The sequence below is a fragment of the Phyllobates terribilis genome, unplaced genomic scaffold (genome assembly GCF_046119375.1).
Source record: "Phyllobates terribilis strain yellow unplaced genomic scaffold, ASM4611937v1 Scaffold_189__1_contigs__length_3638672, whole genome shotgun sequence".
NCBI lineage: Eukaryota > Metazoa > Chordata > Amphibia > Anura > Dendrobatidae > Phyllobates > Phyllobates terribilis.
The window spans coordinates 3,047,747-3,191,925 of record NW_027362949.1 but is presented as its reverse complement, the minus strand read 5'-3'; positions in this window follow the sequence as shown (position 1 = coordinate 3,191,925).

Genomic DNA, 144,179 nt, shown 5'->3' with positions numbered 1-144,179 from the left:
TGGGGACACAGGGGCTCTCCAAACGCAACATGGTGTCCGCTAATTATTCAAGCAAATTTTACAATCAAAAAGTCAAATGGCGCTCCTTCCCTTCCGAGCCCTGCCGTGCGCGCAAACAGTGTTTTTTCCCCAAATATTGGGTATCTGCGTGCCCAGGGGAAATTGCACAACAATTTTTGGGGTCCATTTCTTCTTGTTACCCCTGTGAAAATAAAAAAATTGGGTCTAAAGTAACATTTTTGTGAAAAAAGTTAAATGTTCATTTTTTTCTTCCACATTCAAAAAATTCCTGTGAAGCACCTGAAGGGTTAATAAAGTTCTTGAATGTGGTTTTGAGCACCTTGAGGGGTGCAGTTTTTAGAATGGTGTCACTTTTGGGTATTTTCTGTCATAAAGACCTCTCAAAGTGACTTCAAATGTGATGTGGTCCCTAAAAAAATGGTTTTGTAAATTTTGTTGGAAAAATGAGAAATCGCTGGTGAACTTTTAACCCTTATAGCTCCCTAACAAAAAAAAATTTGGGTTCCAAAATTGTGCTGATGTAAAGTAGACATGTGGGAAATGTTATTTATTAACTCTTTTGTGTGACATATCTCTCTGATTTCAGGGCTCAAAAATTCAAATTTTGAAAATTGCAAAATTTTCAAAATTTTCGCCAAATTTCCGTTTTTTTTCACAAATAAACGCAAGTGATATCGAAAGAAATTTTACCACAATCATGAAGTACAGTATGTCACCAAAAAACAATCTCAGAATCAGCGGGATCCATTGAAGCGTTTCAGAGTAATTACCTCATAAAGTGACAGTGGTCAGAATTGTAAAAATTGGCCTGGTCATTAACGTGCAAACCACCCTCGGGGCTTAAGGGGTTAAGTAGCTTTTCTCATGATTGCATACACCTGCCTATGAAGTTCAAAGCTCAATGAGGTTACAAAACCAAAAAAAGGGCTTTAGTAAGTCAGTAAAAAGTAGGTAGGAGTATTTAAAACAAGAAAATGATAAGGGTGCCCATACTTATGCACCTGTCAAATTTTGTTTGAATGCAGATTGCACATTTTCTGTTAGTACAATAAACCTCATTTCAAGGCAGAAACATTACTGTGTCCAACAGTTATTACATATATCAAACTGAAATAGCTGTTGCAAAAACACCAATTTTTTATAAAACATTAAGCTTAAGATTAATAGGGGTGCCCAAACTTTTTCATATAACTGTAGTTGCCTTCTTATAGGCATGGTTATGTTATCCATGTTACGTTCCTCCTAATGCTTTTGCACAAAACTGGAGAAGGCTTATGCCGTCCAGGGGTGTATACTGCAGAGGAGGAGCCACGCTTAATCTTTTTCAGATTATGCATAGTGTCGCCTCCTAGTGGACAGCAGCATAACACCCATGGTCCTGTGTCCCCCAATTAGAGGCTAAGAGAAAGAGATTTTACAGTGAGTACACAAAAATCTCCTTTTTTCTGCCAGGGAGAGGCAAAAATGCTCAGGAAATTTCTGCTTCAAATCCTGATAGTGTGCACATACCCTTAAGAGGAATTCGACCCTCCCTTCCTGCTATGAACATCATGCTGAGCAGGCTGCAGGGAGACTAATGCAAAGGAAATATCCCAGGTGGATGCTGAACAGGGCTAATGACAGAGTGGAGAACAAACAAAGGGTTAATATGCTGCAGGACTGCAAAACAGATATGCCTGGCATTTTAACTGGAATGTGAATTTTTTTATGGAACGCATTTAATAAAGACAAGTTTTTAAGAAGGAAGTCTGGACGTTGGATTTATCCGTTTACCCAAATTTTATTTATGGTACAGTATATGTTTTATTTTTTGTAGATTATTTTTTCATTTAAAAAAAATATTTTGATTATGTGTATATATATATATATATATATATATATATATATATATATATATATATATTTTTTTTTTTTTTTTTTTTCACTTTCTTACACTTTTTTTTACTTTTACACTTTGTCCCACTATGGGACTTTCATTTTTTGCAGGCTGATCGCTTGTACAGCATAGAGATGCAGCAGCGGCATCTCTATGCTATGCAGCCTGTCAGCGCTGCACACGCACAAGTTATTTTGATTGTGCACTGCGCATGATCAAAGTAACTTTCTGGTGACCCGGATGTTGTCATGACGACATCGGGTCACCATAGCAACGATCGGGACCCCGTGCTCACAGTGCGGTTTTTGATTCAAGGTAAGAGAGTCGCGCTTACCTCCCCCTGCTCCCGGAATGCTGCGATCGACTTAGTTCGCAACATTTCGAGGGAGCGGTGCGGCACGACTCCTGGCACAAAGCAACGGGTGTTGGCTGTGAGAATCAGCTGACACCCGGCAGCCATCGCGCCAGCACAGCCTCTGTGTGGGTGCGATCGCCAAGGCATAATAATACGCACCTGGTCCAATAGGCCCAGGTCACAGGTACATATTATTACACCTGACATCAGGAAGGGGTTAATATCAGATTTGTGGGGGTCCGGCACGTGGCACCTCCACTACTCAGTTGTTTGAAACTCCGGCAGAGGTCAGATGTAAACATTGTTGAGGAGCTGAACATCACAGCTCTGGTCACTGTGTAGTGGCTGCCACCTGGTGCTGCAGATCAGCTCCTATTACATGAATATTAGCTGACTTGCAGGACCCACAGTACAGTGAATGGATCAGTGATGTTCAGATCTTCAAACTATTTACATCTGAGCGTTGCAAACAACTGATGGGTAGAGCCAGTGCCGCGTGTCGGAGTCCACCGATCTGATATTGATAACCCATCCCCAGGATGGCAGCTAAGTAGATACCGTACCAGGATGGGGGACATTATGCCAGAATGGGTACATTATACCAGAATGGGGACATTATATCAGAATTAGGTCATTATGCCAGAATGTGAGACACTGTAACAGAATGGAGTGCATTGTACCAGGATGGGGGACATTAAACCAGGGCGGGGGACATTAAACCAGGATGGGGACAATATATCAGAATGGGTACAATATACCAGGAATGGGGACATTATATCAGAATGGGGACATTATATCAGAATGGGGAAATTATAACAGAATTGGGGACATTATACCAGAATAAGGGACACTATACCAGAAAGGGGTACACCATACCCGGATGGGTGACACTATATCAGAATGGGGACATTATATCACAATGATGATGTTACACCAGGATGGGGGACATTATATCACAATGATAATATTATACCAGTATGGGGGATATTATAGCAGCATGGGGGACCTTATGCCAGAATTGGAGATACCATACCAGGATGTGGGGCATTATACCAGCTTTGGGGACATTATAGCAGAATTGGGAGCATTACACCAGCATGGGGAATATTATACCAGGTTAGAGACATTATACCAAAAATGGGGACATTATATCAGAATGGGGACACTATACCAGGATGGGGACATTAAACCAGAATGAAGGAAATGATGCCAGAATGGGGACATTACCAGACAGGGGCACAGGTGGGGGAAAATGTTATAGCATAAGGCTCAGCATGTGGGAGATTATTACAAGAAGGAGCCAGGATGGGGGACATTACTACATAGGGAGAGAGCACATATATCTTTATAGGATCCAGAACGCTACAAGGGCCCATACATCTGACCAACATGCCGGTGGGGGCCTATCAGACTCTAGTTACTCCACTGGGTGGCACCAGATCATTTCCAGGACTCCTTGTTCTTTACATTGAAGATAATTCTTAATGACATTGGCTGTATGTTTGGGGTTGTTGTTCTGCTGAAGAAAACATTTGGATCCAATCAGACACCTCCCTGATGATATTGCATGATGGCTAAGTATCTGCCTCTATATCTCAGCATTGAGGGAACCAATAATTCTGACCCAATTTCCACCTCCATTTGCTGAAATGCAGCCCCAAACTTACAGGAGCCTCCACCGTGCTTATGCATCACTATTGCCCACAGACGCTCATTATTGTTCTGCTCTCCAGCCCTTCAGTGAACAAAATCTCTTCTGTAATAACAACATTTTTCATATTTTGACTCAACCGTCCAGAGCACATCCTGCCAATTTTCTACACCCTGGTTCCTCTGTTTTAATGCATAGTTGAGTCACTTGGCCTTGTTTTGATGTGGAAGATATGGCTTTTTCACCACAATTCTGCTATGAAGACCACTTCTGGCCAGTCTTCTCTGAACATTAGATGAGTGAAGCTGAGTCCCACTGGTTGCTGCCAGTTCTGAGCTGATGGCACTGCTGGACATCTTCCACTTTTGAAGGAAAGTAACCATAATGTGTCATACATCTGCTGCACTAAGTTTCCTTGGCCGACCACTGCATCTACTGACCTCGACGTTGCACATTTTCTTGTGCTTCTTCACAAGTGCTTGAATGACACATCTTGAACCCTCAATCTGCTTTGAAATTTGTGCCTTAGAGTCCTTGCTGATGTAGTATAACTCCCTTGTGTATTCTTGCTCAGTCTTGCCATGGTGTATGACCAGACACCTGACTGCATTATTACAAAATCCCTGACTTTGCGCAGGTGTACCTAGAAGAATTGATGCTGTTTTAGGCTATGTGCCCACGATGCAGAAATGAAGCAGAAAATTTCTGCAGCATTTCTGCATCTCCCTGGCAGAAAAAACGCATGCAGATTGTGCATGCGTTTTTCCTGCAGAATACATGCGGATCCACATGCGGATTCACATGCGTTTCCGCATGCAGATTGACAAGCGCTTTCCAGGCGATAGCATCACTTGGAAAGTGCTTGACAACTAGGTCACACTGTATAAATCCATGCAAACAGCATGGATTTATACAGTGTGAACCATAAAAATGAAAACAAATAAAGCTATACTCACCCCCGAGGCCCCGGCGTGGCTGCAGCGCTCGTTCCTCTCTGCTTCCTGGATGCCGGCATATCGCGAGACAGAGCGGTGAAGGGCCTGCGGTCACATGACTGTGACGTCGCCGCAGGTCCTCAAGTGATGCCGGCATTCAGAGAGAAGCCTTCGGAAAGGTGAGTATAAACTTTATTTATTTTATTCTTTTTTTACAGGTACAATGGTACCCAGGTCTGGAGGAGAGTCTCCTCTCCTCCAGAACTGGGTACCATCCGCACATAGAGACGCATAGAAGCCGCTTGTACAAATGTACAGTCGCGGTTTCTATGCGTCTCAATGCAAGTCAATGGCGGGAGTTCCGCTGCGCTTCCGCAAAATTAAATGACATACTGCGGATTTTTGTACGCAGCATAAACGCTGCGGAAAAATCCGCAGCATGTGCATAGAACATGCGGAATCCCCTTGGGGACCATGGGGGGCCGATAACCTAGCGTTTAACAAGCGTTTACGCTGCGGAAATTCTGCAGCATAAACGCTTGAAAAATGCTACGTGGGCACCCAGCCTTAAAGTGAAAAGTTGGTCACACCAAATATTGATTGGATCTAGATTTTTTGTTTGTTCATTCACTTGTATTTTGTTAATTGATTAAATAGATCATTAACATTTCTATTTTTGAAGCGTTCTTACTTTACAGCATTTTTTCTACACCTTTCTAAAAATTATTTTTATGTGATTGTGTCTTTTATTTGCTCATTAATAATCTGATATATCTTTTGGTATTTTGTTTATAGTTGTTTTTTTGCTGTTGGGGTAAATTGTAGGATATTGATTTCAGAGGGGTTTCCTGATCCTTTGATTGTAGGAATGGGAACAATATACCAGGAAGGGGGACATTATACCAGTATGATGGTCATTAAACCAGAATGGGGGGCATTATACCAGGATGGGGACATTATACCAGAATGGGGACATTATACTAGTATGGGGACATTTTACCAAGATGAAGGACACTATATAAGAATGGGGACAATATATCGGAATAGGAACAATATACCAGGAAGGGGGACATTATACCAGAATAAGGGACACTATACCAGAAAGGGGTACACCATACCCGGATGGGTGACACAATATCAGAATGGGGACATTATATCACAATGATGATGTTACACCAGGATGGGGGACATTATATCACAATGATAATATTATACCAGTATAGGGGATATTATAGCAGCATGGGGGACATTATGCCAGAACTGGAGATACTATACCAGGATGTGGGGCATTATACCAGCTTTGGGGACATTATAGCAGAATTGGGAGCATTACACCAGCATGGGGGATATTAGTAATCTGATATATCTTTTGGTATTTTGTTTATAGTTGTTTTTTTGCTGTTGGGGTAAATTGTAGGATATTGATTTCAGAGGGGTTTCCTGACCCTTTGATTGTAGGAATGAGTGGTATATATGTGCTAATAAATTAGGACAAAACGTAGGAAATTTAGGAAAAAACTGAACATCTCAGCAGTAATAACATGCTGATTGTGATGTCATGAAGATGACTTGAATTTCCACCAATCAGAGATCAGCATGTTTCAGGTCACCCAGATAGAACAGTCCATGAAACATGAGTCACGGCCACTGTGAGGTCATAATGCTGATTAGAATTTCCACCAGTCAGAAAACAGAACCGCCCAGAAGAACCACCCAGGAGGTATGAGTCATCGCCACTGTGAGGTCATAATGCTGACCAATCACAGAGCAGCCACACCCAGATTTTCCACCAATCAGAGAGCAGCCACACCCAGATTTTCCACCAATCAGAGATCAGCAGTGGGTATAAATAGCCGCTGCCGCCTGCCCGGCTTAGCCTTGCACTGGTTGGGTCTCTCTTTTTTTCTCTCTCTTGGTATCTCCCGGTATCTCTCCCTCCCCTCTCTCTTCTCTCTCTCTCTCTCTTTGACCCAACGGCCCTCTTAAGGGCTACCCCAAAAGTGTAAAAGATAGAACCAATATTTGTGTTGTTTGTCCGTTTTATGAGCCTTTTATTAACCCCTTCCCACTCTTTGCCATATATATATATATTATATACATAGTATGTGCAGGTGGGCCTTAAAGGGAATTTCCAGGACAAACATATTGATGGCCTATACCCTGGTTAGCTCATTAATATCAGATTTGTGGGGGTCCGGCACGTGGCTCCTCCACTACTCAGTTGTTTGAAACTCTGGCCGAGGTCAGATGTAAACATTGTTGAGGATCTGAACATCAGAGCTCTTATCACTGTGTAGTGGCCGCTCCCTGGTGCTGCAGATCAGCTCCTATTACATGAATATTAGCTGATCTGCAGGACCCACAGTACAGTGAATGGAGCGGTGATGTTCAATCTTCACACTATTTACATCTGAGCGCTGCAATCAGCTGATGGGTAGAGCCAGTGCCGCGTGTCGGAGCCCCACCGATCTGATATTGATAACCCATCCCCAGGATAAATCATCATTATTATACTACTGGAAACTCCATTAATGGATTGTCTGGGATTAATAACATGAGCCCCTTCTTTAAGAAAAAACAGTCCCTAACTGGTCACAGGATAAATGTGGGATTTCAGGTCACCCATTTACTGCAATGCAGCTGGCAATGCCACCCAGCGGATCTAAGCAAGTCCCGGGGCCTCAACAATATACAGCCAGTGCCCGAGTATAGGATGGAAGATTAAAAAAAATCTTCAAAAATGTATTTTGTATGAGGCATACATCAAAAATACAGGCAATGCTTTTCCTGACAACACTGAGTTTTATAATGTGGAAAAAAACGTTTAAAAAAACACTGTGTGAACATAACCCTAACTGCATTGTGACTGTGTATATACATATATAAGCTGCCCCTCCCCCACCATGTGAGCATTCTCAGCGCGTACTGACCAATGCTGTCCACCAGGTGGCATCAGCAGGAAATTACAGCAATGAGACAAGCACTGCATGACAGCCCCGCCCCAATCTGCCCTATACCAGACACGCCCCCTACCAACGCCCCGCCTCCACTGCCATGACAACCGAATTATTTAATGGCAGAAAGAGAGACCTTATATGAGCAGAGAAGTAGCGGCCGGAGCGCGGGGTCCGCACAGGTGAGCGCCCCCATAACACAGTGTATGTACTGCACGTCAGCTCTATGGCAGACTGTCACCTGTGCTGGATCCAGGACGTGTTACACTTATATCTGTACAGAGACACAGAGGACGCAGCGGGGCCCTGTCGCCAGATATATATATATGTGTGTGTGTGTGTGTATATACAGTATATATGTGTATGTATATGCTGTATTACTGTATATATGCGTGTATATATGTACTAGCTATTGAACCCGTTCTACGCCCGGGTGGCGAGCATTTTTATTGGTATATGGTCTCCCATCCTGGTATTTGTGCTGCCCCCATCCTATTGTGGTATGCATGGCACCCCTCACCCCCTAATCCTGGTATGCATGGTCCCCTTACCCCCTAATCCTGGTATGCATGGTCCCCTCACCCCCTAATCCTGGTATGCATGGTCCCCTCACCCCCGAATCCTGGTATGCATGGCACCCCTCATTCCCCAATCCTGGTATACATGGCACACCTCATTCCCCAATCATGGTATGTATGGTCCCCTCACCCCCCAATCCTGGTATGCATGGCACCCCTCACCCCCCAATCCTGGTATGCATGGTCCCCTCACCCCCAAATCCTGGTATGCATGGCACCCCTCATTCCCCAATCCTGGTATACATGGCACACCTCATTCCCCAATCCTGGTATGCATGGTCACCTCACCTCCCAATCTTGGTATACATGGCACCCCTCACCCCCCAATCCTTGTATGCATGGCACCCCTCACCCCCAATTCTGGTATACTTGGCACCCCTCATTTCCCAATCCTGGTATGCATGGCACCCCTCACCCCCAATCCTGGAATGCATGGTCCCCTCATCTCCCAATCCTGGTATGCATGGCACCACTCATCCCCAATCCTGGTATGCATGTTCCCCTCCCCCAATTCTGGTATACATGGCACCCCTCACCCCCAATCCTGGTATGCATGGTCCCCTCACCCCCCAATTCTGGTATACATGGTACCCCTCACCCCCAATCCTGGTATGCATGGCACCCCTCATCCCCAATCCTGTTATGCATGGTACCCCCTCATCCCTATCCTGGTATCTATGGTACCCCCTCACATCCCCAATCCTGGTATGCATGGTACCCTTCATCCCCATTCCTGGTATGCATGGCACCCCTCATCCCTATCCTGATATGCATGGCACCCCTCACCCCCAATCCTGGTATGCATGGCACCCCTCATCCCCAATCCTGTTATGCATGGTCCCCTCACCCCCAATTCTGGTATGCATGGCACCCCTCACCCCCCAATCCTGGTATGGATAGTCCCCTCACCCGCCAATCCTGGTATGTATGGTCCTCTCACCCCCCAATCCTGGTATGTATGGCACCCCTCACCCCCCAATCCTGGTATGTATGGCACCCCTCATCCCTATCATGCTGCACACACATACAAGAAAAGAAACACTTATACTCACCTTTCTTCCCTGTGCTCCAGCGCTGTTTCCCGTTCTGCTGGAGGCCCGGGGAGGAGTGCGGCGCCGAAGTACGCGTGTGCTCATACCACGCTGTCCGGCTCCATTTTGCTGAAGACACATTGCAAATGTATCTTCAGTAAAATGGCACCAGATAGCGCTATGCTCATGCGCCAATTTCAACGCTTCCCTCTTCCCCCGGACTCCGGACCGAACAGAGGCGCTGCGGTTGCGCTCATCCCGGTCAGGTAAGTATGTAAGTATGGCGCCAGAGATCGCGGTATGTGTTCAGTGTATACGCATACTGTGATCTCCAGCACCATACACTCCTCTTACCTGTAACGGCTCCATGCGTTCTTCAGTCTGGAGCCAGACTGTGCAGGCGTGTCGCACTAGCGCAGACTATAAAGGCTTCAGACAGAGGGACGCTTGTAGCGTTATATTATAGATACTCTATAATGTATGTATATATATATATGTATACTGTATATGTGTATATGCATACTGTATGTATATATATATGTATACTGTATATGGGTGTGTACATGTATACTGTATATGGCTGTATATATGTATACTGTATATGTGTGTATATATGTATACTGTATGTGTGTATATATATGTATACTGTATATGGGTGTATATATGTATACTGTATATGTGTGTATATATGTATACTGTATATGTGTATATATGTATACTGTATATGGGTGTATATATGTATACTGTATATGTGTGTATATATGTATACTGTATATGTGTATATATGTATACTGTATATGTGTGTATATATGTATACTGTATAAGTGTGTATATATATGTATACTGTATATGTGTGTATATATGTATACTGTATGTGTGTATATATATGTATACTGTATATGGGTGTATATATGTATACTGTATATGTGTGTATATATGTATACTGTATATGTGTATATATGTATACTGTATATGTGTGTATATATGTATACTGTATAAGTGTGTATATATATGTATACTGTATATGTGTGTGTATATATATGTATACTGTATATGTGTGTATATATACAGTACAGACCAAAAGTTTGGACACACCTTCTCATTTAAAGATTTTTCTGTATTTTCATAACTATGAAAATTGTGCATTCACACTGAAGGCATCAAAACTATGAATTAACACATGTGGAATTATATACTTAACAAAAAAGTGTGAAACAACTGAAAATATGTCTTATATTCTAGGTTCTTCAAAGTAGCCACCTTTTGCTTTGATGACTGCTTTGCACACTCTTGGCATTCTCTTGATGAGCTTCAAGAGGTAGTCACCAGAAATGGTTTTCACTTCACAGGTGTGCCCTGTCAGGTTTAATAAGTGGGATTTCTTGCCTTATAAATGGGGTTGGGACCATCAGTTGTGTTGTGCAGAAGTCAGGTGGATAGACAGCTGATAGTCATACTGAATAGACTGTTAGAATTTGTATTATGGCAAGAAAAAAGCAGCTAAGTAAAGAAAAACGAGTGGCCATCATTACTTTAAGAAATGAAGGTCAGTCAGTCCAAAAAATTGGGCAAACTTTGAAAGTGTCCCCAAGTGCAGTTGCAAAAACCATCAAGCGCTGCAAAGAAATTGGCTTACATGAGGACCGCCCCAGGAAAGGAAGACCAAGAGTCACCTCTGCTTCTGAGGATAAGTTTATCCGAGTCACCTGCCTCAGAAATTGCAGGTTAACAGCAGCTCAGATTAGAGATCAGGTCAATGCCACACAGAGTTCTAGCAGCACACACATCTCTTCAACAACTGTTAAGAGGAGACTTTGTGCAGCAGGCCTTCATGGTAAAATAGCTGCTAGGAAACCACTGCTAAGGACAGGCAACAAGCAGAAGAGACTTATTTGGGCTAAAGAACACAAGGAATGGACATTAGACCAGTGGAAATCTGTGCTTTGGTCTGATGAGTCCAAATTTGAGATCTTTGGTTCCAACCACCGTGTCTTTGTGCGACGCAGAAAAGGTGAACGGATGGACTCCACATGCCTGGTTCCCACCGTGAAGCATGGAGGAGGAGGTGTGATGGTGTGGGGGTGCTTTGCTGGTGACACTGTTGGGGATTTATTCAAAATTGAAGGCATACTGAACCAGCATGGCTACCACAGCATCTTGCAGCGGCATGCTATTCCATCCGGTTTGCATTTAGTTGGACCATCATTTATTTTTCAACAGGACAATGACCCCAAACACACCTCCAGGCTGTGTAATGGCTATTTGACCAAGAGGTAGAGTGGTGGGGTGCTATGCCAGATGACCTGGCCTCCACAGTCACCAGACCTGAACCCAATCGAGATGGTTTGGGGTGAGCTGGACCGCAGAGTGAAGGCAAAAGGGCCAACAAGTGCTAAGCATCTCTGGGAACCCCTTCAAGATTGTTGGAAGACAATTTCCGGTGACTACCTCTTGAAGCTCATCAAGAGAATGCCAAGAGTGTGCAAAGCAGTCATCAAAGCAAAAGGTGGCTACTTTGAAGAACCTAGAATATAAGACATATTTTCAGTTGTTTTACACTTTTTTGTTAAGTATATAATTCCACATGTGTTAATTCATAGTTTTGATGCCTTCAGTGTGAATGTACAATTTTCATAGTCATGAAAATACAGAAAAATCATTAAATGAGAAGGTGTGTCCAAACTTTTGGTCTGTACTGTATGTATGCTGTATGTGTGTGTATATATATGTACACTGTATATGTGTGTATATATGTATACTGTATAAGTGTGTATATATATGTATACTGTATATGTGTGTATATATATACTGTATATGGGTGTATATATATGTATACTGGTATATGTGTGTATATATGTATACTGTATATGTGTGTATATATGTATACTGTATATGTGTGTGTATATGTATACTGTATATGGGTGTGTATATATGTATACTGTATATGTGTGTATATATATGTATACTGTATATGGGTGGATATATACAGTACAGACCAAAAGTTTGGACACACCTTCTCATTTAAAGATTTTTCTGTATTTTCATGACTATGAAAATTGTACATTCACACTGAAGGCATCAAAACTATGAATTAACACATGTGGAATTATATACTTAACAAAAAAGTGTGAAACAACTGAAAATATGTCTTATATTCTAGGTTCTTCAGAGTAGCCCCCTTTTGCTTTGATGACTGCTTTGCACACTCTTGGCGTTCTCTTGATGAGCTTCTAGAGGTAGTCACCGGAAATGGTCTTCACCTCACAGGTGTGCCCTGTCAGGTTTAATATGATAAGTGCTTTATTCTTTGTCGGGTCCAGGGGTCCTGTAGAATGTGAATCCCTGAGGAACAGCGTATCCTTGGCTTGTGCCAAGACAGAAGAAAAGTTGCTGAACACTTGGTACCCCAAAGTGATCAATCTATTTGCCAATCAAGATGCCCTGCAGTTGATTAATGCGGACAAATTGGATTCCTTTTATAACTGCGTCTCGACTAGCGGGGTGCCTCAAGGGTCTGTCTTGGGCCCTATATTATTTAATATACTTATTAATGATCTAGTGGAAGGGTTGCATAGTAAAATAGCAATATTTGCAGATGATACTAAACTTTGTAACGTAGTTAATACAGATGAGGATAGGGCACAGCTACAGGAGGATTTAGATAAATTGGGGAGTTGGGCCAAAAAATGGCAAATGGGGTTCAATGCCGATAAATGTAAGGTCATGCACATGGGAAAGAAAAACAGCAGTCACCCATACATATTAAATGGGAAACCGTTGGGGAAATCTGACATGGAGAAGGACCTGGGCGTCTTGGTTAACAGCAAATTAAATTGGAGTGCCCAGTGTCAGGCAGCAGCTGCGAAGGCAAATAGAGTCATGGCATGCATCAGAAGAGGAATAGGGGTATATGATGAGAACATTGTTCTTCCTCTGTATAAAGCGCTGGTAAGGCCGCACTTAGAATATTGTGCACAGTTCTGGGCTCCGGTGCTCAGGAAAGACATATTGGAGCTAGAGAGGGTACAAAGGAGGGCGACTAAGGTAATAAAGGGAATGGAGGGACTAGAATACCCAGAGAGGTTGTCCAAATTAGGCCTATTTACGTTGGAAAAGAGAAGGCTTAGGGGAGACCTCATAAACATGTATAAATACATCAGGGGGATGTACAGAGATCTCTCCCATGACCTGTTTATACCAAGGATGGTGACAAAGACGAGGGGGCACACTATGCGTCTGGAGGAAAGGAGGTTCCTGCACCAGCATAGAAGGGGATTCTTTACGGTCAGAGCCGTGAGACTCTGGAACTCTCTGGGAGAGGAAGTGGTGATGTCCAACTCACTTAATGAGTTAAAGAGAGGCCTGGACGCCTTTCTTGAGAACAATAAAATTACATCTTATGCTTAGTGATAGTTAATTAATCCAGGGATTTAATCTGACTGCCAGATTGGAGTCGGGAAGTGAATTTTTCCTCAGTGATGTAAATTGGCCTATACCGCATGGTTTTTTTTGCCTTCCCCTGGATCAACGCTGCGGAATAGCTGCAGTGCACAAGAAATAGGCTGAACTGGATGGACGCTTGTTTTTTTTGGCCTTATAAACTATGTAACTATGTAACTATGTGACTTAAATATGAGCAAAGGGTCTGAATACTTATGACCATGTGATATTTCAGTTTTCCTTTTTTAATAAATTTGCAAAAATTTCTACATTTCTGTTTTTTTCAGTCAAGATGGGGTGCACAGTGAGAAAAAAATGAACTTTTTAGAATTTACCAAATGGCTGCAATGAAACAAATAGTGAAAAATGTAAAGGGGTCTGAATACTTTCCGTACCCACTGTATATAGTACTCAATGGGTGTGGCCTGCCTCTGATTGAGAAGTGCTTCTTCCGGCAGTCTGAATAAGGGTCTATCGTTAGGGGTGTGACTAATTTGTTTTCACTTAAGGTGATATATGTCCCGCTTTTAATGAGATTTAATAACATTTGTATTTTAGGGTTTCTATTATAATTCTGGGATTTCCTAATTTGTTTATAGAATTTTTGAATTGCATAACACATAGGATAAGGATAATAGGTTTAGTATATGAGATAGGAAATAGTTATTGATAGAACTAGTGCAGTGGATGGGCACTAGTGTTAATAAAAAGAGGGGCACTTCCTGATAGTGTGCGCCATGTCCCATGATTTGGGAATCTTACAGACCATATTGCACTATCATTAAGTTGCTGTTTTGTTGCTATGCAGTTAGGTTTTCCTTTCTTATAAGTTTGTCCTTTGTCTCTCCCTGTCTCTCTCAGATGTAGCTGTGATGTCAGTGACTCGCCCCCTGGGCCGTGGGGCACTCGGATCCGGGCAGTAGGGGAACGATGGGAGTAGTAGTGGCAACCCGGTTCCGTGGCTCAGGGTGGTCAGGCCAGTGGTAGTCCGTTATGTGCTGATGTTTATGTCCGACTACGCCACCCGTGGATTTGCGGTTATTAGGAACCGCCGCTGCATGCAGACCGCTGGGGCTGATGAGGTGTGCAGCTAGGGTAGTGTGACTCCCCACGGGAAGAGTGCGGCCCCAGGGCAGTATAGTGGATGGTGGGAGTGATGGTAGTGAGGGTCCCAGTGCTGATAGTGCTGGAGAAGCAAGGAGCACACAGACAACAGGTTGCAGTCCAGGGTCTTTACTAGAACAGGTAAATTGACCCATAAACAGTCCCGGCTAGGAGGGGGACCTGGATGTCTGAGAGCAACGGGGAAATTGGCCCTGGTCAGGGTGAGGGTGTAGGCCTACCGTGCTTTCTGCGCTCCTTCTGGCTATCTCCTCCTGATAGGGTAACAGCCCACGTTTCCGAGCTTTCCGTGTATTCTCGCCTGTATGGCCTGCGACGTGGGTTCCTTTCTGCTCCCAGCCTTGTACGGCTTTACTGGTCCCTTCGGTTGTGGCAGGGCCTCCAGGCTTCTTAGGCCAAGGAATATACAGTCCCTTGCGGACTGGTTCTCTGCTGGGGGATGTGGAATCCTTCCAGCCTCAGACACCAAAGTCTGGTAAGGTCAGTCTCTGATTTGCCAAGACAGGCTCTCTTCGCCTCTCGTCTCTGGCTGGTGGCTCTCCTACTGCCACACTTCCTCTTAGGTGCAATCAACTTTCTGTCCCTGCTCCACTCTGGGACACGTCTCAGTGCTGAGACAGGCCATCCAGTTCTTTCTAACCCTGCCCCCAGCACCAGCTTTTATAGGGGCAGCCTGCTCCCCCTACTGGCCTGAGACAGGAGGTACTGCATGCTAATGTTCCCCTGACTAGAGAACCTCCCCCTTGCTCTCAGACACAGCTTTATTACATTTTGTGGCATCCAGGCCAGGGTGACACATTCCCCCCTAGTGAAATTTAGTACTCCGGGACTAAACAATAAACAAAGACAATATGCATAACCATAAAACATTAATAGACAGACGACGCACAAATTGAGTTCTTAAGGTCACAGTGTGGCCTGTGACCGGGTGTCCATATCACCAATACAACGGGGAGCCTTAACCAGGTGGGGGTCTGTCCTACCCCAAGTCCTTTACAGTCTTAGTTCATTCCTGGGTTAGGCTCCGAATGCAGTCCATACAAGGTCCCGGTTATAAAAAGTCCATAACCTTTGAGTCCTTACGGTAGCTGCAAGAAACTGAAACACACTATTAATAAACATGCAGGTAACTTTGGCAAACATTTCAACATTTAGCAACGAGGTTATTTACAATTTTAGTACACTCTATATTCTCCAGCGAGCGGGTATCAGCCCCTTTGTGCTCCTGGTTGACCTCCTTAACCCACTGTCTGGTGGTGGACCAACCTGGCTTTCCCCACTAGCGTTAGGGGTGCAGCTACCAGCTGGGTGTACAGGTAGGGCAGGCAGCTGTCTGCGGGTCCTTTGGCTTACCGCAGGCATGGCAGGCTCACTGTCAGCATTGGGTTGACTCTCCTGGGCTGCTGGTACAGGCTCTTCTGCCTCTGGAACCGCTTGCTCCTCTTCACCTTCCGGCTCTGGTGTTGGCTGTTGCTGGGCCGGTTGCAGGAAATGCAGGACGGGTACCACTATGGCATCATTTATGCGAGTCCAGGACTGAGGGAACTCTCCGAGAACGGTGCTGATCATTTCTTCCTTGTCCTCTGCGGGTTCAAGGTCACTCTGATCCTCTTCTGCACTACGGAGTTGCTCGGGGCATCTTTTGAGGTGGTCTCTGGAGACGACACTAGTGGTTTCTCCTCCGTCCTTGGTGATTACGCACACCTTTGGGTTGTCGTGGTCAGACTGCAGTACGGTGTAGGGTTTCCTTTCCCACTGGTCGTCCAACTTATGTAGCCTTCTCTTCCACTTCAGGACTTGCTCACCAGGTTCTAGGGGACCAGCAGGGGCGTGTTGGTTGAAGAGTTTTTCTTGCCTTTCTCTCACCTGGGCCAGGCTCTTCTCCACACTCTCCTGTACCTTCTTGTACTGCAGTTGCCTTTCCGTATCCCAGTCCGCATCCGGGGAGGTGTCCTCAGGTATTAGGACTCCCATCTCCAGGTCTACGGGCAGCTTACCTGGTCTAGCTCGCATCAGGTAAGCCGGGGTGCAGTTGGTAGCATTCACCGGGATGTCATTGTATAAGTCTATCAGGTCTGGCAGTTTTTCTGGCCACAGGCTGCGTTCCTCCAGGGGCAACGTCTTCAGGAGATCAATGACTATATTGTTCATCTTCTCACACATCCCGTTAGTTTGGGGGTGGTAAGGCATTGTACGAATCTTCTTACAGCCATAGAGGTTGCAGAACTCCTGGAAGATTTCAGCCTCGAACGCTGGACCCTGGTCTGTCAGGACCTGTTCCGGATACCCGTGTGGACGGCAGAAATATTGCTGGAAGGCTCTGGCCGCTGTTTGGGCTGTCAAGTCCTTTACCGGGACCACCACTAGAAAACGGGAATAGTGGTCCACGATTGTCAGGGCATAGATGTATCCAGACCGGCTTGGAGCCAATTTGACGTGGTCCAGAGCTACCAGCTCAAGAGGCTGCGTGGTGACGATGGGCCTCAAGGGTGTCTTCTGGCTGGTGCGGTCCTTCCTCCTCAGGTGACAAGGGCCACAGTCTCTGCACCACTTTTCTACAGCTCCTCTCATACCGACCCAAAAGAACCTTCCTCTTAGCAGGAACTCCAGTTTCTTCCAACCGAAGTGCCCCGCTCTGTCATGGTAAGCCCCCAGGACCATAGCTGCATCTCGCCTTGGGACCACGACTTGCCAGGTCAGCTCGTGCATCCGGTGGTTGACAATCCTTCTGCACAACTTGCCTTCGTAGAGGAACAGCTTGCTCTTCTCCTTCCACAGCTGCTTGGCTTCCTCTGGAGCATCCGGATCCATGCGGGTGTCTTCCTGGGTCAGCAGATCTTTCACCAGGCGGATGGCAGGGTCACTATCTTGGGTCTCGGCCCAGCTGTGGTGAGGTAGGGGATTTATCATCACGGTTGTCAGATCCTCCTCCTTCACACGGTGGGAGTATTGAGCGGCTCCATACCGGTGAAACGCGGGGAGTTCTACCTCCTCCAGCTCTTCTGGGTCTTCGTCACCTTCAGGTAAGTGATGCATCCTCGATAGGGCGTCAGCATTGGCATTGGTTTTGCCGGCCCGGTACTTGATCACGAAGTCATAGTTGGAGAGACGGGCCATCCACCGCTGTTCTAGGGCACCCAGTCTTGCATTGTCCAAGTGTGTCAACGGGTTGTTGTCCGTGTACACGGTGAACTTTGCGGAGGCCAGGTAATGCTTGAAGCGTTCCGTCACGGCCCACACCACCGCCAAGAATTCTAGCTTGAAGGAGCTGTAATTCTCTGGGTTCCTCTCGGTGGGCCTCAGCTTCCGGCTGGCGTATGCGATCACCCGTTCTCTGCCTTGTTGGTTTTGGGACAGTACAGCTCCCAGTCCCACATTACTGGCGTCCGTGTGGAGAATAAAAGGCTGGCCATAATCAGGGTAGGCCAGTATCTCATCCCCCGTGAGGGCCATCTTCAACTGGCGGAAGGACTCCTCTTCCGGTTTATCCCACTTGAAGGGTGGCTTTTGACTTCTGGATTAGACTGTCCGATTAGGAGGTCCTGCATAGGAGCTGCCATCTTAGTGGACCCGGGGATGAACCTTCGGTAGTAGCCTACCAACCCGAGAAACTGTCTCACCTCCTTGATGTTCGAGGGGCTTGGCCAGCTCTTGATTGCCGTGACCTTGTCAGGGTCGGGGGCTACTCCTTCCGCACTTACCACGTGCCCTAGGTACTGGACCTTTGGTTTCAGCAGGTGACACTTCGATGGTTTCACCTTCAGGCCGTAGCCTGCCAGGGCTTCGAACACCTCGGCCAGGTGCTTTAGATGGTCCTCGTAGGTTTTCGAATAGACGATCAAGTCGTCCAGGTAAAGGAGGACCGTCTCGAAGTTTCAGTGCCCTAGACAGCATTCCATCAGCCGCTGGAAGGTCCCTGGTGCGTTGCAGAGCCCGAAAGGCATACAGTTGAACTCACTCAGTCCCATCGGGGTGGTGAAGGCGGTCTTCTCCTTGTCAGCCTCTGCCACAGGAACCTGCCAGTACCCGCTAGTAAGGTCCAAAGTAGAAAAGAAGTTAGCTGATTTTAGTGCGGCTAAAGACTCCTTTATTGTAGGCATCGGATATGCGTCTTTGTGGGTGATACGGTTGATTTGTCTATAGTCGACGCACATTCTCATGGTGCCGTCTTTCTTTTTGACCAGAACCAAGGGGGCTGCCCAGGGGCTACAGCTGTCTCTAATGACCCCAGCTTCTTTCATCTCTCTTAGCATGCCCTTTGCGTTCTGGTAGTGTGCAGGGGGTACAGGCCTGTGTCTCTCTTTTATTGGTGGGTGGCTCCCTGTGGGGATGTGGTGTTCTATCCCCTTTACTCTGCCGAAGTCCAGCGGGTGCTTACTAAAGACTCTCTCGTACTCCTGTACCACCCGGTAGACTCCTTGTTTTTGGTGCAGGGGAGTGGAGTCAGCACCCACATGGAGTTTCTGGCACCAGTCCTCCTTTTGTTTCTGGGAGCCATTACCCTCTGCCTGTGGAGATGGAGGCAAGGGTTCCACGGCCCTGATAGCTTTGTGTTCGACGACAAACAGTTTGGCGAGTGTAGCGTACCTGGGTAAGTGTACTTCCCTCTCCCCAATGTTGAGGATGCGGACGGGCACCCTCCCATGACGGACATCAACCACCCCCCGGGCTGTCAAAATGGTGGGCCTGCTGTCTGAGTACACGGGTTCTACCATGGCTTGGTAGTCTCTACCTCTCAACCCAATTGCAGTCCGACACCAGATCATCATTTCACTTTTGGGAGGCATGGAAATGGGGAATGGGTCACTCATTCTTACGCTACCGATCTCACCACCAGACAGTTCTACCTGCTGCCGTCTCATCAGGGCTTTTATTTCCTTGTTGAGGACTCTCTGTTGGCTGGAACTAGCATTCACCGGCACCTGTTGTAAGATCACAATTACCTCTGAAAGACAATTTTCAATTACGTTAGTACCCACAGTTATTTTAGGGTGACTTTCACGACGGTCAATGTCCACAATAATCACTCCCAGTGCCGGTAGTTCAACTTTACCAATTTTAATGGTCATCTCCTTGAACCCCATCTGCGGCACGGGTAAGCCATTACTGGCGATGATGCTCAAGTTACTGTCTGGATACCGTGTGATATCAGCATCAGTCCAATACTGCTTAAAAAGTACATAAGGGATAGTGGTTACTTGTGACCCAGTATCCAGCAAGGCGCTCATGGGGATACCGTCCAGCACCACGGGTAAAACCGGGCGCCCCCCAACGTACTTATTACGCCAATTGTAAGGGCCTGGTGATCTTATGCCTGGGGGTTGGCCCTCTGCCCCAGGTTGGACCCGTTTAAATTACAGTACCTGGAAATGTGTCCGGGCTGGTTGCATCGACGGCAAATGGGCTGTCCATCCTCTGCGTAGCGGTCTGTGGGCCTGTGGCACCCCAGGGGTCTGGTTTCCACAGTAATAGTAATATTATGTCTGAGAGCAGGTGGGAGGTCTCTTGGTCAGGAATCCTATGCATGCCACACCTCCTGCCCAGTCCTGGGAGGGGAAGAACTTCCCCTATATAAAACTGGGGCTGAGGCAGGGTTAGAGAGAGTGAGAAGAGAAAGAGAAGAAGAGGAGCAGCTATAGGAAAGAAAGATCAGGAGCTCAGTGGGAGCAGTGCTAAAAGGAATCAGGGGCTGGCAGCTGTAGAGCTCGCCCTGATTAAGGAGTTATCACTGGACCCGGAGTCCGAGGCTGTGGGGACTAATCCTTTCCCAGCAGCAGAAACCGACCGGCAGGGGATTTCAGGTCCTCTGGCCAAGAAACCCGAAGGCACGGTCACACGCGTGGGACCAGCTCCGCCGTCGTGGAACGGAAGCTACCAAAAGGCCCCGAGTCACCGGCCATACGGGTGAGCACCACACGGTACACTCAGGGACGTGGGCTACTTTTACCCACCTCTAGCAAGGTAGCCAGAAGAGTACAATTAGTTGGGGAGGCCTACAACTCCGCCTGGCCAGGGGAGATCCCATCTGCTCACAGACTGACCAGGCCCCGATCGCTAGCCAGTACTCCGGGAGGGTCTATCTTTATCACCAGTAAAGACCCTGAACTACACCGCATCGTCTCTGAGAGGTTCCTGCTACCTGCATGCTCTCCTGCTACCCCCACCATCCACATCGGCTGCCCTGAGGCCATACCCCTCCCGTTGGGGGTTATACCATCTACGCTGCACAATCGTACCACCGGCCTCAGCGGTCTGCCCTGCAGCGGCGGCCTCATAGCCGCATTCAACGGGTGGCGTAGTCGAACACCGTACCATCTTCTGCTAAACTCTGCCACTCAGTTTGACTCCCTGGGCACGGACCGGGTCACCGCCACGAGACTACTACCCCTATCAGATCCGGCTCCGGGTAGGCTCCCGCGTGCGCAACGCTGCGCGACTCAGGCCCAGGGGCGCGTCAACTTTGGCGTAGTCGGCAGGATTACGTGCCCGCAACCACCGGGTACTGCGTGCCTGAAAAAGAGACTTTTATACTAACCTGTGGTGAAGATTCCCGCCATCTGTGAAGATTCCCGCCATCCGGCGCCATCTTCTGCCTTCTTCCCGCCATCCGTGGAGTTTTCCCGCCATCCGGCGCCATCTTCTGCCTTCTTCCCGCCATCCGTGGAGTTTCCCGCCGTTGGACGCCATCTTGAACACGCTGCGCGGGAAGAAGAGGGGCGTGGACTCCGAAAGCGCGCGAGAACTGAAGCCCCGCCTCACGTCCGGACGTTGCGTAAGGTCCTGGAAGGAGCCCAGCAGACGCCGACGTCACAGGAGCGCGACGGAAGGTCCTCAACCCTGACGATCCACTGCGGAGCCGCGGCCTACGGAAGAGGATCATCGCAAGGTAGGCCACGGTCCACTAGGGGGGAGGAAGATGTCGGATACGGAGGAGAGCTTCACTGCCACAGCCCCCGCCAGCGCCACCGCTGCTGCGGTCATGCCTTTCACCATGCCCTATATCCCGGGGGCAGCCTGGCTACCCCAGTACTCAGGGGAGTCACATACCCTGAATGACTTTAGAGAAAAGCTGGATAGCCTCTTCCAGGTGTACCCCCTCACAGAAGAGCAAAAAGTGAGCATCCTGGTGGCCCAACTAACCGGGGCAGCCTAAAGGGAGGTAAGTCCTGGCCACCTGGAAGGAGGACTGTCGCAGGGATATTAACCCGGCTGAAGGACACCTTTGATACCCGCACCTCAGCCGAGATTAAGCTTAGATTCTACGGGTGCAAACAGCGAGCACATGAGAATATAAGGGACTATGCACTAAACCTACAAGAGGCCCTGAGAGCTATTAAGCAGACCGACCCCTGACGGCGTGGGAAACGAGGACAGGCTGTTGACCGAACAATTTATAGAGGGACTATATTGCAATGCCCACCGAACCCAGTTGCGGGCAATGGCCTTACAGGATCCTCATCTGGACTTTGCACAGTTCAAGGACAGAGCCATCCGGGTGCTCCGAGAACCGGCACCGGGTGGCGTTGTGACCCACAGGCGCCCTACTACCGCTTACCACCAGGAGGCGGCGCCCTTGTCGGCAGGGCCTGTGGGAACTGACGCGCAGGCTTTGAACAATGACCCGGCTCCAGACCTGCACCATCAGGTCCAAGAGCTAGCTAAAAGCGTTGCTGCGCTAACCCGAACTGTGCAGTCTTTACAGGTTTCTGCTCCAGGGAAGATCCAGCTGGCATCCGGACCGGAGGACATCCCGTGGCGTCGACCAAGGAGGACCCCACCGGCCAGAGGAAGACCCAGCGACCGATACAACGAGGACGGACAACCCATCTGCCGCCGCTGCAATCAACCCGGACATATGGCAAGGTATTGTCCTTTAAACTGGCACAACCTGGGGTAGAGGGCCAACCCCTAGGAATAAGATCACCAGGCCCATCGAACTGGCGTGACAAATACGTGGGAGGACGTCCAGTCTTGCCTGTAGTACTGGATGGCATTCCTATGAGTGCCCTACTGGACACCGGGTCACAGGTCACCACCATCCCGTACGTGCTCTTCAAGCAGTACTGGAATGACTCGGATATAACCCGCTACCCTGACGACGACTTGAGTATCATCGCCAGCAATGGTCAACCCGTGCCACAGATCGGATTTAAAGAGATGACCATCAAAATCGGTAGAGTTGAACTGGCAGCACAGGGACTGATCATTGTAGACATTGACAAGCGCGAGAGTCACCCAAAGATAACTCTGGGAACTAATGTGATTGAAAATTGTCTTGCAGAGGTGATTTTCATTTTACAGCAGGTTGCCAAGAACGCCAGCTCCGGCCAGCAGCGAGTGCTCCAAAAAGAGATCCGGGCACTGATGCGCCGGCAACAGGTGGAACTCTCCGGTGGTGAGATTGGCAGCGTGAGAATGTGTGACCCTTTCCCTATTGCCATGCCCCCAAAAAGTGAAATGATGATTTGGTGCCGGGCAGCTATTGGTCTGAGAGGTAGAGATTACCAGGCAATGGTAGAACCAGTCTACTCAGACAGTAGGCCCACCATTTTGACAGCACGGGGGGTGGTTGATGTACGCCATGGGAGGGTGCCCGTTCGCATAATAAATATCGGGAAGAGGGAAGTATACCTGCCCCGGTATGCCACGCTAGCCAAATTGTATACCATCGACCAAAATTCTGTACAGTCTGTGGAACCCTTGCCTCTATCTCATCCAGAGGAAGGTAACGGCTCTAAGCAACCAATGGAGGACTGGTGTCAGCAACTACATTTGGGTACTGACTCCACTCCCTCACACCAGAAACAGGGAGTCTATCGGGTGGTTCAAGAGTACGAGAGAGTGTTTAGTAAACACCCGCTAGACTTCGGGCGAGTAAAGGGGGTAGAACACCACATCCCCACGGGAGACCATCCTCCCATAAAGGAGAGATACCGACCCGTACCCCCTGCACACTACCAACACGCCAAGGGGATGCTTAGAGACATGAAGGAGGCTGGAGTAATCAGGGATAGCTGTAGCCCCTGGGCAGCCCCACTAGTCTTGGTTAAAAAGAAGGACAACACCATGAGAATGTGTGTAGATTACCGGAAAATCAACCGTATCACACACAAAGATGCGTACCCCTTACCAAGGATAGAGGAGTCTTTGGCTGCTTTAAAATCTGCTAATTTCTTCTCTACTTTGGATCTCACTAGCGGGTACTGGCAGGTTCCTGTAGCAGAGGCGGACCGGGAGAAGACCGCATTCACCACCCCGATGGGACTTAGCGAGTTTACCTGCATGCCGTTCGGACTCTGCAACGCACCAGGAACCTTCCAACGGTTGATGGAATGCTGTCTGGGACACCGAAACTTCGAGACGGTCCTATTATACCTGGACGATGTCATCGTCTATTCCAAGACCTACGAGGACCACCTGAAACACCTGGCAGAAGTGTTAGAAGCCCTGGCAAACTACGGCCTAAAGGTGAAACCCTCCAAGTGTCACCTCCTGGAACCAAAGGTGCAGTACCTGGGACACGTGGTGAGTGCTGACAGAGTGGCTCCCGACCCTGATAAGATCACCGCAATTAAGGAATGGCCAAGCCCCTCCAGCGTAAAGGAAGTGAGGCAGTTCCTTGGGTTGGTAGGCTACTACCGAAGATTCATTCCCGGTTTCACCAAAAAGGCAGCTCCTATGCAGGACCTCCTGATAGGCCAGTCCAGGAAGGCCAAGAACCAGAAGCCGCCCTTCAGATGGGAGAAGCTGGAAGAAGAGTCCTTCCGCCAGCTGAAGATGGCCCTCACGGGGGATGAAATCCTGGCGTACCCTGATTACAGCCAGCCCTTTATCCTCTACACCGACGCAAGTAACATCGGGCTAGGAGCCGTACTGTCCCAGATCCAGCAGGGGAAAGAACGGGTAATTGCTTACGCCAGCCGAAAACTGCGACCCACCGAAAGAAACCCTGAGAATTACAGCTCATTCAAGCTAGAGTTCCTGGCAGTGGTGTGGGCAGTCACCGAACGCTTTAGGCACTACCTCGCCTCTTCCCGGTTCACCGTGTACACGGATAACAACCCGTTGACACACCTGGACACTGCAAGACTCGGTGCCCTGGAGCAGAGGTGGATGGCCCGCTTATCCAACTACGAGTTCACTATCAAATACCGGGCAGGACGCTCCAATACCAACGCGGATGCCTTGTCCAGAATGCCAAACCTACCGGACGTAGGAGAAGATCCAGAGGAACTGGAAGAAGTTGAACTCCCCGCGTTCCACCGTCATGGGACTATCCAGTATTCCCACCGTGTAAGGGGTAAGCAATCCGCTACGTTCAACCCTTTACCTCATTACAACTGGGCGGAAACGCAAGATAGTGATCCCGCCGTCCGACTGGTGAAGGAAATGCTGACTCAGCCAGATGCCCGCCTTGACCCAGACGCTCCGGAGGAGACCAAGCAACTGTGGGCTGAGAAGAGTCGACTGTTCCTTTACAGGGGGAAGTTGTGCCGCAGAATGGTTAACTCCCGGACGCATGAACTGGTCTGGCAAGTAGTGGTGCCAAGAAGAGACGCGGCTATGGTACTGGAGGCATACCACAACGGAGCTGGGCACTTCGGATGGAAGAAGCTGGAGTTCCTGCTGCGCGGGCGGTTCCACTGGGTAGGCATGAGAGGAACCATCGAGAGGTGGTGCAGAGACTGTGGCCCATGCAACTTAAGAAGGAAGGACCGTGCCAGCCAGAAGACTCCCCTGCAGTCCATCGTCACCAAGCAGCCGTTGGAACTGGTAGCCTTGGATCATGTAAAACTGACCCCAAGCAGAAGTGGCTACGTCTACGCGTTAACCATCGTGGATCACTACTCCCGGTTCCTGGTTGTAGTCCCCGTCAAGGACTTAACGGCTCAAACAGCAGCTAGAGCCTTCCAGCAGCACTTCTGCCGTCCACACGGATACCCAGAGCAGGTGCTGACGGACCAGGGACCTGCCTTTGAAGCAGAGGTCTTCCAGGAGTTCTGCACTCTGTATGGCTGCCGGAAGATAAGAACAACACCCTATCATCCGCAAACGAATGGACTCTGCGAGAAAATGAACCAGGTGGTGATAGACCTTCTGAAAACATTGCCCCTGGAAGAACGCAGTCTGTGGCCTGAGAAATTGCCTGATCTGGTGGACCTATACAACCACATCCCTGTAGGTTCTACCAACTGTACCCCGGCTTACCTAATGAGAGCGAGACCTGGTAAGCTTCCTGTTGATCTGGAGATGGGAGTCCTGACACCCGAGGACACTTCACCAGAAGCAGACTGGGACACAGAGAGGCAGCAGCAGTACCGGAAAGTACAGGAGAGCGTGGAGCGAAGTCTCTGTCAAGCTAGAGAAAGACAGGAGAAGACTTACAACCAGTATGCTCCCGCTGTTCCCCTGGTACCTGGAGAGCAGGTCTTGAAGAGGAAGAGACGGCTCCACAAGCTGGACGACCAGTGGGAGAAGGACCCGTACACCGTACTGCCCTCAAGCCACGAGAACCCAAAGGTCTGTACAATCAGCAAAGACGGAGGGGAAACCACAGCCATTGTATCCCGAGATCACCTGAAGAAGTGCCCCGAACAGCTACGGAACCCTGAAGAAGAACAAGAAGACCCTCGACCCGCAGAGGAAGAGACAGAGACGGTCCGTACTGTACTTGGAGACTTCCCCCGGTCTTGGACTCAAGTCAATGGTGCTGTTGTGGTACCCGTCCTCACCTTCCTCCAACCAGCATCCCAAGTGCCTACGGAGAAACAGGTAGAGCTGGAAGAGCAGCCGGTCCAGGAGGCAGAAGACCCCACACAAGCAGACCAAGAGAATCAACCCTCTGCTTATAGTGAGCCTGCCATACCCCTAGTGAGCCAAAGAGTTCATAGACGGCTGCCCAGTTTACCCTTGACAGCTTCTACACCCTGTAGCTCAGGACCAGTCAGTCAGCTTCGTAGGTCCACTAGGGTTACTAGAGGCCAGCTGCCCATACGTTGGAGGATCTAAGTGTTTAGACTGTATTATTTGTATTTACTTGTTTTCTGTTACTTGTAAATAATTATGTGTTTCTAGTTATTTCATAGGAGTCTTTGGTGGATTTACCGGGAATCCTTTGTGCATATGGTTGGAGCGTAACCCAGGAACGGACTAAAGACTGTTAAGGACTCGGGGCAGGACAGACCCCTACCTGGTTACGGCTCCCTGTTCTTTGGTGAAATGGACACCCTTGTTTTCTTCAAAAAACTGCACCCGGTTGCGGACATGCCGTGACCATCCTAATGTATTTTTCTGTATTGTACTGTTTCTGTTTATAACTTGTTATGTTTACAAAAATATGTTTAGTCCCGGAGTACTAAATTTCACTAGGGGGGAATGTGGCACCCCAGGGGTCTGGTTTCCACAGTAATAGCAATATTATGTCTGAGAGCAGGTGGGAGGTCTCTTGGTCAGGAATCCTATGCATGCCACACCTCCTGCCCAGTCCTGGGAGGGGAAGAACTTCCCCTATATAAAACTGGGGCTGAGGCAGGGTTAGGAAGAGTGAGAGAAGAGAAAGAGAAGAAGAGGAGTCCCAGACAGAGACATAGTCTGGTCTGGAGAGGAGCGGCTATAGGAAAGAAAGATCAGGAGCTCAGTGGGAGCTAAAAGGAATCAGGGGCTGGCAGCTGTAGAGCTCGCCCTGATTGAAGAATTATCACCGGACCTGGAGTCCGAGGCTGTGGGGACTAATCCTTTCCCAGCAGCAGAAACCGACCGGCAGGGGATTTCAGGTCCTCTGGCCAAGAAACCCGAAGGCACGGTCACACGCGTGGGACCAGCTCCGCCGTCGTGGAACGGAAGCTACCAAAAGGCCCCGAGTCACCGGCCATACGGGTGAGCACCACACGGTACACTCAGGGACGTGGGCTACTTTTACCCGCCTCTAGCAAGGTAGCCAGAAGAGTACAATTAGTTGGGGAGGCCTACAACTCCGCCTGGCCAGGGGAGATCCCATCTGCTCACAGACTGACCAGGCCCCGATCGCTAGCCAGTACTCCGGGAGGGTCTATCTTTATCACCAGTAAAGACCCTGAACTACACCGCATCGTCTCTGAGTGGTTCCTGCTACCTGCATGCTCTCCTGCTACCCCCACCATCCACGTCGGCTGCCCTGAGGCCATACCCCTCCCGTTGGGGGTTATACCATCTACGCTGCACAATCGTACCACCGGCCTCAGCGGTCTGCCCTGCAGCGGCGGCCTCATAGCCGCATTCAACGGGTGGCGTAGTCGAACACCGTACCATCTTCTGCTAAACTCTGCCACTCAGTTTGACTCCCTGGGCACGGACCGGGTCACCGCCACGAGACTACTACCCCTATCAGATCCGGCTCCGGGTAGGCTCCCGCGTGCGCAACGCTGCGCGACTCAGGCCCAGGGGCGCGTCAGGCCTCCCTCGGAATGACGGGATCCTCCTCTGTCGACGCCACGGGACATCCTCCGGACTTGAAGCCAGCTCGATGGGTCTTGACGGGTCCACTTGCAACGCCTGGACGGTCCTGGTCAATGCCGTGACGCTCCTGGTCAGCTCCTGGACTTGGTGGTGCAGGTCTTTCGACGGGGCTTGGTTCAGGGCCTGTGCATCAGCCCCCACGGGATCCATAGAGGAGGGCGCCGCCTCCTGGTGGTTGGTGAGAGCAGGGCGCCGGGGGTTTATAGCGCCACTGGTTGCAGATTCACGGAGCACCCTTATGGCCCTGTCCTTAAATTGGGCAAAGGTCAAGTCGGGGTTCTGAAAGAACATGAGGCTCAGTTGGGCCCTGTGGGCGCTAGACAGCAGACCTTCTATGAATTGTTCTGTTAGCAGCTTATCCGTTTCCTGCACACTGCCAGGGTCAGTTTGTTGAATAGCCCTCAAGGCTTCCTGCAGATTTAGGGCATAGTCTCTGATGCTGTCCTGTGCCCGCTGCTTACATCCATAGAACCTCATTTTAATTTCAGCGGAGGTACGTGTGTCAAAGGTACCCCGCAGCCGGGACAGAATACCCTTCACAGTCCTTTTCTCCTCAGTGGGCCATGATTTTACCTCCCTTTGGGCTGCGCCAGTTAACTGCCCTGTTAGTATGCTGACCTTCTGTTCCTATGTCAGGGGGTAAACCTGGAAAAAACTGTATAGCCTTTCCTTGAAGTCAGTTAGGGCATGGGGCTCCCCTGAATATTTGGGCAGCCAGGCCGCTCCAGGGATGTAGGGCAGGGAATAGGGCATCACCGCTGCTGCAGCTGCGTTGGTGGTAGTGGGCGCCTCTGTGTCCGACATCTTCCTCCCCCCTAGTCAAGAGTGGCCTACCTTCCGACGATCCTCTTCTGTAGGCCGCGGCTCCGCTGCTGCTGCTATGGACGAGGACCTGGCGTCGCGTCCTGATGACGTCAGCGTCGCTCTCTCTCCCTTCCAGGACCTTGCGCAGCGTCGGTGCGTGGGGCAGAGCTTCGGATCTCGGGCGGTTTTGACGTTCACGCCCCTCTTCTTCCCGCGCGGCGTCCTGAAGATGGCGTCCGATGGCGGGAAACAGCTGCGGATGGCGGGAAGACGGCAGAAGACGGCAGGAAACGGTCCAAGATGGCGTCTGATGGCGGGAATCGGCTCCGGATGGCGGGAAACGACACCGGACGGCGGGAAACTTCGCCACAGGTAAGTTACAAAAGTCTTTTTCAGGCACGCAGTACCCGGTGGTTGCGGGCACGAAATCCTGCCGACTACGCCAAAGCTGACTCGCCCCCTGGGCCGTGGGGCACTCGGATCCGGGCAATAGGGGGGACGATGGGAGTAGTAGTGGCGACCCGGTTCCGTGGCTCAGGGTGGTCAGGCCAATGGTAGTCTGCTACGTTCTGCTGATAATGTCCGACTACGCCAACCCGTGGATTGTGGTTATTAGGAACCGCCGCTGCATGCAGACCGCTGGGGCTGATGAGGTGTGCAGCTAGGGTAGTGTGACTCCCCACGGGAAGAGTGCGTCCCCAGGGCAGTATAATGGATGGTGGGAGTGATGGTAGTGAGGGTCCCAGTGCTGATAGTGCTGGAGAAGCAAGGAGCACACAGACAACAGGTTGCAGTCCAGGGTCTTTACTAGAACAGGTAAATTGACCCATAAGCAGTCCCAGCTAGGAGGGGGACCTGGATGTCTGAGAGCAACGGGGAAATTGGCCCTGGTCAGGGTGAGGGTGTAGGCCTACCGTGCTTTCTGCGCTCCTTCTGGCTATCTCCTCCTGATAGGGTAACAGCCCACGTTTCCGAGCTTTCCGTGTATTCTCGCCTGTATGGCCTGCGACGTGGGTTCCTTTCTACTCCCAGCCTTGTACGGCTTTACTGGTCCCTTCGGTTGTGGCAGGGCCTCCAGGCTTCTTAGGCCAAGGAATATACAGTCCCTTGCGGACTGGTTCTCTGCTGGGGGATGTGGAATCCTTCCAGCCTCAGACACCAAAGTCTGGTAAGGTCAGTCTCTGATTTGCCAAGACAGGCTCTCTTTGCCTCTCGTCTCTGGCTGGTGGCTCTCCTACTGCCACACTTCCTCTTAGGTGCAATCAACTTTCTGTCCCTGCTCCACTCTGGGACACGTCTCAGTGCTGAGACAGGCCATCCAGTTCTTTCTAACCCTGCCCCCAGCACCAGCTTTTATAGGGGCAGCCTGCTCCCCCTACTGGCCTGAGACAGGAGGTACTGCATGCTAATGTTCCCCTGACTAGAGAACCTCCCCCTTGCTCTCAGACACAGCTTTATTACATTTTGTGGCATCCAGGCCAGGGTGACACATCAGTAACCCCTCCCTTCTTCTCCATTCTTCTTCCTCATTCACCATCTTCAGCCATGTTAGAAGCTTATGTGCTTCCAGCCCGTTTCTAAAAAAGTCTTTTTACCTGCTGTACATTTGCACATCATCGAGTATTCTGCTAGAAAATAAATCTTCTTCTGAATCTTCAACAATGTGCTTCTTGCAGTCGAGTTAAACTATCTGAAGACATCACTATGTGTGAGTACGGTAAAGAGACAGCCTAGAAACGGTGTCTCACAGCGCCCTATGCTTGCAGCTTAGTCATGGAGTCAGAATAGTGTGAGTTCAGTGAGAGTTAGTGAAGTGCATAGTGAAGGTCAAGTTCAGGTGCGGTGGGCTGCTAGGGGCAGCATGTGTCACTTGTTCCAGGCAGTGGGAGGCATTACTGGGATCCAGAGCAGTCGCTCCAGTCACGTCCAGAGCCTAAGGTCTGGCATAGGAGCTGCCGGACACTTTGTGTGCTCTGAAGTACAAAGGAAGATGGACAGGGACCTGCATAGATGGAAGTTGAAGGCCAGTCCCGGGTGCACTGCAGAGGTGGACGAGAAATACAGGATGAGCTAGCAACAGGGCTGAAGAGGAGTTATGCTAAGAAGGAGGATAATGTGAATTGCTGTGCCTTATCCCATCTGTACCCACCTGATGAACTTGAACTGTCAAGTATATGTTTGACTGTTACAAAGAACTTTGTGTCCCCTAAATTGTGTGCGGCGGCTTCTGAGGACAGAAGCCTGAAGGCAGTGGAGGCCTGCGGCCTACAAGAGAGTGTGCTGCACCCCACACCCTAGAGCACACTGGGACTGGGACACCCATTGTCTGTAAAGTGCCAGAGCGAAATCAGACAGACGTTCAGTCACGACTACCGCTCTGTGCCACTTTACAAGATGAGTGATAAGGGAACTTCTCGATCAGAAGAGAAGAGGAAATAATGGTCGCTGCCCAAACTGTGACAAGAACAGGACCACAATGCAACAAGAACTGTCTCACAATGCTCTTGGAACTTTCCCATAATGCATTGCAAATTGAAACTAGAGCAAATACATTAAATCACTAGCAGACAGTGCAGTTATCAAACAATAAAAAAGAGAGAGGATTCAAATGCAAGCAACATAATGTCAGAACTGATATACACATAAAGTGACTAGATTCCCTGGATAGCTAAATTCGCAGATGAGGCCAGAACACGGGCTGCCCAGCACTATTTAAGTGCACCCCATGAAGATAGACACTCTAATTTACAAGGCCATAACATATAGGTGCATCTCACAAAATTAGAATATCATCAAAAAGTTAATTTATTTCAGTTCTTCAATGCAAAAAGTGAACCTCATATATTATATAGAGTCATTACAAACACAGTGATCTATTTCAAGTGTTTATTTCTGTTAATGTTGATGATTATGGCTTACAGACAATGAAAACACAAAAGTCATTAACTCAGTAAATTAAAATAATTAACAAAAAACACCTGCAAAGACTTCCTAAGCATTTAAAAAGGCCCCTTAGTCTGTTTCAGTAGGCTCCACAATCATGGTGAAGACTGCTGACTTGACAGATGTCCAGAAGGCAGTCATTGACACACTCCACAAGGTCCCAGAGTTCCAATTTTCATTTGAAATCAAGGTCCCAGAGTCTGGAAGAAGAGTGGAGAGGCCACAATCCAAGCTGCTTGAGGTCTAGTGTGAAGTTTCCACAATCAGTGATGGTTTGGGGAGCCGTGTCATCTGCTGGTCTAGATCCACTGTGTTTTTTCAACACCAAAGTCAGCGCAGCCGTCTACCAGGAAATTTTAGAGCACTTCATGCTTCCCTCCGCCACAGTATCATAGCTACCAGGGGGGCAAAGGGGGCGGTGGCCCCGGGCCCCTCGCTCTTAGGGGGCCCATCCAGGGCTACGCCAGTGTAACTGTATCTGGCATGCCCCTGGTGCCAGCATCGGGCCCCACCGCCCGTCACCGCCGCAAGTTTACTGATGAGAGGGAGTGCGGATCTCTCTCCCATTAGTCCCTTCTGTGACTGACGTCTCTGACATCATCACTTGGTGCCCGGCCCGCTGTGCTGAAGATGGGCTACTAAGGGGTCAGTATACTGTTTGGGGGTACTATACAGTGAGGGGGAATTATATCGTGAATAGGAGAACATCATACTGGTTAGAGCGGAGCTCTACATGGGGGGAGACTCAGGACATTATTAAATCTTAGGTGGGCACTTATTGTTATAGGGGAACTCAGGTTATCGTGACTGTCGAAGGGGCACTATTACTTTCTAGGGGGCACAATGTGGGCACTGTTTTCTAGGACACTTGCACACGGCATTACTTTATTTTAGAGGTTTGTTTTACCATCTAGAGGGCACACAGTAGGTGCAGTAATAGGGACACATTTTGCAGCAGAGGCTCAGTATTGGGGTATCAGCAGGACGAGAAGTTTGTGCAGGTTGGGGATAGATGTGGTCAGTGCCTGAAATGTAAGGAGTCAAATGTGTCTTTGTTGTGATCTCTGCAGACCTGAGACTCTGAGCCCTGGCTGGAGAAGTAGTCGTGTCGGTCTGGGCCAGATGGAAAAGACGGGAAAAGTGAACAATTTAATCAGAAAGAACGTCAGCTGTAAGGTACTATATAAAACTGAGCTGTGATCTCTTATATGTTCTGCAGGACTGGCATCAATCAATATATGTCACCATATGGCGGTAATATCAGTGCTGGTCTTTGTATAGAGATTATTTTTAGTAACAGCGCGGTCATCTGCTGAGGTTTTCCTACATCCACTATCTGGGTGCGCCGCTATAGTTGTAATCAGGGTTACCTGGTTAGAGGCCCACTCAGAAGTTTCGGCCCCCTGAACCAAAACCTTAGCTACGCCAAGCTTTTTGGAGATGGAAATTTCATTTTCCAGCAGGACTTGGCCCCTGTCCACACTGACAAAAGTACTAATACCTGGTTTAAACACAACAGTATCACTGTGCTTGATTGGCCAGCAAACTGGCCTGACCTTAACCCCATAAAGAATCTATGGGGTATTGTCAAGAGGAAAATGAGAGACACCAGACCCAACAATGCAGACGAGCTGAAGGCTTCTATCAAAGCCACCTGGGCTTCCATAACCCCTCAGCAGTGTCACAGGCTGATCGCCTCCATGCCACATTGCCGCATTGATGCAGTAATTGATGTAAAAGGATCCCCGACCAAGTATTGAGGGCATTTATTGAACATACATTTCAGTAGGATAACATTTTGGATTTTAAAAACATTTTTCAAGCTGTTGTTATAAGGTATTCTAATTAATTGAAATAATGACTTTTGAGTTTTCATTGGCTGTAAGCCATAATCATCAACATTAACAGAAATAAACACTTGAAATAGATCACTCTGTTTGTAATGGCTCTATATAATATATGAGTTTCACTTTTTGTACTGAAGAAATGAAATAAATTAACTTTTCTGGTGATATTCTAATTTTGTGAGATGCACCTGTAGATGGGCTTGGCTGCACCCTGAATAAAAATAGCATGTAAAAAATATATATGATATATATGAGGTATTGGTCGATATTTTGGCCAAAATATACAAGCTCGCAACCTGCTCAAGGGTCCTCATACTTGCGAGTCCCTACACTAACATTAAAAGCAAAGTCACAAAAACAAGGAATTAAAGTTCCCACCAAAATTCAAGAATTAACACCGCAAATACAGCAACAATAATTACAAGGATGCAGCAAACCCATATAATGAAGAAGTCAGCAACACAGGTGCAAAATATTGACGAGACAACCACTCACAACCTACCAATTCATGGAGGGGGTGATTGCTCAGTATTAAAACTGCACACAAATAAGCCTTGTATAGGGCACTGTTCACACACAGGTAGTGCACAATGTCTGGCTTACAGCCTATTAGTGAAGCCGAAACTATTAGATTAGGTGGGCTGCCGAGCACTTTTTAAGTGCACCCCATGAAGACAGACACCCTAGTTTACAAGGCCAACATTGATGGGTCTGGCTGCACGCTGAATAAAAATAATGTGCAAAAATTATATATGATATATATGAGGTATTAGTAAATATTTTGGCCAAAATACACAAGCTCGCAACCCGCGTCAAGGGTCCTCATGCTTGCGAGTCCCTACACTAACATTAAAAGCAAAGACAAATTTAAATTCCCACCAAAATTCAAGAATTATCACAGCAAAAAAAGGGCAACAGTGTTTACCTGCCTAGGTCTCAGTACTAATCATACCATATAATAACGATGACAGCAACACAGGTGCAAAATACTGATGCGACAACCACTCACATATTACCAATTAATGGAGGGGGGTGATTACATAGTATTAAAACTGCACACAAAATTATATGGGATTGCTACATACTAATAGTGCATTAGTTCTGAGATCTGGGCAGGTAAATGCTATATTAATAATTGATTTTTGGGGGAAAGTTAAATTCTCTTTTGTTGGCTTTACTTTTAATCTAACTGAAATAAACAAAAGCTTTTTTCCTAAACATTAGGATCTGTGTAGAGCCATCAGCTCAAAAAGGCTTCCTCGGACAGACTTGGCATAAGCAGGTCAAAAGGAACCCTGACTTTTACCATTACACCCCTGTACTGGAATGGAGACTTACTACATGCTCAGGGTTGCATCTACAGAGTAGCTGCTGGCCAGAGGAGCGAGCTTGAGGCTATAACTCTAACTACAGCTTTTTTATTACCAAATGATGGGTTCTGTCTAAGGCCGTTGGCTCAAACAGGCTTCCTTGGACAGACTTGGCGCAAAACACACCATTTCTGATGGTTCCAAATGAACCCTGGGCTTCACCCTTGAACCTCAATTCAGGGACAGTTTCATAGTTTTAAGGTTGAAAGACACAAGTCCATCAAGTTCAACCTTAAAGCTAATGTGTTGATCCAGAGGAAGGCAAAAACCCCATGAGGCAGATGCTAATTGCTCCATATTAGGGGAAAAATTCCTTCCCGACTCCACATATGGCAATCAGACTAGGTCCCTGGATCAACGTCCCATAACAAAATCTAGTACGGATAACCTGCAATTTTATATTATTCAAGAAAGGCACACACATGCCCTCCTTGAATTTTTTTTAGAAAATTAAGTATTTCAAGTTCATGTGGTAGAGAGTTCCATAACCTCATTGCTCACACAATAAAAATTTGCCAACTAACTTCCTTTAGACAAAGTGAATTAGGATCTTTATGCTAGTGTAATTGAATTAACTCTAACTGAAATAGATTAATGCTTTTTTCCTAAATGTTGAAATTTGTTTAAATCCATCAGCTCAAAAAGGCTTTCTCGGACAGACTTGGCGCAAGCTACTCCATTCTGCAGATCCCAAGGGAACCCTAGCCTTTACCATTACACCCCTGTACAGGGATAGATACTTACCATAGGCCCAGGGCTGCATCTACAGAGTAGCAGCTGGCCGGAGGAGCGAGCTTGAGGCTATAGTGGTTGATTCAACTCTAACTAAAGCTTTTTTTTCCTAAATACTGGGATCTGTTTAAGGCTGTTGGCTCAAACAGACTTCCTCGGACAGACTTGGCGCAAGCTACTCCATTCTGCAGATCCCAAGGGAACCCTGGTTTTTACCATTACACCCCTGTACAGGGATAGATACTTACCATAGGCCCAGGGTTGCATCTACAGAGTAGCTGCTGGCCCGAGGAGTGCGCTTGAGGCTTGAGTAGTTGAATCAATCCTAACTAAAGAAAAACCTATCTAATGCCTTTTTCTTGTTAGGACCTCTATGAGGCCTATGGCTCAAAAAACTTCTTTGGAAAGACTTGGCAAAAGCCAGTCCATCCTACAGGTTCCAAAGGAACTCTGGCCTTCACTCTTCCAGCCCTGTACAGCGATAAAGACTTATTACAGGGCCTTGATTGCATCTACATAGTAGATGCTGACTGGAGGGGCAAACTTAAGGCTAGAATGGTTCAGCCAACCCTAACTATTGCTACTTTCTTAAATGTTAAGATATTTCTGAGGCCGTTGGCTCAAACAGGCTTCCTCGGACAGACTGGGCGCAAAACACACCATTTCTGATGGTTCCAAATGAACCCTGGGCTTCACCCTTGAACCTCAATACAGGGACAGTTTCATAGTTTTAAGGTTGAAAGACACAAGTCCATCAAGTTCAACCTAAAAGCTAATGTGTTGATCCAGAGGAAGGCAAAAACCCCATGAGGTAGATGCTAATTGCCCCATATTAGGGGAAAAATTCCTTCCCGACTCCACATATGGCAATCAGACTAGTTCCCAGGATCAACATCCCATAACAAAATCTAGTACGGATAACCTGCAATTTTATATTATTCAAGAAAGGCACACACATGCCCTCCTTGAATTTTTTTTTAGAAAATTAAGTATTTCAAGTTCATGTGGTAGACAGTTTCATAACCTCACTGCTCACACAATAAAAATTTGCCAACTAACTTCCTTTAGACAAAGTGAATTAGGATCTTTATGCTAGAGTAATTGAATTAACTCTAACTGAAATAGATTAATGTTTTTTTCCTAAATGTTGAAATTTGTTTAAATCCATCAGCTCAAAAAGGCTTTCTCGGACAGACTTGGCGCAAGCTACTCCATTCTGCAGATCCCAAGGGAACCCTGGCCTTTACCATTACACGCCTGTACATGGATAGATACTTACCATAGGCCCAGGACTGCATCTACAGAGTAGCTGCTGGCCGGAGGAGCGAGCTTGAGGCTATAGTGGTTGATTGAACTCTAACTAAAGCTTTTTTTCCTAAATAATGGGATCTGTTTAAGGCTGTTGGCTCAAACAGACTTCCTCGGACAGACTTGGCGCAAGCTACTCCATTCTGCAGATCCCAAGGGAACCCTGGTTTTTACCATTACACCCCTGTGCAGGGATAGATACTTACCATAGGCCCAGGGTTGCATCTACAGAGTAGCTGCTGGCCGGAGGAGTGCGCTTGAGGCTTGAGTAGTTGAATCAATCCTAACTAAAGAAAAACCTATCTAATGACACTTTCTTGTTAGGACCTGTCTGAGGCCTATGGCTCATAAAAGCTTCTTTGGAAAGACTTGGCAAAAGCCAGTCTATCCTACAGGTTCCAAAGGAACTCTAGCCTTCACTCTTACAACCCTGTACAGTGATAAAGACTTATTACAGGGCCTTGATTGCATCTACATAGTAGATGCTGACTGGAGGGGCAAACTTAAGGCTAGAATGGTTCAGCCAACCCTAACTATTGCTACTTTCTTAAATGTTAAGATATTTCTGAGGACGTTTGCTCAAACAGGCTTCCTCGGACAGACTGGGCGCAAAACACACCATTTCTGATGGTTCCAAATGAACCCTGGGCTTCACCCTTGAACCTCAATACAGGGACAGTTTCATAGTTTTAAGGTTGAAAGACACAAGTCCATCAAGTTCAACCTAAAAGCTAATGTGTTGATCCAGAGGAAGGCAAAAACCCCATGAGGCAGATGCTAATTGCCCCATATTAGGGGAAAAATTCCTTCCCGACTCCACATATGGCAATCAGACTAGTTCCCAGGATCAACATCCCATAACAAAATCTAGTACGGATAACCTGCAATTTTATATTATTCAAGAAAGGCACACATATGCCCTCCTTGAATTTTTTTTTTGAAAATTAAGTATTTCAAGTTCATGTGGTAGACAGTTTCATAACCTCATTGCTCACACAATAAAAATTTGCCAACTAACTTCTTTTAGACAAAGTGAATTAGGATCTTTATGCTAGAGTAATTGAATTAACTCTAACTGAAATAGATTAATGCTTTTTTCCTAAATGTTGAAATTTGTTTAAATCCATCAGCTCAAAAAGGCTTTCTCGGACAGACTTGGCACAAGCTACTCCATTCTGCAGATCCCAAGGGAACCCTGGCCTTTACCATTACACCCCTGTACAGGGATAGATACTTACCATAGGCCCAGGGCTGCATCTACAGAGTAGCTGCTGGCCGGAGGAGCGAGTGTTAGAACCTTGCTCTTAGTTTTTTTTTCCTTTGCTGGTCACATGACCTTGTTGGCCTATTTAAGCCTGCTCCGCCCTTCTGGCTTTGCTGGACTTCATTGTATATCTACTTTCTAGCTAGCCTGTGCTCTGTGTTTTGCTCTGTTAGTTTGCTTGGTCTACTGACCTCTATGTTCTATATATTTTGTTTGTTCGTCTGTCTGCTACTATTTCTGTTAGGAGGTGTCCCATATTCCTCCCAGTCCTTAGTACTTGTAGGGATTCCTTCCCCACATCTATAGGTCTCCGTACAGACTAGCTTAGGACTTTAGCAGGTCTGATCGCAGGATCAGGTCCCCTGTTACATCGTAGGGATTAAGCTGAGTTCTATCGTAGGGACAGATCTCCTCTCTTTCCTTAGCTCTGGTAGCAGAACATAACAGTAAGTCCAGCCTGCAAATTCTCTAAGGAAAGATTTTTCTGTTCCATCATGGTGTCGGTTCAGGATTTGGTTCATCGCCTGCAGGGACTCTCTCTGGAGGTGGCCGAGCTCCGTCAGCACGTGAGTAACTGTCCTGGAGCACATTTCTTGGAGCCTAAGGTATGTTTGCCGGATTTATTTTTTGGTGAACACCGAGAATTTTTTTCATTTAAAAATGCTTGCTTATTGTATTTTCGTTTGAGACCTAAGTCCTCTGGGGATGAATCCCAGCGCGTAGGGTTCATAATGTCACTTTTGCGCAAAGAGCCTCAGGAGTGGGCCTTTTCTTTGCAACCTAGTGATACATGCTTCAGATCAGTGGATAGTTTTTTTTCTGCTTTGGGACTATTATATGATGATCCTGACCGTGTCACATCAGCTGAGACTGAGTTGAGACGTTTAAAACAAGGATCAGGTAATGTGGAAAAATATTGTACTCATTTCCGTCGTTGGTCTACTCAAACAGGGTGGAACGATTCTGCTCTGAAAAGTCTATTTCTTGCTGGGCTCAGTGAAAGGGTTAAAGACCTGCTAATTGCTTATCCTACACCTGAAGATTTGCAACAGGCTATGCAATTAGCTATACGGGTGGATAGAAGACTGCGTGCAAGGGTTAATGAGAGCAAATCCTCTGCTATGTCAGTTTCTGGTTATGAGAATGTGTGTATTAACAGTGGTGAACCGATGGAGATTGGATCGGTGACATCTCGCTCTCAAGAAAAAGACCGTCGATTTTCTGAAGGCTTGTGTTTCTATTGCGGAAAATCTGGTCATTTGATTAAAGGCTGTGAGCTTCGTATGAAGAAAGAAAAAAAAATGGTCAGTCACGCCCGTATTGCCTGTTTAAATTCCAAGGGTATATTTTTAGCTGCTTCCACGATTGCTCAGAAAAAATTAATGGAATTTCGGGTATTTGTTGATTGCGGGTCTACTCTGAATGTAATTGATGGGGGATTCGTGGAAAGACTCAATTTAAAACCTGAACCTTTATCATCCCCCATTGCTGTGGTTTCTGTGGATGGTTCCCCTTTGAAGAATATTACTCTCAAGGTCTGTGAATTTCCTCTCACTATTAATGGTGTTCACCATGAGAAATTGGATTTGGTAGTTTTGAATAACTTGCCTTCTCCAGTAATATTGGGATTGCCCTGGTTAAAATTTCACAATCCTGTACTGGATTGGTCTACCAGTGAAATTCAATCCTGGAGCCATAAATGTTATGACAAGTGTTGTAACGGGTGTATTGCAGCTTTGGATAGGGGAGAATTACCTGTTCCTATTCAGGATTTTTGGAGAGTTTTTTCTGAGAAGGAATCGCAGGTTTTGCCTCCCCATAGAGACTATGATTGTTCTATTGAATTTGTCCCTGGAGCGACTCTTCCTAAAAGTCGTTTATTTAACCTTACTATTCCTGAGAGGAAGGCTTTGGAGGAATACATACAGACAAGTTTGGCCGCCGGTCACATTAGGCCCTCTAAGTCTCCTGTGGCGGTTGGATTTTTTTTTGTAAAAAAAAAGGACGGCGGTTTACGTCCTTGTCTGGATTTTCGTGAGATTAACAAAATTACTGTACGCAATCCTTACCCACTGCCATTGATTCCTGATCTGTTTAACCAGTTAATGGGGGCCAAGTGGTTCTCTAAAATTGACCTTAAGGGGGCATACAATCTGTTGCGCATGAAGGAGGGTGACGAATGGAAGACTGCTTTTAACACTCCTGTGGGTCATTTTGAGAATCTGGTTATGCCTTTTGGTCTTACTAATGCTCCTGCATTTTTTCAGAATTTGATTAATGACATCCTTAGACCTTTGATCGGCAAAAATGTGGTTGTGTATTTGGATGACATTTTGATTTATTCGCCGGATCTGGAGTCTCATTGGCGGAGCGTGCGTGAGGTATTACAGTTATTAATGGACAATTCGCTTTTTGCTAAGCTGGAGAAATGTGAGTTCGCTGTACAGAGAATTAGTTTTTTGGGCTACATTATCTCCAGCAAAGGTTTTTAGATGGATCCGGTTAAGGTTCAGGCTGTGCAGGAATGGCCTAGGGCTATTGGTTTGAAATCAATACAGAGGTTTTTGGGTTTCGCCAATTACTACAGAAAATTCATAAAAAAATTTTCTAGTATTGTCAAACCTCTGACTGATCTCACCAGGAAAGGTGCTGATGCTGTTCAGTGGTCTTCTGAGGCCATTGAAGCTTTTGTGTATCTCAAGGAGAGGTTCACCTCTGCTCCCATCCTTATGCAGCCTGATGTTACTAGGCCGTTTTTGGTTGAGGTTGATGCGTCCTCTGTGGGGGTAGGCGCAGTATTGTCTCAGGATAACGGGGATGGATTACATCCCTGTGCCTTTTTTTCAAAAAAATTTTCGGAGACTGAACTGAATTACGATATTGGTAATCGGGAATTATTGGCTATTAAACTCGCATTTGAACACTGGCGCCACTTCTTGGAAGGTGCGGAATTTCCCGTTCAGGTTCTTACGGATCATAAAAATCTGATATATCTTGATGCTGCCAAGCGCCTGAATGCCCGTCAGGCTAGGTGGGCACTGTTTTTCTCGCGGTTTAATTTCTCCGTTACTTACATCCCTGGTACTAAGAATGTTAAGGCGGATGCCTTGTCTCGCAGTTTTTCTCCCATAGTCGGTGCTGAGAAAGAGGAGAACATTTTACAAGAAGGTGTTGTGATAGCTGCTTTGGACTCCGTTTTGGAAAATGAGATTCTTAAAGCACAGGAGAATGCCCCTTCTAACACTCCTCATGGGAGGTTGTTTGTGCCTGGGACCTTTAGGAGAGATTTGTTTGTTGAGTGTCACGAATCTCGGTTGGCAGGTCATCCCGGAATCTCTGAGACCAAGAGACTGGTGGGTCGCAGTTTTTGGTGGCCTGGATGGCAGAAGGAAGTCATTAAGTGGGTGCGTCAATGTACTATATGTGCTAGATCTAAGTCCTCACATACTCCTGCTGCGGGGTTGCTTTGTCCTTTGGAGGTTCCCAGTGCTCCTTGGACACATTTGGCTATGGACTTTATAACTGACCTTCCCCCCTCTGAGGGTTTTACTGTCATCTGGGTGGTCGTGGACCGTTTTAGCAAGATGTGTCACTTGGTTCCCTTTGTCAAACTGCCCTGCGCTAAAACTCTCGCTAAGGCCTTTGTCAAGGAAATTGTCAGACTTCATGGCGTTTCTACTGACATTGTTTCTGATAGGGGTCCTCAGTTCGTGGCTCGTTTTTGGCGTGCCTTTTGTGACAGGTTGGGAGTTCATTTATCGTTCTCGTCCGGATATCATCCTGAATCTAATGGCCAGACAGAAAGGAAAAACCAGGATGTTGAGCAGTTCTTGCGTTGTTTTGTGACAGACAATCAAGAGGGGTGGTCTGAGTTTCTGCCACTTGCTGAATTTGCTCTGAACAATCATACATCTTCTTCTGCTGGTTGTTCGCCTTTTTTTTGTTGTTCTGGGAGACATCCGTCGTTTGGGTCGTTCTCCAAGTTGGGATCTGCCGTGCCTGAGGAGGAGAATTTTTCCGGTGATTTGGAGAGAGTTTGGACGGATGTGCGTGGTAATCTTCAGGAGGCCAACAGAAAATCTAAGGACTACTTTGATAGGAAACGACAGGAGGTTTTATTCGCTGTTGGTGACATGGTTTGGTTGTCCTCTAGGAATCTGCGGTTGAGGATTCCTTCTAAGAAATTGGGTCCCAAGTTTGTAGGGCCCTTTAAGGTGCTTCAGGTTGTCAACCAATCTGCTGTTAGGTTGGAGGTTCCTACCTCCTGGAGAATTAATCCGGTATTTCATGTCTCTCTGTTGAAAAAAGCTGTTGTATCGGATTGTGACGCCTCTGCCTCTGTTCCTCCGGTGGTGGAGGACGGGGAATATGAAATTTCTCGCATCCTTAACTCTAGACTGTATAGAGGTAGTTTGCAGTATCTTGTGGCCTGGAAAGGATTCGGACCCGAGGATAACTCTTGGGTGAGGTCGGATGATGTTTCCGCGTCCAGACTTATCAGAGCGTTTCACAGGAGATTTCCTGATAAGCCTGGTCCTAGAGGATCCGGAGGATCCTCTTAGAAGGGGGGGTACTGTTAGAACCTTGCTCTTAGTTTTTTTTTCCTTTGCTGGTCACATGACCTTGTTGGCCTATTTAAGCCTGCTCCGCCCTTCTGGCTTTGCTGGACTTCATTGTATATCTACTTTCTAGCTAGCCTGTGCTCTGTGTTTTGCTCTGTTAGTTTGCTTGGTCTACTGACCTCTATGTTCTATATATTTTGTTTGTTCGTCTGTCTGCTACTATTTCTGTTAGGAGGTGTCCCATATTCCTCCCAGTCCTTAGTACTTGTAGGGATTCCTTCCCCACATCTATAGGTCTCCGTACAGACTAGCTTAGGACTTTAGCAGGTCTGATCGCAGGATCAGGTCCCCTGTTACATCGTAGGGATTAAGCTGAGTTCTATCGTAGGGACAGATCTCCTCTCTTTCCTTAGCTCTGGTAGCAGAACATAACAGCGAGCTTGAGGCTATAGTGGTTGATTCAACTCTAACTAAAGCTTTTTTTTCCTAAATACTGGGATCTGTTTAAGGCTGTTGGCTCAAACAGACTTCCTCGGTCAGACTTGGTGCAAGCTACTCCATTCTGCAGATCCCAAGGGAACCCTGGTTTTTACCATTACACCCCTGTACAGGGATAGATACTTACCATAGGCCCCGGGTTGCATCTACAGAGTAGCTGCTGGCCGGAGGAGTGCGCTTGAGGCTTGAGTAGTTGAATCAATCCTAACTAAAGAAAAACCTATGTAATGCCACTTTCTTGTTAGGACCTGTCTGAGGCCTATGGCTTAAAATAGCTTCTTTGGAAAGACTTGGCAAAAGCCAGTCTATCCTACAGGATCCAAAGGAACTCTGGCCTTCACTCTTACAGCCCTGTACAGCGATAAAGACTTATTACAGGGCCTTGATTGCATCTACATAGTAGATGCTGACTGGAGGGGCAAACTTAAGGCTAGAATGGTTCAGCCAACCCTAACTATTGCTACTTTCTTAAATGTTAGGATAATTCTGAGGCCATTGGCTCAAACAGGCTTCCTCGGACAGACTGGGCGCAAAACACACCATTTCTGATGGTTCCAAATGAACCCTGGGCTTCACCCTTGAACCTCAATACAGGGACAGTTTCATAGTTTTAAGGTTGAAAGACACAAGTCCATCAAGTTCAACCTAAAAGCTAATGTGTTGATCCAGAGGAAGGCAAAAACCCCATGAGGCAGATGCTAATTGCCCCATATTAGGGGAAAAATTCCTTCCCGACTCCACATATGGCAATCAGACTAGTTCCCTGGATCAACGTCCCATAACAAAATCTAGTACGGATAACCTGCAATTTTATATTATTCAAGAAAGGCACACACATGCCCTCCTTGAATTTTTTTTAGAAAATTAAGTATTTCAAGTTCATGTGGTAGAGAGTTTCATAACGTCATTGCTCACACAATAAAAATTTGCCAACTAACTTCCTTTAGACAAAGTGAATTAGGATCTTTGTGCTAGAGTAATTGAATTAACTCTAACTGAAATAGATTAATGCTTTTTTCCTAAATGTTGAAATTTGTTTAAATCCATCAGCTCAAAAAGGCTTTCTCGGACAGACTTGGCGCAAGCTACTCCATTCTTCAGATCCCAAGGGAACCCTGGCCTTTAACATTACACCCCTGTACAGGGATAGATACTTACCATAGGCCCAGGGCTGCATCTACAGAGTAGCTGCTGGCCGGAGGAGCGAGCTTGAGGCTATAGTGGTTGATTCCACTCTAACTAAAGCTTTTTTTCCTAAATACTGGGATCTGTTTAAGGCTGTTGGCTCAAACAGACTTCCTCGGACAGACTTGGCGCAAGCTACTCCATTCTGCAGATCCCAAGGGAACCCTGGTTTTTACCATTACACCCCTGTACAGGGATAGATACTTACCATAGGCCCAGGGTTGCATCTACAGAGTAGCTGCTGGCCGGAGGAGTGCGCTTGAGGCTTGAGTAATTGAATCAATCCTAACTAAAGAAAAACCTATGTAATGCCACTTTCTTGTTAGGACCTGTCTGAGGCCTATGGCTCAAAAAAGCTTCTTTGGAAAGGCTTGGCAAAAGCCAGTCTATCCTACAGGTTCCAAAGGAACTCTGACCTTTACTCTTACAGCCCTGTACAGCGATAAAGACTTATTACAGGACCTTGATTGCATCTACATAGTAGATGCTGACTGGAGGGGCAAACTTAAGGCTAGAATGGTTCAGCCAACCCTAACTATTGCTACTTTCTTAAATGTTAGGATATTTCTGAGGCCGTTGGCTCAAACAGGCTTCCTTGGACAGACTGGACGCAAAACACACCATTTCTGATGGTTCCAAATGAACCCCGGGCTTCACCCTTGAACCTCAATACATGGACAGTTTCATAGTTTTAAGGTTGAAAGACACAAGTCTATCAAGTTCAACCTAAAAGCTAATGTGTTGATCCAGAGGAAGGCAAAAACCCCATGAGGCAGATGCTAATTGCCCCATATTAGGGGAAAAATTCCTTCCCGACTGCACATATGGCAATCAGACTAGTTCCCTGGATCAACGTCCCATAACAAAATCTAGTACGGATAACCTGAAATTTTATATTATTCAAGAAAGGCACACACATACCCTCCTTGAATTTTTTTTAGAAAATTAAGTATTTCAAGTTCATGTGGTAGAGAGTTTCATAACCTCATTGCTCACACAATAAAAATTTGCCAACTAACTTCCTTTTAGACAAAGTGAATTAGGATCTTTATGCTAGAGTAATTGAATTAACTCTAACTGAAATAGATTAATGCTTTTTTCCTAAATGTTGAAATTTGTTTAAATCCATCAGCTCAAAAAGGCTTTCTCGGACAGACTTGGCGCAAGCTACTCCATTCTGCAGATCCCAAGGGAACCCTGGCCTTTACCATTACACCCCTGTACAGGGATAGATACTTACCATAGGCCCAGGGCTGCATCTACAGAGTAGCTGCTGGCCGGAGGAGCGAGCTTGAGGCTATAGTGGTTGATTCAACTCTAACTAAAGCTTTTTTTTTCCTAAATACTGGGATCTGTTTAAGGCTGTTGGCTCAAACAGACTTCCTCGGACTGACTTGGCGCAAGCTACTCCATTCTGCAGATCCCAAGGGAACCCTGGTTTTTACCATTACACCCCTGTACAGGGATAGATACTTACCATAGGCCAAGGGTTGCATCTACAGAGTAGCTGCTGGCCGGAGGAGTGCGCTTGAGGCTTGAGTAGTTGAATCAATCCTAACTAAAGAAAAACCTATGTAATGCCACTTTCTTGTTAGGACCTGTCTGAGGCCTATGGCTCAAAAAAGCTTCTTTGGAAAGGCTTGGCAAAAGCCAGTCTATCCTACAGGTTCCAAAGGAACTCTGACCTTCACTCTTACAGCCCTGTACAGCGATAAAGACTTATTACAGGACCTTGATTGCATCTACATAGTAGATGCTGACTGGAGGGGCAAACTTAAGGCTAGAATGGTTCAGCCACCCTAACTATTGCTACTTTCTTAAATGTTAGGATATTTCTGAGGCCCGTTGGCTCAAACAGGCTTCCTTGGACAGACTGGGCGCAAAACACGCCATTTCTGATGGTTCCAAATGAACCCTGGGCTTCACCCTTGAACCTCAATACAGGGACAGTTTCATATTTTTAAGGTTGAAAGACACAAGTCCATCAAGTTCAATCTAAAAGCTAATGTGTTGATCCAGAGGAAGGCAAAAACCCCATGAGGCAGATGCTAATTGCCCCATATTAGGGGAAAAATTCCTTCCCGACTCCACATATGGCAATCAGACTAGTTCCCTGGATCAACGTCCCATAATAAAATCTATTACCACTAACCTGAAATGTTATATTATTCAAGGAACATTTTTCATCAAGCAGTTTTCTCCGGAAATGTGTTGCACAACTGTTTGAATCTCAGTAAATTCCTGCACAACTTACATTTGAATACTCTGACCTTTTTACACCCACTCTTTTAACTTCTTAAATAGTGAACAGAGCTTATCTGGACCGCTTGTGGCTTAGCTTTACCTGAAAACTTATTACAAATTAGGCTGGAAAAGTGGTGTAAATTAGGACTGAAATTGACTCCATCTTTTGACTGGAGTACATTTCTTGAGGTCTAGTACGTCAGCTTTAAGGGGATATTTCAATAAATGAATGACCCTGGCTGCAGGTATAAAGAATCAAACTGTGCTGTCCTGACCCATTCCTGGGATTGTGTATGGCACTGACATCACCTCAATACTGCCGCAGCCAACAAATGTAATCAGACAGACTGCCCAGCTGAGCGCACTGAGCTGCTGCAGCTCTGAGATGGTGGAACCTCTTTTTTTTAATTAAATGACCTGCAGCTAGGGACATTCATTTATTGAAAGGGAACAACCCCTTTAAGGATGAGTCAAGTTCATTAAGAGGTTTAGTCTTTTTAATGAATTTGGTGCACGTTCCTCCAATAGGCGCTTCATGAATGCTGGTATAGAAATCCACCAGCCTTGATGAATCGGCCACCATAGGTTTACATGGCATGAGCATATACAGAACAGTTGTGTAGTATACGTTACCAGGCCCTCATGATGCTCTTGGTCCTGGATGGCCTTCCACAGTCTGCTTTCTTGCTTCATCATCTTGAAGGGCTCCACTTTCTTTTCTTCTGGCTGGCATGGTGCGGCTCTATCATCCTGCTCCTTTAACACGAATGGACGACTGTAAAGCTGCCAGGAGCGTTTTTTTATCCCCTTAGATCATTGTGACACCACAAAGTGATGACATAGACAAGTGGGTGAGGAGCCTTTATTCAGTCATCGAGTGTGGTCAGAAGAAATTAGCATATTCCGTGATGTTACTACAATGAGAACAGACATGAACATTCTATTCGGAACCCGACCGCCATTATCAGCGGAACCTTCACTGCTGTCAGATTGGCACTAAAAACAAAAAGAGACCGCGGTGAACCTGGACAGTAACAATCTACAGGGACAGTGACTGCTAAGCGGACTTCATGTCAGATGTTATGCAGTTTTGTCAGAAAAAAACAATAAAATATATAAAAGACAGGCTCCAATAAACCTTAAACACTGGGCTGTAGTCACACATTCTGCTTTCACCTGCAGCACATTGCTCCTCTGCCTAACCCTCCCCGTCCTGCAGCATATTTCTCACCGCTTAATTCTCCCACTCCTGCAGCAGATCGCTCCCCTGTCTAAACCTCCCCCTCTTGCGGCACATTGGTCCCGTCTAATCCTCCCCTCCTTGCAGCACATTGTTCCCTTTCTAAATCTCCCCCTTCCTGCACCACATCACCCACTGCAAAATCCCCTCTTACACCACATCGCCCACAGCCAAATCCTCCACCTACTGCAGCACATCGCTCCACTGTCTAAACCTCCCCCTCTTGCGGCACATTGGTCCCGTCTAATCCTCCCCTCCTTGCAGCACATTATGCCTTTTCTAAATCTCCCCCTTCCTGCACCACATTGCCCACTGCAAAATCCCCTCTTACACCACATCGCCCACAGCCAAATCCTCCACCTACTGCAGCACATCGCTCCACTGTCTAAACCTCCCCCTCTTGCGGCACATTGCTCCCGTCTAATCCTCCCCTCCTTGCAGCACATTGTGCCTTTTCTAAATCTTCCCCTTCCTGCACCACATCACCCACTGCAAAATCCCCTCTTGCACCACATCGCCCACTGCCAAATCCTCCATCTCCTGCAGCATATCGCTCCCTGCCTAATCCTCCCCCTCCTGCAGCACATCGCTCACCTGCCTAATCCTCCCCCTCCTGCAGCACATCGCTCACTGCCTAATCCTCCACCTCCTGCAGCTCATCCATCTCCTGCCTAAGCCTTCTCCTCATGGAGCACATCGCTCTCCTGTCTAATCCCCTCCAGCAACATTTCGCTGTCTGCCTATACAGCCACTGACTGCAGTATATCACTCCTCTCAGCACCGTGCTGCAGTACATCGCTCCACTCATCTATATACTGGTTATTTCTGCAGCACATCTCTAACTGCTTAATCCTCCTCCTGCATCACATTGCTACCCTGCCTAATTCTCCCTCTCCTGTAGCACATCGCTTCCTGCCTAATCCCCTCTCTCCTGCATTTCATCAGTCCCCTGCCTAATCCTCCTTTTCTTGCAGCACATCGCTCCCCTGCCTAAGCCTCCCCCTCCTGCAGCACATTGCACCCCTGCCTAATCCCCTCCCCTTCCTGCAGCACATCGCACCCCTGCCTAATCCCCTCACCATTCTGCAGCACATTGCACCCCTGCCTAATCCCCTCCCCTTTCTGCAGCACATCGCACCCCTGCCTAATCCCCTCACCTTCCTGCAGCACATCTCTCCATCCCCGCCTAATTCTCCCCCTCCTGCATTATATCACTCCCCTGCCTAATCCTCCTTCTTCTGCAGCATATTACTCCCCTCCCTCCGGCAACACATCTCTCCCTGCCTAGTCCTCTCCTCCTGCATTACATCACTCCGCTGCCTAATATTGCTCTTCCTGCAGCACATCGTTCCCCCGCTTAAGCACAGCACTCCCTGCCTAATCCCCTCCTCTTGCATTACATCACTCCCCTGCATAAGCCACCTCTTCCTGCAGCACATCGCTCCCCTGCCTAAGCCTCCCGCTCCTGCAGCACATTGCACCCCTGCGTAATCCCCTCCCCTTCCTGCAGCACATCGCACCCCTACCTAATCACCTCACCTTTCTGCAGCACATTGCACCCCTGCCTAATCCCCTCCCCTTTCTGCAGCACATCGCACCCCTGCCTAATCTCCTCACCTTCCTGCAGCACATCTCTCCATCCCCGCCTAATTCTCCTCCTCCTGCATTATATCACTCCCCTGCCTAATCCTCCTTCTTCTGCAGCATATTACTCCCCCCGGCAACACATCCCTCCCTGCCTAATCCTCTCCTCCTGCATTACATCACTACCCTGCCTAATATTGCTCTTCCTGCAGCACATCGCTCCCCCGCTTAAGCACAGCGCTCCCTGCCTAATCCTCTCCTCCTGCATTACATCACTCCCCTGCATAATCCTCCTCTCCCTGCAGCACATCGCTCCCCTGGCTAATCTTCCCCCTCCTGCAGCACATCGCTCCCCTGACCCCCTCTTACGTGACATCTTTTCTATCAGTTACATTTGTGAAGTAACTGCTGTCTCCTGTGAGCAGTGGAGAGCGAAGCTGAGAGCCAGGAGGCTCTGCCCCTCTGCCCCTTCTTGCCACATCATCATCCATCTACATCAGGGCTGTCAAACTCAAATATATAGAGGGCCAAAAGGAAGAGTTTAACTCAGAAAAATAAGTCAACACTTTATCAGATGTTTCTGTGAAAACTTGAGTACAACAAATAAGATTTTGTTAATTTCCCTCAGTTATAAAAAAAATAGTTATGAGAAAAGTGTGACAAAAAGGAGTCATAAAATGCACCAAAATGAAATATCACAATTTATGGCTCAAATTGAGGTGAAGCAAGGAAGAGGTTGAGCTCAGCTAATGAGATGCATCAAACATACAGGTGCTTCTCACAAAATTAGAATATCATCAAAAAGTTAATTTATTTCAGTTCTTCAATCCAAAAAGTGAAACTCATATATTATACAGAGTCATTACAGAGTGATCTATTTTAAGTGTTTATTTCTGTTAATGTTGATAATGATGGCTTACAGCCAATGAAAACACAAAGTCATTATCTCAGTAAATTAGAATAATTAGCAAAAAACACCTGCAAAGGCTTCTTACGCATTTAAAAAGGTCCCTTTGTCTGTTTCAGTAGGCTCCACAATCATGGGGAAGACTGCTGACTTGACAGATGTCCAGAAGGCAGTCATTGACGCACTCCACAAGGAGTGTAAACCACAAAAGGTCATTGCTAAAGAAGCTGGCTGTTAACAGAGTGCTGTATCCAAGCATATTTATGGAAAGTTGAGTGGAAAGAAAAAGTGTGGTAGGAAGAGGTGCACAAGCAACCGGGATAACCGCAGCCTTGAAAAGATTATTAAGGAAGGGCCATTCAAACATTTGGGGAAGATTCACAAGGAGTGGACTGCTGCTGGAGTCATTGCTTCAAGAGCCACCACACACAGACGTATCCAAGACATGGGCTACAAGTGTCACATTCCTTGTGTCAAGCCACTCATCACCAATAGACAACGCCAGAAGCATCTTACCTGGGCCAAGGAGAAAAACACCTGGACTGTTGCTCAGTGGTCCAAGGTGTTGTTTTCCGATGAAAGTAAATTTTGCATTTAATTTGGAAATCAAGGTCCCAGAGTCTAGAGGAAGAGTGGAGAGGCCACAATCCAAGCTGCTTGAGGTCTCGTGTGAAGTTTCCACAATCAGTGATGGTTTGGGGAGCCATGTCATCTGCTGGTGTAAGTCGACTGTGCTTTATCAAGACCAAAGTCAGCGCACCCGTCTACCAGGACATTGTAGAGCACTTCATGCTTCCCTCTGCCGACAAGCTTTTTGGAGATGGAAATGTCATTTTCCAGCAGGACTTGGCCAATGTCCACACTGCCAAAAGTAAAATGGTGTGTTTGGCGCCCAGTCTGTCCAAGGAAGCCTGTTTGAGCCATCGGCCTCAGAAATATCCTAACATTTAAGAAAGTAGCAATAGTTAGGGTTGGCTGAACCATTCTAGCCTTAAGTCTGCCCCTCTAGTCAGCATCTACTATGTAGATGCAATCAAGGCCCTGTAATAAGTCTTTATCACTGTGCAGGGCTGTAAGAGTTAAGGCAAGAGTTCCTTTGGAACCTGTAGGATAGACTGGCTTTTGCCAAGTCTTTCCAAAGAAGCTTTTTTGAGACATAGGCCTCAGGCAGGTCCTAACAAGAAAGTGGCATTACATAGGTTTTTCTTTAGTTAGGATTGATTCAACTACTCAAGCCTCAAGCGCACTCCTCCGGACAGCAGCTGCTCTGTAGATGCAAACCTGGGCCTATGGTAAATATCTATCCCTGTACAGGGGTGTAATGGTAAAAGCCAGGGTTCCCTTGGGATCTGCAGAATGGAGTAGATTGCGCCAAGTCTGTCCGAGGAAGTCTGTTTGAGCCAACAGCCTTAAACAGATCCCAGTATTTAGGGAAAAAAAAAGCTTTAGTTAGAGTTGAATAAACCACTATAGCCTCAAGCTCGCTCCTCCGGCCAGCAGCTACTCTGTAGATGCAGCCCTGGGCCTTTGGTAAGTATCTATCCCTGTATAGGGGTGTAATGGTAAAGGCCAGGGTTCCCTTGGGATCTGCAGAATGGAGTAGCTTGCGCCAAATCTGTCCGAGAAAGCCTTTTTGAGCTAATGGATTTAAACAAATTTTGACATTTAGGAAAAAAGCATTCATTTATTTCAGTTAGAGTTAATTCAATTACTCTAGTATAAAGACCCTAATTCACTTTGTCTAAAGGAAGTTAGTTGGCAAATTTTTATTGTGTGAGCAATGAGGTTATGGAACTCTCTACCACACGAACTTGAAATACTTAATTTTCTAAAAAAAATTCAAGGAGGGCATGTGTGTGCCTTTCTTGAATAATATAGAATTGCAGGTTATCCGTACTAGATTTTGTTATGGGACGTTGATCCAGGGAACTAGTCTGATTGCCATATGTGGAGTCGGGAAGGGATTTTTCCCCTAATATGGGGCAATTAGCATCTGCCTCATGGGGTTTTTGCCTTCCTCTGGATCAACACATTAACTTTTAGGTTGAACTTGATGGACTTGTGTCTTTCAACCTTAAAACTATGAAACTGTCCCTGTATTGAGGTTCAAGGGTGAAGCCCAGGGTTCATTTGGAACCATCAGAAATGGTGTGTTTTGCGCCCAGTCTGTCCGAGGAAGCCTGTTTGAGCCAACGGCCTCAGAAATATCCTAACATTTAATAAAGTAGCAATAGTTAGGGTTGGCTGAACCATTCTAGCCTTAAGTTTGCCCCTCCAGTCAGCATCTACTATGTAGATGCAATCAAGGCCCTGTAATAAGTCTTTATCGCTGTACAGGGCTGTAAGAGTGAAGACCAGAGTTCCTTTGGAACCTGTAGGATACACTGGCTTTTGCCAAGTATTTCCAAAGAAGCTTTTTTGAGCCATAGGCCTCAGACAGGTCCTAACAAGAAAGTGGCATTACATAGGTTTTTCTTTAGTTAGGATTGATTCAACTACTCAAGCCTCAAGCGCACTCCACCGGCCAGCAGCTACTCAGCAACCCTGGGCCTATGGTAAGTATCTATCCCTGTACAGGGGTGTAATGGTGAAAACCAGGGTTCCCTTGGGATCTGCAGAACGGAGTAGCTTGCGCCAAGTCTGTCCGAGGAAGTCTGTTTGAGCCAACAGCCTTAAACAGATCCCATTATTTAGGAAAAAAAAAGCTTTAGTTAGAGTTGAATCAACCACTATAGCCTCAAGCTCGCTCCTCCGGCCAGCAGCTACTCTGTAGATGCAGCCCTGGGCCTATGGTAAGTATCTATCCCTGTACAGGGGTGTAATGGTAAAGGCCAGGGTTCCCTTGGGATCTGCAGAATGGAGTAGCTTGCGCCAAGTCTGTCCAAGAAAGCCTTTTTGAGCTGATGCATTTAAACAAATTTCAACATTTAGGAAAAAAGCATTAATCTATTTCAGTTAGAGTTAATTCAATTACTCTAGCATAAAGATCCTAATTCACTTTGTCTAAAGGAAGTTAGTTGGCAAATTTTTATTGTGTGAGCAATGAGGTTATGAAACTGTCTACCACATGAACTTGAAATACTTAATTTTCTAAAAAAAATTCAAGGAGGGCATGTGTGTGCCTTTCTTGAATAATATAAAATTACAGGTTATCCGTACTAGATTTTGTTATGGGACGTTGATCCTGGGAACTAGTCTGATTGCCATATGTGGAGTCGGGAAGGAATTTTTCCCCTAATATGGGGCAATTAGCATCTGCCTCATGGGGTTTTTGCCTTCCTCTGGATCAACACATTAGCTTTTAGGTTGAACTTGATGGACCTGTGTCTTTCAACCTTAAAACTATGAAACTGTCCCTGTATTGAGGTTCAAGGGTAAAGCCCAGGGTTCATTTGGAACCATTAGAAATGGTGTGTTTTGAGCCAAGTCTGTCCAAAGAAGCCTGTTTGAGTCAACGGCCTCAGAAATATGTTAAAATTTAAGAAAGTAGCAATAGTTAGGGTTGGCTGAACCATTCTAGCCTTAAGTTTGGCCCTCCAGTCAGCATTCACTATGTAGATGCAATCAAGGCCCTGTAATAAGTCTTTATTGCTGTACAGGGCTGTAAGAGTGAAGGCAAGAGTTCCTTGGAACCTGTAGGATAGACTGGCTTTTGCCAAGTCTTTCCAAAGAAGCTTTTTAGAGCCATAGGCGTCAGACAGGTCCTAACAAGAAAGTGGCATTACATAGGTTTTTCTTTAGTTAGTATTGATTCAACTACTCAAGCCTCAAGCGCACTCCTCCAGCCAGCAGCTACTCTGTAGATGCAACCCTGGGCCTATGGTAAGTATCTATCCCTGTACAGGGGTGTAATGGTAAAAACCAGGGTTCCCTTGGGATCTGCAGAATGGAGTAGCTTGCGCCAAGTCTGTCCGAGGAAGTCTTTTTGACCCAACAGCCTTAAACAGATCCCAGTATTTAGGGAAAAAAAAGCTTTAGTTAGAGTTGAATCAACCACTATAGCCTCAAGCTCGCTCCTCCGGCCAGCAGCTACTCTGTAGATGCAGCCCTGGGCCTATGGTAAGTATCTATCCCTGTACAGTGGTGTAATGGTAAAGGCCAGGGTTCCCTTGGGATCTGCAGAATGGAGTAGCTTGCGCCAAGTCTGTCCGAGAAAGCCTTTTTGAGCTGATGGATTTAAACAAATTTCAACATTTAGGAAAAAAGCATTAATCTATTTCAGTTAGAGTTAATTCAATTACTCTAGCATAAAGATCCTAATTCACTTTGTCTAAAGGAAGTTAGTTGGCAAATTTTTATTGTGTGAGCAATGAGGTTATGGAACTCTCTACCACACGAACTTGAAATACTTAATTTTCTAAAAAAAATTCAAGGAGGGCATGTGTGTGCCTTTCTTGAAAAATATAGAATTGCAGGTTATTCGTACTAGATTTTGTTATGGGACGTTGATCCAGGGAACTAGTCTGATTGCCATATGTGGAGTCGGGAAGGAATTTTTCTCCTAATATGGGGAAATTAGCATCTGCCTCATGGGGTTTTTGCCTTCCTCTGGATCAACACATTAGTTTTTAGGTTGAACTTGATGGACTTGTGCCTTTCAACATTAAAACTATGAAACTGTCCCTGTATTGAGGTTCAAAGGTGAAGCCCAGGGTTCATTTGGAACCATCAGAAATGGTGTGTTTTGAGCCAAGTATGTCCAAAGAAGCCTGTTTGAGTCAACGGCCTCAGAAATATCCTAACATTTAAGAAAGTAGCAATAGTTAAGGTTGGCTGAACCATTCTAGCCTTAAGTTTGCCCCTCCAGTCAGCATCTACTATGTAGATGCAATCAAGGCCCTGTAATAAGTCTTTATCGCTGTACAGGGCTGTAAAAGTGAAGGCCAAAGTTCCTTTGGAACCTGTAGGATAGACTGGCTTTTGCCAAGTCTTTCCAAAGAAGCTTTTTTGAGCCATAGGCCTCAGACAGGTCCTAACAAGAAAGTGTCACTAGATAGGTTTTTCTTTAGTTAGGATTGATTCAACTACTCAAGCCTCAAGCGCACTCCTCCGGCCAGCAGCTACTCTGTAGATGCAACCCTGGGCCTATGGTAAGTATCTATCCCTGTACAGGGGTGTAATGGTAAAAACCAGGGTTCCCTTGGGATCTGCAGAATGGAGTAGCTTGCGCCAAGTCTGTCCGAGGAAGTCTGTTTGAGCCAACAGCCTTAAACAGATCCCAGTATTTAGGGAAGAAAAAGCTTTAGTTAGAGTTGAATCAACCACTATAGCCTCAAGCTCGCTCCTCCAGCCAGCAGCTACTCTGGGGTTCCATTGGGATCTGCAGAATGGAGTAGCTTGCACCAAGTCTGTCCGAGGAAGCCTTTTTGAGCCAATTGCCTTAGACAGAACCCATTATTTAGTAATAAAAAAGCTTTAGTTAGAGTTATAGCCTCAAGCTCGCTCCTCTGGCCAGCAGCTACTCTGTAGATGCAACCCAGAGCATTTGGTTAGTCTCCATTCCTGTACAGGGGTGTAATGGTAAAGGTCAGGGTTCCTTTTGAGCTGCTTATGCCAAGTCTCTCCGAGGAAGCCTTTTTGAGCTGATGGCTCTACACAGATCCTAATGTTTAGGTAAAAAGCTTTTGTTTATTTCAGTTAGATTAAAAGTAAAGCCAACAAAAGAGAATTTAACTTTCCCCCAAAAATCAATTATTAATATAGCATTTACCTGCCCAGATCTCAGAACTAATGCACTATTAGGATGTAGCAATCCCATATAATTTTGTGTGCAGTTTAATACTATGTAATCACCGCCCTCCATTAATTGGTAATATGTGAGTGGTTGTCACATCAGTATTTTGCACCTGTGTTGCTGTCATCGTTATTATATGGTATGATTAGTACTGAGACCTAGGCAGGGAAACACTGTTGCCCTTTTCTTGCTGTGTTAATTCTTGAATTTTGGTGGAAATTTAAATTTGTCTTTGCTTTAATGTTAGTGTAGGGACTCGCAAGCATGAGGACCTTTGACGCGGGTTGCGAGATTGTGTATTTTTGCCAAAATATTTACTAATACCTCATATATATCATATATATTTTTTGCACGTTATTTTTATTCAGGGTGCAGCCAGACCCATCAATGTTGGCCTTGTAAACGAGGGTGTCTGTCTTCATGGGGTGCACTTAAAAAGTGCTGGGCAGCCCGCCTAATCTAATAGTTTGGGCTTCACTAATAGGCTGTAAGCCAGACATTGTGCACTACCTATGTGTGACCAGTGCCCTATACAAGGCTTATTTGTGTGCAGTTTTAATACTAAGCAATCACCCCCTCCATGAATTGGTAGGTTGTGAGTGGTTGTCTCATCAATATTTTGCACCTGTGTTGCTGACTTCTTCATTATATGGGTTTGCTGCATCCTTGTAATTATTGTTGCTGTATTTGCGGTGTTAATTCTTGAATTTTGGTGGGAACTTTAATTCCTTGTTTTTGTGACTTTGCTTTTAATGTTAGTGTAGGGACTCGCAAGTATGAGGACCCTTGAGCAGGTTGCGAGCTTGTATATTTTGGCCAAAATATCGACCAATACCTCATATATATCATATATATTTTTTACATGCTATTTTTATTCAGGGTGCAGCCAAGCCCATCTACAGGTGCATCTCACAAAATTAGAATATCACCAGAAAAGTTAATTTATTTCAGTTCTTCAATACAAAAAGTGAAACTCATATATTATATAGAGCCATTACACACAGAGTGATCTATTTCAAGTGTTTATTTCTGTTAATGTTGATGATTATGGCTTACAGCCAATGAAAACTCAAAAGTCATTATTTCAATTAATTAGAATACCTTATAACAGCTTGAAAAATGTTTTTAAAATCCAAAATGTTGTCCTACTGAAATGTATGTTCAATAAATGCCCTGAATACTTGGTCGGGGCTCATTTTACATCAATTACTGCATCAATGCGGCAATGTGGCATGGAGGGATCAGCCTGTGGCACTGCTGAGGGGTTATGGAAGCTAAGGTGGCTTTGATAGAAGCCTTCAGCTCGTCTGCATTGTTGGGTCTGGTGTCTCTCATTTTCCTCTTGACAATACCCCATAGATTCTTTATGGGGTTAAGGTCAGGCCAGTTTGCTGCCAATCAAGCACAGTGATACTGTTGTTTTAAACCAGGTATTAGTACTTTTGTCAGTGTGGACAGGGGCCAAGTGCTGCTGGAAAATGAAATTTCCATCTCCAAAAAGCTTGGCGTAGCTAAGGTTTTGGTTCAGGGGGCCGAAACTTCTGAGTGGGCCTCTAACCAGGTAACCCTGATTACAACTATAGCGGCGCACCCAGATAGTGGATGTAGGAAAACCTCAGCAGATGACCGCGCTGTTACTAAAAATAATCTCTATACAAAGACCAGCACTGATATTACCGCCATATGGTGACATATATTGATAGATGCCAGTCCTGCAGAACATATAAGAGATCACAGCTCAGTTATATATAGTACCTTACAGCGGACGTTCTTTCTGATTAAATTGTTCACTTTTCCCGTCTTTTCCTTCTGGCCCAGACCGACACGACAACTTCTCCAGCCAGGGCTCAGAGTCTCAGGTCTGCAGAGATCACAACAAAGACACATTTGACTCCTTACATTTTAGGCACTGACCACATCTATCCCCAACCTGCACAAACTTCTCATCCTGCTGATACCCCAATACTGAGCCTCTGCTGCAAAATGTGTCCCTATTACTGCACCTACTGTGTGCCCTCTAGATGGTAAAACAAACCTCTAAAATAAAGTAATGCCGTGTGCAAGTGTCCTAGAAAACAGTGCCCGCATTGTGCCCCCTAGAAAGTAATAGTGCCCCTTCGACAGTCACGATAACCTGAGTTCTCCTATAACAATAAGTGCCCACCTAAGATTTAATAATGTCCTGAGTCTCCCCCCATGTAGAGCTCCGCTCTAACCAGTATGATGTTCTCCTATTCACGATATAATTCCCCCTCTCTGTATGGTACCCCCACACAGTATACTGACCCCTTAGTAGCCCCCAAGCTGATGGCTCCAACACTGTATGATGGCCTCCACACTATACAAAGACCCCACATTATCTCCCACACTGTATGATGGCCCCCACACTGTTCAAAAAACCCACATTATCTCCCACACTGTATAAATAGCCTACATATAGTATAATGCACCAGATAGTCCTCAATATAGTATAATGCACTCCCCATAGTCCTTCGTGTAGTATAATGCGCCCCCATAGGCAGAGTCTGTAGTAAAATGCTCCCCCCATTGACAGAGTCTGTAGTATAATGCTCCCCCCCCATAGGCAGAGTCTGTAGTATAATGCTCCCCCCCTCCTCATAGGCAGAGTCTGTAGTATAATGCCCCCCCATAGGCATTGTCTGCAGTATAATGCCCCCCCCCCATAGGCAGAGTCTGTAGTATAATGCTCCCCCCTCCTCATAGACAGAGTCTGTAGTATAATGCCCCCCCTCCCTCCTCATAGGCAGAATCTGTAGTATAATGCCCCCCCATCTCATAGGCAGAGTCTGTAGTATAATGGGCCCCCCCTCCTCATAGGCAGAGTCTGTGGTATAATGCCCCCCCATCTCATAGGCAGAGTCCATAGTATAATGCTCCCCCTCTTATAGGCAGAGTCTGTAGTACAATGTCCCCCCCATAGGCAGAGTCTGTAGTATACTGCTCTCCCCTGCTCATAAACAGAGTCTGTAGTATAATGCCCCCCATAGGCAGAGCCTGTAGTATAATGCCCCCCCATAGAGAGAGTCTTTAGTATAATGCTCCCCCCCTCCCCATAGACAGTCTGTAGTATAATGCCCCCCCTCCCCATAGGCAGAGTCTTTAGTATAATGCCCCCCCCTCTCTGTGGGCAGAGTCTTTAGGATAATGCTCCCCAATAGGCAGAGTCTGTAGTATAATGCACCTCCCCCTTCCCATAGGCAGAGTCTGTAATATAATGCCGCCCCCCTCCCGGCAAAAAATAAATAAACAGTACTCACCTCTCCTCCTGGTTCCCTCACTGCTCAGAGCACCCAGCCCGCACACATCTTCAGCACAGCGGGCCGGGCGCCAAGTGATGATGTCAGAGACGTCAGACACAGAAGGGACTAATGGGAGAGAGATCCGCGCTCCCTCTCTCATCAGTAAACTTGCGGCGGTGACAGGCGGTGGGGCCCGATGCTGGCACCAGGGGCATGCCAGATACAGTTACACTGGCGTAGCCCTGGATGGGCCCCCTAAGAGCGCGGGGCCCGGGGCCACCGCCCCCTTTGCCCCCCTGGTAGCTATGATACTGTGGCGGAGGGAAGCATGAAGTGCTCTAAAATTTCCTGGTAGACGGCTGCGCTGACTTTGGTGTTGAAAAAACACAGTGGACCTACACCAGCAGATGACACGGCTCCCCAAACCATCACTGATTGTGGAAACTTCACACTAGACCTCAAGCAGCTTGGATTGTGGCCTCTCCACTCTTCTTCCAGACTCTGGGACCTTGATTTCAAATGAAAATTGGAACTCTGGGACCTTGTGGAGTGTGTCAATGACTGCCTTCTGGACATCTGTCAAGTCAGCAGTCTTCACCAAGATTGTGGAGCCTACTGAAACAGACTAAGGGACCTTTTTAAATGCTTAGGTAGTCTTTGCAGGTGTTTTTTGTTAATTATTTTAATTTACTTCAACATTTGTGAAGCACCTGGGGGTTCCAAGTGCTCATTATGCATCTAGATAGGTGCCTTGGGGGGTCTAGTTTCCAAAATGGGGTCACTTGTGGGGGAGCTCCAATGTTTAGGCACACAGGGGCTCTCCAAACGCGACATGGTGTCTGCTAACAAATTGAATGGAAAATCAGCTCAAATTGTTAGCGGACACCATGTTGCGTTTGGAGTGCCCCTGTGTGTCTAAACATTGGAGCTCTCCAACAAGTGACCCCATTTTGGAAACTATACCCCCCAGGGAACTTATCTAGATGGGTGGTGAGCATTTTGAACCCCCAGGTGATTCACAAATTAATCCGTAAAAATGAAAAAGTATATTTTTTTTCCACTTTTTCATTTTTATGAAACAATTTGTGAAGCACCTGGGGGTACCAAATGCTCACTATGCATCTAGATAGGTTCCTTGGGGGGTCTAGTTTCCAAAATGGGGTCACTTGTGGGGGAGCTTCAATGTTTAGGCACACGGGGCGCAGGAGGGGGCACACTCAGGCACACGCGGCGCAGGAGGGGGCACGCTCAGGCACACGCGGCGCAGGAGGGGGCACGCTCAGGCACACGCGGCGCAGGAGGGGGCACGCTCAGGCACACGGGGAGCAGGAGGGGGCTGAGGAGATGGAAGAGCCAGCAGCAGCAGGGGGGGGGTGATCACTGGGGCAAAAGGGGGCAGAAAGGGGGGCAGGAGCCAGCAGCAGCAAGCGGGGGTAGGAGCCGGCAGGCAGTAGCTGGCAGCAGCAGGGGGGGTGATCACTCGGATGGGGGGGTGATCACTGCGGGGAGGGGGTGATGATTGGGAGGAGGGGTGTTCACTGGGGAGAGGGGGTGATCATTGGGAGGGGGTGATCATTGGGACGGGGGGTTATCACTGGGAGGGGGAGATGGTGGGTGAGATCACTGGGACTGGGGGATGGTGGGTGTGATCACAGGCGCAGGGCATTTACACTGAGCCTGCTGCTGCCTGTGATCACAGTCCACCGGCTGTCAGAAGGAGAGCAGCAGCCGGTGGATGAAGACGTGGAAGATATTGGGAGCGGAGGTCGGGGTGCAGGTAAGAAATTGGGAGGGGGTAGTGGAGGTGGGGGGGGGGTCGGGGGGAAGTGGGGGCAATACTACCTGCTGCGGATCAGCGGTGGCGGATCAGCGGCGGCAGCAGACGATCCACGGCGGCGGCAGCAGGACGATCCACGGTGGCGGCAGCAGGACAATCCATGGCGGCGGCAGCAGGACGATCCACGGCGGCAGCAGACGATCCAGGGACGGGATGGAGCTGGGGAGTTTCAGCCATCGTGAACAACTCCCTCCACATCTGATTGGGTCTAGTGTCCATGTGACGCTAGCCCCCCAATCAGATCTGGGGGGAGGGGGGGACAGAGGTGACACTCCCCCCAGCCAATGGCTCATGCTATATGCATCAATCCATGCCCAGATAGTAAATATTTCACCAATTTCCATTGGTGAAATATTTAATTCATTCCGATTGTCAGTTTCACTAAAGTGAAAGTGAAACTGCCAATTGGGGGGGTTTTAGGCACGGGAGGGTTAATCCACCACCTGTGGGGTCAACTACAGGTGTCACAGTTGCAGTAGCAACTGTGACACCTGAGCGACCCTGCTCGCAGGCACTGCAGGGGAGCGATCCCTCCATGTCACAGACGATGTGACACGGGTCGGGAACGAACTGAATTCCATGTCACAGACGGTGTGAAACGGGTCGGGAAGGGGTTAATGATAGTGCAATATGGTCTGTAAGATTCCCAAATCATGGGACATGGCGCACACTATCAGGAAGTGCCCCTCTTTTTATTAACACTAGTGCCCATCCACTGCACTAGTTCTATCAATAACTATTTCCTATCTCATATACTAAACCTATTATCCTTATCCTATGTGTTATGCAATTCAAAAATTCTATAAACAAATTAGGAAATCCCAGAATTATAATAGAAACCCTAAATTACAAATGTTATTAAATCTCATTAAAAGCGGGACATATATCACCTTAAGTGAAAACAAATTAGTCACACCCCTAATGATAGACCCTTATTCAGACTGCGGGAAGAGGCACTTCTCAATCAGAGGCAGGCCACACCCATTGAGTACTATATACAGTGGGTACGGAAAGCATTCAGACCCCTTTACATTTTTCACTCTTTGTTTCATTGCAGCCATTTGGTAAATTCTAAAAAGTTATTTTTTTTTCTCATTAAAGTACACTCTGCACCCCATCTTGACTGAAAAAAAACAGAAATGTAGAAATTTTTGCAAATTTATTAAAAAAGGAAAACTGAAATATCACATGGTCATAAGTATTCAGACCCTTTGCTCATATTTAAGTCACATGCTGTCCATTTCTTGTGATCCTCCTTGAGATGGTTCTACTCTTTCATTGGAGTCCAGCTGTGTTTAATTAAACTGATAGGACTTGATTTGGAAAGGCACACACCTGTCTATATAAGACCTCACAGCTCACAGTGCATGTCAGACCAAATGAGAATCATGAGCTCAAAGGAACTGCCTGTTACGATGTTAGTAGATACCCTGAAGTCCAATGGCGTGGGCCAAAAGCAGAGACTGAGACAAGAGTAGTGTGAAAGTCTATTTTAAACTCAAGTGCAAAAGATCACAGCAAACAGTTTATGAAGGTAAGTTCATTCCAAACAATACTTCTTAGAACCTAATCTGTAAGGCACGGCCTTCATTACTATTAGGGTATGTAAACGTTAACGATAGTCCAAGTTTACTTAGGTACAGTAATATGCAAACAGAAATAAGGATAGTAAGCAGACGTAGGCATTCCTCAGTTGATTGTGGACTCACGTAGTGCAGAAGAGAAGACAAACTGGAATATGGATCTGGATATTGAAGAATGCAGGAGGTGCAGCGGAGGAAACAGCGATGTCTTAAGCAGAGCTGGAGCCCGGTATTTAAACACAGAGCAAGATGGTGACTATACCAGAGGTGTAGAGATCCAGGAGAAGTTTTCTTCAGGAAGACAAAAGTTCAGAGATCCCAGCGTGAGTGAACAACAGCCAGTGGTTCCTTTCAGCAGAAGTCCCCTTAGCAGAGGATTCAGGCAGCAATCCTTTCAGCGGATGACTAGGAGTAAACACAAGGTCAGCAAGACTCTATTCAGAGGGCTAGCACAGGTGAGTAGAAAGCTAAAAGCACACAATACTCAGGCAAGGCATGATTGCAACACATGCAGTTTAAGTAGGTCCACAGGCAGGAAACACATGACCCGAGTGAGGCAATGGAAGCCATCTTGGCTAAGGGAAAAACTACTGGCAAAGTAAAATTAAACCTGGCATCCTGACACTGCCCAAGGAGCTTAGAGACAGAATTGTGGCAAGGCACAGATCTGGCCAAGTTTACAAAAGAATTTCTGCATTAGTCAAGGGTCCTAAGAACACAGTGGCCTCCATAATCCTTAAATGGAAGAAGTTTGGGACCACCAGAAGTCTTCCTAGACCTGGCCGTCCAGCTAAACTGAGCAATCGTGGGAGAAGAGCCTTGGTGAGAGAGGTAAAGATGAACCCCAAGATCACTGTGGCTGAACTCCAGAGATGCAGTAGAGAGATGGGAGAAAGTTGCATAAAGTCAACTATCACTGCAGCCCTCCACAAGTCGAGCCTTTATGGCAGAGTGGCCCAACGGAAGCCTCTCCTCAGTGCAACACATATGAAAGCCCGCACAGAGTTTGCTTAAAAACACATGAAGGACTCCTAGTCTATGAGAAATAAGATTCTTTGGTCTGATGAGACGAAGATAGAACTTTTTGGTGATAATTCTAAGCGGTATGTGTGGAGAAAACAAGGCACTGCTCGTCACCTGCCCAATACAATCCCAACAGTGAAACATGGTGGTGGCAGCATCATGGGGGTGTTTTTCAGCTGCAGGGACAGGACGGCTGGTTGCAATTGAAAGAAACATGAATGCGGCCAAGTATACAGATATCCTGGATGAAAACCTCTTCCAGAGTGCTCTGGACCTCAGACTTGGCCGAAGGTTCACCTTCCAACAAGACAATGACCCTAAGCACACAGTTAAAATAACAAAGGAGTGGCTTCAGAACAACTCTGTGACCATTCTTGACTGGCCCAGCCAGAGCCCTGACCTAAACCCAATTGAACATCTCTGGAGAGACCTGAAAATGGCTGTCCACCAACGTTCACCATCCAACCTGACAGAACTGGAGAGGATCTGCAAGGAAGAATGGCAGAGGAACCCCAAATCCAGGTGTGAAAAACTTGTTGCATCATTCCCAAGAAGACTCATGGATGAACTAGCTCAAAAGGGGGCTTCTACTCAATACTGAGCAAAGGGTCTGACATGCACTGTGAGCTGTGAGGTCTTACATAGATAGGTGTGTGCCTTTCCAAATCAAGTCCTATCAGTTTAATTAAACACAGCGGGACTCCAATGAAAGAGTAGAACCATCTCAAGGAGGATCACAAGGAAATGGACAGCATGTGACTTAAATATGAGCAAAGGGTCTGAATACTTATGACCATGTGATATTTCAGTTTTTCTTTTTTAATAAATTTGCAAAAATTTCTACATTTCTGTTTTTTTTCAGTCAAGATGGGGTGCAGAGTGTACTTTAATGAGAAAAAAAATGAACTTTTTAGAATTTACCAAATGGCTGCAATGAAACAAAGAGTGAAAAATTTAAAGGGGTCTAAATACTTTCCGTACCCACTGTACTTCAATAAAACTCACCCTATAGATACCCTAGCCTGAACCTGCATGTCAACGGAGATGGGCATCCTACATATAGATGACAATGGCACCCTTGCTGAACGGCAGCTGCCCCTAGACCCTAAAAGTCCCTTATTCGTACTTACATAGACCAAAGATCTGACAGTCTACCAGAAACTGGTACAGATATCACATCAAACAATCAATCCTCAGTGTGTACTAAATGATTAAAGTGACAACAGTGAATAAAGTGACAATATGCAAATTTATAAAAACACCCAAGAACGTTCCTAATATCTTTGGACCTCCAAGCCAAAGGATACATTCGGGCATCCAAACAAAGGCTACAATCAGCCCTGTTCAACACCCTAGATGCTGATTACCTGCCTTATAGTGGAGGGTGACACCCTAGTTAATGTTGACACTGTGGCGCCCCGCTCCACGGCGGCTATCCCTGGATAACCCTAGCCAGCCCTGGAATTAATCACCCATAGAGGTATCAATGACATAAATGATCACAAGACTAAACAATAAAAGGAACTTATCTTGATAAAGTGCAATACTGATGCGGATCATCTTTATGCCGCATGTCCCGATTTTAAAGAGATTTAATAAAATTTGTATTTTAGGGTTTATGTTATACTTATGTCTTATGGTATCCTAAGCTTATCTTATGCTATACTCACATTATGCATTAACACTTCACATGCTGTTACTGTTAGAACCTTGCTGTTAGGTTTTTTTTCCTTTGCTGGTCACATGACCTTGTTGGCCTATTTAGTCCTGCTCCGCCCTTCTGGCTTTGCTGGACTTCATTGTATATCTACTTTCTAGCTAGCCTGTGCTCTGTATCTAACTCTGTTAGTTTGCTTGGTCTACGGACCTCTATGTTCTATCTATTTTGTTTGTTCGTCTGTCTGCTACTATTTCTGTTAGGAGGTGTCCCATATTCCTCCCAGTCCTTAGTACTTGTAGGGATTCCCTCCCCACATCTATAGGTCTCCGTACAGACTAGATTAGGACTTTAGCAGGTCTGATCGCAGGATCAGGTTCCCTGTTACATCGTAGGGATTCAGCTGAGTCCTATAGTAGGGACAGATCTCCTCTCTTTCCTTAGCTTTGGTAGCAGAACATAACAGTAAGTCCAGCCAGCAAATTCTCTAAGGAAAGATTTTTCTGTTCCATCATGGTGTCGGTTCAGGATTTGGCTCATCGCCTGCAGGGACTCTCTCTGGAGGTGGCCGAGCTCCGTCAGCACGTGAGTAACTGTCCTGGAGCACATTTCTTGGAGCCTAAGGTATGTTTGCCGGATTTATTTTTTGGTGAACACCGAGAATTTTTTTCATTTAAAAATGCTTGCTTATTGTATTTTCGTTTGAGACCCAAGTCCTCTGGGGATGAATCCCAGCGCGTAGGGTTCATAATGTCACTTTTGCGCAAAGAGCCTCAGGAGTGGGCCTTTTCTTTGCAACCTAGTGATTCATGCTTCAGATCAGTGGATAGTTTTTTTTCTGCTTTGGGACTATTATATGATGATCCTGACCGTGTCGCATCAGCTGAGACTGAGTTGAGACGTTTAAAACAAGGATCGGGTAATGTGGAAAAATATTGTACACATTTTCGTCGTTGGTCCACTCAAACAGGGTGGAACGATTCTGCTCTGAAAAGTTTATTTCTTGCTGGGCTCAGTGAAAGGGTTAAAGACCTGCTAATTGCTTATCCTACACCTGAGGATTTGCAACAGGCTATGCAATTAGCTATACGGGTGGATAGAAGACTGCGTGCTAGGGTTAATGAGAGCAAATCCTCTGCTATGTCAGTTTCTGGTTATGATAATGTGTGTATTAACAGTGGTGAACCGATGGAGATTGGATCGGTGGCACCTCGCTCTCAAGAAAAAGACCGTCGTTTTTCGGAAGGCTTGTGTTTCTATTGCGGAAAATCTGGTCATTTGATTAAAGGCTGTGAGCTCCGTATGAAGAAAGAAAAAAAAATGGTCAGTCACGCCCGTATTGCCTGTTTAAATTCCAAGGGTGTATTTTTAGCTGCTTCCACGATTGCTCAGAAAAAATTGATGGAATTTCGGGTGTTTGTTGATTGCGGGTCTACACTGAATGTAATTGATGGGGGATTCGTGGAAAAACTCAATTTAAAACCTGAACCTTTATCATCCCCCATTGCTGTGGTTTCTGTGGATGGCTCCCCTTTGAAGAATATTACTCTCAAGGTCAGTGAATTTCCTCTCACTATTAATGGTGTTCACCATGAGAAATTGGATTTGGTAGTGTTGAATAACTTGCCTTCTCCAGTAATATTGGGTTTGCCCTGGTTAAAATTTCACAATCCTGTACTGGATTGGTCTACCAGTGAAATTAAATCCTGGAGCCATAAATGTTATGACAAGTGTTGTAACGGGCGTATTGCAGCTTTGGATAGGGGAGAATTGCCTGTTCCTATTCAGGATTTTTGGAGAGTTTTTTCTGAGAAAGAATCGCAGGTTTTGCCTCCCCATAGAGACTATGATTGTTCTATTGAATTTGTTCCTGGAGCGACTCTTCCTAAGAGTCGTTTATTTAACCTTACTATTCCTGAGAGGAAGGCTTTGGAGGAATACATACAGACAAGCTTGGCCGCCGGTCACATTAGGCCCTCTAAGTCTCCTGTGGCGGTTGGATTTTTTTTTGTAAAAAAAAAGGACGGCGGTTTACGTCCTTGTCTGGATTTTCGTGAGATTAACAAAATTACGGTACGCAATCCTTACCCACTGCCATTGATTCCTGATCTGTTTAACCAGTTATTGGGGGCCAAGTGGTTCTCTAAAATTGACCTTAAGGGGGCATACAATCTGTTGCGCATGAAGGAGGGTGATGAATGGAAGACTGCTTTTAACACTCCTGTGGGTCATTTTGAGAATCTGGTTATGCCTTTTGGTCTTACTAATGCTCCTGCATTTTTTCAGAATCTGATTAATGACATCCTTAGACCTTTGATTGGTAAAAATGTGGTTGTGTATTTGGATGACATTTTGATTTATTCGCCAGATCTGGAGTCTCATTGGCGGAGCGTGCGTGAGGTATTACAGTTATTAATGGACAATTCGCTTTTTGCTAAGCTGGAGAAATGTGAGTTCGCTGTACAGAGAATTAGTTTTTTGGGCTACATTATCTCCAGCAAAGGTTTTGAGATGGATCCGGTTAAGGTTCAGGCTGTGCAGGAATGGCCTAGGCCTATTGGTTTGAAATCGATACAGAGGTTTTTGGGTTTCGCCAATTACTATAGAAAGTTCATAAAAAATTTTTCTAGTATTGTCAAACCTCTGACTGATCTCACCAGGAAAGGTGCTGATGCGGTTCAGTGGTCTTCTGAGGCCATTGAAGCTTTTGTGTATCTCAAGGAGAGGTTCACCTCTGCTCCTATCCTTATGCAGCCTGATGTTACTAGGCCGTTTTTGGTTGAGGTTGATGCTTCCTCTGTGGGGGTTGGCGCAGTATTGTCTCAGGATAACGGGGATGGATTACATCCCTGTGCCTTTTTTTCAAAAAAATTTTCGGAGACTGAATTGAATTACGATATTGGTAATCGGGAATTATTGGCTATTAAACTCGCATTTGAACACTGGCGCCACTTCTTGGAAGGTGCGGAATTTCCCGTTCAGGTTCTTACGGATCATAAAAATCTGATATATCTTGATGCTGCCAAGCGCCTGAATGCCCGTCAGGCTAGGTGGGCACTGTTTTTCTCGCGGTTTAATTTCTCCGTTACTTACATCCCTGGTACTAAGAATGTTAAGGCGGATGCCTTGTCTCGCAGTTTTTCTCCCATAGTCGGTGCTGAGAAAGAGGAGAACATTTTACAAGAAGGTGTTGTGATAGCTGCTTTAGACTCCGTTTTGGAAGATGAGATTCTTAAAGCTCAGGAGAATGCCCCATCTAACACTCCTCATGGGAGGTTGTTTGTGCCTGGGACCTTTAGGAGAGATTTGTTTGTTGAGTGTCACGAATCTCGGTTGGCAGGTCATCCCGGAATCTCTGAGACCAAGAGACTGGTGGGTCGCAGTTTTTGGTGGCCTGGATGGCAGAAGGAAGTCATTAAGTGGGTGCGCCAATGTACTATATGTGCTAGATCTAAGTCCTCACATACTCCTGCTGCGGGGTTGCTTTGTCCTTTGGAGGTCCCCAGTGCTCCTTGGACACATTTGGCTATGGACTTTATAACTGACCTTCCCCCCTCTGAGGGTTTTACTGTCATCTGGGTGGTCGTGGACCGTTTTAGCAAGATGTGTCACTTGGTTCCCTTCGTCAAACTGCCCTGCGCTAAAACTCTCGCTAAGGCCTTTGTCAAGGAAATTGTCAGACTTCATGGCGTTCCTACTGACATTGTTTCTGATAGGGGTCCTCAGTTCGTGGCTCGTTTTTGGCGTGCCTTTTGTGACAGGTTGGGAATTCATTTGTCGTTTTCGTCCGGATATCATCCTGAATCTAATGGCCAGACAGAAAGGAAAAACCAGGATGTTGAGCAGTTCTTGCGTTGTTTTGTGGCAGACAATCAAGAGGGGTGGTCTGAGTTTCTGCCACTTGCTGAATTTGCTCTGAACAATCATACATCTTCTTCTGCTGGTTGTTCGCCTTTTTTTTGTTGTTCTGGGAGACATCCGTCGTTTGGGTCGTTCTCCAAGTTGGGATCTGCCGTGCCTGAGGAGGAGAATTTTTCCGGTGATTTGGAAAGAGTTTGGACGGATGTGCGTGGTAATCTTCAGGAGGCCAACAGAAAATCTAAAGACTACTTTGATAGGAAACGACAGGAGGTTTTGTTCGCTGTTGGTGACATGGTTTGGTTGTCCTCTAGGAATCTGCGGTTGAGGATTCCTTCTAAGAAATTGGGTCCCAAGTTTGTAGGGCCCTTTAAGGTGCTTCAGGTTGTCAACCAATCTGCTGTTAGGTTGGAGGTTCCTACCTCCTGGAGAATTAATCCGGTCTTTCATGTCTCTCTGTTAAAAAAAGCTGTTGTGTCGGATGGTGACGCCTCTGCCTCTGTTCCTCCGGTGGTGGAGGACGGGGAATATGAAATTTCTCGCATCCTTGACTCTAGACGGTATAGAGGTAGTTTGCAGTATCTTGTGGCCTGGAAAGGTTTCGGACCCGAGGATAACTCTTGGGTGAGGTCAGATGATGTTTCCGCGTCCAGACTTATCAGAGCGTTTCACAGGAAATTTCCTGATAAGCCTGGTCCTAGGGGATCCGGAGGATCCTCTTAGAAGGGGGGGTACTGTTAGAACCTTGCTGTTAGGTTTTTTTTCCTTTGCTGGTCACATGACCTTGTTGGCCTATTTAGTCCTGCTCCGCCCTTCTGGCTTTGCTGGACTTCATTGTATATCTACTTTCTAGCTAGCCTGTGCTCTGTATCTAACTCTGTTAGTTTGCTTGGTCTACGGACCTCTATGTTCTATCTATTTTGTTTGTTCGTCTGTCTGCTACTATTTCTGTTAGGAGGTGTCCCATATTCCTCCCAGTCCTTAGTACTTGTAGGGATTCCCTCCCCACATCTATAGGTCTCCGTACAGACTAGATTAGGACTTTAGCAGGTCTGATCGCAGGATCAGGTTCCCTGTTACATCGTAGGGATTCAGCTGAGTCCTATAGTAGGGACAGATCTCCTCTCTTTCCTTAGCTTTAGTAGCAGAACATAACAGTTACATCACCATTATACATTACATAAGACACATATCACTTTTACATATAAAACCGCAAGAGAGTGTTCACATGAGGTGTTTGTTGTCTTCAGGGGCAGGAACAGGGTAAGACAGTCCACATCCCTACAGTTTTGTATCTTGTGCTCTGTGCACACAGCCTGCTCCAAGCTTAGCCGGTAAGAGTCCTATCTATGTGGTACAATACTGGGGTTCATCGTATGTTTTCCGCATCTACTGTATGGAGGTTTCTCTACTATCAATAAAGAGAAGGTTTTTCGCAGCCTTATTCTTAAGAAGACAGGGGGTTTAGCTCCATGTCACACTACACACCGTGGTAAGGTGTATGAGGGGAGCATAGCCCGCCTAATCTAATAGTATGGGCGTCACTAATAGGCTGTAAACCAGACACTGTGCGTGACCAGCGCCAAAATATCTACTAGAACCTCATATATAGATTTTGCACATTATTTTTATTCAGGGTGCAGCCAAGCCCATCAATGTTGGATTTGTAAACTAGGGGGTCTGTCCTCATGGGGTGCACTTAGATAGTGCTTTGCAGCCCACCTAATCTAATAGTATGAGTGTCACTAATAGGCTGTAAGCCCTATATTGAGCACTATCTGTGTTAGGCGTCAGGTGTTTTCTGGATCTGAAATGGGTTCAGAATCATCAGTGGATTCTGTGGTCTCCCATTCCGGTCCAGATGCTGCTCAGCATCGTCATTGGTCCCAACGCCTAGCTGGTGCACGAGATGTACAAGCTGTCTCTCAGGTCTTTGTTCCTAGCAACATGAAGGATAGGTTGCGGAGGGAAACAGGGCTGTTACAGCCTAAGTCCAGGATACACTGCACTGAGCATGCCCGTGACATGGCGGACCGTGATTGGTGGTTTGGGAGTCGGCTGATCCGGTGACCTGGCACCGCCTGATTGGTCGCGGGTGACGTCACCAATAATATGAGGGTGGACAGGGCTTAATATTTAAATAGCACGCCCACAAACATGGCGGCGCACTCTGATCATTGAGCTGAGTTGGTGTTATTGTGTGGACGCTTGGTCGTTTCGGCTCCACGTGTACTTTTGCTGTTATAGCTTCTGACAGGCAGGTTTAGCAGGGGATAGGCAGCCTTAGATGGAGGGAGGCAGGTAGCTTCGTCTGACAGTCTGGCTCCGACAAGGGGGTCGCTATACACCCCGAGCAGACTGCGGACTCCGTATTCCCGGCACCGCCTGTTAGCCACGTGGAGAGATACTCCGCAGTCCGGTAGCACGCTGGCTGGGAGCATGTATACGCCGGCGTGAATCACACACGCATCCTAGCGCCTGCTGCGTAGCCTCTGTGCAGTTAACAGGGCTACGGCTCCATTATTTGTCGCACATCTCTCGTGCAGTTAACGGAGATAGTGCGAATCCCTATTCCCGTTCCGGTGTGCAGTAACACGGGGGGGATTGTTATTTCAGTTGGTTGTTTTACCTTCTTACCCGGAAGGTGTTCGGCCGCAGTCCTCCAGGCTGCATCGCGGACCCCGGGTTCGTTTGCTTTCCATTATTTAATAAAGTTGTTTGCAACCATTCCCCTAACAATCTGTGTGTGACCAGTGCCCTATACAAGCCATTTTTTGTGTGCAGTTTTAATACTAAGCAATGACTCCCTCCAAGAATTGGTAGGTTATGAGTTGGTTGTCTCATCAGTATTTTGCACCTGTGCTGCCCCTGCCTTTATTATATGGTTTGCTTCATCCTGATTAGTGCATTAGTTTTGAGACCTGGGCTGGAGAATAAATACTGTTCCTCTTTTTTGCTGTGTTAATAATTTTTTTCAGTTTTAATTCAACTACTCTAGCATCAAGCTCCTAATTCGCTTTGTCTAAAGGAAGTTAGATGGCAATTTTTTATTGTGTGAGTTACGGAACTCTCTACCACATGACCTTGTAATACTTAATTCTCTAAAAAAAGTTCAAGGAGGTCCTGTGTGACTTTCTTGAATAACATTACAGGTTATTCATACTAGATTTTATTATGGGACGTTGATCCAGGGAACTAGTCTGATTGCCATATGTGGAGTCGGGAAGGAATTTTTCCCCTAATTTTGGGCAAGCAGCATCTGCCTCATGGGGTTTTTTGACTTCCTCTGGATCAACACATTAGCTTTTCACAGGTCTCTATATATAGTGTGATGGCTCCCACAGCTCTTTATATACAGTACTAGATGGTGGCCCGATTCTAACGCATCGGGTATTCTAGATTCTGTATGCGGCCGACCAGGCGCAATCAGCAGAGCGGTGTTTAAATTTGGCACCAATATTGCTGATTGGTCGCGGCGACAATATCGCTGATTCCGACCAATCAGCGAATCGTATTACTGAGGACCGGACAGCGACGCTGCCTGTGCGGGTACTTCCGCTGCGAGGAACCGGGAGATGGCCGGCGGCTCACAGCCGAAGTATCCCGACTGGCGGCGCCGCTCCCCCAGCGGCCCTAGCCACTGATCTCCCGATGGTAGCCGCATGGAGGTCAGCTTCGCCGCCGGTCGCGGTACTTCTGCTGAGAGCAGCCGGGAGATGAGCGGCTAGCGCCGGTCATCTACCGGCTGCATCGCCGCTGACCTCCGTGCGGCAGATGAGCCGCTAACGGCCGCCACCTTTTTCTAAAATCCCGCGTCACTGATTGGCCGCGGCCGGACCAATCAGCGACGCAGGATTTCCTGGACAGAAGGACAGACAGACAGACGGGATAAGACGATTATATATATTAGATGATGACCCCACAGACCCTATACACAGCATGATGTTTCCACAGCTCCTTGTATACAGTATGATTCCCTCATTGTTCCCTAAATACAGTATGATGTGCTCACAGCTCCATATACACCGTATGATGTCTCCACACATGCAGATACACAATATGATACCTATACACAATATGATGCCCCTACATCTCCCTATACACAATATGATGCCCCTACATCTCCCTACATCTGAACAAGTCTCTCCAGCTTCAAAAAGATTATGGACGCATCACATTTTTTTTTACGGACAGGGAAAAAAGTGCCCTATTTTTATGGACTGTCCAAGAATTTCTGGACAGTTGGCTACCCTGCTATTAGTTCCACTGCGGTGGCAGCCTAGGTGGATGCTAGAAGCACAACCGTCTCTCCCTAAGATTCGGAGAGGGAAGGCCACCGATTCCTGACCCTTGCTGTGGCCTTTTCCTTGGGAGGGATGGTTTATTGAGGGCCCATATATACACACAGTCATGGGCGGAAGTGTTTAGCAACCTTGAGATTGTTCCAGAAAGTGAAGTATTTCTCCCAGAAAATTATTACAATTACACATGTTTTGTTACACAATTGTTATCATATTTATTTCCTTTGTCTGTATTGAAACAGCACAAAAAAATGAGAAAAAAAGGAATATTGGACATAATTTCACACAAAACTCCAAAAATGGGCCGGACAAAATTGGCACTTTCCAAAATTGTGGAAAAACAACTTTGCTTCAAGCATGTGATGCTCGTTAAAACTCACCTGTGGCAAGTAACAGTCGTGGGTAATATGAAAGTCATACCTGAGACCAAATAAAAAGTGGAGAAGATAGATAGATATGAGATTGATAGATAGATAGATATGAGATAGATAGATGGATAGATAAAAGATAGATGATAGATAGTCCTATGATATGAGATAGAGGTCGTTATAGACAGGTTTATACACTCTCTCCCGAAGTCGGTGAAATCCTGGGTTGCCCAGGGAGATCCCCATAATGCTGATGACTTGGTGGGGTTGGTGGAAAGATACCAGGCGGTTGAGAGTCCGTTGGGAAAACAAGGGGTCGTAGCCTCTCAATACTGGGGTTCCCAAAAGGTGGCGGATACCCAAAAGAAGGGAGTTAGCGCCACACCTGGGGGGCATCCTAGAGTTCAGGAGGGGTCTGAGTTGCTGCCCAAGGTCCCACCCCATAATATGGTGTGTTGGAGATGTCATACCCCTGGCCATATTGCCGCCCGGTGTCCCATAAACGCTGAACCAATGGACTGCAACATGGGCCGGCGTTGCTCTTATTTTGCCTACCCCGCCTGCAGCGCGGTTCGTCAACATGGCGAGGTCCCTCAGGCATGCTCAGTGTCAGTTAAAGGGGCACAAGTCTCTGGACTATTGGACTCAGGAAGTTTGGTGACCCTGATAAGGGCCACACTCCCTCATCGGCTGGTTCCTGGGAAGGTGGTGGATGTCCGGTGTATCCATGGGGACGCTAAGAACTATCCTGTGGCCCAGGTGGATGTAAACACAGACTGTGGCACCACATCTCATGAAGTGGCGGTCGTTAAGGACCTATTGCATCCCATAATAATTGGACGTGACTTTGCATTATTCTGGGAAATGTGGGGGAAAGTGGGGACACCTCGCTGCTTGGACGACAGCCAGATCGCCCCTAAGGAAACTTACCCGCAGAACATAGTAGATGAGTTTCCCATGTGTGTGCTGGTGGACAATGAGGATGAAGTAGCATCCCCTGAGGCCAATATCCCTGAGCTGGAGGTGTCCGAGGGAAACTTTGGAACTGCCCAACTCAGGGATTTAACTCTGAAAGGGGCCTTTGAAAATGTTACTGTGTTAAATGGGGTGCCTCAGGAACCGGAGGCTGACACTCGGTTCCCTCATTTTGCTGTGAATGGGGATTTGCTGTACAGAATAACCAAGCCAAGGGGTGAGGTAATAGAACAGTTGCTGGTGCCAGGGCCCTATAGACGCAGGGTGTTAGACATGGCTCATTCTTATGTGTTGGGTGGTCACCTGGGTGCAGACAAGATTCAAGAACGGATCCTCCAAAGATTCTACTGGCCAGGTTGCTATAGAGAAATATAGAGTTATTGTCGTTCCTGCCCCACATGCCAGATAACCTCCCCAGTGGCCCACTTCCGCAGTCCCCTAGTGCCACTACCAGTCATCGAGGTTCCATTCGAACGCATAGCAATGGGTCTAGTGGGGCCTCTGGTCATGTCCGCCCAAGGGCATCAGTATATCCTGGTGGTATTAGATTAAGCTACCCGGTATCCGGAGGCCGTACCACTATGAAACTCCTCCGCCAGGTGTATAGCCCCGGAGTTAGTCCACATGTTTTCAAGAACCGGGTTGCCTAAGGAGTGCCTAACAGACCAAGGAACTCCATTTATGTCGAAGGTCATGAGGGAATTGTGCAAGACACTGCACATTGCACAACTGAGAACCTCCGTGTACCATCCCCAGACGGACGGACTGGTCGAGACGTTTAACAAAACCTTGAAAGCAATGTTGAGGAAAGCAGTGGAAAAGGATGGCCGAGACTGGGACTATCTGTTGTTCGCCATGAGGGAAGTTCCCAAAGCTTCCACAGGTTTCTCCCCGTTTGAACCACTCTATGGACGACACCCTCGAGGACTCCTGGAGGTGGCGAAAGAGTCCTGGGAAGCTGAGACCACTCCCTATAGGAGAGTGGTGTAGCACGTTGCCCAGATGCAAAAGAGGATTGCCCATGTGATGCCCATTGTGAGGGAGCACCTCCTCAAGCCACAAGAGGCACAGTCCAGGGTGTATAATAGGTCGGCCAGGGTGAGATCGTTCAACCCAGGAGATCGAGTGCTTGTGCTAGTCCCACAGTGGTGAGCAAGTTCATGGCCAAGTGGCAGGGCCCCTATGAGGTGGTAGAGAAAGTGGGGGAAGTCAACTATAAGATCCACCAACCAGGGAAGAGGAAGCCCTACCACATTTACCATGTTAACTTGATTAAGCCAGATAGAGAGCCTGCGGAAGCTCCCTGTTTAGTGGCTGAGGCTGAGGCCGATGTGAAAGAGGTCAAGGTGGCAGAGTCACTGTCATGTGCCCAAAAGCAATAGTGCAAAGAGTTGTTACAGCGAAATAAAGACATGTTTTCGGAGTTGCCAGGACTCACTCAGGTCATAGAGCATGAGGTTCTCACAGAGCCTCATGTTCGCGTCAATCTAAAACCATACCGGATCCCCGAAACCCGCAGAGAGGTGATCTCTAAAGAAGTAAGGCGGATGCTTAACCTGGGAGTCATTGAAGAGTCCAAAAGTGGATGGTCCAGTTCCTATAGTCTTAGTGCCGAAACCAGATGGGGAATGGCGGTTTTGCAACGACTATAAGAAGCTGAGCGAGGTCTCAAAGTTCGACGCCTACCCAATGCCTAGGTTAGATGAGCTTATCGAAAGGCTAGGACCCTCTCGGTACATCACCACTCTGGACCTCACCAAAGGATATTGGCAAATTCCCCTGTCCAAAGAGGCCAAGGAGAAGACAGCCTTCTCGACGCCAATACGTCAGGATGCCGTTTGGTTTGCAGGGAGCTCCGGCCACCTTCCAGGGAGCCATGGACCGGATCTTAGCACCCCACAAACAGTATGCAGCGGCCTACCTAGATGACATCGTCATATTTAGCCAGGACTGGGAAAGTCATCTGGACAAAGTTCAAGCCATACTTGATGCCCTAAGGAAGGTGGGCTTTACTATCAACCCGAAGAAATGTGCCATGGGGATGGAGGAAGCCAAGTACCTAGGGTACGTGGTTGTAGAGGGGAAATAAAACTACAAATAAATAAGGTCGAGGCGATCTTGAACTGGCCACAGCCCCTCTCGAAGAAGCAGGTCAGGGCGTTTCTAGGCATTGTGGGCTACTATCGAAGATTTGTCCCAAACTTTGCCCTGATAGCAGCCCCACTGACGGATCTTCTGAAAGGGATGAAGTCAGCTATGGCTAAGTGGGCCCCGGAAGCAGAAGCGACCTGCCAGGAATTGAAACTGGTCCTCTGTAAACAACCAGTCTTGTTGGCACCCAGCTTCTCCAAGGAGTTTGTGGTCCAGATGGATGCATCGGATGTCGGGCTGGGAGCTGTCTTGTCCCAGGAGGTTAACGGAGAAGAACACCCTGTAAAATACCTCAGTCGGAAGCTCTCCGCTTGTGAGAAGAACTACTCCATTGTAGAAAAAGAATGTTTGGCCATTAAGTGGGCGTTAGACACTGAGGTATTACCTATTAGGTAGAAGGTTCAGGTTAGTGTCAGACCATGCCCCATTGAGGTGGATGCGAGAAAAGAAGGGAAACAATGCCAGAGTGACTAGGTGGTTCCTGGCTCTACAAGATTTTAGTTTCCGGGTAGAGCATAGGCCTGGGAAACAACATGGGAATGCCGCTGCCTTGTCAAGGGTTTATTGTATGGTGACAGAAGGTGCCAAGCCCTACGGCTTTGGACAGAGGGGGGGTGTATGTAAGGTTGCTGCCGGACAGGTTGTGGATGGGAGGTATGTGTCCTCGAAGTGCCATGCTTCGGTGATGTAGGACCCTGAGAAGCAGGCTCCAGCACACATAGTGCTGAGAGGAATTTAATGGGTCCGGATTACAGGGCCGGGTTTTATGAGCAGCTGAAAGAGCTGGGGGGGAACAGCTGCTCACTTACCTCCAGTCCAGGTCTTGGAAGGCTAATTTAAGACAGCTGCGCCTGTCTCTGTCTGTGTTTGCTGGGCAAGGTGAGCAGACCTTGCAGGTGCTTCTTAGACTCTGCAGGAGGCAGAGAAAAGCACCTTGTTTAAACGGCTGAAGCCGTGCTGCATGGACTTGTTATTTTGAGCTTTGTTCTGTTATTCCTTTTTGTGCCAGGAAAAGGCTGTAACTTTTGTTTCTTAACTGGTGTATGGACACTAAAATAAGCCACCAGTTTGTTTGAACCCGTGGACTGCATCACTGTGTGAACCCGTGCCTACCTCCAACGCGGCTCAGTGAGTACAAATCCCTACACTATCTATCTATCTATTTATCTATCTATCCATCTATCTATCCATCTATTTATCCATCTATCCATCTATCTATCCATCTATCATACATGGATAGATAGAAAGATAGATAGATACATATATGGATAGATAGATGGATAGATAGATATGAAATAGAGAATATAAGGATAGATAGATGATAGATAATCCTATGATATGATAGGTTTGATCGTGCATTTCCAATGTCTCATACCACTGCTGCCATGATAGAGCATTTTCTACACTTTCTCGGTTCCCTCTTCCATTGCTGGAGGCTAACTTCTGCCGCATGAAATACAGTGGTGGCCAAAAGTATTGGCACCCCTGCAATTCTGTCAGATAATACTCTGTTTCTTCCTGAAAATGATTGCAATCACAAATTCTTTGGTATTATTATCTTCATTTAATTTGTTTTCAATGAAAAAACACAAAAATAATTGTCCTAAAGCCAAATTGCATATAATTCCACATCAAACCTAAAAAAGGGGATGGACAAAAGTATTGGCACTGTTTGAAAAATCATGTGATGCTTCTCTAATTCGTGTAATTAACAGCACCTGTAACTTACCTGTGGCACCTAACAGGTGTTGGCAATAACTAAATCACACTTGCAGCCAGTTAACATGGATTAAAGTTGACTGAACCTCTGTCCTGTGTCCTTGTGTATACCACATTGAGCATGGAGAAAAGAAAGAAGACCAAAGAACTGTCTGAGGACTTGAGAAACCAAATTGTGAGGAAGCATGAGCAATCTCAAGGCTACAAGTCCATCTCCAAAGACCTGAATGTTCCTGTGTCTTCCGTGCGCAGTGTCTTCAAGAAGTTTAAAGCCCATGGCACTGTGGATAACCTCCCTAGATGTGGACGGAAAAGAAAAATTGACGAGAGATTTCAACGCAAGATTGTGCGGATGGTGGATAAAGAACCTCGACTAACATCCAAACAAGTTCAAGCTGCCCTGCAGTCTGAGGGTACAACAGTGTCAACCCGTACTATCCGTCAGCGTCTGAATGAAAAGGAACTGTATGGTAGGATACCCAGGAAGACCCCACTTCTTATCCCGAGACATAAAAATGCCAGGCTGGAGTTTGCCAAAACTTACCTGATAAAGCCTAAAACGTTTTGGAAGAATGCTCTCTGGTAAGATGAGACAAAAGTCGAGCTTTTGGGAAAAACCATCAACATAGAGTGTACAGGGAAAAAAAAGAGGCATTCAAAGAAAAGAACATGGTCCCTACAGTCAAACATGGTGGAGGTTCCCTGGTGTTTTGGGGTTGCTTTGCTGCCTCTGGCACTGGACTGCTTGACCGTGTGCATGGCATTATGAAGTCTGAAGACTACCAACCAGGGGTGGATTAAGAGGAGCAAGGACCCAGGGGCAGTTTAGAAGGCACGGGCCCCCCCCCACACACCTGATTTATCACGTGACATGTCACATGATCCCCTGTGACAAATCATGTGATAGTTCACGTGAAATTAATTTGGCACAATATTAATTATAATATCTTTTTTTAGGCTGTGTGCCCACTATGCGTTTTTTAAGCGTTTCCGCAGCGACAATTCCGCTGCCGAAACGCTTAAAAAACGCTTGGTAGAAGGTCTGCCATGTTCCCCAATGATAATCTGCATGTGCTGTGTACATGCTGCGGAAATTTCCGCTGCGGATTATCATTGCGGAAAAATCCGCAGCATTACCAATTATTTTGCAGAAGCGCGGCTTTTCGCCGCCATTGACTTGCATTAGAACGCATGGAATCCGCATCCCTGCATCTGTAGATGCGGAATCCATGCGTTTCAATGTGCGGATGGTACCCGGGTGTGGAGGACAGGAGACTCTCCTCCGGACCCGGGTACCATAGAACCTGTAAAAAAAGAATAAAATAAAAAATAAATATTATACTTACCTTCTGATGGCCCCCGGTCTCCATAGCGATGCGTCCTGGCTTGCCGGCAGCTCGCGATGGTCTGAAAAGGACCTGCCGTGACGTCATTTAGTCATGTGACGGGTCACGTGACCGCTGACATCGGCAGGCCATCAGAAGGTAAGTATATATTTTTTTATTTTTTACCATTCTTTTACGGTCACACTATATAAATCCTTGCTGGTTGCATGGATTTATATAGTGTGACCAAGTTGTCAAGCACTTTCCAAGTGATGCTAAAGTCGCTTGGAAAGCGCTTGTCAACCCGCATGCGGAAATGTAAGTGAAGAACGCTTCACATCTGCATGTCCCTGGCAGGAAAACGCATGTAAAATCCGCATGTACAATCCACATGTAAAATCCGCATGCGTTTTTTCTGCCAGGGAGATGCAGAAACACTCAAAAAAAATCCGGAACATTTCTGTATCGTGGGCACATAGCCTTACATTAATTGTATGACTCAATATTGAGCACACGTAGCCATCTATACACAGCGGGAGGCCGCACATAGCCATCTATACACAGCGGGACGCCGCACGTAGCCTTCTATACACAGCGAGAGGCCGCACGGCGCCATCTATACACAGCAGGAGGCCGCACGGCGCCATCTATACACAGCGGAAGGCCACACGGCGTCCCCCCCAGAGGCAGCAGGAGGCCGCACGGCGCCATCTATACACAGCAGGTGGGGGCACGTAGCCATCTATACACAGCAGGAGGCCGCACGGCGCCATCTATACACAGCAGGAGGCCGCACGGCGCCATCTATACACAGCAGGAGGCCGCACGGCGCCATCTATACACAGCAGGGGCCGCACGGCGCCATCTATACACAGCAGAAGGCCGCACGGCGCCATCTATACACAGCAGGGGGCCACACGGCGCCACCTATACACAGCAGGGGGGCGCACGGCGCCATCTATACACAGCAGGAGGCCGCACGGCGCCATCTATATACAGCAGTAGGCCGCACGGCGCCATCTATACACAGCAGGAGGCCGCACGTAGCCATCTATACACAGCAGGAGGGCACACAGCGCCATCTATACACAGCAGGAGGCCGCACGGCGCCATCTATACACAGCAGGGGGCCGCACGGCGTCATCTATTCACAGCAGGGGGCCTTACGGCGCCATCTATACACAGCAGGGGGCCGCACGGTGCCATCTATACACAGCAGGAGGCCGCACGGCGCCATCTATACACAGCAGAGGGCCGCACGGCGCCATCTATACACAGCAGGGGGCCGCACGGCGCCATCTATACACAGCAGGAGGCCGCACATAGCCATCTATACACAGCAGGAGGCCTCATGTAGCCATCTATACACAGCAGGAGGCCACACGGCACCATCTATACAAAGCAGGGGCCGCACGGCGCCATCTATATACAGCAGGAGGCCGCACGGTGCCATCTATACATAGTGGGAGGCCGCACGGCGCCCCCCCAGAGACAGCAGGAGGCCGCACGGCGCCAACTATACTCAGCAGGAGGCCGCACGCAGTCACGCATGCAGTCACGCACACACACAAACATATACAGACATATACATACAAGCATAAACACATTTGAAACACAAAAATACATATAAACAGACATCACACAATGATATCTGCCTACACACACACACACACACACACACACACATACATACATACATACAGTCATGGCCAAAAGTATTGAGAATGAGACAAATAGTAATTTTTCCAAAGTTTACTGCTTCATTTTTTGTAATGGCAATTTGCATATACTCCTGAATGTCAAAGAGTGATCAGCTTAACAGCAATTACTGTACTTGCAAAGTCAATATTTGCCCAGAAAATGAACTTTAACCCCCAAAACACATTTCAATATCATTGCAGTCCTGCCTTAAAAGGAGCAGCTAACTTCGTTTTAGTGATTGATCCATTAACACAGGTGTGGGTGTTGATGAGGACAGGGCTGGCGATCAATCAGTCATGATTAAGTAAGAATGACATCACTGGACACTTTAAAAGGAGGCTGGTTCTTGGTATCATTGTTTCTCTTCAGTTAACCATGGTTATCTCTAAAGAAACATGTGCAGCCATCATTGCACTGCACAAAAATGGCCTAACAGGGAAGAGTATCGCAGCTACAAAGATTGCACCTCAGTCAACAATCTATCGCATCATCAAGAACTTCAAGGAGAGAGCTTCCATTGTTGTCAAAAAGGCTCCAGGGCGCCCAAGACAGACCAGCAAGCGCCAGGACCGTATCTTAAAACTGTTTCAGCTGCGGGATCGGACTACCAGCAGTGCCGAGCTTGCTCAGGAATGGCAGCAGGCTGGTGTGAGTGCTTCTGCACGCACTGTGAGGCGGAGACTCTTTGAGCAAGGGCTGGTTTCAAGGAGGGCAGCAAAGAAGCCACTTCTCTCCAGAAAAAACATCAGGGACCGACTGATATTCTGCAAAAGGTACAGGGAGTGGACTGCTGAGGACTGGGGCAAAGTCATTTTCTCTGATGAATCCCCTTTTCGATTGTTTGGGACATCTGGAAAACAGCTTATTCGGAGAAGAAGAGGTGAGCGCTACCACCAGTCTTGTCTCATGCCAACTGTAAAGCATCCTGAAACCATTCATGTGTGGGGTTGCTTCTCAGCCAAGGGAATCGGCTCACTCACAGTCTTGCCTAAAAACACAGCCATGAATAAAGAATGGTACCAGAATGTCCTCCAAGAGCAACTTCTCCCAACCGTTCAAGAGCAGTTTGGCGCCCAACAATGCCTTTTCCAGCATGATGGAGCACCTTGCCATAAAGCAAAGGTGATAACTAAATGGCTCATGGAACAAAACATAGAGATTTTGGGTCCATGGCCTGGAAACTCCCCAGATCTTAATCCCATTGAGAACTTGTGATCAATCATCAAGAGACGGGTGGACAAACAAAAACCAACAAATTCTGGCAAAATGCAAGCATTGATCATGGAAGAATGGACTGCTATCAGTCAGGATTTGGTCCAAAAGTTGATTGAGAGCATGCCAGGGAGAATTACAGAGGTCTTGAAGAAGAAGGGGCAACACTGCAAATATTGACTTGCTGCATTAACTCATTCTAACTGTCAATATAACCTATTGGTACTCATAATATGATTGCAATTATATTTCTGTATGTGATATAAACATCAGACAAACACTAATAAAAACCAGAGGCCAGCAGATCATGGGAAAATATAATTTTGGTGTCATTCTCAAAACTTTTGGCCATGACTGTACATACATACAGACACAGACTCACCATCCCCCGGCTCCATTCCTCCTGCCTGCTCTGATTTCTCCGTTGCAGCAGTGCAGGCCGGGCGCGCACTGCGTGACATCACAGCGCACAGGGCCGTGTCTCCTAGCAGTGACGGGGCCGTGTCTCCTAGCAGTGACGCGGTTGGGCCAGCACAGGGAAGTTAACTGCTGCAGTGCTGGCCCGGCCGATGAAGAAGTAGCGGCGGCCGCTGCTGGGGGAGAGGTCCGGGGCCCCCCCTCCCGCCACTGCTACCGGTATGTGCCGTGGTGGCCCGCACATATAATGAGGGCAATCCGGCATTAGACACCCCGCCCGGAGCCGCGGGCCCTCTGCAGGCTCGGGGGCCTGGGCGGTAGCCCGGATTGCCCTCATTATAATCCGCCTATGCTGCCAACAAATTTTGCAGCATAATGTAGGGCCCGGTGTGAGAAAGCTGGGTCTCTCTCAGAGGTCATGGGTCTTCCAGCAGGACAATGACCCAAAACACACTTCCAAAAGCACTATAAAATGGTTTGAGAGAAAGCACTGGAGACGTCTAAGGTGGCCAGCAATGAGTACAGACCTGAATCCCATAGAACACCTGTGGAGAGATCTCAAAATGGCAGTTTGGAGAAGGCACCCTTCAAATATCAGGGACCTGGAGCAGTTTGCCAAAGAAGAATGGTCTATAATTCCAGCAGAGCATTGTAAGAAACTCATTGATGGTTACCGGAAGCGGTTGTTCGCAGTTATTTTGGCTAAAGGTTGTGCAACCAAGTATTAGGCTGAGGGTGCCAATACTTTTGTCCGGCCCATTTTTGGAGTTTTGTGTGAAATGATCAAGGTTTTGATTTTTGCTTCATTCTCTTTTGTGTTTTTTCCTTGCAAGCAAATTAAATGAAGATAATAATACCAAAGAATTTGTGATTGCAATCATTTTCAGGAAGAAACTGAGTATTATCTGACAGAATTGCAGGGGTGCCAATACTTTTGGCCACCACTGTAATACACTGTGTTCCAAATTATTATGCAAATAATATTTTCTCAGATTTTCCCAAATTACCTATATGAATTGCAGTCATTGTAATTTTCCAGTCAAATAACTATTAGAGTACAATTGAAAGGTTTTTGTACAAACTGCCTATGATAACAGTATATTTAAAAAAAAATAAAAAACTCAAACTGCACTCAAAATGCATGTTCCAAATTATTATGCACAGCAGAGTTTTCAACCTTTTCATTTTAATAAAGAACAAAAAAATGGTCATTTTTGAAATTATAAGCATTAGCAGGTTATTACAAACTGAAATCAAACAGTTTTCAACTCAAAACTTTATTCTAGGTGATGTTACATTTGCACATAACACCGCTTGTTCGAAAGGAGCTTCTGAACTCTCTCGTCCATTGAATTTGTCAGGTTTTGGATGGTTTCTGCTTCCAATTATTTTGCATGAGGACAGAATACCCTCCCAGAGCTGTTGCTTAGATGTGAACTGCCTCCCGCCATCATAGACACTCCTTTTGATGATGCTCCAGAGGTTCTCAATGGGGTTGAGGTCAGGGGAGCATGGGTGCCACACCATAAGTTTGTCCCCTTTTATGCCCATAGCAGCCAGAGATGCAGATGTGTTATGTGCAGCATGAGACGGGGCATTATCATGCATGAATGATCTCGATGGTCCAGATGGATGGAGTGGAGGATGGCTGGTTGATGGACACCCCATGCAAACACGGCTACGGCGCTAACAAGGAGAAGGTGGAGTAATGTTTTGGGCTGGAATCATGGGGAGAGAGATTGTCGGCCCTTTTAGGATCCCTGAAGGGGTAAAGATGAACTCCATAATGTATGTTGAGTTTCTCAAACAACACTTCCTTCCATGGTTCAAGAAGAAGAACCGTGCATTCCGCAGCAAGATCATTTTCATGCATGATAATGCCCCGTCTCATGCTGCACATAACACATCTGCATCTCTGGCTGCTATGGGCATAAAAGGGGACAAACTTATGGTGTGGTACCCATGCTCCCCAGACCTCAACCCCATTGAGAACCTCTTGAGCATCATCAAAAGGCATGTCTATGATGGCTGGAGGCAGTTCACATCTAAGCAACAGCTCTGGGAGGGTATTCTGTCATCATGCAAAACAATTGGAAGCAGAAACCATCCAAAACCTGACAAATTCAATGGACGAGAGAGTTCAGAAGCTCCATTCGAACAAGCGGTCCTATGTGCAAATGTAACATCACCTAGAATAAAGTTTTGAGTTGAAAACTGTTTGATTTCAGTTTGTAATAACCTGCTAATGCCTATAATTTCAAAAATGAACATTTTTTTTGTTCTTTATTAAAATGAAAAGGTTGAAAACTCTGCTGTGCATAATAATTTGGAACATGCATTTTGAGTGCAGTTTGAGTTTTTTATTTTTTTAAAAATATCCTGTTATCATAGGCACTTTGTACAAAAACCTTTCAATTGTACTCTAATAGTTATTTGACTGGAAAATTACAATGACTGCAATTCATATAGGTAATTTGGGAAATCTGAGAAAATATTATTTGCATAATAATTTGGAACACAGTGTAAGTGAGCTGTCATTTATTCATAAGACGTTCTATTCTTCAGAGCTGAGACTGTAAAATAAAAAGTGAAGAATAAAATATCTGATGACTGTTCTGTCACTGTGAGTAAGAAACAGATAATAAAATTAAAGGAAAAAATAACTGAGGGGAGAACCCTGCAGGTTTATTGTCCTTCTATAGCTGTATGGTGGCAGGATGGTGACACTGCTGGAGTCCTGGTGAGGATCTGTGTAGCATCGGCGTCTCTGCCCCTTGCTAGGCAGAGACACCATCCCTCTAACCTCCCCACTCCTGGCGCGGCGTCCTCTAGCGCTTCTCTCCCAACTGCTTCCGGCACGCGCTCCTTCCCCGGCTGTGTGCTTAGGGCGCGCGCTCGCGCACTTCCCCTCTCTTAAAGGGACCGCGCACGCCGTCCTAAGGAGTCCCCGGCCAATTGCCAGAGGACCTCCCATATATAAGGCACCTCCTCCAAAATGGAGGAGCCCGAGCAAAGTTGTTTGCACTGTGTCTGATCTGTGCTTCAGCCCTGAGGTCCCGCTGCTAGCCTGACTCCTCTTCCTGCCTGCCAGCCTATTATCTGCCCGTTACCTGCCAGCCTGCTCACCTGGAGTGCTCACCTGTTATCTGCCGGTTACCTGCCTTGGCTATCTGTCCGCTCACCTGGGAGCATCCGCCTGCCTTGTCTGTCAGACCGCTCACCTGGGAGCGCCCACCAGTTACCTGCCAGTTACCTGCCTCGTCTGTCTGGCCGCTCACCTGGGAGCACCCGCCTGTTACCTGCCTCGTCTGTCTGTGCGCTCACCTGGGAGCGCCCACCTGTTACCTGCCAATTACCTGCCTCGTCTGTCTGCCCGCTCACCTGGGAGCGCCCACCTGTTACCTGCCAGTTACCTGCCTCGTCTGTCTGCCGGCTCACCTGGGAGCACCCACCAGTTACCTGCCAGTTACCCGCCTCATCTGTCTGCCCGCTCACCTGGGAGCACCTGCCTGTTTCCTGCCAGCCTGCCTGGAGCCTCTGCCGTCACTTGCTGTGACCACCTTCCTGGTAAACCTAAAGACTGCTGCTTGCTCTGCTTTCTTGAACTGTGACCACCTGTCTGCTACCAGAGACTTCCGCCTGCTTGCCGTGTCCATCCGCCATACCGGTCAGTCCCAGCCATCTGACCCGTGGGAGCCACCTGCTCTCTTACAAGGTCGTCCCCAGAGTAGCACCTGGTCCCTCAGCCCGGATCCTCCCTGGTCACAGTGTCGTTAGCTGCCGTACGACCAGGGTTGGTTCGGGTGGATACTTAGTCACGCCCCTCTGGGTCCCTCCTTGCACCTCAGCACAGAGGTTCCACCACCCGGACCCATAACAATCTGCATGATATTAATTTCTGTTGACTTTTTATTGCCAACATATTCTGCAGTGATGTACATATAGTCCCTGCCCACAATGCGGTACACATGAGGGACAATTTCATATTAAGCCAAGTAACCTATGATGTCAGTTTGTTTTTGCAGTATGAGTGAAAATGGAGAACCCAGAGGAAATTCATGCAAACACGGGGAGAACATACAAACTCCTTGAAGATGTTGTTCTTTTTATTTACATTATATCCCTACCCTAAACTCATTAAAGTGGTTGTCCAGCTCCTTCTTAACAGCTAAACTGACCATCATAAAATAAACAACTACTTACCACCTGGATCAGCGCTTTTCAACCATCAGGAGAGATCTCTGCAGTGGCTTAACTAGAGTCCGATTGGCCCCATGCAAAATTTGGACCTTACCTTCTGTAAGCGTTCTAGAACCTACAAAAACATATATATTCGCCCCCCCCCCCATGTAATAATGTCCCCCATCCTGTCTCCTTCCTGTAATAATTTTCCTCATCCTGGTCCTTGCCTGTAATAATGTCCTCCGTCCTGGCCCCTTCAAGTAATAATGTTCCCCTCCTGACCCCTTCCTGAATTATTGTCCCCTGTCCTGGGCCCATTCCTGTATTAATGCCCCTCTATCCGATAACAATGTACCCCTTACTGTGCCCTTTCCTGGCAAAATATTCCCCATACTGTGTTCCTTTCTGATATAATGTCTCCCAACTTTGACCACTTCCTGGTATAAAGTCCTCCATCCTTGGCCCCTTCCAGTAATAATGTCCCCTTCCTGAAACCTTCCAGTAATAATGTTCCCCTCTTGGCTTCTTCCTGTGATAATGCCCCACTTCATCCTGGGCCCCATCCTATAACAATTTCCCACATCCTTGGCCCCTTCCTGATATATAGCTCCCCATCCTGAGTCCCTTCCAGTAATAATGTCCCCCTCCTGGCTTCTCCCTGTAATAATGCCCCTCTCCATCCTGGGCCCCATATTAGAACAATTTCCCACTTCCTGGTCCCCATCCTGCTATATAGCCCCCCATTCTAGGCCCCTTCCAGTAATAATTTGTTCTCCAGTACATTTAAAAAAAAACCAAAACATTAATTCTTACCTTCCCGCTGCCACAATGTGCGGCATCCTCTTTTATAGCTGGTGCAAAAGCCAGCAGCTGACTTTGATGAGCCTGCATGAGTAGCGCAAGACGTCATTTCCATGTGCTGCCCATGACGGGCAAGCCAAGGTCAGCTGCCAGCCTCTGATTGGCCGGCAGCATGTATTGAAGTGCAGGGAATCAGTGGGTCTCTGCGCCACAGTACATTTCATCTGAATGTGCATCCGAGGATGTACATCCAGGTGGAATAAGCGCTGGCGTAGGCGACGTCCCCCACATGAGCCTGATTGCCGTCGCCCACTCTTGTGATGTGATCATTACGCCCCTTCCTCCCCGCTGCCAATGGCTGCTGATTGGCTGCAGTGGTCATAAGACATGTCATGTGAAAGCTGGCAGACACAGCCCTGTGATTGGAGGAACCATGTTGGTCCGGGAGGTGTGAAGATTTTTTTTTTTAATTTTCAAAATGGCCAGTAAAGCTATTGGCCATTAGTGGAAAGCCCCTTTAAGAATCACTTTTAAATCAGGTGATAACTCCTTTAAAGTGAGTGTTTGCTTTTAAAACTAATAATTTTGAAACTTTATTTAACAAAACTCAGAGTCTCCTGGTTTTACTGTATAGTTATGGTATTTCAGTAATAAGATTTCTCCATAATTTCAAAATAATGCGACATCGTAAAATCATATAATATTCAACCTAATAAAGAAAAAACTGTGCTCCCCAATTTTAGAAGGCAGGTGTGTACCGGAGCAGACGTCGCATAAATGCAATGATTTTGTGCCTCTACACCTGTTCGGTGTACCGTTACAAATGGACCATTGATCCTAAACTTTCTGAGTCAAGGTCTCATATTTACAAGGTGCTTATTGGCAATCTGAGCCGGCGAATGGCTCTGTGTCCGTATATTCGCTATATACTGCCCGCAATATCTTGTAGAAAGCTCACAGTGTCTAAAAATGTATAAATAGTTCTCTTTGGAGAATTTAATTAGATCCATTCATACCTTACCTTATAATGAGGACTTAAAGGGCTTTTATAACTAGGTAAAACAAGCTTAACGGGACTGTCCAGGACTTATATATTAATGACCGATTTTAGGATAAGTCATCAACAGGGTGGGACTGGGCTGGCGGGGTACCCTCCTGCAGAGGAGAGGGGGAGAAGAGAATGAAGAAAAAAAAAACCTGCGGTTTTAAGGGGCACGGGCCCTTTAAAAGCGCAGGCACAGTGTATGCAGGGACGCGCGCACGCGGCGCTCATTACCTGAACCGCCGCGACACACGTCCCAGTGAAGCAGCTGAAACTGCGCGTCTCCCTTCCCCGGCCAGCATATGATGTCATCGTCATGCGCCTGCTGTGAAGGAGGCGCGCAACTCAGCCGCCGGAGAAGAAGGACACCGCACGGGAGCGCAGGAAGGTAAGAGGTGTCTTTGTCTGTGTGTGTGTCTGTGTGTGTGTCTGTGTGTATATGAGTGGATGCAGAATGGGATGGGCCGCTGGCTGGACACACAAGGGGGGCCCGCTGGACACACAAGGGGGGACCCTGGCTGGACACACAAGGGGGGGCCCGCCTGGACACACAAGAGGGGCCTTGCTGGACACACAAGGGGGAGCCCTGGCTGGACACACAAGGGGGAACCCTGGCTGGACACACAAGGGGGAGCCCTGGCTGGACACACAAGGGGGGGAGCTGGCTGGACACACAAGAGTGAACCATGACTGGACACACAAGGGGGGAACCCTGGCTTGACACACAAGGGGGGGAGCCTGGCTGGACACATAAGGGGGAGCCTGGCTGGACACATGGGAAAGGGGGGGCAGGATGGCTATATGGGGGGCAGGCTGGACACACAAGGGGGGGCCCGGCTGGACACACAAGAGGGGCCTTGATGGACACACAAGGGGGAGCCCTGGCTGGACACACAAGGGGGAACCCTGGCTGGACACACAAGGGGGAGCCCTGGTTGGACACACAAGGGGGGAGCTGGCTGGACACACAAGAGGGAACCCTGGCTGGACACACAAGGGGGGAACCCTGGCTGGACACACAAGGGGGGGAGTCTGGCTGGACACATAAGGAGGAGCCTGGCTGGACACATGGGAAAGGGGGGGCAGGATGGCTATATGGGGGTGCAGGCTGGACACATGGAGGCCAGGATGGATATGTTGGGGGGATGGATATATGGGGGGGCCAGATATATGGGGGGCGGGGCAGGCTGGACACATGATGGCCAGGATGGATATGTGAGGGGGCAGGCTGGACACATGAGGGGCTAGGATAGATATGTGGGGGGGGCAGGCTCGATACACGTGGGCTAGGATAAATATATGGAGGGGCCACGCTGGACATATGGGGGCCAGAATGGATATATGGGGGGGTGTCAGGATGGATATATGCAGGGGGGAAGGGCAGGATGGATATATGAGGGGGCAGGCTGGACACATGGAGGCCAGGATGGATATATGGGGGGGCAGGCTGGAAACATGGAGGCCAGGATGGATATATTGCGGGGGGCAGGCTGGATACATGGAGGCCAGGATGGATATGTAGGGGGGCATGCTGGACACATGGAGGCCAGGATGGATATATAGGGGGGCAGGCTGGACACATGGGGCTTTAGGACGGATATATGGGAGGGGGCAGGCTGGACAAATGGAGGCCAGGATGGATATATGGGGGGGCAGGCTGGACACATGGAGGCCAGGATGGATATATGGGGGGAACAGGCAGGCCACATGGGGGACTAGGATGGATATATGGGAGGGGGCAGGCTCGATACACGTGGGCTAGGATAAATATATGGAGGGGTCACACTGGACATATGGGGGCCAGAAGGGATATATGGGGGGGTGTCAGGATGGATATATGCAGGGAAGGGGGGGCCAGGATGGATATATGGGGGTGCCAGGCTGAACAAGGGACTTAATTACTGTTTGGGGCCAGATTGAGGAACATACTTTATTAGTTTATGGTGGCCAGTGGGGAACATTATTATTTTAGAGTCCAATTAGGGACATTATTACTTCTGTAATATAATTTACTTTTTAGGAAATTGTTTTCCATGGGATGGGACAAAAGCGGGCTCCTGTTACTGTGCAGGGCCGCACTATATTGATTTTTTTCTTCAACTAGTGTAGTGTAGAAGTCGGGGGGTGGAGTGGGAATATTCTCTAGAAGAGATCAGTTATTGATAACTGTGTGTTATTTTCTGCAGAGATGATTCCTGGCTGGAAGAAGTGATGGCCGTCTGTGCCAGATGAAGAAGAAAAGCGAAGATGAAGGACTTCACCTAGAGACGTCACTGGTGAGTCAGTGTATTACATGTACACTTACACTACACACGTGGTCAAAATTGTTGGTACCCCTCGTTTAATGAAAGAAAAACCCACAATGGTCACAGAAATAACTTGAATCTGACAAATATTTTGCTGAACAACCTTTTGAGGCAATCACTGCAATCAAACGATTCCTGTAACTGTCAATGAGACTTCTGCACCTCTCCACAGGTATTTTGGCCACTCCTCATGAGCAAACTGCTCCAGTTGTCTCATGGTTGAAGGTTGCCTTTTCCAGATGTCATGTTTCAGCTCTTTCCAAAGATGCTCAATAGGATTTAGGTCAGGGCTCATAGAAGCCACTTCAGAATAGTCCAATGTTTTCCTCTTAGCCATTGTTGGGTGTTTTTAGCTGTGTGTTTTGGGTCATTATCCTGTTGCAAGACCCATGACCTGCGACTGAGACCACGCTTTCTGACACTGAGCAGCACATTTCTCTCTAGAATCCCTTGATAGTCTTGAGATTTCATTGTACCCTGCACAGATTCAAGACACCCTGTGCCAGATGCAGCAGACCAGCCCCAAAGCATAAAAGAGACTCCTCCATGTTTCACAGTAGGGACAGTGTTCTTATCTTGATATGCTTCATTTTTCCATCTGTGAACATAAAGCTGATGTGCCTTGCCAAAAACTTCCATTTTTGTCTCATCTGTCCATAGGACATTCTCCTAAAAGCTTTGTGACTTGTGAACATGTAGTTTGGCAAATTCCAGTCTGGCTTTTTTATGTTTTTTTTTCAACAATGGTGTTCTCCTTGGTCGTCTCCCATGAAGTCCACTTTAGATCAAACAACGACGGATGGTGCGATCTGACACTGATGTTCCTTGAGCTTGAAGTTCACCTTTAATCTCTTTAGAAGTTATCCTGGGCTCTTGTTACCATTCATATTATCCGTCTCTTTGATTTGTTATCAATTTTCCTCCTGCGGCCACGTCCAGGGAGGTTGGCTACAGTCCCATGGATCTTAAATTTCTGAATAATATGTGCAACTGTAGTTACAGGAACATCAAGCTGCTTGGAGATGGTCTTATAACCTTTACCTTTAACATGCTTGTCTATAATTTTCTTTCTAATCTCCTGAGACAACTCTTTCCTTTGCTTCCTCTGGTCCATGTTGAGTGTGGTACACACCATGTCACCAAACAGCACAGTGAGTATCTGTAGCCCTAAATATAGGCCCACTGACTGATTACAAGATTGTAGACACCTGTGATGCTAATTAGTGGACACAACTTGATTTAACATGTCCCTTTTGTCACATTATTTTCAGGGGTACCATCATTTCTGTCCAGGCCTATTTCATGAGTTTAATTTTTTTTTCATTTCTGTGGAAGCAGGGTTGAAAAGCAATGTCTGTCTTTCATTTGTTCATTTTCATCGATTTTTAATTTATTATTACTTTTGTCAGATTCAATTTTTTTCTGTGACCATTGTGGGTTTTTCTTTCATTAAACGAGGGGTACGAACAATTTTGACCACGTGTGTATATAGTATATACAGAGCTCCTGTGTATGTCACTGGTGATCACTGTATTACCTATACACTATATACAGAGCTCCTGTCTATAATGTCACTGGTGATCACTGTGTTACCTGTACACTGACACTATATACAGAGCTTAGTTAGTATTAGTGGTTTTGTATTCATGATCAGTATTGTAGTATTTGGTCACTTTGGGGTGGTAATATATGGTCTGGTCATAGTGTGGCCATATTTGTTCCTTGTATGTGGTATTATTCGGTCACTATGTAGTGGTAATATGTGATCTAGTCATGGTGTGGCGATATTTGTCCCTTTTGTATGTGGTATTATTGGTGTTGATATAGTGGACTGTGCTGTGTATGGCGGTCATTCTGTTCTCGCTGATCTTAACTAGGAAAAGATTTTTTTCCATTAGGCCACAGCCCCACCATCAGTATTTGTTCAGTATTTTTCTCAGGAGTGGCTGCCAAAACCAGGAATGGTTGATAAATGCAGAATTGGTGACTTGTTTCTATTATACCTTTTCTCTGATTGTTCATCACCTGTTTTGGCTCCCACTCCTGAGAAAAAATACTGACTGGATACTGACCGAATACTGATAGTAGGGCCGTGGCCTTAGCGATTAAATACTTGGACCAGAGCGGCAGAGATGCACTTACAGGGGTTCTCCGGTGAAAACAAGTAATCACCTCTCCACAGGATCAGTGATAATATTGATTGGTGGGGGTCTGACTGCTTGCACACACCGGCAGAATGTGGAGCTTTTCTCCCCATTAGACTGGAGCGGCATGTGAGATGCGACCACTGATCCATTCATTCTCAGTGGCTGTGAGAGCTGCTCTTTTTTGCAAGTCTCTAAGAGAATGAATAGAGCTGCGGTCAGACGTCCCACCTGCCGCAGCATTTTAAAATAGGGATAAGTGTTCTGTCAGGGATAAAACTTCCCCATTCTTCCGATAGGTGCGTTTTCCAATGTTCGGAAACAAATGCTCAATAAGTGATCACCTATCCTGTAGAGCCCATGGATCGGTGATAACTTGTTTTAACTAGTGTTGAGCGAGTATGTTCTGTCCGAGTATGCTCGGGCCGAGCTCCGAGTATTTACAGCTGCTCGGTGATATGGTTGAATCGCTCCCGTGTGCATGATTTGCAACTGTTTGACAGCTTTAACCCCTTAACGACATGTCACGTATTAGTACGCGCATGTCGTTATCCTCCGGTTCAGTGAGGGCTGCTGCGCTGAGCCCGCACTGAACCAAGCACATGTCAGCTGATTATTACAGCTTACATGTGCCCGCAACAGGCGCGGGTGGAATCGCGATCCACCCGCGGCTGTTAACATATTAAATGCCGCTGTCAATCTCCGACAGCGGCATTTAACGCGCGCTTCCTGAAAGCGCGTCACTTACCCCTCCCATCGGCAACCCCGTCACATGATCGTGGGTCGCCGATGGGTGGTCATGACAGCCCTGGGTCTGCAGCAGACACCAGTGGTTGTAATGATCCTGTCGCTGTGAGCGCCACCTAGTGGTCGGCGCTCATAGCACAGGACCATTTCTGCTGCATACAGGGGATCTGATCGTCCCCTGTATGTAGCAGAGGCGATCGGACAGTTGCTGCTTCTAGTCTCCTATGGAAACTACAGAAGCAAGCAAAAAGTGAAAAAAAAAGTTTTAAAAAATATGAAAAAAAATAAAAAAATATAAAAGTTTAAATCACCCCCCTTTCGCCTCATTCAAAATAAAATCATAAAAAAAAAACCTACATACACATATTTGGTATCGCCGCATTTAGAATTGCCCTATCTATCAATATAAAAAAAGAATTAATGCGATCGGTAAATGGCGTAATGAGAAAAAAATTCTAAACGACAGAATTACGTTTTTTGGTCGCCGTAAAATTGCAATAAAATGCAATAACGGGCGATCAAAACATCGGATCTACCCCAAAATAGCATCTATAAAAACTTCAGCTCGGTTCACAAAAAATAAGCCCTCACCCTGCCCCAGATCCCGAAAAATGGAGACGCTACGGGTCTCGGAAAATGGCACCATTTTTTTTTTTTTTACCAAACTTTGGAATTTTTTTTCATCACTTAAATAAAAAAGAACCTATACATGTTTGGTGTCTACGAACTCGTAATGACCTGGAGAATAATAATGGCAGGTCAGTTTTAGCATTCAGTGAACGTGGTAAAAAAAAAAAAAAAAAACCTCAGTGGTATTGCACTTTTTTTGCAATTTCACGGCGCTTGGAATTTTTTTCCCGTTTTCCCGTACACGGCATGGTAAAACTAGTAATGGCGTTAAAAAGTACAACTCGTCCCGCAAAAAATAAGCCCTAACATGGCCATATTGACCAAAAAATAAAAACGCTATGGCTCTGGGAACAAGTGGAGCAAAAAGCGAAAATGCAAAAACGGAAAATGCTCCGCGGCTTAAGGGGTTAATACATGTGAGGAATGTCTATTTCTTACACATTCCTCACATGTATTAAAACCGTCAAACAGTCGCAAATCATGCACACGGGAGCGATTCAACCATATCACCGAGCAGCTATAAATACTCGGAGCTCGGCCCGAGCATACTCGCCGAAAGGGTTAACAGAACATACTCGCTCAACACTAGTTTTAACCAAAGAAGCCCTTTAATGCAAACATGTCCATCCCAGTTAGAGTGTCGCCCAGTAGATGTGCAGGAGCCGCCAGTCAATGCTCCACTATAACAGCGAGAGCGGATAACAGATATTTGCATCTTGCTGTAGGTGGGCCCCTAGAGTTAATTTCCCCTGTGGGCCCCAGACACCGCAGTCCGACCCTGGTCATCAATATCAGATCAGTGAGGTTCCAACACACGGCCCCCTCACCAATAAGACAGCAGCTGGAAATACTCAGCGTAGAGCCCAAACAGCACAGCGCTGTACACTGTGTAGTGGCCGATCTTGGTACTGCAGCTCCTATTGAAATGATTGTGATCTGAGCTGTAGTACCTGAAACCAGCCATTGCACAGTGTGCGGAGCTGTGCTATTCCAGCTCTTAACACTGTGTACATCATCTTGCAGAAGTAGCTGATGTCTGGGGATTTCAGGTGTCAGACCCCCACTAATCACTGTATGAGTTCTGCTCTACTCCTTTATTAAAGGGGTGGTCTTGTGTTCCTCTCATCAGAAGCTGAAGATTTACAGTTCTGGCCGGTGGCTTGGCTGAGCCGCTTGTCTGAATTGTGCCCTCTTGCATTCTGCGGGCAGAGGCGGCTTTGCCTCTGCAGAATGGGACAGGCACAGGGGCACTGAAGTCCACCAGTCTGCAAGTGAGCGCTTCTTGCCAAGGAGACCGGCCACTTCTCAGGTGGTCAGTAACCATAGCAATGAGCTGTACACTGCAGAATTAAAAATCTTTTCCTTCTTGAGAACAGAGAAGATTTTGAATAAGAAGGAAATTGCAAAGTTTCTTGTTTTTACAAGCTCTTTGCAATCTTAGCCTTTTAATACATTCATTTTATTTAGTTATATATTTATTTTACTCTCTTATATAGCGCCGTTAGATTTTGTAGCACCTTACAGACATTATCATCACTGTCCCCATTGGGGCTCACAATATGAATTCCCTATCAGTATGTCTTTGGAGTGTGGGAGGAAACCGGAGAACCCGGAGGAAACCCACACAAACACGGGGAGAACATACAAACTCCTTGCAGATGTTGTCCTTGCTATTATATGAACCCAGCCCCACAGCGTTAATCATTGACCCACCATGTTGCCCACATTCCTCGGCTTTTTTAAGATTTTCTGCAATGAATAAGAACACTGAAGAAAATCTAGATTGATCAACATTTCCTATCACAAATGCAGTTGCTGCAAAACTTGTCCATAGTCCTGTTCCCAGCTGAAAATTGGATACAATTGTATCTTGTGTAGACAATGCTCTGTGAGCTAAATAGCCGGGATCCACTGCTACAAGGCAGGAAACAGACAGATTCTGCTGATGGGTTCTGCTCCCAGAGCATTATTCAGCCTGGACATCTCAGCTCAGAGCAAAACCAGCTATAAGGCTGTGTGCACACCTAGCAGATTTGATGCAGATTTACATGCGTTTTTTCTGCCAGAGAGAAGCGTTTTCACATGCGTTTTTTCAAGCACTTTTCCAAGCAATTTTGAGCATCACTTGGAAAAGTGCTTGACAAGTTGATCACACAATATAAATCCATGCAACCGACATGGATCTATAATGTGTGAACAACTTAGATGCTTTAAATGCAGCATCTATAGTAAAAAAAAGAAAACGTTAATAAATAAAAAAAAACAACTGTATATTCACCTCTCCGGCGGCCCCCGGTCTGCTCTCCGGTCTCCTCCGGTCTGCTCCCGGCCGCGTCTTCTCTCTTCAGCGTCCCGCAGTGTACGGTCAGGACCTGCGGTGACGTCATTTAGTCAGCTGATGGTCACGCGACCATCACCTGATGCCGACGTCAGCGGTCATGCAACCATCACCTGACTAAATGACGTCACCGCAGGTCCTGACAGTACAGACAGCAGACCGGAGGAGACCGGAGAGCAGACCGGGGGCCGCCGGAGAGGTGAATATACAGGTTTTGTTTGTTTTTAACTTTTTTATTTCTTTTTTTCACCGCGTGGTAGCCGGGATGAAGAGGAGTTGTAGTCTCGTCTTCCTCCCAGATACCACACGCATCGCGAATAAGCTTCAGCGTAATCGCAGTAGAAATGGTCATGCTGCGTTTTGCAAAGTAATGCGAATTCGGCGCGCAAATTAGCGCATCATGTGCACAGCACATCCGAATTCACATGGCTTTGCATGGCAGACTGTTCTACAAACGTTTTCGCGGCCATAAAAATGCCGCAAAAATGCTACAAAAACGCTGCGTGGGCACATGGCCTAAGGCTGTGTGCCCACAATGCGTTTTTTAAGTGTTTCGGCATGGCAAAAACGCTGCAGAAACGCTTAAAAACGCATGTTAGAAGGTCTGCCATGTTCCCCAATGATAGTCCGCATGTGCTGTGCACATGCTGCGGAAATTTCCACTGCGGATTATCATTGCGGAAAAAAACGCAGCACTACCAATTATTTCGCGTAAGCGCTGCTTTTTCGCCGCCATTGACTTGCATTGGAACAAATGGATTCCGCTTCACTAGATAAGCACATGCGGAATACATGCGTTCAATGTGCGGATGGTACCCGCGTGTGGAGGATGGGAGACTCTCCTCCGGACCCGGGTACCATAGAACCTGTCAAAAAAAAGAATAAAATATAAAATAAATGTTATATTTACCTTCTGACGGCCCCCGCTGCGCTCGTCCTCCCATGCCGGCAGCTCGCGATGGACTGAAGGACCTGCGCTGACGTCATAGTCATATGACAGCAGGTCCTTCAGTGTACCGCGATCTGCCGGCAGCCAGGACGGAGCGAAGCAAGACTGCGGGGGCCATCGGAAGTTAAGTATAGATTTATAGATGGTGGCCTGATTCTAACGCATCGGGTATTCTAGAATATGTATGCGGCAGACCGGGCGCAATCAGCAGAGCGGTGTTTTAATTTGGCGCCAAAATCGCTGATTGGTCGCGGCCAACAACCGCGACCAATCAGCAAAGCGGTGTTGAAATTTAGCGGCTATATCGCTGATTGGTCACGGCCGGCAGTCGCGACTAATCAGCAGGGCGGGGTTTAAATTTTGCGCCAATAATGCTGATTGGTCGCGGCCAGCGAACGTGACCAATCAGCAGAGCGGGGTTTAAATTTTGCGCCAATAATGCTGATTGGTTGCAGCCGCCGGTCGCGACCAATCAGCAAAGCGGTGTTTAAATTTGGCGCCAATAGTAGTGACTGGTCACGGCCACGACCATTCAGCAGAGCGGTGTTTAAATTTGGCGGCAATAATGCTGATTAGTCGCGGCCGGCAATTTGGCGCCAACAATACTGATTAGTCGCGGCCGGCAACCGCGACCAATCAGCAGAGCGGGGTTTAAATTTGGCGCCAAAATTGCTGATTGGTGGCGGCCGGCTGTCTCGACCAATCAGCAGAGCGGGGTTTAAATTTGGCGCCAATAATGCTGATTGGTCGCAATCGCCGCCCGCGACCAATCAGCAGAGCGGTGTTTAAATTTGACGCCAATACTGCTGATTGGTCGCGGTTGCCGGCCGCGACCAATCAGCATAGCGGGGTTTAAATTTTGCGCCAATATTGCTGATTGGTCGTGGACGGCGACCGCGACTAATCAGCAGAGCGGTGTTTAAATTTGGCGCCAATACTGCTGATTGATCTCGGCCAGCGACCGCGATCAATCAGCAGAGCGGTGTTTAAATTTGGCGCCAGTAATGCTGATTAGTCGCGGCCGGCATCCGCGACCAACTAGCGGAGCGGGTTTAAATTTGGCGCCAAAATCGCTGATTGGTCGCGTCTGGCGTCCGCGACCAATCAGCACAGCAGTGTTTAAATGTGGCGGCAAGATCGGTGATTGGTCGCGGCCGCTATTTAAATGTGGCGCCCAAATCGGTGATTGGTCACGGGCAGCGGCCGCGACCAATCAGCAGAGCGGTGTTTAACTTTAGCGCCAAGATCACTGATTGGTCGCGTGTGGAGAGCGAGACCAATCAGTGAATCGTATTGGTGAGGACCGGGGAGCGGAATCGTATTAGTGAGGACCGGGGAGCGCCGCTGCCTGTGCGGCTACTTCCGCTGCGAGAAGCCGGGAGATGAGCGACTGCTCGCAGCAGAAGTATCCGGACCCGCAGCGCCGCTCCCCGGTCCTCCCTTGACACCCTAGCCGCTGATGTCCCCACAGTATCCGCATGGTGTTACAAAGGTCCGGACATTTGTGTTAAAAATCGGTGATTGGTCGCTGGCGCTGCCCGCGACCAATCACCGATTTGGGCGCCAAATTTAAATATCGGCCGCGACCAATCACCGATCTTGGCTCCACATTTAAACACCGCTGTGCTGATTGGTCGCCGACGCTTGGCGCGACCAATCACCGATTTTGGCGCCACATTTAAATAGCGTCCGCGACCAATCAGTACAGCGGTGTTTAAATGTGGAGCCAAGATCGGTGATTGGTCGCGGCCGATATTTAAATTTGGCGCCCAAATCGGTGATTGGTCGCGGGCAGCGTCCGCGACCAATCAGCACAGTAGTGTTTAACTTTTGCGGCAAGATCAGTGATTGGTCGCGGGCCAAGACCGCGACCAATCACCGATTTGTGCGGCACATTTAAATAGCGGCTGCGACCAATTGGATGTCAGCGCCGCTCCCCGGTCCTCCCTTCACACCCTAGCCGCTGATGTCCCCACAGTATCCGCATGATGTTACAAAGGTCCGGACAATTGTGTTAAAAATCGCTGATTGGTCGCCGACGCTGGGCGCGACCAATCACCGATTTTGGCGCCACATTTAAATAGCGTCGGCGACCAATCAGCGATTTTTAACACAAATGTCCGGACCTTTGTAACACCATGCAGATACTGTGGGGACATCAGCGGCTAGGGTGTGAAGGGAGGACCGGGGAGCGGCGCTGACATCCATGCGGCTAGGGTGTGAAGGGAGGACCGGGGAGCGGCGCTGACATCCATGCGGCTAGGGTGTGAAGGGAGGACCGTTGAGCGGCGCTGACATCCAATTGGTCGCGGCCGCTATTTAAATGTGCCGCACAAATCGGTGATTGGTCGCGGTCTTGGCCCGCGACCAATCACTGATCTTGCCGCAAAAGTTAAACACTACTGTACTGATTGGTCGCGGACGCTGCCCGCGACCAATCACCGATTTGGGCGCCAAATTTAAATATCGGCCGCGACCAATCACCGATCTTGGCTACACGATTTTGGCTCCCGGCTGCATCTCCGTCCCGCAGATGGGTCCGGCGGTCGATGTCCTTCTGCTGGTACCGGCCGGGAGATGAGCGCCTCGCGGCGCTCATCTCCCGGCTGCATCGCCGCTGAGCTCCGTCCCGCAGATGAGCCGCTAACGGCCGCCATCTTTTTTCAGAAATCCCGCGGCGCTGATTGGCCGCTGCCGGACCAATGAGCGACGCGGGATTTCCAGGACAGACGGACAAACAGACAGACAGACAGACGGGATAAGACAATTACACAGTAGATTTTTTTATTTTTAACCAGTCTTTGGGGTCACACTATATAAATCCATGCCGTTTTCATGGATTTCTATAGTGTGACCAAATTGACAAGCACTTTCCAAGTGATGCTAAAATCGCTTGTAAAGCGCTTGTCAACCCGCATGTGGAAATGCATGTGAAGAATGCTTCACTTCTGCATGTCCCTGGCAGGAAAAACGCATGTACAATCCGCATGTACAATCCGCATGTACAATCCGCATGTACAATCCGCATGTACAATCCGCATATACAATCCGCATATACAATTCGCATGTACAATCCGTATGTACAATCCGCATGTACAATCCGCATATACAATCCGCATATACAATCCGCATGTACAATCCGCATGTACAATCCGCATATACAATCCGCATGTACAATCCGCATGTACAATCCGCATGTACAATCCGCATATACAATCCGCATATACAATCCGTATGTACAATCCGCATGTACAATCCGCATATACAATCCGCATATACAATCCGCATGTACAATCCGCATGTACAATCCGCATGTACAATCCGCATGCACAATCCGCATGTACAATCCGCATATACAATCCGCATGTACAATCCGCATGTACAATCCGCATGCACAATCCGCATGCGTTTTTTCTGCCAGGGAGATGCAGAAACGCTCAGGAAAAATCCGGAGCTTTTGTGCATCGTGGGCACATAGCCTAAGTCTCTGCATTTGTCTGCTTACACATCTGTACATTTCTGAACACATTCAGCAAAAATTGCAGTACATTTGTTAAAATTGGGCATATAGCATACTATAGGTGCTTCTCACAAAATTAGAATATCATCAAAAAGTTAATTTATTTCAGTTCTTCAATACAAAAAGTAAAACTCATATTATATAGAGTCATTACAGACAGAGTGATCTATTTCAAGTGTTTATTTCTGTTAATGCTATTATCTCAGTAAATTAGAATACTTTATAACACCAGCTTGAAAAATGTTTTTAAAATCTGAAATGTTATCCTACTGAAATGTATGTTCAGTAAATGCCCTCAATACTTGGCCAGGCTCCTTTTGCATCAATTACTGCATCAATGCGGCAATGTGGCATGGAGGCGATCAGCCTGTGACACTGCTGAGGTGTTATGGAAGCCCAGGTGGCTTTGATAGAAGCCTTCAGCTCGTCTGCATTGTTGGGTCTGGTGTCTCTCATCTTTCTCTTGACAATACCCCATAGATTCTCTATAATAGATTCTCTATGGGGTTAAGGTCAGGTGAGTTTGCTGCCAATCAAGCACAGTGATACTGTTGTGTAAACCAGGTATTGGTACTTTTGGCAGTGTGGACAGGGGCCAAGTCCTGCTGGAAAATGACATTTCCATCTCCATAAAGCTTGTCGGCAGAGGGAAGCATGAAGTGCTCTACAATGTCCTGGTAGACGGGTGCGCTGACTTTGGTCTTGATAAAACACAGTGGACCGACACCAGCAGATGACATGGCCCCCAAACCATCACCGATTGTGGAAACTTCACACGAGACCTCCAGCAGCTTGGATTGTGGCCTCTCCACTCTTCCTCCAGACTCTGGGACCTTGATTTCCAAATTAAATGCAAAATTTACTTTCATCGGAAAACAACACCTTGGACCACTGAGCAACAGTCCAGGTGTTTTTCTCCTTGGCCCAGGTAAGATGCTTCTGGCGTTGTCTATTGGTGATGAGTGGCTCGACACAAGGAATGTGACACTTGTAGCCCATGTCCTGGATACGTCTGTGTGTGATGGCTCTTGAAGCAATGACTCCAGCAGCAGTCCACTCCTTGTGAATCTTCCCCAAATGTTTGAATGGCCTTTCCTTAACAATCTTTTCAAGGCTGCGGTTATCCCGGTTGCTTGTGCACCTCTTCCTACCACACTTTTTCTTTCCACTCAACTTTCCATAAATATGCTTGGATACAGCACTCTGTTAACAGCCAGCTTCTTTAGCAATGACCTTTTGTGGTTTACACTCCTTGTGGAGTGTGTCAATGACTGCCTTCTGGACATCTGTCAAGTCAGCAGTCTTCCCCATGATTGTGGAGCCTACTGAAACAGACAAAGGGACCTTTTTAAATGCGTAAGAAGCCTTTGCAGGTGATTTTTGTTAATTATTCTAATTTACTGAGATAATGACTTTGTGTTTTCATTGGCTGTAAGCCATCATTATCAACATTAACAGAAATAAACACTTGAAATAGATCACTCTGTAATGACTCTGTATAATATATGAGTTTCACTTTTTGGATTGAAGAACTGAAATAAATTAACTTTTTGATGATATTCTAATTTTGTGAGAAGCACCTGTATGTTTGATGCATCTCATTAGCTAAGCTCAACCTCTTCCTTGCTTCACCTCAATTTGAGCCATAAATTGTGATATTTCATTTTGGTGCATTTTATGACTCCTTTTTGTCACACTTTTCTCATAACTATTTTTTTATAACTGAGGGAAAATAACAAAATCTTATTTGTTGTACTCAAGTTTTCACAGAAACATCTGATAAAGTGTTGACTTATTTTTCTGAGTTAAACTCTTCCTTTTGGCCCTCTATATATTTGAGTTTGACAGCCCTGATGTAGATGGATGATGATGTGGCAAGAAGGGGCAGAGGGGCAGAGCCTCCTGGCTCTCAGCTTCGCTCTCCACTGCTCACAGGAGACAGCAGTTACTTCACAAATGTAACTGATAGAAAAGATGTCACGTAAGAGGGGGTCAGGGGAGCGATGTGCTGCAGGAGGGGGAAGATTAGCCAGGGGAGCGATGTGCTGCAGGGAGAGGAGGATTATGCAGGGGAGTGATGTAATGCAGGATAGGGAGAATCATGCAGGGAGCGATGTGCTGCAGGAAGAGGAGGATTAGGCAGGGAGCGCTGTGCTGCAGGAAGAGGAGGATTAGGCAGGGGAGTGATGTGCTGCAGGAAGAGGAGGATTAGGCAGGGAGCGCTGTGCTGCAGGAAGAGGAGGATTAGGCAGGGAGCGCTGTGCTGCAGGAAGAGGAGGATTAGGCAGGGGAGTGATGTAATGCAGGAGGGGGAGGCTTAGGCAGGGAAGCGATGTGCTGCAGGAAGAGGTGGCTTATGCAGGGGAGTGATGTAATGCAATAGGAGAGGATTAGGCAGGGAGCGATATGCTGCAGGAAGTGCAGGATTTGGCAGTGGGCGATGTGGTGCAAGAGGGGATTTGGCAGTGGGTGATGTGGTGCAGGAAGGGGGAGATTTAGAAAGGGCACAATGTGCTGCAAGGAGGGGAGGATTAGACGGGAGCAATGTGCCGCAAGAGGGGGAGGTTTAGACAGGGGAGTGATGTGCTGCAGGAGTGGGAGAATTAAGCGGTGAGAAACATGCTGCAGAACGGGGAGGGTTAGGCAGGGGAGCAATGTGCTGCAGGTGGAAGGAGAATCTGTGACTACAGCCCAGTGTTTAAGGTTTATTGGAGCCTGTCTTTTATATATTTTATTGTTTTTTTTTCTGACAAAACTGCATAACATCTGACATGAAGTCCGCTTAGCAGTCACTGTCCCTGTAGATTGTTACTGTCCAGGTTCACCGCGGTCTCTTTTTGTTTTTAGTGCCAATCTGACAGCAGTGAAGGTTCCGCTGATAATGGCGGTCGGGTTCCGAATAGAATGTTCATGTCTGTTCTCATTGTAGTAACATCACGGAATATGCTAATTTCTTCTGACCACACCCGATGACTGAATAAAGGCGCCTCACCCACTTGTCTATGTCATCACTTTGTGGTGTCACAATGATCTAAGGGGATAAAAAAACGCTCCTGGCAGCTTTACAGTCATTCGTCCCTTCGTGTTAAAGGAGCAGGATGATAGAGCCGCACCATGCCAGCCAGAAGAAAAGAAAGTGGAGCCCTTCAAGATGATGAAGCAAGAAAGCAGACTGTGGAAGGCCATCCAGGACCAAGAGCATCATGAGGGCCTGGTAACGTATACTACACAACTGTTCTGTATATGCTCATGCCATGTAAACCTATGGTGGCCGATTCATCAAGGCTGGTGGATTTCTATACCAGCATTCATGAAGCGCCTATTGGAGGAACGTGCACCAAATTCATTAAAAAGACTAAACCTCTTAATGAACTTGACTCATCCTTAAAGGGGTTGTTCCCTTTCAATAAATGAATGTCCCTAGCTGCAGGTCATTTAATTAAAAAAAAGAGGTTCCACCATCTCAGAGCTGCAGCAGCTCAGTGCGCTCAGCTGGGCAGTCCGTCTGATTACATTTGTTGGTTGCGGCAGTATTGAGGTGATGTCAGTGCCATACACAATCCCAGGAATGGGTCAGGACAGCACAGTTTGATTCTTTATACCTGCAGCCAGGGTCATTCATTTATTGAAATATCACCTTAAAGCTGACGTACTACACCTCAAGAAATGTACTCCAGTCAAAAGATGGAGTCAATTTCAGTCCTAATTTACACCACTTTTCCAGCCTAATTTGTAATAAGTTTTCAGGTAAAGCTAAGCCACAAGCGGTCCAGATAAGCTCTGTTCACTATTTAAGAAGTTAAAAGAGTGGGTGTAAAAAGGTCAGAGTATTCAAATGTAAGTTGCGCAGGAATTTACTGAGATTCAAACAGTTGTGCAACACATTTCCGGTGAAAACTGCTTGATGAAAAATGTTCCTTGAATAATATAACATTTCAGGTTAGTGGTAATAGATTTTATTATGGGACGTTGATCCAGGGAACTAGTCTGATTGCCATATGTGGAGTCGGGAAGGAATTTTTCCCCTAAAATGGGGCAATTAGCATCTGCCTCATGGGGTTTTTGCCTTCCTCTGGATCAACACATTAGCTTTTAGGTTGAACTTGATGGACTTGTGTCTTTCAACCTTAAAACTATGAAACTGTCCCTGTATTGAGGTTCAAGGGTGAAGCCCAGGGTTCATTTGGAACCATCAGAAATGGTGTGTTTTGCGCCCAGTCTGTCCAAGGAAGCCTGTTTGAGCCAACGGCCTCAGAAATATCTTAACATTTAAGAAAGTTGCAATAGTTAGGGTTGGCTGAACCATTCTAGCCTTAAGTTTGCCCCTCCAGTCAGCATCTACTATGTAGATGCAATCAAGGCCCTGTAATAAGTCTTTATCGCTGTACAGGGCTGTAAGAGTGAAGGCCAGAGTTCCTTTGGAACCTGTAGGATAGACTGGCTTTTGCCAAGTCTTTCCAAAGAAGCTTTTTTGAGCCATAGGCCTCAGACAGGTCCTAACAAGAAAGTGGCATTAGATAGGTTTTTCTTTAGTTAGGATTGATTCAACTACTCAAGCCTCAAGCGCACTCCTCCGGCCAGCAGCTACTCTGTAGAAGCAACCCTGGGCCTATGGTAAGTATCTATCCCTGTACAGGTGTGTAATGGTAAAAACCAGGGTTACCTTGGGATCTGCAGAATGGAGTAGCTTGCACCAAGTCTGTCCGAGGAAGTCTGTTTGAGCCAACAGCCTTAAACAGATCCCAGTATTTAGGAAAAAAAAGCTTTAGTTAGAGTTGAATCAACCACTATAGCCTCAAGCTCGCTCCTCCGGCCAGCAGCTACTCTGTAGATGCAGCCCTGGGCCTATGGTAAGTATCTATCCCTGTACAGGGGTGTAATGGTAAAGGCCAGGGTTCCCTTGGGATCTGCAGAATGGAGTAGCTTGTGCCAAGTCTGTCCGAGAAAGCCTTTTTGAGCTGATGGATTTAAACAAATTTCAACATTTAGGAAAAAAGCATTAATCTATTTCAGTTAGAGTTAATTCAATTACTCTAGCATAAAGATCCTAATTCACTTTGTCTAAAGGAAGTTAGTTGGCAAATTTTTATTGTGTGAGCAATGAGGTTATGAAACTCTCTACCACATGAAATTGAAATACTTAATTTTCTAAAAAAAATTCAAGGAGGGCATGTGTGTGCCTTTCTTGAATAATATAAAATTGCAGGTTATCCGTACTAGATTTTGTTATGGGACGTTGATCCAGGGAACTAGTCTGATTGCCATATGTGGAGTCGGGAAGGAATTTTTCCCCTAATATGGGGCAATTAGCATCTGCCTCATGGGGTTTTTGCCTTCCTCTGGATCAACACATTAGCTTTTAGGTTGAACTTGATGGACTTGTGTCTTTCAACCTTAAAACTATGAAACGATCCCTGTATAGAGGTTCAAGGGTGAAGCCCAGGGTTCATTTGGAAACATCAGAAATGGTGTGTTTTGCGCCAAGTCTGTCCAAGGAAGCCTGTTTGAGCCAACGGCCTCAGAAATATCCTAACATTTAAGAAAGTAGCAATAGTTAGGGTTGGCTGAACCATTCTAACCATAAGTTTGCCCCTCCAGTCAGCATCTACTATGTAGATGCAATCAAGGCCCTGTAATAAGTCTTTATCACTGTACAGGGCTGTAAGAGTGAAGGTCAGAGTTCCTTTGGAACCTGTAGGATAGACTGGCTTTTGCCAAGTCTTTGCAAAGAAGCTTTTTTGAGCCATAGGCCTCAGACAGGTCCTAACAGGAAAGTGTCATTAGATAGGTTTTTCTTTAGTTAGGATTGATTCAACTACTCAAGCCTCAAGCGCACTCCTCCGGCCAGCAGCTACTCTGTAGAAGCAACCCTGGGCCTATGGTAAGTATCTATCCCTGTACAGGTGTGTAATGGTAAAAACCAGGGTTCCCTTGGGATCTGCAGAATGGAGTAGCTTGCGCCAAGTCTGTCCGAGGAAGTCTGTTTGAGCCAACAGCCTTAAACAGATCCCAGTATTTAGGAAAAAAAAGCTTTAGTTAGAGTTGAATCAACCACTATAGCCTCAAGCTCGCTCCTCCGGCCAGCAGCTACTCTGTAGATGCAGCCCTGGGCCTATGGTAAGTATCTATCCCTGTACAGGGGTGTAATGGTAAAGGCCAGGGTTCCCTTGGGATCTGCAGAATGGAGTAGCTTGCGCCAAGTCTGTCCGAGAAAGCCTTTTTGAGCTGATGGATTTAAACAAATTTCAACATTTAGGAAAAAAGCATTAATCTATTTCAGTTAGAGTTAATTCAATTACTCTAGCATAAAGATCCTAATTCACTTTGTCTAAAGGAAGTTAGTTGGCAAATTTTTATTGTGTGAGCAATGAGGTTATGAAACTCTCTACCACATGAAATTGAAATACTTAATTTTCTAAAAAAAATTCAAGGAGGGCATGTGTGTGCCTTTCTTGAATAATATAAAATTGCAGGTTATCCGTACTAGATTTTGTTATGGGACGTTGATCCAGGGAACTAGTCTGATTGCCATATGTGGAGTCGGGAAGGAATTTTTCCCCTAATATGGGGCAATTAGCATCTGCCTCATGGGGTTTTTGCCTTCCTCTGGATCAACACATTAGCTTTTAGGTTGAACTTGATGGACTTGTGTCTTTCAACCTTAAAACTATGAAACGATCCCTGTATAGAGGTTCAAGGGTGAAGCCCAGGGTTCATTTGGAAACATCAGAAATGGTGTGTTTTGCGCCAAGTCTGTCCAAGGAAGCCTGTTTGAGCCAACGGCCTCAGAAATATCCTAACATTTAAGAAAGTAGCAATAGTTAGGGTTGGCTGAACCATTCTAACCATAAGTTTGCCCCTCCAGTCAGCATCTACTATGTAGATGCAATCAAGGCCCTGTAATAAGTCTTTATCACTGTACAGGGCTGTAAGAGTGAAGGTCAGAGTTCCTTTGGAACCTGTAGGATAGACTGGCTTTTGCCAAGTCTTTGCAAAGAAGCTTTTTTGAGCCATAGGCCTCAGACAGGTCCTAACAGGAAAGTGTCATTAGATAGGTTTTTCTTTAGTTAGGATTGATTCAACTACTCAAGCCTCAAGCGCACTCCTCCGGCCAGCAGCTACTCTGTAGAAGCAACCCTGGGCCTATGGTAAGTATCTATCCCTGTACAGGTGTGTAATGGTAAAAACCAGGGTTCCCTTGGGATCTGCAGAATGGAGTAGCTTGCGCCAAGTCTGTCCGAGGAAGTCTGTTTGAGCCAACAGCCTTAAACAGATCCCAGTATTTAGGAAAAAAAAGCTTTAGTTAGAGTTGAATCAACCACTATAGCCTCAAGCTCGCTCCTCCGGCCAGCAGCTACTCTGTAGATGCAGCCCTGGGCCTATGGTAAGTATCTATCCCTGTACAGGGGTGTAATGGTAAACGCCAGGGTTCCCTTGGGATCTGCAGAATGGAGTAGCTTGCGCCAAGTCTGTCCGAGAAAGCCTTTTTGAGCTGATGGATTTAAACAAATTTCAACATTTAGGAAAAAAGCATTAATCTATTTCAGTTAGAGTTAATTCAATTACTCTGGCATAAAGATCCTAATTCACTTTGTCTAAAGGAAGTTAGTTGGCAAATTTTTATTGTGTGAGCAATGAGGTTATGAAACTCTCTACCACATGAAATTGAAATACTTAATTTTCTAAAAAAAATTCAAGGAGGGCATGTGTGTGCCTTTCTTGAATAATATAAAATTGCAGGTTATCCGTACTAGATTTTGTTATGGGACGTTGATCCAGGGAACTAGTCTGATTGCCATATGTGGAGTCGGGAAGGAATTTTTCCCCTAATATGGGGCAATTAGCATCTGCCTCATGGGTTTTTGCCTTCCTCTGGATCAACACATTAGCTTTTAGGTTGAACTTGATGGACTTGTGTCTTTCAACCTTAAAACTATGAAACGATCCCTGTATAGAGGTTCAAGGGTGAAGCCCAGGGTTCATTTGGAAACATCAGAAATGGTGTGTTTTGCGCCAAGTCTGTCCAAGGAAGCCTGTTTGAGCCAACGGCCTCAGAAATATCCTAACATTTAAGAAAGTAGCAATAGTTAGGGTTGGCTGAACCATTCTAACCTTAAGTTTGCCCCTCCAGTCAGCATCTACTATGTAGATGCAATCAAGGCCCTGTAATAAGTCTTTATCACTGTACAGGGCTGTAAGAGTGAAGGTCAGAGTTCCTTTGGAACCTGTAGGATAGACTGGCTTTTGCCAAGTTTTTCCAAAGAAGCTTTTTTGAGCCATAGGCCTCAAACAGGTCCTAACAAGAAAGTGTCATTAGATAGGTTTTTCTTTAGTTAGGATTGACTCAAATATTCAAGCCTCAAGCGCACTCCTCCGGCCAGCAGCTACTCTGTAGAGGCAACCCTGGGTCTATGGTAAGTATCTATCCCTGTACAGGGGTGTAATGGTAAAAACCAGGGTTCCCTTGGGATCTGCAGAATGGAGTAGCTTGCGCCAAGTCTGTCCGAGGAAGTCTGTTTGAGCCAACAGCCTTAAACAGATCCCAGTATTTAGGAAAAAAAAGCTTTAGTTAGAGTTGAATCAACCACTATAGCCTCAAGCTCGCTCCTCCGGCCAGCAGCTACTCTATAGATGCAACCCTGGGCCTATGGTAAGTATCTATCCCTGTACAGGGGTGTAATGGTAAAGGCCAGGGTTCCCTTGGGATCTGCAGAATGGAGTAGCTTGCGCCAAGTCTGTCCGAGGAAGCCTTTTTGAGCCAATGGCCTTAGACAGAACCCATCATTTAGTAATAAAAAAGCTTTAGTTAGAGTTATAGCCTCAAGCTCGCTCCTCTGGCCAGCAGCTACTCTGTAGATGCAACCCTGAGCATGTGGTAAGTCTCCATTCCTGTAAAGGGGTGTAATGGTAAAGATCAGGGTTCCTTTTGACCTGCTTATGCCAAGTCTGTCAAAGGAAGCCTTTTTGAGCTGATGGCTCTACACAGATCCTAATGTTTAGGAAAAAAAGCTTATGTGTATTTCAGTTAGATTAAAAGTAAAGCCAACAAAAGAGAATTTAACTTTCCTCAAAAAATCAATTATTAATATAGCATTTACCTGCCCAGATCTCAGAACTAATGCACTATTAGGATGTAGCAATCCCATATAATTTTGTGTGCAGTTTTAATACTATGTAATCACCCCCCTCCATTAATTGGTAATATGTGAGTGGTTGTCACATCAGTATTTTGCACCTGTGTTGCTGTCATCGTTATTATATGGTATGATTAGTACTGAGACCTAGGCAGGTAAACACTGTTGCCCTTTTTTTGCTGTGATAATTCTTGAATTTTGGTGGGAATTTAAATTTGTCTTTGCTTTTAATGTTAGTGTAGGGACTCGCAAGTATGAGGACCCTTGACGCGGGTTGCGAGCTTGTGTATTTTGGCCAAAATATTTACTAATTCCTCATATATATCATATATATTTTTTGCACGTTATTTTTATTCAGGGTGCAGCCAGACCCATCAATGTTGGCCTTGTAAACTAGGGTGTCTGTCTTCATGGGGTGTACTTAAAAAGTGCTGGGCAGCCCGCCTAATCTAATAGTTTGGGCTTCACTAATAGGCTGTAAGCCAGACATTGTGCACTACCTATGTGTGACCAGTGCCCTATACAAGGCTTATTTGTGTGCAGTTTTAATACTAAGCTATCACCCCCTCCATGAATTGGTAGGTTGTGAGTGGTTGTCTCATCAATATTTTGCACCTGTGTTGCTGACTTCTTCATTATATGGGTTTGCTGCATCCTTGTAATTATTGTTGCTGTATTTGCTGTGTTAATTCTTGAATTTTGGTGGGAACTTTAATTCCTTGTTTTTGTGACTTTGCTTTTAATGTTAGTGTAGGGACTCGCAAGTATGAGGACCCTTGAGCAGGTTGCGAGCTTGTATATTTTGGCCAAAATATCGACCAATACCTCATATATATCATATATATTTTTTACATGCTATTTTTATTCAGGGTGCAGCCAAGCCCATCTACAGGTGCATCTCCCAAAATTAGAAAATCACCATAAAAGTTAATTTATTTCAGTTCTTCAATACAAAACGTGAAACTCATATATTATATAGAGCCATTACACACAGAGTGATCTATTTCACGTGTTTTTTTCTGTTAATGTTGATGATTATGGCTTACAGCCAATGAAAACTCAAAAGTCATTATTTCAATTAATTAGAATACCTTATAACAACAGCTTGAAAAATGTTTTCAAAATCCAAAATGTTATCCTACTGAAATGTATGTTCAATAAATGCCCTCAATACTTGGTCGGGGCTCCTTTTACATCAATTACTGCATCAATGCGGCAATGTGGCATGGAGGGATCAGCCTGTGGCACTGCTGAGGGGTTATGGAAGCCCAGGTGGCTTTGATAGAAGCCTTCAGCTCGTCTGCATTGTTGGGTCTGGTGTCTCTCATTTTCCTCTTGACAATACCCCATAGATTCTTTATGGGGTTAAGGTCAGGTGAGTTTGCTGCCAATCAAGCACAGTGATACTGTTGTTTTAAACCAGGTATTAGTACTTTTGTCAGTGTGGACAGGGGCCAAGTCCTGCTGGAAAATGAAATTTCCATCTCCAAAAAGCTTGGCGTAGCTAAGGTTTTGGTTCAGGGGGCCGAAACTTCTGAGTGGGCCTCTAACCAGGTAACCCTGATTCCAACTATAGCGGCGCACCCAGATAGTTGATGTAGGAAAACCTCAGCAGATGACCGCGCTGTTACTAAAAATAATCTCTATACAAAGACCAGCACTGATATTACCGCCATATGGTGACATATATTGATAGATGCCAGTCCTGCAGAACATATAAGAGATCACAGCTCCGTTATATATAGTACCTTACAGCTGACGTTCTTTCTGATTAAATTGTTCACTTTTCCCGTCTTTTCCATCTGGCCCAGACCGACACGACAACTTCTCCAGCCAGGACTCAGAGTCTCAGGTATGCAGAGATCACAACAAAGACAGATTTGACTCCTTACATTTCAGGCACTGACCACATCTATCCCCAACCTGCACAAACTTCTCATCCTGCTGATACCCCAATACTGAGCCTCTGCTGCAAAATGTGTCCCTATTACTGCACCTACTGTGTGCCCTCTAGATGGTAAAACAAACCTCTAAAATAAAGTAATGCCGTGTGCAAGTGTCCTAGAAAACAGTGCCCGCATTGTGCCCCCTAGAAAGTAATAGTGCCCCTTCGACAGTCACGATAACCTGAGTTCCCCTATAACAATAAGTGCCCACCTAAGATTTAATAATGTCCTGAGTCTCCCCCCATGTAGAGCTCCGCTCTAACCAGTATGATGTTCTCCTATTCACTATATAATTCCCCCTCACTGTATAGTACCCCCACACAGTATACTGACCCCTTAGTAGCCCACAAGCTGATGGCTCCAACACTGTATGATGGCCTCCACACCATACAAAGATCCCACATTATCTCCCACACTGTATGATGGCCCCCACACTGTTCAAAGAACCCACATTATCTCCCACACTGTATAAATAGAGTACATATAGTATAATGCACCAGATAGTCCTCAATATAGTATAATGCACTCCCCATAGTCCTTCGTATAGTATAATGCGCCCCCATAGGCAGAGTCTGTAGTATAATGTGCCCCCCCTCCTCATAGGCAGAGTCTGTGATATAATGCCCCCCCCCATCTCATAGGCAGCGTCTGTAGTATAATGCCCCACCTATAGGCAGAGTCTGTAGTAAAATGCACCCCCATAGGCAGAGTCTGTAGTATAATGCTCCCCCTCTTATAGGCAGAGTCTGTAGTACAATGTCCCCCCATAGGCAGAGTCTGTAGTCTACTGCTCTCCCCTGCTCATAAACAGAGTCTGTAGTATAATGCCCCCCATAGGCAGAGTCTGTAGTAGAATGCCCCCCCATAGACAGAGGCTTTAGTATAATGCTCCCCCCCTCCCCATAGACAGTCTGTAGTATAATGCCCCCCCTCCCCATAGGCAGAGTCTTTAGTATAATGCCCCCCCTCTCTGTGGGCAGAGTCTTTAGGATAATGCTCCCCCATAGGCAGAGTCTGTAGTATAATGCACCTCCCCCTTCCCATAGGCAGAGTCTGTAATATAATGCCGCCCCCCACCCGGCAAAAAATAAATAAACAGTACTCATTTCTCCTCCTGGTTCCCTCGCTGCTCAGAGCACCCAGCACGCACACATCTTCAGCACAGCGGGCCGGGCGCCAAGTGATGATGTCAGAGACGTCAGTCACAGAAGGGACTAATGGGAGAGAGATCCGCGCTCCCTCTCTCATCAGTAAACTTGCGGCGGTGGCGGGCAGTGGGGCCCGATGCTGGCACCAGGGGCATGCTAGATACAGTTACACTGGCGTAGCCCTGGATGGGCCCCCTAAGAGCCCCCTTTGCCCCCCTGGTAGCTTGATACTGTGGCAGAGGGAAGCATGAAGTGCTCTAAAATTTCCTGGTAGACGGCTGCGCTGACTTTTGTGTTGAAAAAACACAGTGGACCTACACCAGCAGATGACACGGCTCCCCAAACCATCACTGATTGTGGAAACTTCACACTAGACCTCAAGCAGCTTGGATTGTGGCCTCTCCACTCTTCTTCCAGACTCTGGGACCTTGATTTCAAATGAAAATTGGAACTCTGGACATCTGTCAAGCCAGCCGTCTTCATCATGATTGTCATGATTGTGGAGCCTACTAAAACAGACTAAGGGACCTTTTTAAATGCTTAGGAAGTCTTTGCAGGTGTTTTTTGTTAATTATTTTAATTTACTGAGTTAATGACTTTTGTGTTTTCATTGGCTATAAGCCATAATCATCAACATTAACAGAAATAAACACTTGAAATAGATCACTGTGTTTGTAATGACTCTATATAATATATGAGGTTCACTTTTTGCATTGAAGAACTGAAATAAATTAACTTTTTGATGATATTCTAATTTTGTGAGATGCACCTATATGTTATGGCCTTGTAAATTAGAGTGTCTATCTTCATGGGGTGCACTTAAATAGTGCTGGGCAGCCCGTGTTCTTGCCTCAGCAGCGAATTTAGCTATCCAGGGAATCTAGTCACTTTATGTGTATATCAGTTCTGACATTATGTTGCTTGCATTTGAATCCTGTCTCTTTTTTATTGTTTGATAACTGCACTGTCTGCTAGTGATTTAATGTATTTGCTCTAGTTTCAATTTGCAATGCATTATGGGAAAGTTCCAAGAGCATTGTGAGACAGTTCTTGTTGCATTGTGGTCCTGTTCTTGTCACAGTTTGGGCAGCGACCATTATTTCCTCTTCTCTTCTGATGGAGAAGTTCCCTTATCACTCATCTTGTAAAGTGGCACAGAGCGGTAGTCGTGACTGAACGTCGGTCTGATTTCGCTCTGGCACTTTACAGACAATGGGTGTCCCAGTCCCAGTGTGCTCTAGGGTGTGGGGTGCAGCACACTCTCTTGTAGGCCGCAGGCCTCCACTGCCTTCAGGCTTCTGTCCTCAGAAGCCGCCGCACACAATTTAGGGGACACGAAGTTCTTTGTAACAGTCAAACATATACTTGACAGTTCAAGTTCATCAGGTGGGTACAGATGGGATAAGGCACAGCAATTCACATTATCCTCCTTCTTAGCATAACTCCTCTTCAGCCCTGTTGCTAGCTCATCCTGTATTTCTCGTCCACCTCTGCAGTGCACCCGGGACTGGCCTTCAACTTCCATCTATGCATTAACACTTCACATGCTGTTACATCACCATTATACATTACATAAGACACATATCACTTTTACATATAAAACCGCAAGAGAGTGTTCACATGAGGTGTTTGTTGTCTTCAGGGGCAGGAACAGGGTAACACAGTCCACATCCCTACAGTTTTGTATCTTGGGCTCTGTGCACACAGCCTGCTCCAAGCTTAGCCGGTAAGAGCCCTATCTATGTGGTACAATACTGGGGTTCATCGTATGTTTTCCGCATCTACTGTATGGAGGTTTCTCTACTATCAATAAAGAGAAGGTTTTTCGCAGCCTTATTCTTAAGAAGACAGGGGGTTTAGCTCCATGTCACACTACACACCGTGGTAAGGTGTATGAGGGGAGCATAGCCCGCCTAATCTAATAGTATGGGCGTCACTAATAGGCTGTAAACCAGACACTGTGCGTGACCAGCGCCAAAATATCTACCAGAACCTCATATATAGATTTTGCATGTTATTTTTATTCAGGGTTCAGACAAGCCCATCAATGCTGGATTTGTAAACTAGGGGGTCTGTCCTCATGGGGTGCACTTAGATAGTGCTTTGCAGCCTGCCTAATCTAACAGTATGAGGGTCACTAATAGGCTGTAAGCCCTATATTGAGCACTATCTGTGTTAGGTGTTTTCTGGATCTGAAATGGGTTCAGAATCATCAGTGGATTCTGTGGTCTCCCATTCCGGTCCAGATGCTTCTCAGCATCGTCATCGGTCCCAACGCCTAGCTGGTGCACGAGATGTACAAGCTGTCTCTTGGGTCTTTGTTCCTAGCAACATGAAGGATAGGTTGCGGAGGGAAACAGGGCTGTTACAGCCTAAGTCCAGGATACACTGCACTGAGCATGCCCGTGACATGGCGGACCGTGATTAGTGGTTTGGGAGTCAGCTGATCCGGTGACCTGGCACCGCCTGATTGGTCGCGGGTGACGTCACCAATAATGTGACGGTGGGCAGGGCTTAATATTTAAATAGCACGCCCACAAACATGGCGGCGCGCTCTGATCATTGAGCTGAGTTGGTGTTATTGTGTGGACGCTTGGTCGTTTCGGCTCCACGTGTGCTTTTGCTGTTATAGCTTCTGACAGGCAGGTTTAGCAGGGGATAGACAGCCTTAGATGGAGGGAGGCAGGTAGCTTCGTCTGACAGTCTGGCTCCAACAAGGGGGTCGCTATACACCCCGAGCAGACTGCGGACTCCGTATTCCCGGCACCGCCTGTTAGCCACGTGGAGAGATACTCCTCAGTCCGGTAGCAAGCCGGCTGGGAGCATGTATACGCCTACGTGAATCACACATGCATCCTAGCGCCTGCTGCGTAGCCTCTGTGCAGTTAACAGGGCTACAGCTACATTATGTGTCGCACATCTCTCGTGCAGTTAACGGAGATAGTGCGAATCCCTATTCCCGTTCCGGTGTGCAGTAACACGGGGGGGGATTGTTATTTCAGTTGGTTGTTTTACCTTCTTACCCGGAAGGTGTTCGTCCGCAGTCCTCCAGGCTGCATCACGGACCCCGGGTTCGTTTGCTTTCCATTATTTAATAAAGTTGTTTGCAACCATTCCCCTAACAATCTGTGTGTGACCAGTGACCTATACAAGCCATTTTTTGTGTGCAGTTTTAATACTAAGCAATGACCCCCTCCAAGAATTGGTAGGTTATGAGTTGGTTGTCTCATCAGTATTTTGCACCTGTGCTGCCCCTGCCTTTATTATATGGTTTGCTTCATCCTGATTAGTGCATTCGTTTTCAGACCTGGGCAGGTGAATAAATACTGTTCCTCTTTTTTGCAGTGTTAATAATTTTTTTCAGTTTTAATTCAACTACTCTAGCATCAAGCTCCTAATTCGCTTTGTCTAAAGGAAGTTAGATGGCAATGTTTTATTGTGTGAGGTATGGAACTCTCTACCACATGACCTTGTAATACTTAATTCTCTAAAAAAAAGTTCAAGGAGGTCCTGTGTGACTTTCTTGAATAACATTACAGGTTATTCATACTAGATTTTGTTATGGGACGTTGATCCAAGCAACTAGTCTGATTGCCATATGTGGAGTCGGGAAGGAATTTTTCCCCTAATTTTGGGCAAGCAGCATCTGCCTCATGGTTTTTTTTGACTTCCTCTGGATCAACACATAAGCTTTTCACAGGTCTCTATATATAGTGTGATGGCTCCCACAGCTCTTTATATACAGTACTAGATGGTGGCCCGATTCTAACGCATCGGGTATTCTAGAATCTGTATGCGGCCGACCAGGCGCAATCAACAGAGTGGTGTTTAAATGTGGCGCCAAAATCGCTGATTGGTCGCGGCCGCCGGCCACGACCAATCAGCAGAGCGGTGTTTAAATTTGGCGCCAGTATCGCTGATTGGTCGCGGCGCCAATATCGCTGATTCCGACCAATCAGCGAATCGTATTACTGAGGACCGGGCAGCGACGCTACCTGTGCGGGTACTTCCGCTGCAAGGAACCGGGAGATGGCCGGCTGCTCACAGCCGAAGTATCCCGACTGGCGGCGCCGCTCCCCGGTCCTCGCTTCACACTTGCCGTCGGGAGATCAGCGGCCCTAGCCATTGATCTCCCGACGGTAGCCGCATGGAGGTCAGCGGCGCCGCCGGTCGCGGTACTTCTGCTGCGAGCAGCCGGGAGATGAGCGGCTAGCGCCGGTCATCTCCCGGCTGCATCGCCGCTGACCTCCGTGCGGCAGATGAGCTGCTAACGGCCGCCATCTTTTTCTGAAATCCCGCGTCGCTGATTGGCCGCGGCTGGACCAATCAGCGACGCAGGATTTCCTGGACAGAAGGACAGACAGACAGACGGGATAAGACGATTATATACAGTACAGACCAAAAGTTTGGACACACCTTCTCATTTCAAGATTTTTCTGTATTTTCATGACTATGAAAATTGTACATTCACACTGAAGGCATCAAAACTATGAATTAACACATGTGGAATTATATACTTAACAAAAAAGTGTGAAACAACTGAAAATATGTCTTATATTCTAGGTTCTTCAAAGTAGCCACCTTTTGCTTTGATGACTGCTTTGCACACTCTTGGCATTCTCTTGATGAGCTTCAAGAGGTAGTCAATGGAAATGGTCTTCCAACAATCTTGAAGGAGTTCCCAGAGATGCTTAGCACTTGTTGGCCCCTTTGCCTTCACTCTGCGGTCCAGCTCACCCCAAATCATCTCGATTGGGTTCAGGTCTGGTGACTGTGGAGGCCAGGTCATCTGGCGTAGCACCCCATCATTCTCCTTCTTGGTCAAATATCCCTTACACAGCCTGGAGGTGTGTTTGGGGTCATTGTCCTGTTGAAAAATAAATGATGGTCCAACTAAACGCAAACCGGATGGAATAGCATGCCGCTGCAAGATGCTGTTGTAGCCATGCTGGTTCAGTATGCCTTCAATTTTGAATAAATCCCCAACAGTGTCACCAGCAAAGCACCCCCACACCATCACACCTCCTCCTCCATGCTTCTCGGTGGGAACCAGACATGTAGAGTCCATCCGTTCACCTTTTCTGCATCGCACAAAGACACGGTGGTTGGAACCAAAGATCTCAAATTTAGACTCATCAGACCAAAGCACAGATTTCCACTGGTCTAATGTCCATTCCTTGTGTTCTTTAGCCGAAATAAGTCTCTTCTGCTTGTTGCCTGTCCTTAGCAGTGGTTTCCTAGCAGCTATTTTACCATGAAGGCCTGCTGCACAAAGTCTCCTCTTAACAGTTGTTGAAGAGATGTGTCTGCTGCTAGAACTCTGTGTGGCATTGACCTGGTCTCTAATCTGAGCTGCTGTTAACCTGCGATTTCTGAGGCTGGTGACTCGGATAAACTTATCCTCAGAAGCAGAGGTGACTCTTGGTCTTCCTTTCCTGGGGCAGTCCTCATGTGAGCCAGTTTCTTGCAGCGCTTGATGGTTTTTGCATCTGCACTTGGGGACACTTTCAAAGTTTTACCAATTTTTTGCATTGACTGACCTTCATTTCTTAAAGTAATGATGGCCACTCATTTTTCTTTACTTAGCTGCTTTTTTCTTGCCATAATACAAATTCTAACAGTCTATTTAGTAGGACTATCAGCTGTGTATCCACCAGACTTCTGCACAACACAGCTGATGATCCGAACCCCATTTATAAGGCAAGAACTCCCACTTATTAAACCTGACAGGGCACACCTGTGAAGTGAAAACCATTTCCGGTGACTACCTCTTGAAGCTCATCAAGAGAATGCCAAGAGTGTGCAAAGCAGTCATCAAAGCAAAAGGTGGCTACTTTGAAGAACCTAGAATATAAGACATATTTTCAGTTGTTTCACACTTTTTTTGTTAAGTATATAATTCCACATGTGTTAATTCATAGTTTTGATGCCTTCAGTGTGAATGTACAATTTTCATAGTCATGAAAATACAGAAAAATCTTTAAATGAGAAGGTGTGTCAAAACTTTTGGTCTGTACTGTATATTAGATGATGACCCCACAGACCCTTTACACAGCATTATGTTTCCACAGCTCCTTGTATACAGTATGATTCCCTCATTGTTCCCTAAATACAGTATGATGTGCTCACAGCTCCATATACACCGTATGATGTCCCCACACATGCAGATACACAATATGATACCTATACACAATATGATGCCCCTACATCTCCCTATACACAATATGATGCCCCTACATCTCCCTCCATCTGAACAAGTCTCTCCAGCTTCAGAAAGATTATGGACGCATCACATTTTTTTTTACGGACAGGGAAAAAAGTGCCCTATTTTTATGGACTGTCCAAGAATTTCTGGACAGTTGGCAACCCTGCTATTAGTTCCACTGGGGTGGCAGCCTAGGTGGATGCTGGAAGCACAACCGTCTCTCCCTAAGATTCGGAGAGGGAAGGCCACCGATTCCTGACCCTTGCTGTGGCCTTTTCGTTGAGAGGGATGGTTTATTGAGGGCCCATATATACACACAGTCATGGCCGGAAGTGTTTAGCAACCTTGAGATTGTTCCAGAAAGTGAAGTATTTCTCCCAGAAAATTATTACAATTACACATGTTTTGTTACACATTTGTTATAATATTTATTTCCTTTGTGTGTATTGAAACAGCACAAAAAAATGGGAAAAAAAGGCAAATTGGACATAATTTCACACAAAACTCCAAAAATGGGCCGGACAAAATTGTTGGCACTTTTCCAAAATTGTGGAAAAACAACTTTGCTTCAAGCATGTGATGCTCGTTAAAACTCACCTGTGGCAAGTAACAGTCGTGGGTAATATGAAAGTCATACCTGAGACCAGATAAAAAGTGGAGAAGATAGATAGATATGAGATTGATAGATAGATAGATATGAGATAGATAGATGGATATGTGGCACCCCAGGGTCTGGTTACCACTGTAATAGAAATATTATGTCTGAGAGCAAGTGGGAGGTTTCCTGGTTCGGAGCCCTTAAACATGCAACACCTCCTGTCCCAGACCAGATAGGGGAGGAACCTGCCCTATATAAACTGGATCTGGGGCGGGGTTAGTGAAGTCAGAGCCTGGAGTTAGTTCCAGACACAGGGAAAGTAACAGCGAGGAGCTCTGTAGGAGCAGGAGCTGAAGACCAGGGACTTGAGCTAAGCGGAGTTCGTCCTGGCAGAAGACTCTGAGAACCGGACACAGGAGTCCGAGGTTGCGGGGACTTATATATACCCAGCAGCAGAAACCCGCCGGCAGGGGATTTCAAGTCCTCTGGCCATAGAAGCCCGGAGGCTCAGTCACGAGCAAGGGACCAGCACTGCAATCGAGGAGCGGGGGCTATCAGAAGGCCCCAAGTCACCAGCCATACAGGTGAGCACCACACGGAACACTCAGGGACGTGGGCACCTTCCACTCGCTTACAGCAAGGTAGCCAGGAAGAGTGCAGATAGTCAGGGAGGCCTACAACTCCACCTGGCCAGGGGAACTCCAGTTTGCTCACAGACTGACCAGGCCTCTTATGCTAGCCAGTACTCCCGGGAGGGTCTGCCTTATCACCATCAGTAAAGACCCTGAACTGCACTGCAAAGCCTCTGAGTCGTTCCTGCTGCGCTCGTGCACCATCACTCCTATCATCCACACTCACTAGCCTGAGGCTATACTCCTCCCGTGGGGAGTTATACTACACTCTGCTGCCCTCACAACATCAGCCTCAGAGGTCTGCTCAGCAGCGGCGGTTCTTATTGACCGCAATCCACGGGTGGCGTAGTCGGACATTGCATTATACTGATACAGAGACTGCCACAATATTGGTCTGGCCACCCTGAGCCACGGGACCGGGTCGCCACTACTACTCCCAGCATTGCCCTGAAGTCCGGTCCCGGGTGCCCCATGGCCCAGGGGGCGCGTCATATAGATAATAGATAGATGATAGATAGTCCTATGATATGAGATAGAGGTCGTTATAGACAGGTTTATACACTCTCTCCCGAAGTCCTGGGTTGCCCAGGGAGATCCCTATAATGCTGATGACTTGGTGGGGTTGGTGGAAAGATACCAGGCGGTTGAGAGTCCGTTGGGAAAACAAGGGGTCGTAGCCTCTCAATACTGGGGTTCCCAAAAGGTGGCGGACACCCAAAAGAAGCGAGCTAGCGCCACATCTGGGGGGCATCCTAGAGTTCAGGAGGGGTCTGAGTTGCTGCCCAAGGTCCCACCCCATAATATAGTGTGTTGGAGATGTCATACCCCTGGCCATATTGCCTCCCAGTGTCCCATAACCTCTGAACCAATGGACTGTAACATGGGCCGGCGTTGCTCTTATTTTGCCTACCCCGCCTGCAGCGCGGTTCGTCAACATGGCGAGGGCCCTCAGGCATGCTCAGTGTCAGTTAACGGGGCACAAGTCTCTGGACTATTGGTCTCAGGAAGTTTGGTGACCCTGATAAGGGCCACACTGCCTCATCGGCTGGTTTCTGGGAAGGTGGTGGATGTCCGGTGTATCCATGGGGACGCTAAGAACTATCCTGTGGCCCAGGTGGATGTAAACACAGACTGTGGCACCACATCTCATGAAGTGGCGGTCGTTAAGGACCTATTGCATCCCATAATAATTGGACGTTACTTTGCATTATTCTGGGAAATGTGGGGGAAAGCGGGGACACCTGGTTGCTTGGACGACAGCCAGATCGCCCCTAAGGAAACTTACCCGCAGAACATAGTAGATGAGTTTCCCATGTGTGTGCTGGTGGGCAATGAGGATGAAGTAGCATCCCCTGAGTCCAATATCCCTGAGCTGGAGGTGTCCGAGGGAAACTTTGGAACTGCCCAACTCAGGGATTTAACTCTGAAAGGGGCCTTTGAAAATGTTACTGTGTTAAATGGGGTGCCTCAGGAACCGGGGGCTGACACTCGGTTCCCTCATTTTGCTGTGAATGGGGATTTGCTGTACAGAATAACCAAGCCAAGGGGTGAGGTAATAGAACAGTTGCTGGTGCCAGGGCCCTATAGACGCAGGGTGTTAGACATGGCTCATTCTCATGTGTTGGGTGGTCACCTGGGTGCAGACAAGATTCAAGAACGGATCCTCCAAAGATTCTACTGGCCAGGTTGCTATAGAGAAATATAGAGTTATTGTCGTTCCTGCCCCACATGCCAGATAACCTCCCCAGTGGCCCACTTCCGCAGTCCCCTAGTGCCACTACCAGTCATCGAGGTTCCATTCGAACGCATAGCAATGGATCTAGTGGGGCCTCTGGTCAAGTCCGCCCAAGGGCATCAGTATATCCTGGTGGTATTAGATTATGCTACATGGTATCTGGAGGCCGTACCACTACGAAACTCCTCCACCAGGTGTATAGCCCGGGAGTTAGTCCACATGTTTTCAAGAACCGGGTTGCCTAACGAGATCCTAACAGACCAAGGAACTCCATTTATGTCGAAGGTCATGAGAGAATTGTGCAAGACACTGCAGATTGCACAACTGAGAACCTCCGTGTACTCTCCCCAGACGGACGGACTGGTAGAGAGGTTTAACAAAACCTTGAAAGCAATGTTGAGGAAAGCAGTGGAAAAGGATGGCCGAGACTGGGACTATATGTTGTTCGCCATGAGGGAAGTTCCCAAAGCTTCCACAGGTTTCTCCCCGTTTGAACCACTCTATGGACGACACCCTCAGGACTCCTGGAGGTGGAGAAAGAGTCCTGGGAAGCTGAGACCACTCCCTATAGGAGAGTGGTGGAGCACGTTGCCCAGATGCAAGAGAGGATTGCCCATGTGATGCCCATTGTGAGGGAGCACCTCCTCAAGGCACAAGAGGCACAGTCCAGGGTGTATAATAGGTCGGCCAGGGTGAGATCGTTCAACCCAGGAGATCGAGTGCTTGTGCTAGTCCCACAGTGGAGAGCAAGTTCATGGCCAAGTGGCAGGGCCCCTATGAGGTGGTAGAGAAAGTGGGGGAAGTCAACTTTAAGATCCACCAACCAGGGAAGAGGAAGCCCTACCAAATTTACCATGTTAACTTGATTAAGCCATGGCAAGATAGAGAGCCTGCGGAAGCTCCCTGTTTAGTGGCTGAGGCTGAGGCCGATGTGAAAGAGGTCAAGGTGGCAGAGTCACTGTCACATGCCCAAAAGCAACAGTGCAAAGAGTTGTTACAGCGAAATAAAGACATGTTTTCGGAGTTGCCAGGACTCACTCAGGTCATAGAGCATGAGGTTCTCACAGTGCCTCATGTTCGCGTCAATCTAAAACCATACCGGATCCCCGAAGCCCGCAGAGAGGTGATCTCTAAAGAAGTAAGGCGGATGCTAAACCTGGGAGTCATTGAAGAGTCCAAAAGTGGATGGTCCAGTCCTATAGTCTTAGTGCCGAAACCAGATGGGGAATGGCGGTTTTGCAACGACTATAGGAAGCTGAAGGAGGTCTCAAAGTTCGACGCCTACCCAATGCCTAGGGTAGATGAGCTTATCGAAAGGCTAGGACCCGCTCGGTACATCACCACTCTGGACCTCACCAAAGGATATTGGCAAATTCCCCTGTCCAAAGAGGCTAAGGAGAAGACAGCCTTCTCGACGCCAATACGTCAGGATGCCGTTTGGGTTGAAGGGAGCTCCGGCCACCTTCCAGAGAGCCATGGACCGGATCTTAGCACCCCACAAACAGTATGCAGCGGCCTACCTAGATGCTATCGTCATATTTAGCCAGGACTGGGAAAGTCATCTGGACAAAGTTCAAGCCATACTTGATGCCCTAAGGAAGGCGGGCTTTACTATCAACCCGAAGAATTGTGCCATGGGGATGGAGGAAGCCAAATACCTAGGGTACGTGGTTGGTAGAGGGGAAATAAAACCACAAATAAATAAGGTCGAGGCGATCTTGAACTGGCCACAGCCCCTCTCGAAGAAGCAGGTCAGGGCGTTTCTAGGCATTGTGGGCTACTATCGAAGATTTGTCCCTAACTTTGCCCTGATAGCAGCCCCACTGATGGATCTTCTGAAAGGGATGAAGTCAGCTATGGCCAAGTGGTCCCCGGAAGCAGAAGCGACCTGCCAGGAAATGAAACTGGTCCTCTGTAAACAACCAGTCTTGGTGGCACCCAGCTTCTCCAAGGAGTTTGTGGTCCAGATGGATGCATCGGATGTCGGGCTGGGAGCAGTCTTGTCCCAGGAGATTAACGGAGAAGAACACCCTGTAAAATACCTCAGTCTGAAGCTCTCTGCTTGTGAGAAGGACTACTCCATTGTAGAAAAAGAATGTTTGGCCATTAAGTGGGCGTTAGACACTCTGAGGTATTACCTATTAGGTAGAAGGTTCAGGTTAGTGTCAGACCATGCCCCATTGAGGTGGATGCGAGAAAAGAAGGGAAACAATGCCAGAGTGACTAGGTGGTTCCTGGCTCTACAAGATTTTAGTTTCCGGGTAGAGCATAGACCTGGGAAACAACATGGGAATGCCGCTGCCTTGTCAAGGATTTATTGTATGGTGACAGAAGGTGCCAAGCCCTACGGCTTTGGACAGAGGGGGGGTGTATGTAAGGTTGCTGCCGGACAGATCGTGGACGGGAGGTATGTGTCCTCGAAGTGCCATGCTTCGGTGATGTAGGATCCGGAGAAGCAGGCTCCAGCACACATAGTGCTGAGAGGAATTTAATGGGTCCGGATTACAGGGCCGGGTTTTATGAGCAGCTGAAAGAGCTGGGGGGAACAGCTGCTCACTTACCTCCAGTCCAGGTCTTGGAAGGCTAATTTAAGACAGCTGCGCCTGTCTCTGTCTGTCTGTGTTTGCTGGGCAAGGTGAGCAGACCTTGCAGGTGCTTCTTAGACTCTGCAGGAGGCAGAGAAAAGCACCTTGTTTAAACGGCTGAAGCCGTGCTGCATGGACTTGTTATTTTGAGCTTTGTTCTGTTATTCCTTTTTGTGCCAGGAAAAGGCTGTAACTTTTGTTTCTTAACTGGTGTATGGACACTAAAATAAGCCACCAGTTTGTTTGAACCCGTGGACTGCATCACTGTGTGAACCTGTGCCTACCTCCAACGCGGCTCAGTGAGTACAAATCCCTACACTATCTATCTATCTATTTATCTATCTATCCATCTATCTATCCATCTATTTATTCATCTATCCATCTATCTATCCATCCATCATACATGGATAGATAGAAAGATAGATAGATACATATATGGATAGATAGATGGATAGATAGATATGAAATAGAGTATATAAGGATAGATAGATGATAGATAATCCTATGATATGATAGGTTTGATCGTGCATTTCCAATGTCTCTTACCACTGCTGCCATGATAGAGCATTTTCTACACTTTCTCGGTTCCCTCTTCCATTGCTGGAGGCTAACTTCTGCCGCATGAAATACAGTGGTGGCCAAAAGTATTGGCACCCCGGCAATTCTGTCAGATAATACTCAGTTTCTTCCTGAAAATGATTGCAATCACAAATTCTTTGGTATTATTATCTTCATTTAATTTGTCTTCAATGAAAAAACACAAATAGAATTGTCCTAAAGCCAAATTGGATATAATTCCACATCAAACCTAAAAAAGGGGATGGACAAAAGTATTGGCACTGTTTGAAAAATCATGTGATGCTTCTCTAATTCGTGTAATTAACAGCACCTGTAACTTACCTGTGGCACCTAACAGGTGTTGGCAATAACTAAATCACACTTGCAGCCAGTTAACATGGATTAAAGTTGACTCAACCTCTGTCCTGTGTCCTTGTGTGTACCACATTGAGCATGGAGAAAAGAAAGAAGACCAAAGAATTGTCTGAGGACTTGTGAAACCAAATTGTGAGGAAGCATGAGCAATCTGAAGGCTACAAGTCCGTCTCCAAAGACCTGAATGTTCCTGTGTCTTCCGTACGCAGTGTCATCAAGAAATTTAAAGCCCATGGCACTGTGGCTAACCTCCCTACATGTGGACGGAAAAGAAAAATTGACGAGAGATTTCAACGCAAGATTGTGCGGATGGTGGATAAAGAACCTCGACTAACATCCAAACAAGTTCAAGCTGCCCTGCAGTCTGAGGGTACAACAGTGTCAACCCGTACTATCCGTCGGCGTCTGAATGAAAAGGGACTGTATGGTAGGATACCCAGGAAGACCCCACTTCTTACCCCGAGACATAAAAAAGCCAGGCTGGAGTTTGCCAAAACTTACCTGATAAAGCCTAGAACTGGAAGTGCATTGAGGTGAAGGTGAAGAGGTATTGGGAATCCTGCAGAAAATACCTGTGTGAATTGCGTGAAGAGGTATTGGGAATCCTGCAGAAAATACCTGTGTGAATTGCGTGAAGAGGTATTGGGAATCCTGCAGAAAATACCTGTGTGAATTGCGTGAAGAGGTATTGGGAATCCTGCAGAAAATACCTGTGTGAATTGCGGTAAGTGCTGCATTGTGATCTGCTGAGTGCTTTTCTACCTGTTTAGATTTATTGGGCTTTTTAAAATCTATTTTCTCACTACAGTTTTAGTTTCTTAGTTTACTACCTGTGTATTTAAAGGTTAACTACATTGCACTAAAATCCTGAGGTGTAGATTTACTCACAAGGGGTTAATTAAGGGGAAGGGGTCATAATTAAGGGTTTATAAGGGGCAGCTGGTTGGGCATAAAGTCCTTTGGAAGTGCATTGAGGTGAAGGGTACATTGCTGGAAAAGGAAAAAAAAAAAAAAACACTTTAAATCTCTTAGTTTGCGAATGTGAACGAGCTGCGTGTGTCCGGAGCGTAAGTGCGAACGAAAGTAAGTGTGTGACTTGTTTTTCAGTGACTTTGGATTCAGGGAGTTTGGAAGGGAGGACTTAGGACTGAATTGCTGACTGTATTTCATTCTTTCTTTACTTTACTTTTTACTTAATTAATCCACCTGACCTACTTAGCTGATTCCCCCGTCCATACTTGATGCTTAATTGATCCCCCGTCCATACTTAACTGATCCCCTGCCAATATCTAATTGATACACTTGCACATCCCTAATTGATCCCCGTCCATACACCTATATATAAATAATTGTGTTTTGTACTTGTATATATATACTGACTGTATCCCCATATTTAGAATGACGTCCATGTTGGATGGAGCCGTGCAGTGTACATCTTGCGCAATGTATGCATTCCGTGAGCACCCACTCGAGGATCCATACTGCTGCGAGAGATGTGAGCATATCGTGCACTTGGAAGCCCAAATTCTGGATCTAAGTGCTCAGATAGCGGTACTGAGGAGCATCGACAACATAGAACGGAGTTTGCTGCTCACCGAGCAGACACTCAATGGGTCAATACTGGGGGTGGAGCATAGAGGGGAAGTGCAGGCTGAACAGGCAGGGAGCTGGATAACAGTAAGGAGGGATAGAGGGAAGAAGTATAGGAAGGCTGGTTCAGAACCGGCATTATTGGAGCATGACAGATCCTCTGACCGCCGGGGGAGTGTATGCTCCAGTAATGAGGGGGAGGGGGGAAGTGTAGGGCAGGCAAGACAGGTTCTGGTAGTGGGTGACTCTATTATTAGGGGGACAGACAGGGCAATCTGTCACAAAGACCGGGATCGCCGAACGGTGTGCTGCCTCCCTGGCGCTCGAGTCCGGCACATCGCGGATCGGGTTGACAGGTTACTGGGTGGGGCTGGCGAAGACCCAGCGGTCATGGTCCACATCGGCACCAATGACAAAGTGAGTGGTAGATGGAGGGTCCTTAAAAATTATTTCAGGGACCTAGGTAGGAAGCTTAGGGCAAGGACCTCCAAGGTAGTTTTCTCAGAAATACTACCAATCCCGCGAGCCACACAGGAGCGCCAACAGGAAGTTAGGGAGGTGAATAAGTGGCTAAAGAGTTGGTGCAAGGCAGAAGGGTTTGGGTTCATGGAGAACTGGGCCGACTTCGCGGTCATATACAGGCTCTACCGTAGGGACGGGCTGCACCTCAATGGGGAGGGTGCAGCGGTGCTGGGGAAGAAGATAGCTAATAGGTTGGAGGAGTTTTTAAACTAGAGACGGGGGGGGAAACCAAGGAAATAGGTGGGATGTGAGGCAAGCAAGGGGGAAGGTGAGAAGTGAATATAATGAGGGTGGAGAGGGGGGTGGGGATAGTACAGTTAGATCGTTAGAGAAGAATAGGATGCTAAATAACCCCAAAGTTTTATCTTGCATGCTGACCAACGCAAGAAGCCTGACCAATAAGGCGGATGAGCTGCGGGCGCTTATATGGGAGGAGAGGTATGACATCGTAGGTATAACAGAGACTTGGCTAGACGATAGCTACGACTGGGCGGTAAATTTATTAGATTATAGTTTATTTAGAAGGGACCGGAAACAGGGGAAAGGCGGAGGAGTCTGCTTATATGTAAAGTCATGTCTAAAACCCAGACTAAGGGAAGATATAGGAGAGGGAGAAGAGGGGGTCGAGTCCATGTGGGTAGAGATAGAGGGAACTAAAAATAATAATAAAATATTACTGGGGGTCTGCTATAAGCCACCCAATATAACAGAGGAGAATGAGAATCTGCTATTAGGACAAATAGACAAAGTAGCAAAACATAATGAAGTGATTGTAATGGGGGATTTCAACTACCCGGATATTGACTGGGAAACAGAAACCTGTAGATCTCAGAAAGGAAAAAGGTTCTTGACAAATATTAAGGATAATTATCTCTCCCAACTAGTGCAGGAACCAACGAGAGGGAAGGCCGTGTTGGACTTAATATTGACTAATAGGCCTGATAGAATAACTGAGGTACAGATAGGGGGGCACCTAGGTAATAGCGACCATAATATTATCGACTTCAAAATGCCCTTCAGTAGGGTTATCAATAAGGGAACAACAAAAACATTAAACTTTAGGAGGGCGAAGTTTGATCAGCTGAAAGAAAGCCTTCAACTTATTGACTGGGACAAAGTTCTTAATCAAAGGAATACGAATAGTAAATGGGAAACCTTCAAAAGAATTCTGAATACTCAGTGCGAGAGGTATATACCGTATGGGAATAAAAGGGCCAGAAATAAGAGGAAACCAATATGGTTGAACAAGAACGTAAAAGGGGCGTTAAATAGCAAAAAAGAGGCATTCAAGAGATTAAAACAGGAAAACAGTAAGGAGGCACTAATGTGTTACAAGGAAAAAACGAGAACCTGTTAAAAACAAATAAAAATAGCGAAGGAGGAAACAGAGAGACGTATTGCTAGGGAAAGTAGATCAAATCCCAAACTGTTCTTTACGTATATAAATAGTAAAAGGATTAAATCGGATAATATTGGACCAATAAAAAGTGAGGAAGGCAAAATCATAGAGAAAGATGAGGATAAAGCTAATCTATTAAATAATTTTTTTTCGACAACTTTCACAAAGGAAATCAAACTAACAGGAGAAATGAGAAGTGACAAGCTTAATCCTCCACTAAGTATGACAAATCTAACCCAAGCTGGGGTACAGAAACGCCTCAGTAACATTAAAATAAACAAATCACCAGGACCTGATGGCATACACCCACGGGTACTAAGGGAACTAAGTAATGTGATAGACAGACCGTTATATCTTATATTTAAGGACTCTGTTGAGACTGGGTCTGTGCCACTTGATTGGCGACAGGCGAATGTAGTGCCAATATTCAAAAAGGGAGCGAAAAGTGACGCCGGAAACTATCGGCCGGTGAGTCTGACGTCCGTTGTGGGCAAAATTTTTGAAAGCTTCATTAAAGAGGCAATTACGGAGCATCATGAGGAATCGCTCCTGCCAAACAAACCTGATTGACTTCTACGAGGAGATTAGCTCTCGAGTAGATCAGGGGGAACCAGTGGATGTCGTGTATCTCGACTTCTCAAAAGCTTTCGATAGCGTGCCACATAATAGGTTGGTATACAAAATGAGAATGATGGGGCTGGGGGAAAATGTCTGCAAGTGGGTAGCTAACTGGCTAAGGGATAGAAGGCAGAGGGTGGTTATAAATGGAATATACTCAGATTGGGTAAGCGTCACTAGAGGGGTTCTTTACGGTAAGAGCAGTGAGAATATGGAATTCACAGAGTGAGGAGACGGTGATGTCAGATTCACTACACCAGTTCAAGCGGGGACTGGATGCATTTCTAGATGCCAGGCAGATTTCAGCATATACTTAAAAATAAAATAAAATAGTAAGTTGATACAGGGATTTATTCTGACTGCTGGTTTCAGAGTCAGGAGGGAATTTTTCCTCAGGTGAAGATTGGCCAAATCATTTGGGGTTTTTGCCCTCCTCTGGATCAACTTTACCAATTACAGAACTAACAGGTCGAACTTGATGGACGCAAGTCTTTATTCGGCTTTACTAACTATGTTTACAAACTATGTTACTATGTTTTGGAAGAATGTTCTCTGGTCAGATGAGACAAAAGTCGAGCTTTTTGGGAAAAACCATCAACATAGAGTGTACAGGAAAAAAAAAGAGGCATTCAAAGAAAAGAACATGGTCCCTACAGTCAAACATGGCGGAGGTTCCCTGATGTTTTGGGGTTGCTTTGCTGCCTCTGGCACTGGACTGCTTGACAGTGTGCATGGCATTATGAAGTCTGAAGACTACCAACAAATTTTGCAGCATAATGTAGGGCCCAGTGTGAGAAAGCTGGGTCGCCCTTAGAGATCATGGGTCTTCCAGCAGGACAATGACCCAAAACACACTTCCAAAAGCACTATAAAATGGTTTTAGAGAAAGCACTGGAGACTTCTAAGGTGGCCAGCAATGAGTCCAGACCTGAATCCCATAGAACACCTGTGGAGAGATCACAAAATGGCAGTTTGGAGAAGGCACCCTTCAAATATCAGGGACCTGGAGCAGTTTGCCAAAGAAGAATGGTCTACGATTCCAGCAGAGCATTGTAAGAAACTCATTGATGGTTACCGGAAGCGGTTGTTCGCAGTTATTTTGGCTAAAGGTTGTGCAACCAAGTATTAGGCTGAGGGTGCCAATACTTTTGTCCGGCCCATTTTTGGAGTTTTGTGTGAAATGATCAAGGTTTTGATTTTTGCTTCATTCTCTTTTGTGTTTTTTCCTTGCAAGCAAATTAAATGAAGATAATAATACCAAAGAATTTGTGATTGCAATCATTTTCAGGAAGAAACTGAGTATTATCTGTTAGAATTGCAGGGGTGCCAATACTTTTGGCCACCACTGTAATAAGTGAGCTGTCATTTATTCATAAGACGTTCTATTCTTCAGAGCTGAGACTGTAAAATAAAAAGTGAACAATAAAATATCTGATGACTGTTCTTTCACTGTGAGTAAGAAACAGATAATAAAATTAAAGGAAAAAATAACTGAGGGGAGAACCCTGCAGGTTTATTGTCCTTCTATAGCTGTATGGTGGCAGGATGGTGACACTGCTGGAGTCCTGGTGAGGATCTGCATGATATTCATTTCTGTTGACTTTTTATTGCCAACATATTCTGCAGTGATGTACATATAGTCCCTACCCACAATGCGGTACACATGAGGGACAATTTCATATTAAGCCAAGTAACCTATGATGTCAAGGTCTCATATTTACAAGGTGCTTATTGGCAATCTGAGCCGGCGAATGGCTCTGTGTCCGTATATTCGCTATATACTGCCCGCAATATCTTGTAGAAAGCTCACAGTGACTAAAATGTATAAATAGTTCTCTTTGGAGAATTTAATTAGATCCATTCATACCTTACCTTATAATGAGGACTTAAAGGGCTTTTATAACTAGGTAAAACAAGCTTAACGGGACTGTCCAGGACTTATATATTAATGACCGATTTTAGGATAAGTCATCAACAGGGAGGGACTGGGCTGGCGGGGTACCCTTCTGCAGAGGAGAGGGGGAGAAGAGAATGAAAAAATAAAAAAACCTGCGGTTTTAAGGGGCACGGGCCCTTTAAAAGCGCAGGCACAGTGTATGCAGGGACGCGCTCACGCGGCGTTCATTACCTGAACCGCCGTGACACACGTCCCAGTGAAGCAGCTGAAGCTGCGCGTCTCCCTTCCCCGGCCGGCGTATGACGTCATCGTCATGCGCCTGCAGTGAAGGAGGCGCGCAACTCAGCCGCCGGAGAAGGAGGACACCGCACGGGAGAGCAGGAAGGTAAGAGGTGTCTGTGTGTGTGTCTGTGTGTATATGAGTGGATGCAGAATGGGATGGGCCCCTGGCTGGACACACAAGGGGGGGCCCGGCTAGACACACAAGGGGGGACCCTGGCTGGACACACAAGGGGGGGACCGGATGGACACACAAGGGGGGCCTTGCTGGACACACAAGGGGGAGCCCTGGCTGGACACACAAGGGGGAACCCTGGCTGGACACACAAGGGGGAGCCCTGGCTGGACACACAAGGAGAAGCCCTGGCTGGACACACAAGGGGGAGCCCTGACTGGACACACAAGGGGGAGCCCTGACTGGACACACAAGGGGGAGCCCTGGCTGGACACATAAGGGGGGAGCTGGATGGACACACAAGGGGGAACCCTGGCTGGACCCACAAGGGGGAGCCCTGGCTGGACACACAAGGGGAAGCCCTGACTGGACACACAAGAGGGAACCCTGGCTGGACACACAAGGGGGAACCCTGGCTGGACACACAAGGGGGAACACTGGCTGGACACACAAGGGTGAGAGCCTGGCTGGACACACAAGGGGGAACCCTGGCTGGACACACAAGGGGGGGAGCCTGGCTGGACACATAAGGGGGAGCCTGGCTGGACACATGGGAAAGGGTGGGCAGGATGGCTATATGGTGGGGCAGGCTGGACACATGGAGGCCAGGATGGATATGTGAGGGGGATGGATATATGGGGGGGCCGGATATATGGGGGGCGGGGCAGGCTGGACACATGATGGCCAGGATGGATATGTGGGGGGCAGGCTGGACACATGGGGGGCTAGGATAGGTATGCGGGGGGGCAGGCTCGATACACGTGGGCTAGGATAAATATATGGAGGGGCCACGCTGGACATATGGGGGCCAGTATGGATATATGGGGGGGTGTCAGGATGGATATATGCAGGGGGGAAGGGCAGGATGGATATATGAGGGGGCAGGCTGAACACATGGAGGCCAGGATGGATATATGGGGGGCAGGCTGGAAACATGGAGGCCAGGATGGATATATTGGGGGGGGCAGGCTGGACACATGGAGGCCAGGATGGATATGTAGGGGGGGGCATGCTGGACACATGGAGGCCAGGATGGATATATGGGGGGGCAGGCTTGACACATGGGGCTTTAGGACAGATATATGGGAGGGGGCAGGCTGGACACATGGAGGCCAGGACAGATATATGGGGGGGCAGGCTGGAAACATGGAGGCCAGGATGGATATGTGGGGGGGCAGGCTGGACACATGGAGGCCAGGATGGATATATGGGGGGAACAGGAGGGCCACACGGGGGACTAGGATGGGTATATGGGAGGTGGCAGGCTCGATACACGTGGGCTAGGATAAATATATGGAGGGGTCACACTGGACATATGGGGGCCAGAAGGGATATATGGGGGGTGTCAGGATGGATATATGCAGGGAAGGGGGGGCCAGGATGGATATATGGGGGTGCCAGGCTGAACAAGGGACTTAATTACTGTTTGGTGCCAGATTGAGGAACATACTTTATTAGTTTATGGTGGCCAGTGAGGAACATTATTATTTTAGAGTCCAATTAGAGACATTATTACTTCTGTAATATAATTTACTTTTTAGGAAATTGTTTTCCATGGGATAGGACAAAAGCAGGCTCCTGTTACTGTGCAGGGCGGCACTATATCGCTTTTTTTCTTCAACTGGTGTAGTGTAGAAGTCGGGGGGTGGAGTGGGAATATTCCCTAGAAGAGATCAGTTATTGATAACTGTGTGTTATTTTCTGCAGAGATGATTCCTGGCTGGAAGAAGTGATGGCCGTCTGTGCCAGATGAAGAAGAAAAGCGAAGATGAAGGACTTCACCTAGAGACGTCACTGGTGAGTCAGTGTATTACATGTGACTCGCCCCCTGGGCCGTGGGGCACTCGGATCCATGCAATAGGGAGACGATGGGGGTAGTAGTGGCGACCCGGTTCTGTGGCTCAGGGTGGTCAGGCCAATGGTAGTCTGCTATGTTCTGCTGATAATGTCCGACTACGCCACCCGTGGATTGCGGTTATTAGGAACCGCCGCTGCATGCAGACCGCTGGGGCTGATGAGGTGTGCAGCTAGGGTAGTGTGACTCTCCACGGGAAGAGTGCGGCCCCAGGGCAGTATAATGGATGTTGGGAGTGATGGTAGTGGGAGTCCCAGTGCTGATTGTCCTGGAGGAGCAAGGAGCACACAGACAACAGGTTGCAGTCCAGGGTCTTTACTAAACAGGTAAACTGACCCACAAACAGTCCCGGCTAGGAGGGGACCTGGATGTCTGAGAGCAACGGGGAAATTGGCCCTGGTCAGGGTGAGGGTGTAGGCCTACCGTGCTTTCTGCACTCCTTCTGGCTATCTCCTCCTGATAGGGTAACAGCCCACGTTTCCGAGCTTTCCGTGTTTTCTCGCCTGTATGGCCTGCGACGTGGGTTCCTTTCTGCTCCCAGCCTTGTATGGCTTTACTGGTCCCTTCTGTTGTGGCAGGGCCTCCAGGCTTCTTAGGCCAAGGAATATACAGTCCCTTGCGGACTGGTTCTCTGCTGGGGGATGTGGAATCCTTCCAGCCTCAGACACCAAAGTCTGGTAGATTAAGTCTGTTATCTGCCAAGACAGGCTTGCTTCGCCTCTTGTCTCTGGCTTGTGGCTCTCCTCCTGCCACACTTCCTCTTAGGTGCAGTGCAACTGTCTGTCCCTGCTCTGCTGAGACACGTCTCAGTCCTGAGACAGGTCATCTGGGTTCTCTCTAACCCTGCCCCCAGCACCAGCTTTTATAGGGGCAGCCTGCTCCCCCTACTGGCCTGAGACAGGAGGCATTGCATTCTAATGTTCCCCTGACTAGAGAACCTCCCCCCTGCTCTCAGACACAGCTTTAATTACACTTGTGGCATCCAGGCCAGGGTGACACATTCCCCCCTAGTGAAATTTAGTACTCCGGGACTAAACAGTAAACAAAGACAATATGCATAACAATAAAACATTAATAGACAGACGACGCACAAATTGAGTTCTTAAGGTCACAGTGTGGCCTGTGACCGGGTGTCCATATCACCAGCACAACGGGGAGCCTTAACCAGGTGGGGGTCTGTCCTACCCCAAGTCCTTCACAGTCTTAGTTCATTCCTGGGTTAGGCTCTGAACGCAGTCCATACAAGGTCCCGGTTATAAAAAGTCCATAACCTGTGAGTCATTACGGTAGCTGCAAGAAACTGAAACAGAGTATTACCAAACATGCATGTAACTTTGCAAACAATTCAACATTTGGCAACAGGGTTATTTACAATTTTAGTACACTCTATATTTTCCAGCGAGCGGGTATCTGTCCCTTTGTGCTCCTGGTTGACCTATGTAGCCCACTGTCTGGTGGTGGACTGACTTGGCTTTCCCCACTAGCGTTAGGGGTGCAGCTACCAGCTGGGTGTACAGGTAGGGCAGGCAGCTGTCTGCGGGTCCTTTGGCTTACCGCAGGCATGGCAGGCTCACTGTCAGCAGAGGGTTGACTCTCCTGGGCTGCTGGTACAGGCTCTTCTGCCTCTGGAACTGCTTGCTCCTCTTCACCTTCCGGCTCTGGTGTTGGTTGTTGCTGTGCCGGTTGCAGGAAATGCAGGACAGGTACCACTATGGCATCATTTATGCGAGTCCAGGACTGAGGGAACTCTCCGAGAACGGTGCTGATCATTTCTTCTTTGTCCTCTGCGGGTTCAAGGTCACTCTGATCCTCTTCTGCACTACGGAGTTGCTCAGGGCACCTTTTGAGATGGTCTCTGGAGACGACACTAGTGGTTTCTCCTCCGTCCTTGGTGATTACGCACACCTTTGGGTTGTCGTGGTAGGGTTCCCTTTCCCACTGGTCGTCCAACTTATGTAGCCTTCTTTTTCGCTTTAGGACTTGCTCACCAGGTTCTAGGGGACTAGCAGGGGCGTGTTGATTGAAGAGTCTTTCTTGCTTCTCTCTCACCTGGGCCAGGCTCTTCTCCACACTCTCCTGTACCTTCTTGTACTGCAGTTGCCTTTCCGTATCCCAGTCCGCATCCGGGGAGGTGTCCTCAGGTATTAGGACTCCCATCTCCAGGTCTACGGGCAGCTTTCCTGGTCTAGCTCGCATCAGGTAAGCCGGGGTGCAGTTTGTAGCATTCACCGGGATATTGTTGTATAGGTCTATCAGGTCCGGCAGTTTTTCTGGCCACAGGCTGCGTTCCTCCAGGGGCAACTTCTTCAGGAGATCAATGACTATATTGTTCATCTTCTCACACATCCCGTTGGTTTGGGGGTGGTAAGGCGTTGTACGAATCTTCTTACAGCCATAGAGGTTGCAGAACTCCTGGAAGATTTCAGCCTCGAATGCTGGACCCTGGTCTGTCAGGACCTGTTCCGGATACCCGTGTGGACGGCAGAAATATTGCTGGAAGGCTCTGGCCGCTGTTTGGGCTGTCAAGTCCTTTACCGGGACCACCACTAGAAAACGGGAATAGTGGTCCACGATTGTCAGGGCATAGATGTATCCTGACCGGCTGGGAGCCAATTTGACGTGGTCCAGAGCTACCAGCTCAAGAGGCTGCGTGGTGACGATGGGCCTCAAGGGTGTCTTCTGGCTGGCACGGTCCTTCCTCCTTAGGTGACAAGGGCCACAGTCTCTGCACCATTTTTCTACAGCTCCTCTCATGCCGACCCAAAAGAATCTTCCTCTTAGTAGGAACTCCAGTTTCTTCCAACCGAAGTGTCCCGCTCTGTCATGGTAAGCCCCCAGGACCATAGCTGCATCCCTCCTTGGGACCACGACTTGCCAGGTCAGCTCGTGCGTCCGGTGGTTGACAATCCTTCTGCACAACTTGCCTTCGTAGAGGAACAGCTTGCTCTTCTCCTTCCATAGCTGCTTGGCTTCCTCTGGGGCATCTGGATCTAAGCGGGCGTCTTCCCGGGTCAGCAGATCTTTCACCAGGCGGACTGCAGGGTCACTATCTTGGGTCTCGGCCCAGCTGTGGTGAGGTAGGGGATTCATCATCACAGTTGTTAGATCCTCCTCCTTCACGCGGTGAGAGTGTTGAGCGGCTCCATACCGGTGAAACGCGGGGAGTTCTACCTCCTCCAGCTCTTCTGGGTCTTCGTCACCTTCAGGTAAGTGAGGCATCCTTGATAGGGCGTCCGCGTTGGAGTTGGTTTTGCCTGCCCGGTACTTGATCACGAAGTCATAGTTGGAGAGACGGGCCATCCACCGCTGTTCCAGGGCACCCAGTCTTGCATTGTCCAGGTGTGTCAACGGGTTGTTGTCCGTGTACACGGTGAACTTTGCGGAGGCCAGGTAATGCTTGAAGCGTTCCGTCACGGCCCACACCACCGCCAAGAATTCTAGCTTGAAGGAGCTGTAATTCTCCGGGTTCCTCTCGGTGGGCCTCAGCTTCCGGCTGGCGTATGCGATCACCCGTTCTCTGCCCTGTTGGTTTTGGGACAATACGGCTCCCAGTCCCACATTACTGGCATCTGTGTGGAGAATGAAAGGCTGGCCATAATCAGGGTAGGCCAGGATCTCATCCCCTGTGAGGGCCATCTTTAGCTGGCGGAAGGACTCCTCTTCCGGTTTATCCCACTTGAAGGGCGGCTTTTGCCTCCTGGACTTAGACTGTCCGATCAGGAGGTCCTGCATAGGAGCTGCCATCTTGGTGAACCCGGGGATGAATCTTCGGTAGTAGCCTACCAACCCGAGAAACTGTCTCACCTCTTTGATGTTCGAGGGGCTTGGCCAGCTCTTGATTGCCGTGACCTTGTCAGGGTCGGGGGCCACTCCTTCCGCGCTTACCACGTGCCCTAGGTACTGGACCTTTGGTTTCAGCAGGTGACACTTCGATGGTTTCACCTTCAGGCCATAGCCTGCCAGGGCTTCGAACACCTCGGCCAGGTGCTTCAGATGGTCCTCGTAGGTCTTCGAATAGACGATCACGTCGTCCAGGTAAAGGAGGACCGTCTCGAAGTTTCGGTGCCCTAGACAGCATTCCATCAGCCGCTGGAAGGTCCCTGGTGCGTTGCAGAGCCCGAAAGGCATGCAGTTGAATTCGCTCAGTCCCATCGGGGTGGTGAAGGCGGTCTTCTCCTTGTCAGCCTCTGCCACAGGAACCTGCCAGTACCCGCTAGTAAGGTCCAAAGTAGAAAAGAAGTTAGCTGATTTTAGTGCGGCTAAAGACTCCTCTATTCTAGGCAGCGGATATGCGTCTTTGTGAGTGATACGGTTGATTTGTCTATAGTCGACGCACATTCTCATGGTGCCGTCTTTCTTTTTGACCAGAACCAAGGGGGCTGCCCAGGGGCTACAGCTGTCTCTAATAACCCCAGCTTCTTTCATCTCTCTTAGCATGCCCCTTGCGTTCTGATAATGTGCAGGGGGTACAGGTCTGTGCCTCTCTTTTATCGGTGGGTGGCTCCCTGTGGGGATGTGGTGTTCTATCCCCTTTACTCTGCCGAAGTCTAGCGGGTGCTTACTAAAGACTCTCTCGTACTCCTGTACCACCCGGTAGACTCCTTGTTTTTGGTGCAGGGGAGTGGAGTCAGCACCCACGTGGAGTTTCTGGCACCAGTCCTCCTTTTGTTTCTGGGAGCCATTACCCTCCGCCTGAGGAGATGGAGGCAAGGGTTCCACGGCCCTGATAGCTTTGTGTTCGACCACAAACAGCTTGGCGAGTGTAGCGTACCTGGGTAAGTGTACCTCCCTCTCCCCAATGTTGAGGATGCGGACGGGCACCCTCCCATGACGGACATCAACCACCCCCCGGGCTGTCAAAATGGTGGGCCTGCTGTCTGAGTACACGGGTTCTACCATGGCTTGGTAGTCTCTACCTCTCAACCCGATTGCAGTCCGACACCAGATCATCATTTCACTTTTGGGAGGCATGGAAATGGGGAATGGGTCACTCAGTCTTACGCTACCGATCTCACCACCAGACAGTTCTACCTGCTGCCGTCTCATCAGGGCCTTTATCTCCTTGTTGAGAACTCTCTGTTGGCTGGAACTAGCATTCACCGCCACCTGTTGTAAGATTACAATTACCTCTGAAAGACAATTTTCAATTACATTAGTACCCACAGTTATTTTAGGGTGACTTTCACGACGGTCAATGTCCACAATAATCACTCCCTGTGCCGGTAGTTCAACTTTACCAATCTTAATGGTCATCTCCTTGAACCCCATCTGCGGCACGGGTAAGCCATTACTGGCGATGATGCTCAAGTTACCGTCTGGATACCGTGTGATATCAGCATCAGTCCAATACTGCTTAAAAAGTACATAAGGGATAGTGGTTACTTGTGACCCAGTATCCAGCAAGGCGCTCATGGGGATACCGTCCAGCACCACGGGTAAAACCGGGCGCCCCCCAACGTACTTATTACGCCAATTGTAAGGGCCTGGTGATCTTATGCCTGGGGGTTGGCCCTCTGCCCCAGGTTGGACCCGTTTAAATTACAGTACCTGGAAATGTGTCAGGGCTGGTTGCATCGACGGCAAATGGGCTGTCCATCCTCTGCGTAGCGGTCTGTGGGCCTCCCTCGGAACGACGGGATCCTCCTCTGTCGACGCCATGGGACATCCTCCGGACTTGAAGCCAGCTCGATGGGTCTTGACGGGTCCACTTGCAACGCCTGGACGGTCCTGGTCAACGCCGCGACGCTCCTGGTCAGCTCCTGGACTTGTTGGTGCAGATCTTTCGACGGGGCTTGGTTCAGGGCCTGTGCATCAGCCTCCACGGAGTCCATAGAGGAGGGCGCCGCCTCCTGGTGGTAAGTGATAGCAGGGCGCCGGGGGTTTATAGCGCCACTGGTTGCAGATTCACTGAGCACCCTTATGGCCCTGTCCTTAAATTGGGCAAAGGTCAGGTCGAGGTTCTGAAAGAACATGAGGCGCAGTTGGGCCCTGTGGGCGCTAGACAGCAGACCTTCTATGAATTGTTCTGTTAGCAGCTTATCCGTTTCCTGCACACTGCCAGGGTCAGTTTGTTGAATAGCCCTCAAGGCTTCCTGCAGATTTAGGGCATAGTCTCTGATGCTGTCCTGTGCCCGCTGCTTACATCCATAGAACCTCATTTTAATCTCAGCGGAGGTACGTGTGTCAAAGGTACCCCGCAGCCGGGCCAGAATACCCTTCACAGTCCTTTTCTCCTCAGTGGGCCATGATTTTACCTCCCGCTGGGCTGCGCCAGTTAACTGCCCTGTTAATATGCTGACCTTCTGTTCCTCTGTCAGGGGGTAAACGTGGAACAAACTGTATAGCCTTTCCTTGAAGTCAGTTAGGGCATGGGGCTCCCCTGAGTATTTGGGCAGCCAGGCCGCTCCAGGGATGTAGGGCAAGGAAAAGGGCATCACCGCTGCTGCAGTTGCGTTGGTGGTAGTGGGCGCCTCTGTGTCCGTCATCTTCCTCCCCCCCTAGTTACGCGTGGCCTACCTTCCGACGATCCTCTTCTGTAGGCCGCGGCTCCGCTGCTGCTGCTATGGACGAGGACCTGGCGTCGCGTCCTGATGACGTCAGCGTCGCTCTCTCTCCCTTCCAGGACCTTGCGCAGCGTCGGTGCGTGGGGCGGAGCTTCGGATCTCGCGCGGTTTTGACGTCCACGCCCCTCTTCTTCCCGCGCGGCGTCCTGAAGATGGCGTCCGATGGCGGGAAGCAGCTGCGGATGGCGGGAAGGCGGCAGAAGATGGCGGGAAACGGTCCAAGATGGCGTCCGATGGCGGGAATCGGCTCCGGATGGCGGGAAAAGACTCCGGACGGCGGGAAACTTTGCCACAGGTAAGTTACAAAAGTCTTTTTCAGGCACGCAGTACCCGGTGGTTGCGGGCACGAAATCCTGCCGACTACGCCAAAGCTGACTCACCCCCTGGGCCGTGCGGCACTCGGATCCGGGCAATAGGGAGACGATGGGGGTAGTAGTGGCGACCCGGTTCCGTGGCTCAGGGTGGTCAGGCCAATGGTAGTCTGCTATGTTCTGCTGATAATGTCCGACTACGCCACCCGTGGATTGCGGTTATTAGGAACCGCCGCTGCATGCAGACCGCTGGGGCTGATGAGGTGTGCAGCTAGGGTAGTGTGACTCTCCACGGGAAGAGTGCGGCCCCAGGGCAGTATAATGGATGTTGGGAGTGATGGTAGTGGGAGTCCCAGTGCTGATAGTGCTGGAGGAGCAAGGAGCACACAGACAACAGGTTGCAGTCTAGGGTCTTTACTAAACAGGTAAACTGACCCACAAACAGTCCCGGCAAGGAGGGGACCTGGATGTCTGAGAGCAACGGGGAAATTGGCCCTGGTCAGGGTGAGGGTGTAGGCCTACCGTGCTTTCTGCGCTCCTTCTGGCTATCTCCTCCTGATAGGGTAACAGCCCACGTTTCCGAGCTTTCCGTGTATTCTCGCCTGTATGGCCTGCGACGTGGGTTCCTTTCTGCTCCCAGCCTTGTATGGCTTTACTGGTCCCTTCTGTTGTGGCAGGGCCTCCAGGCTTCTTAGGCCAAGGAATATACAGTCCCTTGCGGACTGGTTCTCTGCTGGGGGATGTGGAATCCTTCCAGCCTCAGACACCAAAGTCTGGTAGATTAAGTCTGTTATCTGCCAAGACAGGCTCTCTTCGCCTCTTGTCTCTGGCTTGTGGCTCTCCTCCTGCCACACTTCCTCTTAGGTGCAGTGCAACTGTCTGTCCCTGCTCTGCTGAGACACGTCTCAGTCCTGAGACAGGTCATCTGGGTTCTCTCTAACCCTGACCTCAGCACCAGCTTTTATAGGGGCAGCCTGCTCCCCCTACTGGCCTGAGACAGGAGGCATTGCATGCTAATGTTCCCCTGACTAGAGAACCTCCCCCCTGCTCTCAGACACAGCTTTAATTACACTTGTGGCATCCGGGCCAGGGTGACACACATGTACACTTACACTACACACGTGGTCAAAACTGTTGGTACCCCTCGTTTAATGAAAGAAAAACCCACAATGGTCACAGAAATAACTTGAATCTGACAAAAGTAATAATAAATTAAAAATCTATGAAAATGAACAAATGAAAGTCAGACATTGCTTTTCTGCTTCCACAGAATAAAAAAAATAAAATAAACTGATGAAACAGGCCTGGACAGAAATGATGGTTCTTCTT